We start from the raw sequence: 135,573 nt of genomic DNA on the forward strand, positions 1-135,573 counted from the left end.
AAAGATGATACGACTAGCCACGCCTTCGCCACTCCATTCGCGCGCCGTGCGGCGGAGGTTGGTCTCACCGAGGTCGGGGAAGCGGAGGAGCCAGAGATAGGCCTTCGGACAGGCCGCGAGGATGCGCAGCCAAGATCGGAACGTAGTCGGGTCGATCTAGATAGGGGTGTCAGCGATGAACACGTCGAAAGTAATGATGGTTGCTTCTCTTGCGTGATCATACCTTGTATAGCTGGTTAAAGTTCCCAAGAATGATGGCGTCATCTGGAAGATTCCCAAACATGCTCTTCCGCATCTCCCACCGTCTTTGTTGATCTTGCTCCCATGTCATCTCCCGCTCGTCGTGGCCATCCGCGGACTGCGCGTGATCACAACAAAAGAAGGTATCACGGCAAAAAACAATGTTCTCCGAGTAGATCCAATCTTCGGCGTCGGCATCTGCCTCGTCGCGGAAGACGTCGCCGAGCGTCAGGTTGTTCCGGTGAGGCCGCAGTGTCGAGGGCGGGATGGCGGTCGCATCAGCAAGGAGGTAGTCGCACCATTCAGCTCCGAGCGTGCCAGCAAAGCCCATAAATGACATCTGAATGGGGGCGGGGCGTGCCGCAAAGATCTCATTGCGAGCCCCGCGGGTGTAGCCGTTGAGGTTGACCAGGATGTGGATCTTGTCCTCAACGATTTGCCGGACCAACCGGTCGGGAGACCATGAGCTGGCGTCGTGGAAGACTGGCGCGTCCTTCTCGATTTTCTGCCGGTGGATGGACTTGTCGCTCGCTGTCGTGGCGTAACAAATGGCCTTGACACGCCCCGGGTTGTGCATGCCGAAGACGGATTGCATCCTGGAGAGCAGTCAGACGCTGGACAAACAGACAAAAGAAGGACGACGGGGTGTATCAGATAAAACTTACAAATGAGCCAGAGGGTGATTGTTAAAATCGGAAGACACATAACCGACGTTCAGCTGCGGGCTTGGCGGATCGGGGGGTGGGTAAACAATCGGTGGGATCCAAGGAGACCGGAGGGTCGAAAACGAAATTCTAAGCGCGTTCCTCTGCGATATCAAGCGGACTTCCTTGGCCGGGAGCGGGCAAGTGAATGTATGAAAGGGCAGAACCGTCGGTGCAGACGGGACTGATAGGCTCGTGGGAAGCTTGGGTCGGCGATACCCTGTTGGGGACGGCGTGCCGTGGAAATGCTTGTCCTGATACCAGGTACGCATGGCAGCAACCGTGGCACGTTCAATGAGACGGAGAATCCGGTAACCCTCGCCGGGCCGTCCAGCCCATTTCCGCAGCTCAGCTCCCACATCCAGGAATGGGTCAGTGGCGGCCGTTCCGGCATCTCTCAGCTCGTTAGCAAGCTGGAGGATCGACTGCTCATGCAAGGCACCGCACCCCCAGGTGGACGACTCCTTGAGCTGGCGCCCGACGATTTCGACAACACGCTTCATTAAGCCGCTCCCTTGGCCTTGTCCCTTAGCATCCTGGAGCATGCCCTTTTCATCCACGTGCCATCGGTCGTACTTGCCGCCAGCAAGCAACACACCACCTCGGCCCCTCCAGTCGCATACAGAATTGAGCGCCGTCGAGAGCCCGCACACGGCTTCGGCAAAATCGGGGTTGGCGATAACGGCCCGTTGATAGTACTTGATCGCGTCGCTAACACGGCCCCTGTCTTTGACCGCGTTGGCTAGGTTGGTCAAGGCGATGTCGAAAGACCCGTCACACGCCACAGCTTGCTCGTACATCGAGATGGCCATGTCTAGCTGCCCTATGTCCTTAAGAAGGCTGCCAAGATTAGTGTGAAGGTGTACATGTTTCGGATCCAGTGTGAGGCCGTATTGGTAGTATGCGAACGCGAGAGACAGCCCGCTGCCGGGGGGAATACCCGGCACACTAGCCATGAGGGTCATGTCGGATACCGAGCGGAACTGGGCCGGTGCGGTTTGCTGCACGCCAGCCAAGAGAATGCCCACGTTATTTGCCGTCGAAGGGCTTTCCTGGAGGGACAGGGACAGATAGTACAGCGACAGAATGTCACCGACACCTGCCGAAGGCCGAGCAAGACCGGAGCTCTGGCCGCCGTTCGACATGGCGTCTTGGTAGATCTTAGCCAGAGACAACAGTGAATTGCTCGTTGTCGCCACCGCATTCCTCTTGTAGTAGTTGTCGACCACGTGCTGGAGACCGGGGAGCTGGCCGCCGGTGGGAGCAAAGACATATTGCGCTGTAAGCTTCGCCTTCTCTGGTAGGAGTAGCAGCGGGGCGGAAAGGCTTTCTTGAAGCGAAACTAGTCGTTGCCCCGAGACAGGGTCTCGCGGTGCTAGGACAGTTTGTATCCTCTTAATCAGAGATTTTACGCCCTGTATTTGCTTCCCGGCGCTCATCATGACAACCTCTTCAAACGCTTCCGAGGCGCGGTCGATATCCTTAAGATTGTACAGCATGTTCCCCTTGGCGTGGATAAGTTGTACCATCCGGCCATTTTCGCTGCCCGGAATACGGTAACCGCTTGAGCCAAAGCCTGGCGCCTTGCGGTCTTCTGTGGCCATGGCGAATCGTTGCTCCGGGCTGTCGATGTTGTCGATGTCGAGAACATAGGTATCCGCAGTCGATTCGGCGAGCGTCATCGGTGACGCGATGTCGGCTTCGCTCGCAGTTTCACTAGCCTGCTCGCGGGGCGCATCGAGACCGGACGGCACTTTCAAACATCGCTGGACGTATTCGACCGCTTTAACCGCTTCGGGACTCCTGTTCAATGAGCATAGCAGGCTCACCAAGTGCTCAACAGCCTCAAGATAGGTGGGTCGGAGCTTGATGGCTCTCCGCCATTGTTGCTCGGCCTCGTCGGGTCTGTTCAAACAGTACAGGGCTGCAGCAATGTTTGAGATCGATTCCACGTGGCTAGGTCAGAATGAAGTTAGCATAGCACTCCGATGGCGCGATGAAGGAAGAGAAAAAGAAACGGGATATGAGAGAAGAAGAAAGCGAACGAAAATCAAGGGCCAAAAGAGATAAAAGAGAATGCCACGTAAAACGCACCTCGGGTCCAGGTTCTCAATCCTCCTAAACCATTCCAACGCCTTCTCATAACACTCCAAGCCGTAGTGAAGACATCCTCCCAACAACATGCCCTCGACCCATTTCCAACCACTCTGCTCACATAGGGTGGATAGCACAGAGAGGGAAGCCCTCGCATTCAGAATGGGCGTGCCAGCCTCGTGATATCCTCGCTGATAAAAACTCTGGCCAAACATCCGCGCAGCTGCCTCGTTCTGGGCCATTTGTTGCATGTAGTTCGCTGTGGGATCTCCAAGTGGTGGCACAGGTGGTTGGACAGTGCTTCCGCTGGTTGCTGGTGTGGGGTACATCATGATCTTGGACGACGGCCGTGATGTGGAGCCGCTGCGTCCATGTTGTGGTTTCTTTATGTGTGTGAGGTAGCTGAGCAGCTCGCTGTAGGCTTTGTGGGCACTTTGCAACGCCCGTTCCTTGAACCGAGCTGGGGAGGGTACTTCACCAGCAGCCAGATTTGTGGTCCCAATTCCGACCCCGGTTGGGGTCATCGAAACCGAATTTCGCCCATGATGAGAAGGGTTGCGCCCCATTTGATTGTTATAGCCATAGCGGGCAAATCCATCATCGAGAGGGTGACTTGGCACGGGGAGACCGTAATGGTGTGGTTGTCCTAAGCCTGGGGCGTTGAGCAGCCCATGATGGAGCATGGACTGCGGTCCCATGAAAGCACTGCCAATCGAGTTTTGCGGCGTGTAGTTGTTCGCGAGCGGGACCATAGCCTGGTAGCTAAAGGCCCCGCCGTAGCCGCTGGGACTATAGACCGTCTGAGGCAATGGCTGTTGATACCCTGGCCCATAGGAAGGTTGCATGCCGGAGAGGGTATAATAATTGTGCTGGGGCATTGGTGACTGATAGGTGACCCGATCGCCGACATTAGATTCCAAGGCCGGATGTGGCGCCTGTACCATCCATCTCCCCGACACGCCTTGGGGGCCATTCATCGATTCTATCCCATGGCCGATTTGGGCCGTCGGTACGGCAGCGGGATATGCCCAAGGGCCGACAGAGGGTTGCTGCTGCGGCTGCTGCGGCTGCAGCAATCCGACGACTGGTTGGTTAGGGTGTCCTTGGGCCACAGCAGCGGGATGGATTTGAGAAGAGGCGGCCGGCACGATCATATGCTTTAGAGGCGGGGGGCCTGAGACCAAGTGAGTTAGTGAGCCATCGTACCCGTTGTCGATAGTTCCTCTAGGAGTTTTGCGCCGCAAGGAGTGCTCAGCTTGGTCGTGGGCATGTAGTCGGTTGAAGCTGGTGGTGATTCGATGAAGTGCTGGGGTATGTTGGCCGCTGCGGATGTGAGAGAAATGGGATCCGGATCCATGGTGATGTGATGGGGGATACTCGGATTTGTGTTGTTCATGATCGAGAAAGCCGAACGGGGGTGGCACCACCTGGTGCATCTGGACGAGAGGTAACATGGTGGGACGGATGGTGTCATCAAGTCGAGATTCGGTCGACAGGGAAGAGATTGAACGATAAAAGGCCGTCAAATGATGGGATGAGAATCGAAGTTCGAAAATCAAATTCTAAGGAGTGACAGTGAGGATGGTGGTGATGCCCTCGTGTAAAATCAGGAGCGAGTCGTCATTGCCCTGTGCCAGTCAGAGCGTGTCGTGGTTGGGTATCGTCGTTTCTCGCTTCGCTGTTGCGCGCTGTGTCCCTGAAGTCGTCGAGTGGCTAAGATAGCTGATGATATCGAACACGCCGAGCAGGACAATTGTCCCGAACTTTCGTTTGGGGAATCGCCGAGCACTTCAACCCTCGAGGTTCCCACGCTCCATTTGGGCAATGGCGAGAGACTGAGCAGGGCGTAAACTCAGCCAATGCCGCCCGGGACCCCCAACCATACAACACACAGGTCGGTCCGTTAAAGTGTGATTCGCGGCCGGTCGATAATCGGTCGAGGTTGAAAAGGTTTGAGAAAATAATGATGGCCTCCGCTTGGTCGCCAGTGATATTATCACAGTAGAAACGACAAAACAACTCCTTCAACTCCGCCTCTTGTTGACTGTAGCTGCTTCTCAATGTTTTTTATTGATGAGAAAGGATCCTGGCGGGGTCAGAGGTGGAGATGGGATTTGCTTGATGAGACTGGATGAAGTGCAGAGCACGTTCCGGAAGGAGGGGTGCAGCAGCAGTGGGCGGGGGAACGTGCAAAGTCACCGTGCCGATCCCGTTGTGTCTGGGGTGAAAGCGGGAAGGTGCGATGACAATTGCGGCCAATAATGACGCCTCAAGCCTCGTTTTTCCCTGCTGATGGATCGCTCTTTCCATTCATTCTTTTTCTTCCCCTTTCTTGGCCTTGCTTCCGGGTGCTGTGGTTTCTTCGATGTTGAACACGCACCGTTCCAACGTTCCAAGCCGGAAGCAATCAGATGGGACCGGCGTGTGAAAAGGTGCCAGTTCAGATGTGGAACACCGCCGGGTGCAAAAGCCAGATGGTGCACGACAGGCTGCGGGCTTGCCCGGCGGTGCAAGGGCACGCATAGGGCATGCGAGTGTGTTTTATACTATAGGGATCATGGATGGGGCTGTTTGGGGGGTTCCATCTTGGTGCCTTCTCCCACACCCTCCCGGAGCCTACCCTCCAACCGTACCCAGGGTCGTGGGGGCGCTAAGGCCCATGCTGCAGCATGATGCAGCACGACCTGGCTACCGGCCGAACAATCACAGCTGGGTTCGTGCCAAACACCAACGCTTGGGGGGCCACCCGGGGGGCCACTGGGCGTTGCTGGTGGTGTCGAGCGTCTCCAGTTCGAGTGCGTTGGGCAACGCCATGTCACCCTCCTGAACATGGGTGGTGGGCTGCGACCTAGGGTGTGCTTCCTTTCATTAATATCGGTACGACAAAGCCCTGCTATAAAACCTGCTTCAACCCTGCCATCCGTTAAGAGAGGCCGTCCTGATAGGCGGCGCAGATAAAAATAAGGCAACGCAACAAAAGGCAAAGATTTAATAAATAAATAAAAAATAGCAGTACCAGCCTCATCAGGCGTGCTTCTCTGCCCTTCTGCCACGCCAGTTGTGCGACCCGACAAGGTAGATCATTACAGGCGTGGTGTGTTTTGCTGTGTATGTACGTGTATGTGCCTTCTGCTGTGCTGCTTGCCGGCGGCGAGGATCCCAAATCCAATGGAACCACAAGGGTCAGACAGGCAGTCAGACAATGCGGCAATCCCACCACCGATCCCGCCCATATTTGGAGAGTTATGAGAAACATAGGTGGTGGGAGACAACTTGGCAAGCGAGGGACAAGACAACTCGTGTGTCGTATTATGTATATCTGATGTGCCTCTGTCATGAGAATAACTATTCTTGGATGTGATATTACTATGTACGCGAACCCAAAGTGTTTCCGGTTATTTCCTTCCCGCTTGCCCTATCTGCTTCTTTCTTGCGTTCTCAAAAGCCACCACAGGCAACCCTTGGAAGCTTCTCTCGGTCGAGCTTCAAAACCTCCACAGTAAGCGTCAATGCGCCCGTTTTTGCAGCAAGAGATCACCAACGACAGGGCTCACTCTTCAGCAACACACGCCACAGCACCCTCTTTTGAGCACTTGCTGCAGGCCGATCAGAAACATGCATGCACTTCAACCAAGCTGCCCGACCAGTCTCCCCGCGAATCGCCCGATCAGCACGCCCACTGGCTGAAAAAAAGGCTGAAAAAGCCACCTTTGCCGTGATGCCGTGCGTGCCTACCAGCCCTCAGATGCGCCCGCTGCACCTCTGAGCCTCTCAAGATCCGAGTCACATTTCGTTTTTCCTGAAGCGTGGAGGCGTGACAACCTGTCCATGCAGCCAGTCAGACACATGCCACACACATCCATGAAATGAAGCGAAACAAGCGATCGCGTCGGTCGCTTCCACAATCCCGTCCACATCCATTCATCCTTCAGTAACTGTTGCAGTGGGGAGTCGGGTGCGTGGGTGGGACCGACCGGTAGGGCCGGCACGACCGCCAAATCCTCACTTGGCCGCACGCAGGCCGCCCGACCTTGAACGGCTGGCCGGCATGAGATGGCGTGGACGGGTGAGATGGGGGGCCCACTCCATCCGGCCGCTTGCGTCGCCTTCCATCATCATCCTTCCCTTCCCGGCCATGGATTTCCCCAGCTTCCAGCGCATCCCCTGCATCCTCATCGAGAGCCGCATTCACAAGTCCCGCCCTTTGAGATCGAAAGTGTGATGATGAGACGTTCGTTTATAAGTGTGCCATCCATTTATTATTCATTTGCCATTTTGAAGTTAGACATAACCGACCCCCCATTTGCCCCCGCCACTTGGAATCAAGCCCTGCTCTCTCCCGTCCCAGCATCAAAAATGCACTCTGCAGCATCCCCAAGAATAAACCCCTGCCGCGGGAAGGGTGAGTGTGGGGACGCAAACGGCCACAACGCCGCAGCCCAGCGGCAGCCAAGACACCAAGACTCCGAGATTGATGAAGGGTCCTGACAGGGGGCGCGAACTCATGTATGGAAGCGAACGATAAAACAGAAAAAATAGTGTACAGGATGAAATGCGCTGGCTTTTGAGAAGTTCGAAGACGCCTTCTTACTTTTTCTAGAATTGCCCTCAATCTTGGAAGCAGTTAACGCTTGACAGATATCCTATTTTTCAGTTCCTTATGGTTCTTGTTATCCTGAGGTACCCCTGTCGTCGGCTGACAACCGTCACGGAACCTACACAGCCCACATCGCCCACAGCCCATAACATCCGCGCAATCTGTCCAAGTCAAGAATTGTCTAATTTTCCCAGCAACCAGAATACCTCTCCTCGCCAGTAACACCAGGAACACGAATTCAATCCTGCGGACGTCAGCAAAGGATCTGCGCCTTCGCTCATGAGCGGCACATGGCGTGCCAGAAGTTAGCCAAAACTGGCGACGATCTTAGCCGGACCTGACCCCTCCAACGGCCAAACAACGGATAGCTCAAACCCTTCATCCACCGAAAGCCGCTCCACATTGCAATGAACGTGGGAGATCTCTCACAACTGAAAACCAGTGGAGATAACTAACTTGAGCACATGCGCTTGGGGATAATCTTGGACCTTAGAGAGAATGGGAATATAGGATTGCTCTGTCTTCTCGTCTTCTCCTAGATTCGAAAGGAGCACCCAGCTCCGAAGAGGCCGGTTTCCGTTAGGCCATTCTTCCGAGCGAATGATCTCATACCATGAATCTGCCTAACTAGTCTCACTTGTCCCTTTGGCCTAACGTTATGGCCAAGCAAACAAAAAACGGTCGCCACGCTCAGAATCCCTGATATCGACTTCCCCAGGCACCCTTCACTCCACCTCTTCGCCATGCCTCTACATGTTGTCAACAACCGACTCCTTGATTCTATCTATCTCAACTACACGTCAAAAAAAACGACACCAACGACACCAACGACAATAAACTTATTCCGTTCGACAGCACCGCGGCACCTACCAACGGGATGCTCGGCACACAACATATCCATCACACACACCGAGCCAAACAAGCAAGCAAGGATGCGGCAAAGGCGAGGCAAACGGCCGGCCGATCAACCACCAACCCTTTTCCTGAGTGGTCAACCCGCATCAATTTTTTCCCTCTTCATGCGTTGGGTGGTGAGTGGTTTTTTTTTTCTCTTCTCGCCCTTGCCTGCCAACTTGTCAGTTAGCCTGTTTTCCACAACCGCTTTCGAGACCTATCTTCTCTAGCCGCGCTAGGCGGGTCAACCCGGGCCGCTCCTCGTCGGTCATCGGTCAGATGAGGCGAGGGAGAAAGGGAGCCACAGAGGTCCTTGCGAGAAGTCAAGAAGAGGGAGGGTAAGGCACCACAACACGTCAGAGAGGTTGAGGTGGCCACAACAAAGGTGGGAGGTGACACAAGGTAAGCCCGTGTGAATCCCGTGCAGCCCTCCACATACGTGGGTGAGCAGGCAGCCTCTAAATGTAGACCGAGGCCGGGCAAGAAAGATTTGTAGATAGGTAACCGCAAGACCTGTATTTCTGCGAATTTCTTAACACGATTTCGTCTATGCAGGGCGCAGCATCACATGTACGTCTTCGGAGCTACACGGCGCCTATCAACCCATGTCCCCGCAAACTCAACCGTCCAGCCCCGGAAACCTGCGAACGGAAAGGAAGGGGAGGGTTAATACCGGCGGAAGGGAACAGGGTCAACGGTACCAAAAGAACCACACAGAATGCAAGCAGAATGCAAGCCAAATGCAATAGGCCAAGACTAAAATATCTGGCCTTAATATCCTAGCCCCAGGATAAGCCATGACGCCCGAGACCGAGGTAGCCCCGGTGTAAGCTGAACTCGGGTGGATAACTTGGCAAGTAGGAGGATAGAATGGGCGAGGCGGCTTGTCGGGACCTCGCAGACTGGAAGTAGTACCCACGAGTTAATTAGCCCTGGGCTCACTGCTCACTCCTCCTCCGGCTTGATATCTCCTAGTTCATCCTCGCCGAGGGGCCAGCCAGCCCTGTTTCGTCTTCTACCCTCAAAACGCCGCTCGTCCATCACTTTCATTTTCACCCAACCTCACAATTTAATCTTTCCAAAGGTATAAGTCGGGCACCTATCTAGCAGGCTGCAAGGCAAATATCTCTCCTGCGTTACCATGCCCGATTCCGTACTTGTACGCGTGCATACATACATGCACAATGCAACTACCCTTCCGGTAGGCCCCTGTTCGCCGCCAGAGATGTTGGGAACTTGTAAGGCCCGAGACATCATACATCATACTGCATTGCCTCAGGTCACCTCGCGTCACATTTATCTTGTAGTAATAACGCAAAGTGTATTCCCGTATACTTTTCCCTTGCCCATGCCGTCGTAGAGTAGCCAATGGTAAATGGCGGGTATGCTGTACAACAGGGATCTCCTAACGTCACGTATTACACACGCGCGCTTGTGACCTGGATACGGAGAACAAGGCATTATTATCCATGGGGTGTTTATTTTTGTTTGGATAGTTCTTGAAAAGCCGAGAGTTGGTGATCTTGGTAAAGTTGGTTGTACATGTGGGAGAAGGAACGATTCAAATATGTTGCGGCTGGGAAGGTGGGATTTAGATGTGCCGACGACAAAACAAACTCGAGACAATGTATGGTCAAACAACACACCATTAAACAGAGCAGGAAATAAACGTGGAATTCGCCGTCTGTTTCGGGAGGAGGCATCTGTCTTATTTATCCCCCCTCGACTTTCTCGCTATCTGTCTGTCTGTCTCATTCTAAAGCGCGTGTTCCCGAACTGGTGACACGAGACCGGAACAGAAGGAAACAAGGAAGCGGACAGAAGGAAAGGAAAAGGCTAAGACATATGTAGCATCCTAGCTGTTGTTCCCCGCCAAAGTGCTTGTAGTCTTTTCTGTCTCGGGTATCATGTTGAAGCTGAGAAAACAGAGAAGCAAACGTTAAAAATTTCAGATCATTTGTTGTGCCTTGGAGTCTCTTATTTCGCGGTGAGCAAGTAACTTGATGAAACAAGAAGTACATGTAAGGCGAGAGGCAAGATTCAAGTCGGCACAACAGACCGAATAGCACGGCTTTGACCCCATACTAGTTCCTACGGAGATTGCGTTGCATGGAGGCTTCGAGGTATTGAAGACCTAGGGAAGGTAGACAGTATCGGTGGAGGTATCAAAGCATAGAGGGACAATAAAACAGATATCGACCGGAAATATGGACCTCGACTTCCATAGCACCGAAGTGCCAACGAAAGCCATGGTGAGTAATCGGACGTCACAACATTTCTTCTTCCTGAGCACAAAGAGCCGAAAGGACCATGGGGAAGCAGGTCGTTTCCGGAGTGAACAGCCAGGAGCGGAGAGGGGGTAGATACGCCAAGTCGGAGACGGAGAGTCTCGGCGATGAATCCTTGACCCCACGCGGGATGGGAGATGGGTTGGTGGGATGGCGCGGACGCGGTGAGAGAGGAGGAACAGGGGAGGGGAGGATATCCGGGGATGGCAACAAAACCTTGGTTTCAGATAGTCTGAGCCGATTTCTGACGGAGGCACCCATACTCGGCCATGAAATCGTTCTTTTGATTTGATTTGCCGTTGTCTGGCAAGCCTGGTGTAAAGCAAGCCCTGAACTCCTAATGACATGCCCAGAATTTCCCAAACCGACCTTCACTCGTGACGAGGCTACTCCTCAGGAACTGTAATCACGTTAGCAAATGCGTTCCGGACGGGCCCATAAACAGGCCCATAGGAGAATAACGGCCTTAAAAAATAAACGTACTGTCGATCTCGCCTTCCTCGATCGCATCGCTGACGGCCTTCGGGCTCTTGCCATCCACCTGGCAACCGACGCTGAAGGCAGTGCCCAGGATCTCCTTCACGCACCCCTTCAGGTCCTTGGAGAAGGACTTGTACTTCATTGTCCTCGCAATGTCGATGATCTCATCCAGGCTGACGGACTTGTTGTGCTTGATGTTCTTCTCCTTCTTGCGGTCACGAGGGGGCTCCTTGAGCGCCCGGATGATGAGCGACGAGGCTGTGGGGACGACCGAGACGGCGGCTTGACGGTTTTGGATCGTGAGCTTGACGGTCACGCGGAGACCCTTCTGTATAGCGGTGCGCAGATCGGCAATGGTCAGAAAACTGTTTCCTCTCTTGATTCCTCCCATCTCCAATCGTTCATGTTTTTCTCGGTCTTCTTCTTGCGAAAAGGGGTGATCATACCCAGTCACCAGTGGCCTTGGCGATATCTTCACCGACCTTCTTCGGCGAGAGACCGAGAGGACCGATCTTGGGGGCAAGAGCCGAAGAGGCACCGACCTCACCACCGGTCGCCCGGAGGTGGCTGCAAAACGGCGATCATCGTCAGCGTTTGTGATCACAATAATCTCGTCTTTCCCAATCGTTTCGCCAACTCCCTCCCAAATTCTCATCGCTCGGCTGGGTACGCATTCGCATTCGCATAAAAGAGGCGCGCGCGACCGCGGGCAGGGAATCGGGAGGGGCGGAGGAAGAAGAGGTGGTGATTGATGGTGGGAGAAGGCCATTGGAGCTTACATGACCTTGATCTCGTTGGGGTCGACCTTAGGAGCTGTACAATTCCGCAAATTAGCAATCAAAACAATTCGACCGCTAGCAACGGAAAATATTCAACTTACGCATGGTGACGGCTTCTGTGAATGACGGACTCGGTTGGTGTTGGTGGTAGGGGATGCAGCCGTGCCGAGGATCAAAGTCAACGATATCGCAAAAAAATCGCAGTTGTGGGTTTTCCCTGCCTGCCCTAAGATTTTGGGGTGTGTGGCTGACAATTTTTCGGCGGGGCGGATGGAGGGGCCGCCACAATTAGATTGGAAGTGACATTCTCAGCCACATTGAAAAGTGGGGACATTTTCGCCAACCACCAAGTCGCAGCCACGGCAGGCAAGGTGTTCACAATACCGACAGCAAAAGGGAGACGTCAGGGGAACAGCTTATTTTCATCGGCAATATCGGTTCACATATAACACTGACGCTAGACGGTCACAGACCCCTCCTCTAAACATGCCTACAATCCATCGTCTTCGTCTTTCCCCTCAACCCCCCTCACTCGGCCCATCCCTGGAACAATGACTTAGTTTGTACCACTCACAGCCAGTTTCATGAGATGCTCCATGAATGTTTGCAGGGACACATCATCGGTGAAGATTGTCTGTGCACTTTGAGCGCCCACGCCGCCGTACGCCCCAGCGCCCGACGTATGTGTGGTCGACGGGTTGAGCTTGGAGAGGAGGAAACGCGCCTGGGAACCGCCGTGGTCGCAGACGATGAAACGAGGGAGGGGGAAGCGGTCGGTGATAAGATCCTAGGAATGTGGGTCAGCAATGGCTTCCGTGGAGTCGGGGAATTGCACAAGAAGACTTACCCTTGCGTCCTCCTTTGGCTGCTCCAGGAGAGCAGCAAAATTCTCGTAGCCCTCCTGGTCCTGGTACCCGGCCTTTCTCCACTCGGCGACAGTTTCGCCGTGGAAGATGAGGATGTGAAAGAACGTATCGAGAAGGAGAATGTGGGTCGGTTGGATGGAAGTGGAGTCTAGGAGGACCGGCTGTCCGCCTTCTTGGTCGAAAGTGTATGAGTCGAGGGTGGGCTGGATCATGACGAGGGAGTTGCTGACGTCCTCGTGGTCGAGTACGTGCCTGTAGAAAGCCGTCTCATCTGGCGAGTTGTTGAACACCTGCAGGAACTGGCTCCTCCTCAAGTGGAACATAAACTGCGGATAGAGAGTGAAGTTCTTCTCCAGGCGGAACGACGACGGGTCGTCCTTGCGGTAGTCCGCAAATCTTGAGCACAGCCTGATAAGCATCCTATCGACCCAACGGAGAACATCAGGTCCGTCATCAACCTCGGCCTTAAAGACGGCGATTCGGGACATGAGGACAGCCGCGGCTTCTTGGTCGAATGATTGCGCAATCGCGGGGTCGCCCGCGGGCCCGCTGAGGTTCCTCGCAATTGTGGTGACGCGGAGGTGGAACTGGCCGGAGGAATGTTGGTAGTAGGTTAGGAACTGGATCATACCCTTTTGGGGGCTTTGCTGATGTTGTGATTGGCCACCCTGGGCGATCTCAAAGTAGACACCATAGCTAGCCTTGGGGTCGATGCCGCACATCTTCCAAGAGCAGGTGTTACCAATACCGCACTCCGTTTCACCCACCGAAGTGGACTTCTTGTTCAGGGATACCGCGTGCCCGATCAAGCCAGTGACCTTGAGCTCCTTGGTTGTGAGAACCTCAAGCACAGCGTTAAAGCCCATCAGGAGGTTATCGTCCCCATCCTTTTCGAAGATGCGGATGAAGGATTGCTTGAACATGGAAGAAGTAAAGCTATCCGTCAAAATCATGTGGCCACCTGTGGAGTTGCAGAGGCCCTTCATCTCCAGAAGACCGACCTGGTCAAGACAACCAGCAAAGATGTCGATAGTGTGGCCGTTGTGGGCGGTCCTCTTAGCAAGGTTATCGTAAAACTACTATGGCGTCAGCGACCCGACATGACATTCCCCTAGAGAGGGCCCGTCCGACGCAGCTGTCGTACGAGGTGGCGCACAACTTACCTTGAGCGCTTTCTTGTAGTACTTGACGTTATCGCGGTCGATATCGTGATGCGAACGAATGGGCTCCCTCAGCTCGGGGCCAACGACCATACCGGGGCCCTCGGTGGCGGGGCCACCAGCAAAGAGCATGATACGTCCACCGGCATTCTGGAACGACGTCTCAAGCAGCCCAACAGCGACAGACAGCGCCACGCCGGTGCAGCGCAGGTTCCTACGGTCGCTAGAGATTGGCCAGGGGTCCTTCTGCAATTGCTCGAGGGCCTTGGTGAGCTGGAACTCAGCTTGAGCCACGGGCAGAAGGAACCGGGAGGCAGGGCCCATCGGCATGGACCTGCCTGGCTGGTGCGCGGGCATACCCGGGCGCATGGCCGGTTGTACAAGGCCGAGCATTTCCTGGACTTGCTTGGCGGCATATTCCTTGCTACCTCGGAAAACGTACGATTTGGCACACTCGGTGTAACCAATCTCATGAACTTGCGCCATGGTCCCATAGGTGATCAGGCCAACCAGCGCATGCTCGGGGAGCAGGCTGAGGCTCATGATAAGCGACTCCTTTAGGGCGGCCAAGCTGTCTTCTTCCTGGCACGTGTCCACGACATAGAGGAAAATGGGCGGACTTGGGGCAGGGCGCGACAACCTGTACTCGATGGTCGTGTTCGACGGATGCAGCTCGGGTGGGATAGCGTTGGCGGTGATGTCCTTGTAGTGGGGCGGTAGGGGATTCCGCGAGAGACAAAAGGGGCAGATCCAGAGGCGGGCGCGCACGTCGACCTGGCTGTCGGAACTGGTAAGCGTCACGCTCTCGGGGCGGGGTGGCCAAGGGCAAGAGCCTACCAGAAGGGGTTCAGAACTGAGCGGCATGGCTGCTTGCAGGTGACGGGTTCAAACTGCAAGAGGGGCGTATCGGGCTTCTCCTTGAGGGGCGTGTAGAGAGCGCCAATGGGGACGACCAACCGCGACGCTTCCTAGAACCGTATCAGCTTCCGCAAGAAAAGGAGAGTTACTACCACATTATCATGTTGCGGGTGGCGAACACACCATACGGGTGCTGGGGAAGACGTTCCAGCTCAGACGGACGCCATCGCGGTCCTCAACCTCGCCCCATTGCTCCTTTAAAGCGTCGTGGTCCATCGCGGAGGATAATGATGTGGTCGGTTCAGGTAATCGGTTTTCAAGATGCGGTTATGGGTGAAGTTGGGGCAGAGACTCGGAGAAAGGATTCGAGATAACGGCGTGCCTAGAAGGGGTCTATATGCAAGCTGTCATCAGTCCCGATCTGGCGTTGAGCTTGAAGTGGCGGCCGCCGCACCTTGCCAGGAATCGTGTACGAATATTTGTGTGGACTAGGTTAGCGAGTCGAGCTTGCGCACCCTGGAGTCGGTCGCTGTCGGTCGATAACTTTCGAGTTTGGAGATCAATCGAGTGCGGCGGCGGCTTCACCGTGGAGTTCCGGGAGAATCGTGGGCCGGATCGCAGATGTAGTGCTGGGGTTGGTGCGCCGCTTTCCACGTTCGCTTCCACAAGCTCGGGCGCCGGATTGTTGTCCCCTCATTGAAAAGGACAAGTTCCAGGTCGGTCCCGCCAGCTTGTCGGGCTGTGTGGCGGAAGTGTGGCTGGTAGCCAACAGGGAAGTCTTGGCGGAACCCGCCCCACACCCTGATATGTGGGACGCCATTGGACCTCTCTCCTTCAACAGAGCTCGAAGGGCATTGCAAGATCTTAGGGCTCGGAGGTCATGATTTATACTCGTCTACAGATATCATCGGATTGAACGCACCCTACTCTCATCTCAATCTACATTTTTTTCTCGGAATTCACCACGTTCCCATTCATTTACTGTCCAGTAGCTCATAGCAACCCAAGTGAAACCAGGCAGGAGAGAAGCGAGCAAGTAAGTTTCCGGTATTATAAGCCGAGCTGATCACCGATGGGAGCATAACGATTCGATATATTTAACTTTCATCCGCCCGGCCCTTGGACCTCTGTTTCTAGGGAGCGGGACCGTATTCGCTCACAGGGTACTGTCTATGCGTGCAGCCTTGGGCACAAACGCCTCCCGCACCGACATTGTGGCCGGTATGACTTGATAGACATGAATATGTACGGCAACTATTCGAGAAGTAAACTTACGTTTTCAACCCGCAATTTGCCCAAAAGCGTACTATGGATTCGCTATGTCCTTCACACGTTTTCCCCATCTCTATCATCCCTCATTCAAGGGGGGTGTCTGACCGGGGAAATCTCGAAGCCACCTCGATACAACTTTCCGAATATGTGATTCACGGACAGTAGCGGTGCATTATGACACAGGCCACCAGACTGTGGGGTTTAGAAGGGCACAAACGGTGAGTCCGCACGAGCCTTTGCATTTTATAAAGAGAGAGAAAGAGAGAGAGTACTGTCTCGTTTACTTCACCTTATCTCATGCCATGTTATCTTCCCACAACCTTTCCGATGGTCAACGGGACATCAATACCATCATGATTCAGGGTTTGATTTTGGTATTGTTCACGGCGATTGCGTTGGTCAACGCACTGCCATTGCCTCTCCCTAGCCATGCCAGGCTACCTCGACGACAGAATGCCAGTGCTTTAGATCCTTCGGCGTTTTTGAGGAGGGCATACCATGCCTGTGGGTGAACCCCTCCGCCCCCACACTCAAACTGAATTATTGTTAACATAAGAAGCCGCTGTACTCAACCATAGGTTGTATATCGATGGGGGGGAACTATCCTACCAAAACGGGAGCGAGATCATCTACCAATACTGTACGGAAGTTTCTCTAGAATTATAGCTATTATTACGAGCGGCTAACACAGCCAGCCAACACGCTCCTTTCTTTGGACCTCACGCATGATTTCACCAATGACTCCGTCACTATCCAATCAGTCCCCAAACCCGCGGGTGTGCCCAATCTCAGCCATGGCGGCATCTGGATCAACCAAAAGGAGGGGACGTTATATACCGGATTTGCCGGTACCGCGTCACGGTTTGGGGACCAAGCGTTCTCCCCGCAGGGACTTTGGGTGTTTAGACCAGACGATTCGGCCGGGGGTTCATGGGGATGTCTTAATGGGAGTACCGATTCATGGTTCACGACACAACCGCGTCCTTCGCAGGTACAAGTGGCTAGCGGACGTGGGTACGGGTTTCTTTTCGGTGCTGGAAACGGGACTGTGCCTGGGAATTTGACCGGGCCGGGTACTGGACCGGGAACTGGAACGGGGACTGGAACGGGAACCGGGGTTGGGTCCGGAGTTGGAACTGCGGCCGGGTCTGATTCAGGGTCTGGCCCAGGTAGCCCAGGGTCTAATCTCGAGTCTAACCCAGACTCTAGCCCAGACTCTGGTCCAGAGTCTAGCAACGGGAACCCACAGCTGTCTGCTAGTTCCATCATCTACGACATGTCCAACCAAAAAGTCTATAACTACACTGGTTCCGGACCCAACACCGTCGGCCGCAGCGCCCCGAACCTCAACGGTACGACCTACATCCCTAACTGGGGGAACCGCGGCATCATCGTTGGTGTTGGTGATACACTATCGGCCCCACGAAACGGGAATACCAGCCAGCCAAGTCCGCCTTCTTTCGAGACAATACACATCTACGACGTCGATAAGGAGCGCTGGTATGACCAAAAGACCACAGGAGCTGTTCCTGAGCCACGCAAAGATTTCTGCATTACCGGGTCGCCATCCAGGAACCAGACACATGAAATCCTAGTCTATGCGGGCTGGAACGGGCAGTCGGGACCCAGCGCGACGGCGTATGACACAGCCCATGTTCTGTCGTTGCCGGGGTTTTACTGGGTGAAGGTTGACTATGAAGCTGCCCACCCCCGACACGGGCTCAGCTGCGAGGATGTGGGTGGTAGTCAGATTCTGGTCATTGGTGGTGTGGACTCGACACAGAACGGGAGTGATTCATACGCAGCGGGGTTTATGACGAAGGATCCGTTTCCGAATGGACTGGCTGTCTTTGATCTAGCCGAGTTGGCGTTTGGGCCTGTGTTCCACTCACAGCGGTACCCTCAGCCTCCCTCTCCGAGAATCTCGGCGTACTATGATGACTAGTATGTACCTCCGCAAACTTCAGAGTTTTTGGATAGACCACACTGACCTTCTTAACCTCACAGTGGCCGAGCCCCAGAGGACGGTTTTGCCAACTCAGATCTCGGTCTGCCCACCCCTGCCTCCCTTCCCAACTTTCAACCTTCCAGCTTCGTAACTAACCCCCCCTTTTTTCTTCTAGAAACGCTCTTCAAAACATACCACCCCACCCCACCGACCCCAGCCACCCTCCAACCTCCACCGCCCCAATCCACCGCATCCATTTTATCGGCGAACAGGGCCGCCGCCATCGGTGGTACCATCGGCAGTGCCACTCTCGCGGCTCTCATCACCTGGATTGCCGTGGCTATCTACCGATACCGTCACCGACACCTGCCAAATTTTGGCCACTCATGGTGGCGAAGCGGTCGAGACAGGGGTCTCGCCATAGAAGAACAGAATGGACTTTTGACCACCGTTAACAACGGAAGCGACAACTATGTCTACGACGGTGAAGCGGCACAATTTAAATGGTACCGCGGCGTGCTGAGAACCATTCCCCGGACCACCGCCGGCCGCGATCCGGGCAATCGCCCTGGCGCCTGGGAGAACGCCTACCGACGAACTCGCGGCAACTTCCCAGTCCGAGCCACGGGCCCCATCGAGCTCACCTCGGACCCGATCTATGAGCTCGAAGGCGACGGGCCGAATGAACAGTCCTCCGACTCCGAATACTCCGAATCGGACTCTAGCGCTGAGTACGTGCTACATCCGGGACCGGCCGATGCGGAAGTGGAATCGGTGCGGGCGAGAGAGCGGGAGGAGACCGGGGAGAATACGGAGGGGCAGTCGGGTGGTGCCGGGCCGTCGACGTGGGCATCGTCGCGGCCGAGGCGTATGCCTGTTGAGCCGTTGGACGAGCTGTTGAAGGACATGGGGTTTGCCAAATGATACAATAGGTCGGTAGTGTGTTAGGTTTAGTTGAGTGAGCGGGCGAAGCCATTACGATAGCGCAGAAATAGGTAGTAGTCCGGTGAAACAGGTTCCGATGCCAGCTTTCCCTTCGGTTTCAGAGCAAGAGAGTTGGAATACACGGTTTAACTTTTTGAATTACTTTTCATGTTGACATTACAACTCCGTACTCGCCATTTTATACAACAAATCCAAAACCTCCCTGGCCCGGCATTTACCAGTTGAGCGCGTAGCCTAGAGCGGCATACACCGAGGTACCCACTAGGGTAAAGTTGATCAGCGAGCCGGCGGCCGAGCCACTGAGTAATGCATGTTAGTATTCCTTGGAACTGGATTGAATGGGACATATGTAGGTGAAGAAGAAACATACACAATACGGCCCGAAGGACCCTTGGAGGTGTATCCAATGGCAAAGAGCACGCGGGAAACAGACCACGCACCACCCAAGCTGGCAGCCAAGGTGGGGTACTTAAGCCCGGCGATGAGGAGAGCGCCGAGGAAAGGGGTCAGGTTCTCGGTAAAGTTGTTGTGGGCACGCTGGGCTGTCCTGGGGTGTCAGTTTGTTTTCTTCTTCCGTTTGGTGCCTTTAAAAAAGGTCGGAATCCAGTAACATACCGCAGTTGAAGGTGAAAGCGCGCGGGTCCTTCTCGGCCTGCTCGGCGCTGGCGTAGCTGTTGGGGTACTTGATGCCGGCGGCCTTGCGGCTGCTGGAAGTGAGGAAGCCGTGTACAATGTTGACGACAAAGGTCGAGGTGGCGGCCAGAAGGACGTAGCTGGGGTCTTGTTAGTGAGGAGTCTTTGGGATGGAAATTGGAGTATGTAGGTACACACCCGTAGTCGTTGGGGAGGACGATGGACATTTTGACGGTGTAAAAAGTGTGGTTTATGAAAGTGGCGAGGAGTGACAGAAATCCAAGGTTGAGTGTTAAAGGTGAGTGTTGTGGTGAGAGATGAAGAGCAAACTGATGGGGCAAACTTTTCTTGAGTCAAAAGACCCAGCGCGGATGTTCAAATAAATACCTCCAACAAAGAATCCTCCCAAGTTGCCACGGTCTTCTGTTAGTTTCGGCAGTCTCCCCGCGTCCGGTTTGTTTCCAATACGCGCGCCCCTCGTACGGGGCGGATAGGTACTGTTGACTGTGGTCTTTTCGAGGTCAATTGGCCAATGGGCGTCCCGTATCCTAGCCCGGCGGGCCCAAAACTACCCGACGCCGACTTAAAAGTTTCCGTCGGCAAGAGCGCAGGAGCAAAGGTGGGTCACGGAGTCTCTCCGACGGCCATTTTCCCGACAAAGCAAACTAACGTTATGTTTCCCTCCTCGCTGTTCGCACTCCGACGGCCCGTGTCTGACATCGACCGTCGGCGGATGATTGGGACCATGGTGTTGACGGCTCCGAGGACCCTGGGAATGGATGCAACCATTATTGAATGCCGTGCGTCAGCTTGCGGCTCCTCCCGATTCTAATTCTAGAAGGGGGGAAGCTTCTGAAGCTGGGGGCCGGGGCATGTTCGAGTCACTGGGGGCCAACCATTTTCGATCAGCCAAGCGGCGCCGCAGATGACACCACCGGCAAGAACCGAAAATGAACGACCGCAAACATTCAATTAACTATCAAGGGTATCATTGTAACTTTGCTAACTGCTAGCTTCGACCAAATCTTGGAAAATGACTGCTGGACTTCCACGCAAAACCAACACTAGAGCTGCCTTCTAGCTTGAGCATCACCGCCTGAGTTACGCAAGCACAGGCACCTATCCCGTACACCTCTCCTCAGGCGGTCGCCACTCGAGCCCGAGCCCTTCAAACACACGCTTCTCGGCCGTGAGCATATCTGGTGCGGGCGTTCCATCGACGGCACTTTCGAGGTCAACCCAGCGACCATCGCGCCGGCTGCGGATGCCGCTGCTGTCAAACTTGAGTAGCCGCTCGTACTTGCAGTACCGCCGCAGGTCCCGCTGGAACGTCGTCCCGCTCGACCACCCTAGCACCGCGCACCCGGCCGTCTTCCACGGGCTGATGATAATGTCCACGCGCCGATGTGGTTTGGGGTTTTTCCGTTTGGCTTCACCGTCATTCTCGCCGCTCTCGACAGGATCCTGCCATACCACCATCGCCTTGTCTAGGGTGTCGAACCCGGCCCCGGCCTTTGCTGTTTTGGGGCCGTTACCCTTCCAGCTGACCGGCGCTTGTCCGCGCTCCGAGTTGGCTGTACTCAGCGACAGAGTATGCGTGATGCATCCGGTCCGCTCCAGCGCGACCACCAGCGCGCCAACAAAGTCCCGTGTGGCATTTTCATCCGGATGGCTCAACACGATGTCCACGTCGCCGCTCTCCAACTTCCCCCGCCGATACCCGCCGACAATGACCATTTGAAACCCGGGCACGATCGCATTCGCATGTGCTCGTACCGTCTCCCCGATAGCCTCAACCTCCGCACGCGGGATCTTCAGTTTGAACTCATCGTAAAACTTGACGCCGATTTGCTGCACCCGTGTGAGCGAATCCCACCCAAACTCGACAATGTCGTCGAGGTCGCGCCAGCCGCGGTTGTAGAAATCGCGCGCCGTGGTTTCGGCCACGCCCCAGATGTCATAGAACAGCTTCAGCACGGCTAGCTTGGGGTCCGTCTCGTCTTCGCGCGCCTCGCGAATCTGTCCGTTACCACTGTCTTTGAACTCTTGAAAGAGCATCGCGATCTTAGTGCCGCAACCAGGGAGACGAGCAATTTCTGGAAGCGGAAATTAGCCGACTCGTTGCAAGCTCGACGATGAAATGCGCCCCGGCTTACCCTGCGCCGTCTGTATGGTATATGGATATGCCGCAATGGTTGCAATCGCACTCGAGTACGCCCTCACCCCAACCTTATCCCCCATTAGAACCCTCGCCGTCTTGATCTTGGCGAGTTCTTCGATAAACCCCTCATTGGGCGGATGCACCAGCGTGGGGCGTTGGCACGAATAGGTACTGTGCAGCCATTTTGGCACTGGCGGCATCTGCCTCTCCAGTTCGCGCTCCGATGTGGTCTGCTTCAGCAGTCGCGGCGGCCGCAGGGGATGGCTGACGTATGTCTCACCTCGCCTTTTTTGTGACGACCGCGGCGACCGTGATGGGTGCTTGAGCGCAGTATCTGCGTCTGCGAGGGCACGTTTGATCACATCTGCGGCTGTCCGTTCGCCCAACTTGACCCCCTTGGATGTCTTGTGCATCGGTTCAGGTGTCTTTTTATAGCCCCGGTAGATTAAGTACTTTTCGGTGATGGGAAGCACCTCCCCAGCCGCGACGGAATCCGTAAACCAGCAGAGCTTGACCACCTTGACCATGGCTGCGGCCGGTATCGAGCCAACCGGGTGCCTTTGCACGTCGCCCTCGGACGCCGTGTCCGAGTCAATGTCTGAACTGCCCAACACTGTCGGCGTCGACATTTTTGTCCGTTTACGGGCCCCAGCCGTCGGTGTCACCGATGCAGAGCCCACTACTACTTCTCGCCGCTCAACCGCCTCCCCCTCCAACACCTCCTCCGTCGCTAGGTGGTGTTTCCGCAGCTCGAACAGAGCCCGTTCCTTGCGGAACACCTTACCCAACACAACTTCGGCCTCGTTGATGTCATATGTCAGCGTGGGGATCTGCCCCTCGAGGTCCTGCAGCTCATCGGAGCTGAGGTGGGCGGACAGGAGAAAGATGGTAGGGAAGGCGAGAGCGAGGTGGCTGGCGGATCGCTTGCGGGCGCCGGCGTCCGAGGTCATGGTGATTGCGGTTGAGGCGTCATGGGCGTCATGGGCGTCATGGGCGCTTCATATGGGGTGAGAAAGCATATGGGGTTAGAAAGGGGTGCATTAGAGGGTGAATTGTGATTCATGAGAGTTGGAGCTAATGCTAGAGACAAAAATCCGGGCAAAGTCAAAGAGAGCGCCTGGAGCTTTACTGTCTCGTGATGGCAAGAATAATCACAATCATCACGACCCTAGAAAGTAGCAAGAAGCCTGCCACAAGGCATTATCTACCTCAATGACGTGCATATTGAAATCTCGGGTAGATGCGACAGTATCGAGTAAAAGTGCGGGGCAGTTGGAGAACAGCGGGAAGACGAACCGGAGTTTCGAAGAACCTTAGGTTAGCCAAAAGAGGCACAGTGTCATATTCGCCCCAAGTCGGTAAATTACACGGTGAACACAGACATTATTGCCGTCCTGTTTTCTTGGTCTGTAATTACTGCAATTATCCATACTGTGTAACTTTGATGGTTCTTTCACGAACCAGACAATTTTGCTTGCTGAACAAGCGAACTAAATTAAGGCCAAATGCCTCTGGGAGTATTATTCTTGTGATTTTATGGCTGTGTCGCCCGAGGAGTGCGGCTTTGGGAACTTGCAAACATGCAGGATGTAATGTCACACGCATTAAGTGTACAGTCAGGTAAGGTGCTGTATTTCAGCTCGCGACATTTCTTACCGCTCAGCCTCAGCAAACCTCAGCCCTGCACTTCCTCTTTCATCCTCATTTCAGGCGCAGCTACCACAAGCAAGAGCACTCATTGTGCTCTCGCTCAACCACCTTCCTGCGGCCACATATTCTGCGCGATTCTGGTTGAGGGCATCCAATTTCGTAGCATTTTCTCATTTTCTCTGAATGCGCCCCCATAATCGAGTCATCTGACCGAGTCGGTCGAGAGAGCTGGAGGGGTGGGAAAAAGGGAATCTGGAACCTTAGGGACGTTAAGGTTCAGTCGAAGGGCACGCGCGAGCAGAATAAAAGGGCAACTGATCCCAACCCACGCCCATCAGTCTCACAGGATAGTCACAGACCCGAACCTCTTTAATCGGTACCACACCTCGTCGTCACCGATTTTTGTTCAAGCGCGTGACCTTCTTTTGCATTCACCTCAGCTTTCGCGCGTCGCTCACTACCTTTGAACCGAAGGGAACGCGGAACAAACACCGCAGCTTCGTGGCCACGATGGAGGTCGCGCAGGCGCTAGTTCGCGCCGTCATGCGCGCCTTTTACACAACCCAGGAGGTCCTGGTGATCGAGGCACTGGCGACACACTCAGCCCTGCGTGATGACGAGCTGGCCTATCTCATGAGGATGAACATCAAGGACATGCACCGCCTGTGCGCCGGCCTGCGCGACGCCCGTTTCCTGGTCGTGCACACCCGCCCGGAGATGCAGGAGGGCAAGACACGGCCGATCAACCGGACGTACTACTACATTGACTACCGGCAAACCATCGACGCCATCAAGTGGCGCGTGTACAAATCCGACAAGGATATGCAGGGCAGCGTGCAACCCGCCGATGAGAGCAAAGAGTACTCGTGCCCCCGCTGCCACGCCCAATGGACCCAGCTCGAGGTGCTTGACTCGGCCGGGCCGGCCGGCTTCACCTGCCAGCGGTGCGGCACCGTGCTGGAACGCAACAAAGAAAAAGAAGCGCCGGGCCACCAGCAGCTCTCCCGCATGAACAACCAGTTCAAGTTCATGACCGACATGCTCCAGGAAGTCGACCGCGCCGTGATCCCAGAGTGCAACTTCGACAAGGCCATGGCCACCCACCGCCCCATCGTGCGCGCCGCCACCCACGAGGTCCTCGCCAGCGTGCCCGTCGACCCGGCCTCCCTCGGCAAACCCTCGGCTGTCAAGGGCCTGGCGAATGTCGGGCCCAAGACGATGCACGTCACCATCTCCGATAACAACGAACAGGAACGCATCGAAGAGCGCAAGCGCAAGGAGAGACTGCTCAAGGAGAATGCGCTACCGTCCTGGATCACCGACAGCTCTGTGCCGACCATCACGACAACCATGCCTTCTACCACGCAGCCTCAGAACCAGTCCTTTGAGATGAAGGATGTGGCTGATGGAGATACCGCGCTCCCCGCGGCCAAGAAAGTCAAGTTGGAGACGGGCGCGGCCGCGGCGGTGGATAGTTCGACGGCGATGAGCTTCAAGATGGAGGACGAAGACGATGAGGAGTTCGAGTTTGAGGATGTTGTTTGAACAGGAAGGGCCAAATTGACAAGACGGGGGGAGAGAGCAGTAGCGGGTGTCTATTGTGTGAAGCGGGTCGAGGTGAACTAGGGGAGACAGAGGCGAAACAAACCCTAGATCATTCGACAATACTACTGGGCGCAACAGGGTGATGCCTTTGGCCCCGCGGTAGTCGGTAACTGAACAGGTCCTTCGAACGGGCATCTCGCGATTCTGGAGTTTGGGACCAAGGATGGGGACATACGCATCACATCGCCAATGCCCGAACCCCAACAACATGGCAATGGTTTTACCAGTAGTCAACCAACAAATGGATGGGGGGTAAAATCTCTAGTACTGGCTGCGGGTTTAGGAGACTAGAGGGGTTGGAAAGGCTAGGCCAGGCCATGGCGGTGGCCTAGTGCTAGGTAGCCTGTCCTCTCAAGACGGTACAGGGGGGCTCCTACGAAGTTACACGCTTCAGTCGAGGAACGGCGGGCCCTGACGGGTAGACGGGAGGTAGAAGGACCGAGAGCGGCATGATACGGGCCGCAAATACCAAGGGCCATCACTAGCAAAACATGACGGAATCGGGGGCATCTAGACATACGCGTACAAAAGCCGTCCTTTCCTTTCTCTTTCTTTTCCCTTGTACAACGACATAAATCTTCATCGTGGCGTTTGGGTGGGCGGTTGCTTCTTCTGGCCATGTATTTGGGACAATGGTGAAGATGGAAAGGAGACACAAAAACGAATATTTGCTCTTGGTAGTACCTCAGGGATAGAAAGAAACTTAATACAAAGCGTAACCAGCAGCCCCTTCCATTCGCCGTGTCAAGAAACTACCTAAGCAGGTGATAAGGAAGTAAAGCCTGGCCGTGCAAGAAGAGAAGAAAAAGGATTGCTACCTGCCTTGAACCGTTGCAAATAAATAATAACCCCGTTCCCCCCTTTCCCTTTCGGCCCCCTTTCTCCAACCCTTTCTTCTTTCCACTCCAACTCCACCAACCTCGTCCCTAAGCCATGTAGCTAGATAAATAACCTTGGATATCATTCCACCATTCATCATACATACTGCCGCAACTGTTGCAATCAAAATAGTTAGTAAACCATACTTTCAACGCCAACGAAGCATTGGCTACAACAGATCTACAAGAACTTCGCGGGGTATACTCACATCCAAAGTCAACGTCCGCGAACTATTCACCTCCTGGTCACGATACACACCAACCAAGCTCTCACTGTCCTGGAACAGCGTCGGCTTCAAGCTAATCACGATAAACTGCATCCCCGGCCCGGCATGCTCGCGGATGTACTTCTTGATCTTCTCCACGTTCGCATTGTCCAGCGCGGCATCGACCTCGTCCAGCACAAAGAAGGGACTCGGCTGGTAGCTGTGGATGGCGAACAGCAGCGCCAGCGCCGCCATGGTCTTCTCGCCGCCCGACAGGTGCTCCATGTCGCGGAAGCGCTTGAGCGGCGGCATGGCGTGGTACTTGATGCCCGAGAGGTAGGGTGTGTCGGTGTCTTCCTCCATGTCGAGGTAGGCCTGCCCGCCGAGGGGGTAGGCGTCGGAACGGGTGAGGTCTTTGTAGACGTGCGTGATCTGTTCCTGGATGTGGGCGAACGCGCGGTTGAATAGCTCGAAGCGCTTTTCTTTGACTGTTGTGAAGGCTTCGCGGGCCGCGCGCAGGGCTGCGCGGGAGTCTTCAAAGTCCTGTTCGGTTGATTCGAGTCGGGATTTGACGGACTCGAGGCGCTCCATGGCGCGCATGTTGGGGTTGAGCTTCTCAAGTTCGGCCGTGAGCGACGTGATCTTGTCTTGGAGCACATCTTCAAGGTCGTCGTCGGGCTGGGGGTTGTTTTGTTAGCTAGGCCGGCTAGAGAAGAAATAGGGGCAGTGGGGAAAAAAAGAGGCCATACGTTTTTGAGATCTTCATCTAACCCGTCAAAGTCAATCTCGATGCCGTAGTCGTCCATCGCGGTCTCAAGCACCTCGTCCTCGTCTTCCTCACCATCCACCTCCATCGCATCCTGGTCTTTGCGCAGCAGCTGGTCTTCGTTCGGGATATTGTCCAGCGAGCCCTCGCTCATCGGCAGCTGGATCTGCTCGAGCTTGCACCGCCTGAGCAACGCAAACTTTTGCGCGCTGTTCTTCTGCACCGCTCCCTCCAGGTTGGTGATCTCCTTCAGCCTCGACTCGATGTCCTTGCTCTTCTTCTGCAGGTCCTGTTTCGCGTCCGCCACCTTCTTGGACTTCTCGGCGTGGCTGGCCTTGACCTCCTCCAGCGATTCCTGAAGCGCCCCTAGCTCGTCCTCGTCCTGCGCCCTTGCCTCCTCAATGTCCTCCTTCTCGCGCTCGTACGCCTCGACGTCTTTTTGGTGTCGCTTCAGGGTCGTTTCCATGGTCCGTACGCGGTCGTTGGCACCGTCGTGCTGCGAAGTCTCCCAGGAGAGGTTGTTTTGGATGCGCTGCTTCTGGAGGTCAAAGTCCTGGCGCTTCTGCGCGGCCTCCTGCTCGAGGCTGCCCTGCTGCGCTTCGTAGGCCCGGATGTTCTCGTACCCGAGCCGCTTACAAAAGCCGGCAAAGATCTTGTCCTCGACCTCCGAGATGGCCTTGTCGAACTTCTCGACCGTTGCGCGCGTCCGCTCCAGCTCGCCCTCCTTCTCGGCGTACTTAGGCTGGTAGTCGCGGAGCTCCCGCTGCGCATGGTCCAACTCTTTTTGCTTGCTCTTGAGGTTCTTTTCGAATGCAGCCAGCTCGCCCTGTTGAAGCCGAAGACGCTGCTCTAGTGCACCTATCTCGTTTTGCAACGACTCTTCCGCAGCCCCTCGCCTTCCCGGCCGTGGGAGTTTTGCGATCTCGTCCCGATACCTCTCAGCAAGACGCTGCAGATTTTGTACATCATGCTCCTCAAACCGCTGCTTCTTGTTTCTATCCTCTGGCAACCGGCCACCTGACATGGTACCGGCTTTATGGATGACATAGCCTTGGACGGTAACCGCCTTGACTTGGATTTTCCGGCCGTAAACAATGTCCTTGGCCACATCCAGGCTATCACACACCACGGAGCCGCCGCAGGCGTATGCCATGGCTCGCTCCAACGAAGGGTCAAAGTCGATAGTGTCGATCGTCAGCCGAGCACCGGTGATCCCCTTGACGGCCGGGTTGGAAGTGTTGACCTTGATATTGTCAAGCGGAATAAAGGTCACAGGGGGGAACCGTTGGTCCTTGAGGTACTGGACACAATCAACAGCTGTCTTCTCCGTGTCCACCACAACGCCATCAAAGTCGCGGCCGAGCGCTGTGGCGACTGCCTCGTCGTACTTCTTTTGCTTTGGCTTGCACAACTCACCCACCCGGCCACGGACTCCCGGATAGATGCGCTTGAGATCGCTAATCATGTTCCTCATCTTTTTCTCCTTCTCGTTCTGGCGCCGCCCCATATCTGCGTCGTCGATTTTCCTCAACGTCTCACGAAGCTTCTCCTCTAGCTCCGTGTGGGTGTTGTTGATCCTGATCCGTTCCGACTGCACGCTGTTGAACTCCTTCTTCTTGGCGTCGATGTCGCTGGTTATTTGACGGACCGAATCCTGGCTGGCGTTGCGGCGGTCCTTAATCGCCTGGACTTCGCTCTGCAGCTTCTCGGCGGCAGCCTCAAAGTTGTCGATCTTACCTTTCAGACTGTTGACCGTCACCTCGTCGCCTTTCAATTGGCGCTCCAGATTCGATAGTTTGGCCCGGTTGTCTGACGTTTTCCTCATGGCGTCCGCCTGCAGGCTGGTGTACTCCTTGAAGTCCGCGTCACTCAGTGCCTTGCCTTGCCGCTTGAGGGTTTCGGTCCACTGCTTCTCGAATTGCTGGTGTGCCTTCTCGACGGTGGTTAGATCCTTTTGGAGCTTTTGAATGTGCGCTGCCTTGTCGTCGCGGTCCTTCTTTACATCAGAAATCCGTTTCCGGAGTACCGACATATCCTGTGAGCTCTGACTGATCTTTTCGTCAATAGGCACGAGGCTGTTGTCCCGGTCCTCGATGCTCTTCTCCTTGCCTTTGATGTTTCTTTCGATCTTGCTGACCTCGCGGCCGACCGTTGCCTGCTCCTTGCGGGCCTGTTCGAGTTTCTTTTCGAAAGCCTCCACATTGCGGCGGAACTCTTTGAGGTTCTCGTGATGCACTTGGATTTGAGCGCTCGACTCGTCCATCACACGCTGAAAGTGGTATAGCTTCCACAGGATATGAGTAATGACCGCCTCGTCCCGTTCCTCTGTCTTCTTCTGGAAGTTTTCTGCCTCCTTCTTCTGTTCCTGGTATTGCTTGATTTCCGAGTTGATGCCTCGCCTCCTGTGGAGCTGGAAGTTTTGGTTCTCTGCGGCCTGCTCCGCATCTGCCTGGAGCTTCTCATACTCCGCCTTGTACTCCAGGCTCCCCGAAATCTGCTCGATCAGGCGCGTCAGGTCCTGTGGTGATTGCGACGCAATGGCCTCGACATCTCCCTGGAACACCAGAAAATTCCGCGCCTTGATCAGGATGTTCTCCTCCTCCAAGGCCTCGTTGTACTGCTGGGCGGTAACCACTCGCTCGTTAATGCGGTATTCGCTGCTGCCGCTACTCGTGATGCTCCGCTTCCACCGCTGTTCGTCCCCTGCATCGTCTTCGTAGACGGCCATCACCCACGCCGTCTTCGGGTCGTTTCGAGATGCTCGTTGGGAGTTGTCTTCGTCGTCACCATTTACGTGCCCGTTAGCGTCTCCGTTAGTTGCCGGCGCGGCGGTCCCATCGTCCTGGATTTTAGACGTTTTCATGACCCGACCCCGGTAAACGAGGTCGCGAAGATGTGACGATCGTAGGTGTGATGACTTGATACCTAGAACAAAGGAGATGGCGTCCATTCTAGACAAGAGAAGCCACACTGTCAATTCTGCAACAACAGCTACGCTATGCGACACAATACAAGCGTAACTCACGAATTCGATTTGCCCGAGCCATTGGGGCCGATGATAGAGGTGAAATACGAGTCGCCAAACAGAAGGGTATGGTGGCCCTTGTAGGACTTGAAGTCTAACATTCACGGTGAGCTTCCACCACGGTGCTACACGGGTTATCGATTTCACGCACTAAAAAGCTCGAGACGGATGAGCTTCCCCATGTTTGCGGGCTGCTCCGGGTCGCAGAGCCCGTTCTCTCGACTTCGTCGCGTTGGAAATTCGGCGGCAGAGACGGAAAAGCGCGATAGACGAAAGTTCGGGGAATCTCACGCAACAATGGGCCCGAAAACGCGCGTGGATCTCAGAGACGGGTCGGTGTTAACGGCTGTAGCCTCATCGGTCGCGCTAGGTCCCGCCTTCGCAGTTGTCGCGACAAACCCGAATTTACAATCGCGCCGCAACACAAGGATAGTCTAGTGGGGGAGTGTGCACGGACCCAGACCCTTCCACGTCTCGCACTTATCGCCGGGGTGTGAGGCGCTTCGGGGTTAGGGTTGACTACGACAAGCACTCTGAAGCAGGCAGAAACTCGTGGGCTGTTTCTGAAACTCCCAGGAATCAGTTAGTTGACGCTGCGATGATACGGCTTTGGATTTTCGATCCCTTCTTCCCCCGAGGCTTCTGAAGTCTCCTTCCTCGAAGCGCCTATCCACGGATCAAGACCAAGAATAGTACCCTTGGAAGATAGGTACCTTAGGTACTATGTAGTCCCAACGGATAGGCTGCAGGCTCTTGTTAATGCCGACGAGGCCAGATCCTCTCTACTGTGGAGGAAAGCTTAAAAATTTTATCAAACCAATACAAGAATCATTCCACAACCTCTCGGATCGTTTCGGCGCCCCTCCAGAATTTGAAAGGCGTGGGCTATCAGCAGGTCTCGGACGAGACATGGTGACCTGCCTGCAGGTGCTAACAGACTCAGCCTTCAGGGTTACTGTCGCCGGCCCCAGGCAGTTTTGTGCAATTTTTGTCCAGTAAAAAGCGCGGATCTCGACACGCCAGGCCGCGAGCCAGTCGCAGGGGTTCTCTGACTCGCTGAGCTGCAGCTTTCACATCAACACCTTTTGCCTGGCTCGTGGGTCAGCTGGGCACTCCCTGCCTGCCATCTGCCATCACAAGCTCCTGTCGTGGTCTCTCGACTCATCGCCCAAAAGGGACGAAGTCCCAACGTGACAAGCTCCCCAGGTCCCCCGCCAACAAAACCTTGGGGCTTCCTATAGCCCATTCATTGACCCTTTTTTTGCACGTCAATGTCAAATTTGTGACATTAGAATCACCAACATCATCAATACCACTTCGTTCTCATCTATCTGCGAAGCATAAACCCAAGCTTTGGCCAGGTCATTCGCGGTGCAGGCCGAAAAGCACCGACACAACTTCTGCCATTCCTAACGCAGCACGCTCCGATCCCTCGAGACCAAACAAATCGACAACAAGGGAGAGGATATTTCGTCCAGATATCTGCATATCAGCTTTTCGCGCGCTGCCGTTGTTACATCCGATCGCCTCGACCGTCGATCCTGTGTAAGTCGCCGCGGTCCACCGCTTCTTGAGGTTCGAGGGCCGTCTATTTGGTGCCACATTCATGACTATTCCCTGGTCTGCGGTGACCAACTAACATCCATCCCTTTCCAGTCCAGCCCCGATTTCGTCTCCACAAAAGCGACGTTTCCCACCACACCGATCGCTGACATCTAGCACGGACACCAGCTCCAGCACGAGCTCGAGCGCGCGCACGCCGCGATTAGACGAGATGGCGGAACCAGAAAAGGGGAGTAACCCCATACCGATTCCCGGTAGCAAGTGGGAGGGCGCCTCGACCGACAGCGAAGCCGTCTTAACACCAGATATGGGTACAACGCCTCCCGACGACAATTTCGAACACGCCGTCACCACGCCCACCATGGGCCCAACGGTGCCCACGAGTCCGCGCCTGTCGCGAAACCCGTCTTTCTCCGGGAGCAGCTCCTATCAAGAGGACTGGGATCCGTTCCCGCCGCTGGACCGCCTCACAGTGCTCGACATTCTCGATAACTTCGCGCTTTCGCAGCAGATTGAGAAGCTCCAGAAGGGGATATCGGCCCAGACGGAGAAGGTGCGCAAGTCACGGGCGGCTTTTGGCAACCGGAGCCGCATCGCCCGCGAGCGCATGGTGGACGAATGGCGCCGTCGCGTGCCGTCGGCCGATGAGCAGTTAGACCGGTACCGCAAGCGGATGCGCAAGAGCGTCGAGAAGCTCGGCGCGCGCTGGAATGACACCAAGGCCATCACGCTGCGCGAGAAGATCTCGTTCATCTGCGGCGTCATGAACATTTTCGTCAGCGGCTACCTGGTCGGCGCATTTCCGGAATACTTCCACCTCTGGTACACCGTCCAGCTGCTCTACTTCATGCCCATCCGCTTCTACACCTACCACAGGCGTGGCTACCACTACTTCCTCGCCGACTTGTGCTACTTTGTGAACATGCTGCTTATGCTCAGCATCTGGGTCTTTCCCGATTCGAAACGCCTCTTCACCGCCGTCTACTGTCTCGCCTTTGGAAACAACGCCGTCGCCATCATCATGTGGCGTAACTCGCTCGTTTTCCACTCGTTCGACAAGGTCACCTCCCTGTTCATCCACATCATGCCGTGCGCCACCCTTCACTGCATCGTCCACCTCATCGACCCGGCCTTCCAGCAGGAACGCTTCCCGGCCCTCTGGACCATCAAGAACTCGCCCGCCGGCTCGTCCACCGCCTACGCCAACGTCTTCTCCATGCTCGCCTGGTCCTCCATCCCGTACGCCTTCTGGCAACTGTCCTACTACTTCTTCATCACCGTCCGCCGGCGCGAGAAGATTGCCGCCGGCCGCCCGACCTCCTTCACCTGGCTGCGCAAATCCTACAGCAAAGTCTGGATCGGCAAAATCGTCCTCGGCCTCCCCGACGCCCTGCAGGAGCCCGCATTCATGCTGATCCAGTACATCTACGCTGTGCTCACCATGCTTCCCTGCCCGCTGTGGTTCTTCAGCCGCTGGGCCTCGGGCGCCTTCCTCACGCTAGTCTTTGCCTGGAGCGTCTACAACGGCAGCACCTACTACATCGACGTTTTTGGCAAGCGCTTCCAGAAGGAACTCGAGGCCATGAAGGCCGAGGTCGCGAAGTGGCAGCAGAGCCCAGACGTGTGGCCACACGAGGACGGGGGCCTGGTGTCCCCCGGTGGCGGGGCTGTGCCTACTACCGCCGTGGGCGGTTTAAATAATGGTGCTGGGAACGACGGTGAAGGGACGAAGCCAGGGAGCCTCGCGGATGGGATCTCGGGTAAGGCGCTTGATGATGAGAACATCGGGAATGGTGGCGGGGTGGATAACATCCCGCTGCTGAACGACGAGCGGCCTGCGGCGGTGGTTGCGAGCGGGGCGGATACTGATGGGGGCGCGAGGGATGTGGCGAGGGAGAGGAAGACGGGGGGTGGTGGGACATCGTCGCCGTTGTTTTGATGGTCATTGTTCTGTTTTGTTTTTGCTTGCTTGTTTGAACACCCTTTGCACGGTAATGAGGTCCCGGTGTGGTTATTTCCCAAAGGGTGGGGTTGATGAAACGTCCGAGAGAGATGGGGCTAGCAAACCTCAGATAGGCTTCGCTTGGCAGGTTTCGAGGGACGGTTTGGCTTTTTCGTTTCTTTTTCCTTTTTTTTCCCGTTTTCGAATAATGAATGAATGAATGAACACAACAACAACACACGCACACGAAGGCCCTGGCGGCAGATAGGTAATAAGACACTGCTTTGGGATATTTGGGAGATGGATTTCATCAATCCATTCTTTTACTCTTTTTTGCTCACTCTTTTGGATCACTGGGTTCCCTGGAACGGGTGGAAGCTGGGGCGAGTGATAGATATGAGGTCAGCGTTGAGGTTCGGGATGGGGTCGATCAGAGATAGGGGCAGTGAGAAGGAAAGCGGTGGAAATAGGGACCAGAGACGAAAGCAGGGGGTGGCTGGGAAGAGGGCGGGACCAGAGAATGCACCCTTTTTATGATGATACCCTTCTTTCATTATTACTTGGCTTTTCTTTGGGCTATATGTTGTTTGGCGCGTGTCTATATCGCTGTGGTTGTCGTCGCTCGGCCGGCTTTTTCACGTGATGATCGTTCTTTAGTTGATAACACCGACACAGGCAACAAACAACTTTGCTTCCCATAACGCTATTTCCATCGGACCGCCGTCGTCATGTTGGTGAAGGTTGTATGGAATGAGGTGGCAGGCGGTTGGGTAGTTCAGGGAATGGACGTGTTTCGGGCCCATCGATGATGCTGCGCAAAATAAATTATCTCCAAGATGTTCACGCGCGGAAACAGGCCATCCAACGAGCATCATCACCTCGCCCACTTGAAAAACAGATTCCCGGCGTTTGTACAGCCAAAAAGAAAGTCCACGGGATAACACCACCCAGGCGGCTATCACAACACGAAAACCGATGACAGGGACATCATACGTCAAGAGGCCTTTGCGGCTGGCATTCATCAAAGCTAAGTAAAGCAAGCGAAGCTACCTCGGCTTATGTCTCCATACTAGACGCAAGTCCAGCCCAGTCCAGCCCAGCCATCCTGACGTCCTTCGCTTCATGGAATCATCATGGCCGTCATTTCAAATAGTGCAATGTTGCCTCCCAGCCCAACCCAATGCCACTAACTCCGGGCCTTGTCCCCATTTCCCCAGTTCCCATTTCCCGGTTTCCTAGTTTCTCCCCTAAACACCAGCCCCAACTCCCAACCTCCGTCCTGGTCCTGGTCCCGTTCCAACCCAGTTCGCCCGAGGAAATGCGCAAGGCCATCTGAGAAAACAATTGCTCGTTTCCATCGCCTAGCCCGCCACATGTGTACGTACCATGGGAAACGTGGCGGGGGAAGGAAACAAATGGTAAAAAGCAGCAAAGAAAGAAAAAAAAACCCGGGGCATCATTCCTTCTCCCTCATAGTGGGGGAGAACGTGTAAAAGAAAATCAACGCCGATAGACCCCCATGGATCCTAAGAACGAGTAGGGAGTTGGGGAAAAGCCCTCGAAAACAAAAAACAGAAAACAAAAAAGCAGTCCCCCCTGCCATGCAGCCGTTCCTCCTTTCCTTTCTTTCCTTCCTTCCCGTGGGAAATCCGGAACCGGGGGAAAAAAAACCACGAAATCATCCGCCGCCCAAGCCCATTATACCCCCAGATCCCGAATCCCAAATCCCAACCTCTTAACGCTCCGCAGCTTCGTTCCTTCCTTGGGGTATCTTTGGCAGGTAACCAGGAGATTTGTCAACAGACAAGACCAAAAGGTAGGTCTCGTTCCGCATATCCACTCCTGATCCCTTGTATTCCTAACCCGCTCCAATTCCCATATGTGCGTGCGCTGGTATAACCGATATCGTTGATCCCCCAGTTTTTGCCGCGCCTAGGCCGGGGAACTCGCTGCTATGCCTGCGTGAAGGAAGAAGAAAAAAAACGATGCATAAAAACAATGAAATGCATAAAGAAGAATAAGAAGCAACGCTGATGATTTCCCTCCGCTCGCTGTATTTCGCCGCTGAAGTTTGTTTTTCAGCTGCGAGGCGTTGCGGCAACAACCGCGGCGGTCTCTATCCATTTCGTTCCAGGGACTACCGGATAACCGGTAGGTCAATACTGCCGCCTAGTAGCCTGATCGGCTGCTTGGGCTTGAATACCTCCCAGAACCGTAGCGTCTCGTCACCAGCGCCCGTGACGACCTGGGTCCCGTCGGGACTCATGGCGAGATACAGCACACGGTAGGTATGCCCCGTGAGGCTGGCGACGCGGGTCATGGAGGGGTATTTCCAGATGACTAGGTTGTTCTGGATGTAGCCGTGGGTAGAGACGAGCTCGTTGGAGTTCTTGGACCACATCAGGTTGCAGACTTGGCTCCCCGTGTCGATGTCGTTGCGGACAGCGCCGCGGACGGTGTCGTGGAAGATGATGCGGCGGTCTGCGGTGCCGCCGCCCGAGGCGAGCAGGCCGCGCTGGTGTGGGGACCAGGCAAGGGCCTTGACGGCTGCGATGTGCTCGTTGAAGGTCCACAGAGGTTTCTGGTCCATGACTTTGTCCCATACCAGAACGGTGTTGTCGTTGGAGCCGCTGGCTAACTGGCCATCCTGGCAGTTCCACTTCAGGCCGCACACTTCCTGCTTGTGCCCCGTCAGTTGCTTGACCCACTGGTCTGGTGCCCGGACGTCGCGGTGGAGGATGGACCGGTCGCGGGAGCCGGTGGAGAGGATGTGGGCGTTCCATGCAAGGGAACCGACGCGCGCGGTGTGGCCCGTCATGGTCCGAAGTCTCTTAAACTTTTGGGCGTCCCAGATCTGGACCAGGCCCTTCTTGGTGCCGACCGCGATATGCGTCCCCTTCTGGATCCAGGATACACTGGTAACCTTGTCGTCCTCAAGTGTGCAGAGCTTTGCCACCTTGCCGTTCTGTGCGTTGTACATAAAGACGCCAGTGCCGAGGCCAACAGCCAAAACGTCGGAGCTGCCCCAGTCCATCAGATTAAGATAGAAGTCCTCGGCGAGATTCGGAGCATCCAGGACCTTGATCGGGACCTTGGCCACCGTCCTGTGCTGGCGCCTCGGAGCAAGAAGCATCTGCTGACTTGTGTAAGATATAGGAGTGGTGCTGTAGGTATCCAGGCGAGGATCCGGGATGAGATTGTGCGCTCTCTGGGGCGTCTTCCGAGGCGTCGAAAGACCGATTAGATGCTGATGGCGAGGCGACACATAGGAAAATAGGTTCTTCTGAGGGGTCGCGGGGAGGGATGGCGTATTCCTAGGTGGCGTCCGCATCCGGTCATCGGGCGTCCATCGCGGTGAAACTTGCGGGACACTAGCGTCATCAAAGATCTCGGCGCGCAAAAGCTCCCTGAATGTCTCATCGGCTTCTTCACCTATAAGCTTAGTTAGACCGGCTGCGAACAAACGACACCGAAAAGACCACCGAAATCGCTTACTCTTCTGAGAGCGATATCCCCTAGGCGGACTCCTCGGCCTACCCCTCTCCGGGGTCGGGCGAGGTGGTGGGGGAATCAAGTGAAACCCAGATTGCAAGTCGCGACCCGATCGCGCGGGAATGAAACTGAGATTCAATTAGCGACGGGTCCAGGCGCCCCTCTCGGAAAGAGTTTCCCCAACATACCGATCGGCGTCGATCCGTTGGCGCTTCCTCCGCGGACTCCCATATCGCTGCGAGTCCGTAGATCGTACGCTGGCAGGATCGGTGTGGTCGTGCGCCGCAGATGAGGGGCGAAGCTGGCCGAGCGATGTGCCGGTCCGAGAAGAGGGGGAGTTGTAGGTCAGCAGCCCCGAGGCCGGTCTCGCCACGGAAGGATGGACGAATTTTCCGCTAGCAGGCTGTCCTTGTCCCGCCGGATTGGCCGATGTTGAAGATTCGCCCTCTCGGGCGTTTGAATGTGTCATTTTTGCCGATCGGTGATGATTAGAAGGTGACGAGAGGGATCGGTAAATCGTGCATGCGAGAGAAGAATGGGGGATTGGGTAGGCGCTTCTTTGCTAAGGCAATATTTCTTTGCGAAAGAACGCGCTCGTGTGGTGAATTCTTTAGGTTCGCGGGCGATCGAAAGAATGTGCACTATATTTCTAGGGATAGAGATTTGAAGGAGCGCCGCTTTGGAGAGCAATTTGATAACCGCAAGCGCCGAGAGAGTTGCCGAGCACTTTGTCCTGCTTAAATAAATGCGATGCGAGCTCGTAACCCTGTTTATCGCGAAAATCCAAAGCAAATCGGTCGCCAAAGTCGCGTTGAAAAATGGTTCGAACGCAGGGGATTATCGATACAGCGACGCGATAGGATAAAGAAAGCCGCACCCAGCCTGTTGGGCTCGCTCGCGATCGGTTCGTCGAATGGCGGGGCAATGGGACAACGGGCCACGGCGCAGAGCCCTAGGGCGCAGCGCGTTGGTTCAAAAGGGATATCCAGGGATCAGAATATCGTCTCAATCGTGAGGATTCGTAGGAAGTTCAGATCGGAACCGGGGCGGGTGGTGGTGAGGACGCAAGGTATCGACGGTGAGGGTGATGATGCTGTGTGGCAGGGCGGAGAAGTTGTGATTTGAGAAGAGGGAATGGAGGTTGGCAGGAGTGGACATGGGGAGGGTACCTCAGGTACTTGCCGCCCCCTGCTTGAGCAGAGTGAGCATGTCCAGTGTGTGGGTCTGGTGCATCCGACGGGCCTTATTGTAATTACAAAACCATTGTCGGACTGTAATAAACAGCCTGTCATCTTATTGTATCATGCAAATGCACCAAATTACCGACATTTTGCATACCATTCTCCCATTTTACGATTTCCGTCCTGAGGTTTCGCCGTACACAAGCAATCGCGGGATGGGCAGCCGTCGCGCTCTGCACCCCATTCGCCCTTTCAAAGGCCAGCCATCCCGGCCTGCATGAGCCCATCAAAACATCGAGAACAACGTGTGGTTCACGGTTTGTGCGACTTGGCGGCAATCAGCGCCAGCCGCATTCAAGATCAACGGCTCCTCACAATGTCTTCATCCACATCAGGGTTTGTTTTCAATGTTTTAGTTCGGCTGCTGGCAACATCTCCATTTCTTACACGTATTTTTTGGAAGCAAATTTCCTCAAAATCACCTAATAATATGCTCCTCAGCCTCCAAGTGTGGGCCAAGTCGAAAGCCGGGAAGTGGAGAGGAATTCTTGAACAACAAAGAAGGCCCCAAACAGGCAATTTCTGTCTCATTATTTATTACCCTCTTCCTGTTCTCCTGCCCTCATGATTCGTGCTGTTATTCGTCCCCAATATTTCTCCCTGATGCATTCTCCGGTCAAACCCAGTGAGGGGAGGGGGTGCAGCAGGCCGCAGGAAAAGACCTCACTCAACCACATCGCTCTCCTGGTTCGTCAAGCTCAGGGGGTTTGTTGTTGTTTTGATTTCTGCCCAGCCGCAGACTGCATTGGCGGCGCGGACCGTTATGAGTGGCTGAAAAGGCCCGGCTTTGCAGGCTCGTGCCTGTCCCACAGGACCGACCTGCGGGCGGGTGCTGAGCCGCTGACCAATCCGAGGCGCGTTTGCACGCGGTTGGCCCCGCGTTGGGTTCGCGTTTCCAATTAGACACCTGCTCGCTGAACGACTCCCCCTTGCTTTCATTTGATATGCTTCCCACCAACCCTTCATGGAAAACGCGTTGAGTCCTTGACCAAGTTCGACGGAGCCCCAAAACATCATGGGCTGATTGAGCAAGCACTCGGATGCAAGGCACGTTGTGGAACGCGTGCTTTCCCCTGCGTAAACGCCCGTGGCAATTTCCCCCCAGGCGATTTGACAGATCTTGAACGGAACACTTCCCAAGGGAATGAACTGGGTACTCCGTACCGACATTGAGGAACCCCCGTGTAAGGAACCGTCCCCAGCGCTCGTAAAGTACGAATAGACAACGTGGAACGACGAAAATGCTCCAATCCGCAACATCCCGCCGGCCGACAGCCAAACTTGGTTCAGCAATCTGCAACACCGTTGATCGACCGGGCGCCAACCTTAATCCCGCTCGGCTGGGGCTGGGCGTAGTTACCTCCGAGAGGTCCGACCTTGCACGTCATTCTTCCCAAGGAGGCAACATGATTGTGACAAGTTGGTGGTTGATATTCGCAACATTTGCAGTCTAGTCGCTTGGATGAACTTCCCGATCTCCTTCGATCCTCTTGATTTCCCTCCCAAGTACGATCAAGATAGCGGCTAATCAAATTCGATAATTATGTGTGCTATCAACCTGCCAACACCTCACGGTCCTTCCAAGTTTCACCACGATTCTTCTTCAGCTCACTGAATGCGGTACCCGGAGTGACCACTTGCTGCTCGGCTCGGCAATTATCGATTGGCTGCCCCATCCGTCAGGCATAATGTTACTTCGTAGAGACGTACCTAAATGGCACCTAACACTAATCGCATCGTGTTCGCCAGATCTTGGGAAATCCCGATCGCCTCGGAAACCCCGATCGCCGTTGAGAGCAGCGGGCCGTCAAAGTTTAAAATTCACAGCAACTGGTCAATAGGAGAGCAGATGTTCTTAAAATACTTCGGTCCCCATTCATCGTAGACGTTTTCGGGGATCGATATCCTCAGTCATTGACATTTCTCAAACTACTTACATGGAGCAAACTCATCGAGTTTTAGAAGCGGTGGTCCACCACAAACACCCACCTCCTCTAATTACACATAGATAACACCATCAAGCTCTCGGAGGTGCCGACGACGTCTATCCCCGGAGAACCGCTTGACTAGCTTGTATATTGATGGCTAGGGGGGCGTTGCTTGTATTTTGTAGGCGGGTCGTGAAAGCCTGCATGTCTTGATATAATTATGTTGACCAGCTAGATGAAAATCAAAACACAAGAATCATCTCTCGGTCTTGGAAACAATCTCCACACTGTCTTTTTTTTCCCCACAAACCCGGAATTAAAAGGTCAAGGTATCAATACTTTTTCTCCCAAAAGGGTACATGATCCCGGGGGTGGTTAACCTCGAAGAGAAGGTATTAATTATCCATCACGTTGGTGTTTGGAGTTATCTACCAAGATGCGAGTCATAATTACATAGAAGTTCGGTTTCAAACGGACTATCAAATTATAATTATATCATCTGCTCAAAACTAATTTACCCCCCCCCCCCCCCCCCCCCTTGCCCTATCCAATATCCAGCGGCCGAGGCAGCAAATTTTGGTGAGCGTAGCAGACATGATTATCATGTTGCTGTGCGGATCGATCATGATCACTAAGCTGGATATCCGGAGTACTTGAATAATTATGGAGCATTATGAAACCTAGGGGTTTTATTCACCTTATTCACGGAATATGGCTATCACTAAATGTCAAACAATCCAATGCAATAGTGACCAAGTATATTGGTTCTCCTTTCACTTCCCCTCCTTCCCAGGTACTCAGTCATACTGAAACAACCGACTCACACTCTCACCGTGATGCACCCTCCGAATAGCCTCCGCAAACGTCGCACTCACATCCAACACCTCTAGCTTAGGACACGCCGCGCGCCGAACCGCCGACTGCGCGACCGTGTTGGTCACAACCACGCGGTCGAGTGCCGAGGCGTTGATGCGCGCGATCGCGTCGCCGCTTAGCACGCCGTGCGTCAGCAGCGCCACTACGCCTGTTGCCCGCCCTTCCCGCTTCAGTAGCTTGGCCGCTCGCGTGATGGTGTTGGCCGTGTCGACTAGGTCGTCGACGAGGATGCACGTGCGGCCGGCGACGTCGCCGACGAGCATCATCGTGGCTTTGGGTGGGCAGTTGACGTTGGTGTGACGACGTTCTGTTTTGGACGGGTCAATATTTTGCTCAGAGTTTGCGGGGAAGCGGGATTATCATGAGAGCGAAGCACGAGACGTACCCTTGTGAATGAGGGCAAAGTTGAGTCCGAGGCTATCAGCGATGGCGATGGCGCGTTTAGCGCCGCCCGCATCAGGGCTGACGATGACCGCATCACGGTAGCTGGGGATCCTACGCTCGATGTATTCCTTGAGCAACGGGCGAGCGTAGAGATTGTCGACTGGACAAGTGAAGTTAGCAAAAAGACCCACCAGCACCCAACCCCCCCTTAGAACCTTCGAGGACCCGTGGTAAAGGGGACATACCCGGAATATCGAAAAACCCTTGATAAGCACTCTCATGGAGATCGCACGTCAACACCCTGTCCGCTCCAGCACACGTCAGCAAGTCCGCCACCAACGACCCGGCCTGCGCCATGAACTGCTTATGCCCTGACCCGGCCTGCAACGCCATCGCCAACGACGGGTTCTCATAGTCATGCGTCGTGTACTGTTGCGGCGCCGGCGGAAGCCCCAGGGCCGGTGTTGCCCAGCCGCTACTACCCCCCCCAACCCGCGCAGCCGACGGCACCCGCAAGGTGCTAAACATATCTATCATCTCAAACCCCGGGGCGCCCAGTCCTGAGGTCCGCGGGACATGCGGCCCCGGCGTGACGGGGACACTCTCGAACGTGTACTTGGCCGTGCCCGTTTTCCCCTGTGCGTCGCCTCCTCCCCTTTCTGCTCCTCCGTTTTCTCCCCCTCCAGGCGGCGGACCCATGCCGACAAGCGGAGCGCCGACCTTGGAGAAAGGCAGATCCGGTTGACGGGAGTAAGGGAATAGGGGTAGGACGGCAGTGACTCGCCTTGCGCTCCCTGTCTTGCACGCCGAGATCATGATGCACAGTTCGATGAAGTAGTCGTTGACCGTGTGCTGTTTCTCTCTGGGAGCGGCATGGGGGCCATGCTTCTTCTCGGCTTCGTCTTCGGCTTCGTCCTCGTCCTCTCCATTCCTATGCCCAAGTCCGACGCCACTATCGCCGTCCCCGCCACCTTCTCCTTCTTCCCCCTCCAACTCTCCCTCGTCATCATCATCACCTCCACGACCACCGCCATGACCACCGTCGCCATGACCACCCACCCCGAAGAACGACGCCCGCCCAAACCCAAGCCCGGACTGATCACCGCACCCAAAACTCTGCACGATGTACACATCCTTCCCCCTTACCGAGTCGCGGATCTCGCACCGGGTTTCGCCGCTTGCAAACTTGGCCAGTAGCCTGTTCGAGGGCGCGATGCCGAGCGACGTGGCAACGGCATCGACAAAGGATGGGTGGGAGGACCCGGAGAGGAGGACGAGGTTGCGGACCATTTTTTACGATTTTACCCCCCTTTCCTAGGTTGTGGTGGTTTTGTTCTGGATCCTTAGGCGGTCTCTCGATGATGTGAGATCCAGTCGAGTCGAGGGTTGGTGTGTTGTTTGGAGTGCGGACTTGGCTGGCTGTTTTTGGCTTCGTATGTGTCCTTTTGATTTGTTGTTGTTGTTGCTCAGCTTGCTCATTACTTGGTGAAACCAACAAGCGTGGTCTAATTCCTCAGGACGGTTAGTAAGTTTTTGTGGGATGTGTTGGACAGCATAAAGCTGCAAGACGTCAACTCAAGGTACCTTATTTCAGGCACTAGCCTATATCAGCAAACACACTATATCTTCGCAGTCTTAACAAACGGAGAAAAATTGTGTAAGGTGGTAGGTTGAGAAAAGGACGGGAAACGAGAGGACAAGCACAGAACAGAGTGCTCGGATTGGGCACCGAGACAGGTCTCACCCAAAGTGCTTGAAGGAACACAAACAGGGTTGAACGAATGGAAGAGAGCATACCACTCAAATCGGAAGACGCAGAGTGACACTGCATCCCAGGTTTCAGCTCAAACCCAAAAGTCTGGCTTTTGGTTGTGCGAATTAAGCTTAAGCACGCCCTGCCTAATATGGAAAGTGAAGTACTTACCTACGTAGGACAAAATGGGGAGCAAGAACGGCAAGAGCAGGTCAACTGAGGAAGAGGAAAGGGGGCTTGGAGAAAGCCTAAGTACCAGCTAGGAAAAGCAAACGAAAAAACAACCAAAACCAAACAGAAAAAGAGCAAAACACAAAAAGAACCAATCAAGAGCAAACTCCCATCCTTTCTCTCCCTCTGCCATCTTCAGGCCAGCAACTTAACCCATGACCCCCACTCCCCAACCTCAAATAAGGAAACTCAAACTAAAACCTTCCCACTGCAACCGGCTGGCCGACGATGCTGTTCAGACCCCCCCAGCCCTGCTTGTGCGTCTCGGTGCCAAAAGCGGAAGGGAGGACCCCAAGCAGACTAGGTGAACGAACAACATCTGCCGATTTTACAGGGGCCGCACTGGACGTGGGGAGGATGGATACTCCATTCGAAGTGTGAACAAAACAGAAAGAAAAAACAGAACAAAAAAGAAGACCAGCAAGCCACTGACGGGACCCTTTCCTCTTTGCAGGCCCGAGAACCGGGTTGGAATGTCTCGGCTTGTCACAACAGGCCTACTGCATATCCGCTGCCGATCACTCGGCCTCAGCTCGTGGATGGATGTTGGGGGCCAAGTTTGGACCACTACATTACTAACATAACAATCGAACACAGAAATGCTGGGTCGTTGAAACGCGAGTTGGGGGACAATGTGTCTTTATATTTCTAGTAGCCATTTTCTATCCAAGGACGGCACCTCGCTGCAACGCCGATTTTCTATAACTCATCGAAACGAAGTGAAATTCAAGCCCTGAGCTCAAGAATAGGGCCAACTGTCCATTCCTTCTCTCACCCCCACCCAAAATCTGCCACTCCCGCACAACTCATCAAGATGGGTTATCTACTGCAGCTCCAGCAGCGCCTTGGCGCCGGGCTCGCTGCACACGTAGATGACGTCGTGATTGTTGGTAAACCCGTTGAACGTCGTAGCCGAGCACTTGGTGTAGGCGCCCATGTCCTCAAAATAGAGCCAGTCGCCAACGTCTAGCAGCTGCGGGAACCGGATGCTCTCGGTGATGCGGTCGATGCCGTCGCAGGTCGGGCCCCAGATGCTGTACTCAATGCCGTCCTCGGTGGCATCAGCCGCGGGGGTGTCGTACACGGTATGACCTCCGGAGCGCAGAATCTTGGCCACAGGGTGCTGGTGGTCAAACATGATGCTGCTGAAGTTGCCGTAGAGGCCATCGTTGACGTACAGCATGTAGCTGGTGGCTGCGATATCCTCGATGCTGCGCCGGGCGATGACGTTGCAGGCAATGGTGAAGGCAGTCGACGCGTAGTACCGGCCGGGCTCCGCAATGAGGTTGATGCCGGAGTGAGCGGGGAAGTACTCATCGAGAGCGGTACGTAGCACACCGGCCATCTGCTCAAAAGTGTTGTCGCTGCAGAAGCCTCCGCCGACATCCAGCGTCTTAAGCGAGAAGCCGTGTGAAGCAGCCTGCTGGAACACTGTGTGGGCATCCTGGACGGCCTTGAGAAACGCAGCCGGGTCGGAAGCACCTGAGCCGACGTGGAAGCTGACACCCACGACATTCAGGCCCAGTTCGTTGGCGAGAGCCAGGAGCTCATCGGTGGAGTCCAGCGAGGCTCCAAACTTCAGGCTGAGACGGCACAGCGAGGACGAATCGTCGGTGAGGATCCGCAGGAAGAGCTCAGCGTCAGGGTACAAACGCGCGATCTTCCGGAGCTCGTCAGTGTTATCAAAGGTCATCTGACGGACGCCGTTGTTCTTGACGTAGCGGAGGTACGAGTTGGTCTTGCAGGGCTGGGCATAGATGATACGGGACGGATCGACGTTCAGCTTCAGAACCTGCTCAATCTCGGCCTTGGAGGCGCAATCAAAACCCGTTCCGAGGGCGGACAGCAGCTCAAGGAGCTTCTGGTCGGGGTTGCACTTCACAGCTAAAAAAATCAGTTAGTACGAGACTGGCTCTTTCCGTCACAAAACCCACGAAGGGAAACTTACCATAGAACGGCTTGACGCGCGGCAGGTTCAGCTTCCAGCGCAGGTGTTGGCGGTAGACCTCACCGAGATCAGCCACAAAGAAGGTGTCCTCATCGCCGGGTTCGCAGTATTCATGGTCAATGCTCTCGACGCGCTCGCGAAGCGCATTGCCAATCAGCTGCCTAGCATGGGCATGGTTATTGGCACCGTCGTGCTGGTGGTCGTGAAGGCCGCCATGTTGATTGTTGTTGTAGTCGAAGACGCCATTGGTGTAGCTCTTCAAAAAGACATGATTATTCGACAAGTCGTTATAATCAAGAGTGGTGAATCGATCGGTGACAAGCGTCGGCATAACCATATCCTAAGATTTAGCGTGGAGAAGGTGTATGTCGGGGTTGTTGTTAGAGAGATATTGGCGTGTTGATTGAGGATCGAGATTCGAGTTTCTAGTCTTGCGGTTGCTGCGAAAGGTAGAGGCGCGAGTGCAAATTTGCAGAGGAACTAGAGTGGTATTTATAGAGTAGATGCTTGGGGTAGGGGGTTCGTTCTAGGGAGGTCGAAAGCGAAAGCAGACGGTTCCCTGTTTGGTCTGACGAGACTCCGTCGACTCTTCCTCGGTGAGAGGAAGAACCGCGCAACTCGTCCTATGCGGCAGCTGGTTGGGGGAGTCGAACTCGGGGTTCAAGTGGATAAAGAAGTCGAACAAGGAAAAATCGAGTTCCTTAGGCGACCTCAGCAGGTGGCGGGAGTACGTTGATGATATGGAATGTTTTTCGGACGCTGAAATCTTCGTCTGAGATGAGGGTCACGGCCGGGAAAGCCGTAGTCGAGTAGGTGCCTTTGAGGAGACCAAAGGCAGTCGGACGGTGCGACGGGGAGACCCTAGAGAGGAGGCATGACGTTAGCACAAGGTGCAAGTTAAAGCTGTAAATCTTTGTTGAACTGCCGTCCCGTTCTCTCTTTGAAGCTGCGGCTTTGAAACACGCAGGATCTCGGAGAGTGCACACCACGCCATCGTGATGCCACCTGCCCTGGGACCTGCATGCGGCTGTTTTGTGGACCACGAATGGCATGGCGTGGCTTCAACGGCCGGGCGAAACACCATCAAGCAAGTGATTTCATACTTACAAATTTCCAACGCGGATTGCGTGGCAAGTGCAATTTCAAGTGTGGTAATTTGGTGGAGCTTTGAAAGCGCGACAAAGACGAATTGCTGAAGGTAGGAGGACGGGATTTGTTGTTAGAGGGGGGAGGCCGTTTGTGAGGTGAAAGGTGAGAAGTTTAGAACTGGGACGGAGCTTCTTATGAATTGAGGGGCGTTGCAGCAGGTCCAGTGCGCATTCAATGTGGGGCGCAGGAGGGTTCCTGTTCAATTTTTTTTCCTTGATTCTCTGTGGCCAGTGCACGCACACGACCTCCACACCGCAAACCTGCTCCAAACTTCCATTTGCGGACGGGGATAAGGCGGGGGCCAAGAGAAGCGGCCCGAAAAAAAGACGCCCCCTGTTTAGTTAGGTAGTGTACAAATCCTCAACTTCCATACATAGTAGAGTTACTCCGTACTTAGCAAACTCGCAACAGGTCAATGGCCAATATCTCAAAAGCTACCTACCCACACTACAAATTTCGTCTTGTTCATGGCGGTTAACGGGATACTTTTTCTAGAAACTATGTCTTGAACTATAACGCACAGGGCCGCTGTGTGGACTTGGATATGAGTGGGTGGCTTTGCCGATATGTCAGGGCCAGTCACAGCAGCCCGGGACCAATGGGGGTGGCGTCGAAATGGAATCGCGGGGCAGGCATCACTAACACTCCAGGGTCGACTTTGATTCACAACTCTGAGCCTCGGTTTTGCTGGTTCAACGTTCGGTTACCCATTCGAGGCCACCCATCGACCGTATCGCATCAGTGACTTTTCCATCCACCTCGGATTGCGGCCGCGGCAAGCGATGGATATCGGCATATTCTGATGGTGGTCAGTATGGGTGGCCGGGCGGTTTCAAAGCCCACAAGTTGCGGTCAACAGCCCTCGGCAGTAAGAGCAGCAACAAGCACAAAAACGGGAAAAGCGGAAATGCAGGAGAACCCCACCCCCCCTTCGTTGCGTCAAACACCAACCAAACCATCTTGATCCTTAACCCTAAAGAGGAGGAAGAGGGACAGCAAGCGGGTCGCTGAGCCGCTAGTCCCTGGAGACCTGACGCGTAGGGACCGCCGTAGCAACATCACAACCTTACTCCAGTAGATAGTTTAACGAGGGAGGACGGCACGCGGGCGATCGCGAAAATCGCGCAGCGACCATTCACATACTACTCACCACTACCTGCCCTCATCATTAGCCTGTTTATTTTGAGTATTTGCTCGTGCGCTCGAGCTGAGGTGTGATGGAAGCAAGCGGTGGTGCGCAGGCGAATCGCGCCATCGAGAGGGGGGAAATGGGAGGCAGTCCGGCCTTGGTAGTTAACGGTGTAGGCGAGTGGACTTGCATACATTCATTCATCAAAGACACCGCTTGCCGCGCTGCTCAAGGAATGCGAGAGGGAAAAAGGTCCTGCATGGTGCCCGCTCTCGCTACACTGCTGTCGTGGAGCATCGGGGAATCAGCTGCCGCTGTCGATGTGGAATCTGACGGCAAATCTCTCACACCTCACCCAACCACGCCGGCTCGGCGGGAGACGGGCTCGAGACTAGCCACCTCTACACTATGACCTAGTGTAGCAGCCCAGCTCGCTGTGGCTAAAAAAAGCGGCAGACCAAGTCCATGGATAACTTACTTTGCTACAAAAGTGAAAAAGACCAAAAATAATAAACCAAAGAAAGTGAAAGAAGACAAAAATGAAGAAATCCAGAAAGTGAAAAAAGACAAAAAAGGATAAATCGATCAAAATTTATCAAGAGTTTATCGAATGTTAATGGATTGGACTTGAGCTATCTATCTGTTTTAGTGTGCCGCTTTTTGTGGCTAGAGCGAGCCCAGGTCCGAGGACGACGCTGATCGCCTAGCCGTGACTGAATGAATCACCTCAAGGATCGCCACTGCTGCAGCAGCCTCACTTGAGCCTCGATGTGCTTTGTGTGGAAAGGGAAAAGAAGCTCGGCATTGCTGCAGTTTCCCACAACGCCCCTGCGTATCTTCTCAAACTCATGGCAGCTGATTGGCCGCCACCTTATCCTGGGGTGAACGTCTCAGCGAGCCACTCGGATCTCGATCTTACCTCAGGGTGCGTCCCGACATGATATAAGCAGCGGTGACAGCACCGCCCGCCATCTCTCATTAGTACACGTGAAGATTGAACCTCCCTGGCTCGAACCATAACGACTGGTGGTTTCATGGGTTGCTCGATTTGTTTGTGGATGTAGTGTATGTACTCTGTTCTTTAGTCTGCCAGTCCAAAGCTGTGGAGAGGCGGCTCTGAGAGAACGAGCGTTTTTGGGCGCCCGGCGTGTAACGGCTGGGTGCTCATGTTGTGTTTCTTGATCTTGCGTCATGTTGTGGTCTCGAAGCTATTGCGTAAAGCAGCAAGACGTATCGTATCTGGACGCTGGGATGATGGGATTGATTTGCAGGGGGGGCATCAGTCATATCACGTCTGGAAGGCACATGACGGGTTGTTGCTGTGGCAGTGTTAAGAGCTCTCGACTGAGCGTGGAGTTTGAAGGATGTGAGAAGGGTATCATCAGTATGTGTTGTACAGATTGTTATGAATACATGTTTGGTAGATTTCGTTTGGGAGATGCGACTAAGCAGACCCGTTGATATCCATGTCGTTGATCGTCCAGGAGTTGTCGACAAAGTCGCGTTTCTCGCCGAGGAACACGAGGCGCCCCGAATCCTTCGCCAGGGCATCAACAATGTACCGCTGCGCAACCTCCCGAACCTGGTCTTTGGTCACGTCAAGCAACTGCACGCGGCGCGTTTGCTTCATCTCCTCGGTGATGCCATAAACAAAGTTGCTCATGCCCTCCTCGTTGACGGCGCGGGGCGCATCAACGCCTTGGAACACTGAGATCTTGGCATCTTCAAGATCGCGGTCCGACCACTTCTTGTCCACAGCCCACTGGCCGGCATTGCGCATGATCTTGATCGTGTTGGTTGGGTTGGGGTCGCGGTACGAGTAAAAGCCGAAGATGCCGTCTACAGCGCGTGAGTAGGCGCCGCCACCGTATGCGCCGCCCTTCTCGCGGATTTCATGGTGGAGGTGTTTATGTGTCAAGAGAGAGGAGAGAATTTGCAGAGGAGCGTTGTCGGGTGAAGTGTACGATACAGTCGGCAAGGCGAGTGCGCCGTAGTAGACCTGGTAGGGTAAGGGGTAAAAGGACTTGATGTTTTTTGTGAAATCCCGCTTCTGAGTTGGGAAGTTGGCGGTGTGCGACGGGAGCGTGCCGAGGAATGTGGATAGAGCGGCAGTGTTATTGGCGACGCTCTCGCTGTCGCACGTGATGGCGGCTCGTAGGGAACCGGCAGTGGCAAAGCGCTGGATTGACTTCAGCTTTTCAATGACATCCGCGAGGTTGTCAGACTCTGGCCGGCTCGCGAGGCTCGTCACCAGCTTCACCTGGGACAAGCCGCTGACCTGTTCCCGCACAAAGGCATCCCAGCTCAGGCCGGCTTCGGCGGCCCTCCGGGCGTATGCGTGACCTGATGAGGCAATGTCATTGACGACGCCATCGGCGGATGCCTGCAAGAGCTGCCGGATGTGTTGAGCGGCTGCAGGGCTGTCAAAGTCGGTGTCAACGATCAACTTGCGCAGGATATCAAACATGACGGGCACGTTGCGATCCAGAGACATCCCGGTGAAGACCAGGCCCTCTTTTGCTTGAGTGAAATCGGTGGGATTTGACGCGGAGTGGTAACCGACCGAGACGCCGCCCGTCTTCAGTTTGATCAGGTCCTCGAGTTGCTCCATGTTCATGTCCTTGGTGCCGAGGCGCATGATACAATCGGTAAAGAGCGGGATGAGCGAGCGGAATTCGCTGGGCAGGTTTTCCAGCGTGGTGATGGCGCGGAAGTAGGTGAGGCCGTTGGTGGGCGCCTCGCGTAACTGCAGCTTGATATTGCCGACGGTTTCATTCCGCAAAACGACAGGCTCTTTTTGGCGTGGAATGTCTTGAACATGGACGCTGGGCAAGCAGCTTAGGTCCTCAGTGTTGGACTTGCCCTGCTCGGCGAGGAGCTCCAGTTCACGAGCCTCCAGCGCGGCCTGTGCCTGCTCTTCGCCACCGGCTGTTTCAATGGCCTTAGCAATTCTAGTTTGGAGGCGGGATTCCTCTTCCTTCGCAAGCTCCTGAACAAACTCGGCGGATGGGGACATGGTGAAGGTCAACGTGTTGTCGTTCATCAGGTACTTCTCCATCAGCCCTTCGAGGTAACCACCCTTCGCATACTCGGCTTCGAACGCAGCTAGTGTGTCATTCCAAGCGAGCGAGTCAAACGGGTCGACCCCTGTGAACCATTTGGGCTTCAGTCGATGCAGTAGAGACATGCCAAAGTTGGCCGTCTTGTGCTTGAGCCCGAGCTCCAGCTGGTGGAGATACCCATCAATCTTGGACCGATCGAAGCCCTTGTCCCGCGCGCTCCGGAGGATGTTTTGAATAGCAGGCTTCAACTTGGAGACATCCGCCTCGGCAACACCGGTCAAACCAATCGACATGATCCCAACTTTGCTCGAGCTGTCGTAGCCTGAGTTGGGGCTCCAGTCGGTTCCTAGGCCGCTCTCGATGAGACCTTTGTACAACGGCGAGCCGTACCCATCCGTCAAGAGCGCAGAGACCAGCGCTATGGAAAACGTCTCCACAACGTTGGAGGTGTCACCAAGAACCCAGGATACAGAAGTTTTGACTTGCTTGTTCAGGTCAACCAGTGGATCCACGGGGCCTTGCAGCCGTACTTCTTGGGGACCACTGCTAAGGTCGATGGGGCTGTGGATGGCCATGTCGCCCTTGATCCTCTCGAAGGCGCCAAGCTGGGCGTCAATCTCCTTGAGGTGGTCCGCCAGAGGCATATCACCGTAAGTGAAAACCTTGGCGTTGCTGGGATGGTAGTGCTCAGCGTGAAACTTCTTGAGCTGCTCGTATGTGAGGTCGGTGATCTTTTGAGGGTCGCCGCCCGAGTTGTTGATGTCTGGAAAGATGTGATCTTGGAATCTAATGTAATATAAATAGCCCGCGTCCGACATTTGGCCCTTCATCTCGTTGTAGACAACACCCTTGAAGACCAGCTTTCGATCTTCGGGCGTCACCTCACCGCCAGCGGCAAGGGCCTGGGGATTTTCGGGGCCAACACGCCATCCCTCTTGGGTAAAATCGGACTCTTTTAATAATGGGTTGAGGGTCGCATCAAGATAGACGGACATGAGGTTCTTGAAATCTTGGGCGTTGGTGGTCGCAAACGGGTAGAAGGTGTGATCTGACGCGGTGAAAGCGTTCATGAAATTGGAGAGGGTTCGCGGTAGCATCTTGAAGAAGGGGTCTCGGATGGGGTATCTAACAAAAGTATGTTAGAGTCAATCATTACAAGTGGTACACCCAGGCGGGGGCGGGGATACGGACTTTTGGCTGCCGCATAGCGTGGTGTGCTCGAGAATATGCGGCACCCCCGTATCGTCTGGGGGATTGGTCTTGAAGCCGATAGAGAAGACATTATTGCTATCGTCGCGAGCAATGTGGAGGTGTTCAGCACCTGTCTTGTCATGCCGTAGGTGCAGTGCCGTAAGCTCGAGCTCCGGTACGTGCTTTGTCCGTAAGAGTGTGAAGCCATGGAGCTTCTCGCCGGTTTTGGGGTATTGGGCAAGGTCGGTCGCAGCTTTTGCAGCCCGTTTCGCCGTGCCGCGGAGCATTTTGCGGAGGGGGGATGGAGGGGCGTTGGGAGAGGAGCTTGTCGCAAGGCCGACCTAGTATACCACGGTGTTATATTGGCATGCTATGTAGAAGACTCGGTGCGTGGTGAAGGCTCTTTCTGGTCTACAATAGGCCGTGATGGTAGAGGTGGAACCCTGGTGGTCGTCCCAGGCCGAAATCTCGGCCGGTTTTTGGAAGTGGAGCTGGATAGGAAACGGCAAATGATTTTTTCCAGCGTAACTTTGCCGCATCCGGATGGGCCGGCTTTCCATTCTTTTCTACTCTAACCCATTAGGGGAATTTCATATCCCCTGCTCCCATCCCATCGGTGCAGCGGAATCTGGAGCTCGAGACTTCGCTTTTGTCCAACATTTGATTCTTTTGATCGGGTTTCCCAAGATTATACTAAAGCTCTACTGTCTTGTGGTCTTGTTGGAGAAGAACAGTCTGGAATATTACCACATCTTTCTCTAAGCTAGTTAATGCGGGGTTTATGAAAAGAAGGGACAAGACAGCTTCACAAGGCCCAAATAGTTCTAGACGAAAGATGTACACGACGGCGCATATCTGAGAGCCAGCCTTTCGGATTATGGAACACTTGGGAGAATCTGGCACACTGAGATGGAGGCACATGCTGGGGACATATCGCTGCTGCCGACGGCGGATGAGGACTCCGGCCGGTAAAACCGCTAGTTACAGGTTCGTTGTGAACGAGCTTCCATCGCTGCTGACTTCCATGGAGGACTTCGGCACCTACCCCTGTCATGCCCATCTCTGTCGGAGGGGTTGTCGTCACACATTACCGCATTGACTCGTTGTTGAAGTGACGGGTCAAGAAACAAGTACATATGCGAGAAAAAAAACCTCCAAATAGATTGTCATAATATAACGAAGTTTTGCACCGTAGGTTAATCCCAACACACTTCCCGAATTGAGTATTTAGGTTGGGAACCCGAATTGAAAGCAGTCAAATATTTCAGGGTCTGCGGGCAGCGCCCCGCAATGCGCCAAGTCACACGCAGCGGGCATTTCGACACACACAAGGGCAGCACCACCACCTGCCTGTCCCGCCAAAAAGGACCCGAGTCGCGGCCGACAAAGCACTGAGGATTGGCAACCAAGTGCTCCACCCCGAGTTTTAGCAGTGCCGTTCCAGGATTCCCGGAGCTAGACGAGGCGAATGCGATCGCAATGTCATTCTGGAGACACGGGAGCAATTTCTGCAGTTGTTCCGCCTAACCACCCTCGTCTACCCACACACCACACACCACCAAACATCTGTGGTTCCCCGGGCACACCACACCACCTCGCTCTGACCCCGACGCCTACGATTTGGACCCCTACATAACTAGTAGTTTTAAGCCTCACAAACAGCACAGTAGTGTGCATGCAGGCCCTCCACGCCTGGCCCTGACGGTTAACGCCCGCACGCTGAGAAAGGGCATTGCATCGGTTGCGTCCAATTCGGCCTTTGCATTTTGCGAATGTGTGTGCGTGGACCACGACACTGGATGTCGACTGTACTGCGTACCAGCTGCCCGTCCTGCTGTTGAGCCTGCTTGATTGTATCATAGTCCCGGCCAAGGAGTGCTGTTGCCCCTCGAGTCGCCTCTCTCCTATTCGACCCAGGGCCGGCGATCCGAGAATTCCCCACGCGACGCCACGAGGACCGGACCCGACGTTCAGGTTCCGTGAATTCACGCCGCCCAGCGCAGGCCACCTTGCCCGCACCTTGCCCGCCACGACACCACGAACCAGGCCAAAAACCGTACGGGGGTCTGCTCGATTCCCACCTGCCTTCCGACTTGAGCGACTTTCGTTTTGGTTCCGACCGTTTCCGAAGATTGTTTTTCTAACCCAACAACTCAACCGCTCAGGTTGCTTGCCTCGACCTTTTCTTCACCAAACCGCAAACCCCAGCGTGCGTAGCGATTGGACGGCTCGACGACTTGACACATGTCCTCGGACAGTCCGACGACAACGATGGCCTCAGCGACGGCGGCACCCCGCCCTGCGACGCCCGTGGCGAATGGCGGGGTTTCGAACCTGCCTGCGCCCGACGCTGTCCACGCGAACGGACACCATCACCACCACCATCATCACGACAACCGACCCGCACCCGCGCCCCCGGCGCCTGCTGCTGCCGCGGTCCCTGGCAAGAAGGGGAAGCAGAAGAAGGCACCCGAGCCGACCGAGGCGTCAAAATTAATTGCGCAGAGGATTTCTCAACTCGAGCTCGATGCGGCCGGCGAGAAGGATCAGGAGGCTGAAATCGGTGGGTTATTGCGCGTGCCTTCCCCCGTCTTTTTGCAGGAATCAAGTGAGGAGGATTGAGTTGCCACCGGTATCTTTGCGGAGGAGGGGGAACATATCGTGGATTGGGGTGTGCTTGTGGTCGTGTTGTCAGGCAACGCTGGCGGGGAAGAGGGGGAGGGAGGGATCGTAGACTGACTGGTTGCAGAGCGAGAGGTTAGGAAGGCGAATCGGGAGCTGCACAGCCAGACATCAAAAATGAGCGACTTGCAGAAGATAGAGCACCTCACGAAACGATGCTCCGACCTCCTTTCGGATATGAAGCGACACGAGCGCGAGAGCATTAAGAATAAGAAGCGCGGAGACCAGTTGCAAAAGGATAAGGACAACAGCAGGAACGAGCTCAACAAGACGGTGTCTCTCAAGGAGAAACTGGAGAAGCTTTGCCGAGAGCTACAGAAGGAGAACAACAAACTCAAGGTGGGCTTTCCTGCCGAGGGGCCGATCCGAGGGCACAGTCGTGGGAAATCTGTCATGCTGATCGAATTGGATTTTGGGGGCTTGCGTAGAACGAGAACAAGACACTTTCCGATACACAGGTCCGAAGCCAAAATTCCTGGGACGAGCGATATTCAGGACTCCTCCGGCGAATGGACGATTATCAAGAGGAAAAGGACAGTCCGCGAAAACAGGTGATCGAGATGGAGGTGGAGGAACTGTGCGTCGATTTGTTATTTTGCTTTCTTGGATGGTTTGATGGTATGCATCAGCAACTCACCACTATGATATTCTTCTTAGGTTTTGTCAGCGATTTAAATCGTTTATCGATCAGTACGAGCTCCGCGAACTGCACTTCCACTCGCAGATGCGGACCAAGGAACTTGAGGTGCAGTATAATCTCGCGCGGTTCGAGCGCGAGAAGAAGAACTACGAGGCAGAACTGGGACGGTCTCGGCAGCTAAACGCGCAGGTGCAAACCTTCTCAAAGACGGAGACGGAGCTCCGGCAACAGCTCAACGTCTATGTGGACAAGTTCAAACAGGTCTGTCCCGGGCGCCCCGGCAGGCCGAGCGCGCAGACTGACGGCCGGGCACAGGTCGAGGATACGCTGAACAACAGCAACGACCTCTTCATGACGTTTCGGAAGGAGATGGAGGACATGTCCAAGAAGACGAAACGGCTGGAGCGCGACAACGAGACGCTCAAACGCAAGCACGAGCAGGTCAACGGCAACATCATCAAAATGGCCGAGGAACGTAACAAGAACCTAGGCGAGATCGACGACCTGCGCAAGAAGCTAGACAAGCTCAACGGCATCATCAAGCAGATGCAGCAGCAGGGTCGGGGCATCCCGCCTGGGCTGACGGGAACGGTCGAGAACGGGTACGCCGAGGGCGACTTGGAAGGGGACGAGAGCGAGTACGAAGATGAGGAGGAGGAAGAGGAGGGGGAGGACGAGTATGACGACGAGGGTGAAGAAGAGGAGGGGAGCGACGAATACGACGACGAGACCGAAGACGAGCTGCATCACCATCACCATCACCATCACCACAACAACCAACAGCAGCAACAACAACAACTACTACTACAACAGCAACAGTCCCAACCCCAACCGTACGGCCCTGAACGACCGCCCCCGGCGCCGGTCGCTGCGACCACTAACGGGCACCGTTAGAAGCGGCGACTGGAGGGAACGGGTTCTTGGGACGAAGCGTTGTACCGGTTGGACGCCATGTATCGCGACATGGAGGCGCAGGGGGTCATGGATCGGCGACGGACCGAGTCCTTCATGTTGTAGACCCGTCGTTATGGGGGAAGGGAACGCACAGCTGTTCGATAGCCAAGCAGGAACTGTTGTCAGCGGCAAGGTGACAAGTGGTGAATGTCCAGCAAAGGAGTACAACTCTCTCCCCTCTCCCGAAACGGTGGGCACAATGTGGAAGCAATCATCAAAAAGCATGGCAGAGAGAAGGGAGGATGGGGCCGTTTTTCGCCCGCCCCTTTTCTTTCCGATAGCTGGCCGGCTTGTGTATAGGGCTTTTGTAGCTTGCTTGAAGTGTATACGTCACTTGTTCTTTTCGTCCTTTGTTCTCTCGCTTCTCTTCCCCTGGCGATTGCCGCACTGTGCTTGTGTATGTGGATGTCTGATGTTTCAAGTGGTTTGATGCTGAGGAGTGTAGGTACATGTTAACGCACCGGATTCCCATGCCCAACTGTCCTTGACCAGGGATCGAGTGGTGTCTATGTGACGTGGACGATAGTAAAGTCAGCGGTGATTAGTAATTTGTGCCAAAATCAGGCTAACTATGCGCCATCTATGGCAGAGAAAAACAAAAAGAAAATGCTCAGATTAACACTCATGTAAGGAGCTATCTCACCGTTGTTTACCCAGGTGTTTCCAAAAAAAAACTAAAAAAAACTTTGAACCTGAGACCTGTTGGCTTCAAGGTACTGTGCGTCACTATCCATGGCCGACTATTCTGGTTTTACGAAGGGTCGGACCTAGTCTATTCGGGAATCTGACATCCCTCCTTGGCAGTACCTCAGCAGAAAGATACGTCGATAGTAGGAGGCAAGTACCACCTACCTAACATCAAGCATTTTATCTACCACTCCATCGCCGGACGGTGGACCGAGCTTGTATGGATACATTTTCCATTTACTGCACTACAACAACAACCCATGACTGCTCACACTACTCCCACAACCGTCCCTGCCGGTGGTAAGTCTCAATATATCATCATACCCCATCAATGATTACCACGCCTTAGCCGCCCGTCCTTCCATAGTGGCTGTGATCGCTGGCCACGGTCATCGACAAGTCGGCGGCCTGTCCGCTAATTATCGTCTTGCCTGCCCTTAAATGTGTAGAGAACCTAGCCGGCCCGAAAAAGCCGCCGACACCGCCGTTGGTAGTGCCTATGACGCAAGTGAGGTGGGGGGGGAGACTGTCGGTGTTTTTGAGTTTGGCAGACTTGTAGTTTTTCGGGTTGATGAGCTTCCTTGGGCGAAAAAGATGACAGAGAGTAAATGGCGGCTTCGAGAGGGACGGTGATTTTGCTTACATTCGCTGGGCAAACCCGGCGAAGTCTTCCCTGACGAGCAGGTAACAGGTACGGTACCTAATGAATTACGCCGTGTTCAGGCTCGGCGACAATGTCAAGCCGGAACTCAAGAGTCAAACCTCGGCTATCCGACAGCGGCCACACCCCCTGCGGCCTCTTCAACGCGATAACTACCTTACTTAGTCGTGAACAAATAGGTTGATTCGTCGCTCCGTGGCCGTCCGTGTGGCGGAACCGGATCGGCGGGCCGCCCTGCCGGCCCTGCCGGCCCTGCGCGATGGTATCGTCGTCAGACTCGTCACTATCTTGCTGCGGGCGGCGCCGAGCTGGGCCTGGAAATCGTCCTGTTCCCTGGGCTGAAGATCCGCGTGGCTACGACTTTCTGGTTAGATCACGATGCGCAATCAGCACCTCCTGGTTGCAGGTCAGCAATCCGCTTGCCAGCCATATTGGGCGGGCAGCCTTCTAAGGTCGAGTCAACGAGGCAATCGCCGCCCCTGACAAGGCCGGTCCAAAGAAACGGAACCCTGTCAAGGCGAGCCCCAGTTCTCGGAGGGAACTGTTCACCCGAGATGGGAAAGTCATCGTAGTCGAGCTTTCGGTGCATGTACAGCACAAGTTTCTTGACCTTGGTAGGTTCTTTCAACTCGTCTGCCCAGCCCGACGACTCGGGGATCTTGAGCCCTCTCCAGTACGCGATTACGCCGACAACGTGGGCGGTCGCTAAGTCCATTTGTCAGTTTCAGTTTTGCCAGTGACCAGATCTCGAGAGAGTGGGCGGTGAAACTTAACGTCGTGCCGGTCAACCGTCACGGCTGTTTCTCCAACTTACCGAGAGATGCACCGCCACTGATACCGATCTTGGGCTCGGACCCAGTTGCTACGTTGACTCGGTGTCCTGGTGCCATAGCCCGCCAACTGGCGTATGGATTGTGCCAGGAAACCCGGGAGTTCTTGTCAATCCCGCTCACCACGATGAGGTTCCTGACCGCCTGGTCTTCTGGGATGTCCGGGTCGGCAAACCGGCTGGGCCACCCGTCCAACCCGTTCCTGACGTCGGCACACGATAGGTATTGATTGTGGGATGCCGCGACGAGGACAGCGCCGAGATCGTCTAGTTCCTTTAAAATCCTCCCTGAATAGCAGCAGCGTAAGCATAGAACGAGGCGATGAGTGGGGCTGAGAAGGCTTGAAGCTGAAGGAAAGCCAACTAAACCGCGTTGACTGCGGTGGTCACCGCAAGGAAAGTCGCACTCACGAAAAGTCTCCCAGTGTTCGCTGTGCATGTACGAAATCTCGTGATCCACCCACCCGAAAGACATGTTGACGATGACCTTGCCCATGTTTTCAGGGTAGTGTTCCAACACGTCGTCCAGGACTGCGACTAGACTGGCCAGGTATCGCTCGTGTATATAGTTGAATTTGTCCTCGGGGTCGCAGTTTAAGTTGTTGACGACCACTAGCTCTGCATTTTTGGCTAACCCCAGCAGAACGCCGTACGCCTTACTGGCGACTTGGGTGCCGTATTCACTCCGCACGACGCCCCTGTTTTCCTCCGGGAACTCGGCAGTTGGCAAGAAACGAATTTCCTTTCTGTCGGTTTTCGCCCCCCCTGGTGGCGTGTACGTCGAAGAAAATTCCTAGATCCTATGCTATTAGCAATTCTGGCCCCTGGGGATGGAAAAGAAGACGACAGGAAATGAAGAAAAGCGGTAAAGGCGAAACGGGCCAGGGAGAGGGGAGTCAGGGGGCCATTATATATAATTACCGGATGGTTTTTCTCGATGTCATCTTCGATCATATATATGATCTGACCGTGGCCGTAACTGCTGCCTGCTTCAAATGTGAAGTTTGTCGGCCTGCCCTCTCGTCGCAGATGATACTCAGCCCACTTCTCTCCGGGTGGAACGGACATCAGAGAGAGCTCCCAGGGGGATTCCTGGGGGTCAAGTTCACCGTCTTCCTGTCCCCTGCTTAGATAGTATGCTTTGTTCCACTCCAGGATCCCATAAGCGTTGATGACCTGCAGATAAATATCAATTAGACACATATTCTGTCCGTGGAAAGTATCTTATCGACCTATTGATTTGTGTGATAGGGAAACGGAGGGGAGAGAAGCGGAGAAGGGGGAAGGGGGCGGAGTTATTAACTTGCCTTCAAGTACCCTCGTCTCCTCAATATATCGTCGAGGACTGTCGAGGTGAGGTTATGAACAGATAAATAGGCTGTGAGTGAGCCACCTTGCACCTGCAAGGTCCGGTCCCACTAGCTGTTGCTGTTTTTGTCGTTGGGGTTTACCTTCACGGTCTTGAGGTAGTCAACGATAGCCTGTACATCATAGGGATCACCGGGGTAAATGATGGAGCTATCAACCGTGTCTAACGGGCAGTGTGCCCTGGTGTCACCTTGGGGGTGATAACCTGCCGTAGCTGTTGTGGTTGAGGATGCGGCGCCCCGGGGCATGGCTGTGTTGCTGGTGCAACTGTTAGTCTCGGTGATTGTTTTGGTGCAGAGCCGATAGTGGTCGTGCAGGTGGACTAAGTTTGCGTAATAATGGTCGTTCGCGTCCCAAGGTGATGAAATATAGCTCGGTTGTCGTCGTCGTCGTGACGGTCTCGGCCGTCTATGTGGTGCATTGTTCGAGCTAATCAGGGAGATTCAAGACTTTGTTGTCGTCCCGGGCGGAATAGAACTGCTTGGGTAGTTTTCCGATGAACCAACCAGCAAGCAGCGCTACTGATCGGGTTTGATGGATGCCGGGGACTTGAGAAGGAAGAAGGCTACACCCACGGGCCCATCACGAGTCACACGTACAAAGAAGAACAGTCGGAGGCTTGGTGTAAGGTATTATCGGAAGCGGATACACCCAGCTAGTAGTCGCCTAGCTACAGCTGCCCAAGAGGGCCAGTCTGCCAGTCACCACCAAGGATGGTAGTGCCGGCTACCCGAACACACCAGCTGTCGGACCGGCCATAGCCGGGTCACAGTCGGGTCACAGTCGTGGTAATAGAGAGCGGATTGTCGTCTAGTTCGTCCGAGGACGGGCCAGGCTATGACGGCCACTAGCCCGGGGGCCATCTGTGATCCAATATTATCACAGGGAGATAGTATCCCCGTGATAATTCCAACGAAACATTGCCGATTGACAAGTTAATGAGCGAGATAGATCCTGTACCTTGGCCTTTGAGACCCCTTTTTCGAAGGGAATTCCGGTAAGATGGAAGACAAAGCTTGTGAATCTGACAGAAGAGCTAGTTCTAGTTGATATATATGCTTATCGTTTCCAGTTCCACTGATAGAAGAACAATGAGATCGAACAGATTTACGGTTTCCGGCTACCAGTTAATACCACTGTAGCCCAGCGTAGTCTCTTTCGGGATGTATGAGCCAATGTCTACCAGTGCAGTACCGATGAAAGTGTGGAACCCATGATGGCGGGACGGTTCTGTGCCTCGATGAACTAGGTGTAATTAGTGAACTTGGATGCTGGGTGTGCATATGTTATACCTCTCTGCCCTCAGCATGACCGAGGCTAGGCACTGCGATCCGATGTTCAAGCGTGAACTTTATTGGAAGTGGATAATGACACCCTGGGAAACTTTATTCTTACACTCCCCTTCACAAGGCTCATTGTCCCGAATCGCTACCTTGGTGGGCTTAGACACGCTAGCGTCGCCTTGGCCAGACGCTCTAATTTCAAGCCAATAGGTGGGTTGGTCGAGTGAGAATAGTGAAATCATATGGGAAAGCATGGATCTACCCAAATTTGGTAGAAAACTTTGGAGTTGATCTAACAACGCTAGTGTCTTTGATCACAGCCCGAGATCAGGTGGGGATGACCCGACACGTTAGGTTGCGTTGGCTAGGGCCACGAGATGGATGGAAAGGGGGCGCATGGCTTACACCAAGGCGTGGTATGATATATCCTGTGGCATTTAGCTCCCTGAGTCTCGGTTGGGAAGTCAGTGCTAGAATATTCATCAGATCTTCCCAGGTCTATTACATATATCTATTCTAGGGACTCACTGAAGCAGTATAGGATCACAGTTTCTACACCAGGGGCTAACAGAGGCTAGCTACTCGCTAGGTGACATTGAGGGCCGGCGGCATGGAACTTGTGTATTCACCGACGGACATATATTAACTCTCGGGCAGCCACTAGCCTGAAGAAGCCAAAGGGGAGCCCATCTTCGTCTCGCTGCTCTGGCGGCTGGGATTTGACGGATTAGGCCTTGGATGACAACATGACTTTACTGCTTGATTTTTGGAATTTAGAACTATTAATCTTCCCTAGAGTGTTATCAGTCCACACAACATGGCCACGCCTAGGGGATGGAGTCTACGTAATAGGCCGTAGACAGTCCGACACCAGTTAAACGGTTAAAGGTCTCTAAAACGGGCCAGCGGGCCATGGGAGATATGCTGACTCCTGAGGACCGTATACCTGCTGAGGACAGCCTCACATGCAAGAGTCCTCTCGCGAGACCTTCTCTGTCTCGGCCCGCACTCTTAGGCATGTAACGCACCATGATCTTTTCGACCAGCCACCTTCTCGGAGTCCTGTCCACTGGCAGCCGGACGACGGGCCACGGCCGTTTGCTTCGCTTCCTGGCGCCGTTTAGCGGGATCTGCTGTCACGACCCTGGCATAGTTCCGTATACGTTTCTCTCCGAGAAATCGCCTGCGTCGCCGGGTACCTGCGTTTTTACGGCCCACAGCTCGGCAACCCGCACTACCGCACTTTTACACCACGAACCTTCCCGATGCGGGTAGTTGCGCCGAGCGACAGGTGACGGCGCCACCTCGAGTCCTCAATCACCTTCGACAACATCGCCAACCTCATCAATAGAAGTGCAGGACTAACGTGGACGCTAAGGCCGCCGGGCTGCATGACTGCAAGCCTGCAACCCCGCGGGCGGTCAGACGGGCCACGACCCATGGGTGTCGCTGTCAATGCCAATGCGCGCTATCAGCGGGACCGACTTACCAACGACACCTTCACCAACCAAGGTAACCTCACCAGCTGACTTTCACAGATTTTGGAAAGAGACGTGTTTCAAGCTTGGGGTGGAGAAAATTCATAGTCGGACATACATAACCTCGAGCGCTGTAGACTACCCTGAATACAAAGCTCCAGGAAGCAAACTTTCTGCGAGATGTATATTGTCCCATTTGTGTATCGTTTCGGTTGCGAAAGGCCGGTTACGATTGTGTGAGGTGTGTTGGTGGTGGAATGTACTAATTATACGGAGGTTTGATACCCAGGTAAGTAGCGAGGGACGGCTGTAACCCCCAAATCCCCCCACCAAAGGCCGCCCATACTTCCTGGGGTTTCCCAACACCTAATTTAGTTTCATACACTCCTATGGTACAAATTGTAAATCTCTTTTGCCCGATCGGATCACATTATATATATTATAACGTAAGAAAAAGAGGAACGGTAAGGTGGGGCTGCCGAAAAGCTGGCTTCCGTAGCCTAGCCTGTGGAATTTCAAAAATCAACCTGTCATTGTACTTGACTTGCTGGATGCGATGCAATTATCTCGTGTGGGGAATGAAACCACACACAAAAGCAGCTGAGGTATGGGGGGAAGACCCAGGCAGTACGGGGCAGGCGGCCTTAGGTGGGGGAATTTGGGGGTTATGCCCTTCCCAGACTCCCTCCGTAATTGATAAAAAATCAAATGCTATTCACGAACGCAACCAATCGAATTATCTCTTGAAGCAGGGAGGTACCCGAATTGGATCAGGATTTCACAAGATCCTCGGCGGCCGCGACGAACATGCCGTCGGTGAGTGGAAGATTCAGGTACGTTGGGATACTTGTTTTCTAGAGTTCATGTGTTCCAAAACAGTTCCATGGATAATTACCTGGAGAACACATATATTGTGTCTACAAAATGTTTGGATCTGAGTGAAATCATACAACGTTTCTTGCACTAACTATTTAAAGACGCCCTACCCACGTCTGACCTTTCGAATGCCATATCAGTTTTCACCCACGACGACTTGACCGTGTTGACGCTGGTGCCGTGCACAACCACGTTACCCCCTCAACCAATCAATCCTTCAACCCACCCCGGGCCATCGACCAAGGCTCGGTCAGTCGGCCAGCCTTTCTGGCAAACATGGCCTCTCTAGAGCCTGCCAATGGCGCAGCAGCAGAGGAGGCAACATCTTCCCGGGATAGCCCTCTCGAAGCACTGAACATGGACTGCTTGATAGCCATCCTCCATAAGAGTAACTCGTTAGCAGACCCACTCGGCAAGAAACGTCTAGAACATAGCACAGAACAGACACCACCGAGTTCTGAACAACCTATCTGGTGCAGATCTCAACAACATTCGCGCAACGACGCAGCCCAATACGGCAGTATCATACACACCGCACCTTTCAATACGCCCTCTGTTCCCAAGAAGAAGAAGAAAAACACCACGCCGACCGTCCCATACGCCATCCATCGTAATCATGGTTCCCGTAGTATTGATGACATTCGCATAGTCGTTAAATGTTGAACTGTCCCTGCCTGTGTGTTTCCCTCTCGCTCTCACTCTCCCTGTATATGTGTGTAAAGAGGCTAACGCCGCTGGATCACCCAAAATGCGGCAACCGCGCTGGTACAAAGGTGCTGCTCGCCTCGCGCGACTTTCCATTCATATGCGCCACTGCGGATGACCGCGCGGGTTCTGTTGTTGGTGGTGGGGGTTTCGATTCCTCGGTATTTGCTTCATCTAGGCCATAACCGCCTTTGCTCTCGTCGTTGTCCTGATTCTCGTTGTTATGGTTATCGTGGTGCCCGTAGTTATCAGCGTGATTGTTACCCTCAACTCGTACAACAGTGCCGTGTGTCCCAGCCTCCTCTGTCACTTCATTCGATACGGCCTCTCTCCTCAACCCCCGCTGTACAGCCAACTGTTCCGCCGCCCTCCGTCTCCGTTCAATCGCCTCATGCTCCTCCCGCTCCGCCTGCTCTTCCTCGCGCTGGAGATCTTCCAGTGACTGTGCTGCCGATACCAGAATACCACTGTCTTCCACCTCCCGCACGGGCGATACCGGGTTGCTCTCCCATTTATGCTCGCCCCCGGACTGATCTGTTGATGAGAGCGTCGTGCGCGAGACCGTCCTCGACAGCCCCTTGTCAGGATCGCGCTCGCGATCGCCCGCCCGCCGCTTGCCCTTGCTACTCCTTGTCTTGGTACTCCCCCGGTCGTCGACCCGTTCGAGCGCGACGGTGAACTCATCGTCGAGTGGCACCGCATCTTCGTCTCCTTCTCCATCGCTAGGGAACAAGTCCCCCCGTGATCGGTACGAGCTGGATGTGTCGCCCGAGTTGGTCGTGTTGCTTCGTGGCCGTTTTCGTTGCTCGGCTAGGCTAGTTGTCGTCGCGTCTTCGCCACCATGGCTGCTCGCGCCGAGTAATGGCTCCTGTTCGCCACGGCTTCCCATATCCCTCTCGCCTTGGTATCCCCCCCGCTGCGCGGCCGCCGTCGTCCCCGATCCAGCACCGGGATGCTCGCGCAGGTTCGCCGCTGAGGGCTTATACCGCAGACTCCCCACAATCTTGAATGGCAGCCTCCCGAGAAACCCCAGCGGCGCCGTCCGTGGTATTACATTCGGGTCTTCTTCCCCAGACACCTTCCTCCTCCCTGCTACGCCTCTCGTCCCGTAACTCATCCCCCTCTTCCGTCTCGGCTGGTCCACCACATCCCCCGCTCCACTGCCACCATGCCGCGATCGACCCCCCGATCCCGACCCAACCAACAACCGATCCCAGTCCCCTCTCAAGATCCCTCCTCCTCCTCCACCAGCCCGCCTCCCACCATCCCCCTCATCCCCGCCAAAATACCCCCTCCCACTCTCCTCCTCGTCATCCAAAAACCCCTCCGCCGCAAAATAGTCCTCCTCCCAATCATCGTAAAAATCAAAACTATACTCCACCCCACTCCTCCTCCACGGCCCACTACTTCCGTGCCCAGTACCACTACCAGTACCACCACCTCCTCCTCCTCCAGCCCACCTAATCCCGCGCGCCCCCCAGTCCCGCTCGCGAGCACGGCGCGCCCGTTCCTCGCGGTCTCCGAGACAGACAGACGTGCACGAGTCGACGGCGCCGGCGAGCGAGGCCAGACAGGGGTTGACGTAGCGGTGGCCAAAGGTCCAGATGCCTGCTGCGGCGTCGGAGGTGACGGTTTCGGTGGTGTGGGAGAGCTGGTTCCAGGTTTGGCGGAGGCGGGGGTCTTGGATGAAAGCCATTTCTTCTCTTTTGTCGGGGTATGATTAATGGGTTGGGTTTGATCCTGGCCTGCTTGGCTTGGTTTCTCTCCCCTTTTCCCCGAATTCTATTTTCGGCTCGGTTTCCTCAACGGTAGTGTGTGACCGTTGTATTCTCGAAGGCTCAGAAGGCGATTGCCCGAACGGCGATGGAATCTGGCCGCGGTGCTCCCCACGCAGACTAGCGGTAATTTAGCAGCCGATTGATTAACCTTCGACATTCGACAGAGTCAGAGATCGAGCGGGCGAATAAGTATCGTCCGTGGTTTGGTTGATCGTTTCCCGCGAGCGTTCCGTCGGACTGCGCAGCGTCGAGACGGCGATGCGGCAATGGGGGCGGATTCGTCTTTCGTTATTCAGACATGGACATCAAATAGGTAAGGCTAGCGACGATGACGGACGACGGAGGCGGGGGAGCTGTTCTTCCTTTCCCCATCTGTTCAATTCGTTTTGGGCGAGGCCTATGCGGTGATGCGGCACCCTGCCTAGGTCAGGTCGAATGATCGCCCCAGCGTTGGACCGGGCACGTCCGTGTTTTGTTCGATGTCGAGCGCGCCGTCTTGGGTGAGGTCGGCATCGAGCTCCAAAAAAACGTCAGTCGTAGACAGACGTTGGAGATTGCAGATGTTGAAAATGGTTGATTCGGTCCTTGTCCGCGCAACACCTAGCGAGTCCAGAGCGCCCGGGTCCACCGGCCGGCGCAGCAAACGGTCGGGCGGCAGGGTCCGCTCGCATTTAGGTACCCACTTTACCCACAATAGGCCTTGTTTCAGGGCCGCGTTCCTGGATCACAGCACCGCAACGTTGTTGCGTCAGCGACGGTAAGTGGTGGGGCCAATCTGTAGGGCCAGCAGGACGGTTGAAAGCAGCACCGACGGGAGTTGCGGACCGCTCGAAGAACAATATGCGGAACAAAACCACGCCGCAGTTTGCAGAATATGACCGCGGAATCGCTTTTCCTCTCTAGGAGAATCGAGAAGAGAAGAGTTGTGTCTGCAGAACGCCAAAGCTGGACCAGCTTGACAATCCCGACCAGCCAAAGACCGAGTGATGATGCAACCCTAACCCTAACGTTAATGTCTTATCACGTGCATCTCCGAATCTCAATAACCCTAACCCCGCAAAAGCAAGCATAAGTCTTCTGTGTGACTGTGTAACGATAAAGTCTTTAATTGCACCCATATTCGTAGTAGCATGGGCTATCCACAATCTACCTCCCTACTTTGCTACTGCAGTCCGCTGCGCTCGGACCAGAGCGATGTCCCCCGACAACTAATATTTAACGACAATAAAGGTGTTGTCATGGGCCATGGCGCACGGGGTAAGCCTTGGGAGATTTTTGAGTCGTCGGAAGGATTAAAAACATCGTGCCATTGCTTAAGAGTCAAGGCTGGATGTATCATGTGTCCGTTCGACTCCATTGTAGCCCCTCTAGGTTTTGCCGGTCCATCACAGATCAGAGATAATTATCTATCTTCGGGTCGTCCGCCGGAGATATTCAATCGATGCTAGTTAACCCGTTCTTTGAGGCAAAATAGGGGTATTACCTGTCGACGGTGAATCGGTGATAAGCTTATAGTTCCGCTCCGTCCACTACCTACTTACCTATCTTACCTGGGCATGTCTTGCTCGCCCCAGTCACCCGACTCACAACTAGCATACCATACACTTTCTCACAAATAAGTATCACAACATTGGGCACAGAGCAGGTTGATTTAGCAAGGAGGCACACGTGGGTAATTAGTCTTTTGTTAATCTAGTTAACCTACCTAGGCTTTGGGAAGCTTTGCTTTTCATGCTTCACCATCTTCCGATGCCGAGGCAGTCATAACACTCATAACCGCCGCTAAACTGCGCTCCCACTAGCATCCCCGCTAGCTAAGTACGACGCAAACCAACCCCGTCCGCATCCCTCAAAGGCCTCAGATTCCATGAGCGCTTCGGCGCGGTCTTTATCCCAGAACACGCAACCGAACCACCTCCAATGCCACATCAAGTCGGTTACACGGCCGTGCTCATTCCAATCGGCGTTAGGGCCGGGGGGACGTACCGGTACCAGGTCACTGCCCCATCGTCTCACTCGCTGTCCGTTCCAAGCATGAATCCATGCCCATGGTACATTGAGGATCGAGTCGCCATCAAAAGCAAGCGGCGGTGCTGCGGCTTCTTCCGCGGATGGTTCTACCATCGCTAGCATGGCCGCCGACGGGCGGTAATTATCCCACCACAAGCACCTGTGGCTTCCCGACAACCACTTGTTGAGAGTTGAACCGATTCGCACTTTACTATCGCATATTGTGGGGTCTCGCCACAGCCCGGGCAGAAAGGTGTCGTCGGTCAAACCGGCCTTGACCACTTGTGCGTACACAACCGGCAGGCCACACCACCACGGCTCCCCGTACTGGTAGATGGGCGGAGGGAGTCCGTGTTTGCCGTGCCTGTGCACGGCCCAGATGACGTTGAGAACAAAGTTTGCCATGGCGGAGATCTGCTCCAATTCCCAGCTTTCGAATAGGCCTATTGCAGTGACGAAGAATTCGTCGTCGAACCCACCGGTAGTGAAGGAAGGGTGATGTATACTGACGAAGATCTGAGACCGCATTAAAGCTTGAGCAATACGGCGACGTTCCGTTGGGCTGACTGGCCATTCACCACGGGGCGGGTCGAGGGCCTCGCGGAAATGCTGGAGCCGGAGGCCGGTATAAAAGTCGACAAATTCGACTACGATCCGGGTGAGTCGTGCCATGTCGGCGGCTGTGTCCTCGTCCAAAGCGGGTACCCAGGGGTACGCATCTGCACTGAAAGCGTCCCTCCAGGCATGGATCACAATATCTAATGTCTCTTCCATGGTCCCTGCTGCGAAAAGGTCCATCCCGTCGGTAAGGGACATGATGAGAGCGTCTCGGATGCCTGGTCCGAGTTCATTGATCATCACATCGCGGAGGATCAGAGCTTTGGCCGACACGAAGCAGCGTAAAACGATGGGTGAGGCACGGATGACGGCGCCGAGGTCTCAGCCGTGGTTTGCCAGTACGGACTCGATATCTACTGTGTACGCATTGAACAGTGAACAGTGGCAGTTTTGCCGCTGAGTCTCACATGCCGTCTTTCGCAATAATACCGAGTGTATTCGTACCGATGGTGTACAAAGTACCTGTAACGGAACCATCCCGATGCCAAGCCGCCCGTTGACAAAGAACTTCGATCGAAACCCCGCGAGATGCCTCGGCTGCTCCTTCCTCCCCACTCCCCACATCTCGGCTATCCGGGGTAGCAGGGGTACGCTGTGGGGCGTTAACGGAATGGTTCTTGGGGTGCAACTTGTGGGTGCTGGAATGGTGAGTTGATGGCTCAAATAAGTTATCCCTTTTTTGTTTCTCTCATTGTTTAAATTGTTTCTCTTTTTGGGTTTGTTTATTTCCCTTTTACGTGAAGAAGCCCCTCACATTTCATCCTGGGTTGATCACAGAGCAAACGCACCGTCGATTTCTCACATCGTTCACTCTTCGCTGAAGTGTGAAGTCGATCTCATCGCAACATACTTATCAACCCTCTCAACATCATCTCATCTCAATCTCAACCCCCGACCAGCCAACCGCCACCATGTCCCCCTCCCCCATCACCACCCCCCTAACCACCCTCCTCTCCATCCGCCACCCCATCCTCCTCGCCGGCATGGCCCGCACCTCCCACGGCCGCCTCGCCGCCGCCGTCTCCAACGCCGGCGGCCTTGGCGTCATCGGCGGCTTCATGTACACCCCGGACCAACTCCGCGACATCATCGCCGAGCTCAAAGCCCACCTGTCCTCGCCCAACCTCCCCTTCGGCATCGACCTCGCCCTCCCACAAATCGGCGGTTCCGCCCGCAAAACCAACCACGACTACACCGGCGGCAAACTCGACGAACTCATCGACATCACCATCGAGTCGGGCGCGAAACTGTTCGTCAGCGCTGTCGGCGTGCCGCCGAAGCGGGTGCTCGACCGGTTGCATGATGCCGGGATTTTGGTCATGAACATGGTCGGGCACCCGAAACACGCCGTCAAGGCGCTCGAGCTAGGCGTCGACATGGTATGCGCGCAGGGCGGCGAAGGCGGGGGCCACACGGGTGCGATCGCCAACAGCGTGCTGATCCCCGCGGTCGTGGATGTAGCGCGGCGGTTTAAGCCGCCGATGCTCGGCGGGGAGCAGACGGCGCTGGTGTTGGCGGCGGGGGGGATCTCAAATGGGCGGGGGTTGGCGAGTTCGTTGATGCAGGGGGCCGCTGGGGTGTGGGTTGGCACGCGGTTTGTGGCGAGTGAGGAGGCTGGGTGTAGTGAGGAGCATAAGGAGGCGGTGGTGAGTTGTGGGTTTGAGGGGACGGAGCGGACGTTGGTGTTGAGTGGGAGGCCGTTGCGGATGAAGACGAATGAGTATATTCGGCAGTGGCATGCGCAGCCGCAGCGGATTCAGGAGTTGTGTGCGAAGGGGGTGGTGCCGATTGAGTGGGATTTGGAGGAAGGGAATGAGATTGATCTGCCGCATTTGATGGGGCAGGTTGCGGGAGCGATTGATAAGATTCAACCGGCGGGGGAGATTGTGGAGGAGATGGTGGCCGAGGCTGTGGAGATGTTGAAGCTGGCGAGTGTGTATCTGGGTGGTGGGAGTAAGCTGTAGGTTAGCCACTACACGGGCTAGCTATTACACAGGAGTGTTTTCCAGGGCGCACATGATACCTTCTGAGGGAACCAATACTAAGTAACGACGGGGAATCTATGTAATACAATCCCTATTTGATAGTCACCACGCAGCTAAGTCCAAGGTCCCAGATATAATCTTCAACTTTGTTAAACAGCAGCGGGCTTGATTGCTGATAAACGTTGAGAGGAGGGTCTCAGCCTTCAGTACAACATGTAATTACTTACTACGAATAAAGGCAGTTATCAGGTGGTTGAAACAGTCGTGCTCAATGAGAAGGGCTTGAAACTGGATTAGGTCCGTGTCCAGGTCTTCCACTAACCAAAAGGGGGTACGCCTGGCTGAACTATACGGGTAACCACTAACACTATACAAATAACATCCGTCAAACCCTCCAAGCGAACAACAACGCCTGGCTCACGCCGGCAGCCCAGCATCCCCCCGTAACACAGTCCTCACCAACAACCCCATCCACGCCTTCCACGTCAAGTCCGGCTGATCAAAATACGGCATAGCGATCCACCACGTCTTCCACTCCCTGTCCACATCTTCGCGAGGCCGTACCACCCAATCCACCAGCCCCCTCCTCGACATCCGGTCAATCCACTGCTCCCAGTCCCTCCCTGCCAGCTCCAACATGCCCCCCTGCGCCAACATATTCGACTGCACCACACACACCTCCTCCGCCGACTGCAACACCATCGAGCGTATCCCTTCGAGCGTCATGATCTCCCGTTCAGCCGGACCCGGAGCGCTGGGCACGAATATTCCGTCCGCAGTATATCCGCCCGGGGGGATATTAAACCTAGGAGCACCCACAAGGTCGATAGTCGGCCGGCCGGCGTCGGAATCGCACACCACGTCCCACCACAATCTCAGCCAATCCCATTCCGCCCTCTGCCGCGGCCTCCGTCTCCTTATCCACCCGCCGGCCATGCCCACAGCCACGCCGTTCGCAGTCCCGTCCCCCTCTTCCTCCTCCTCATCCTCCTCTTCATCCTCCTCCTCTTCTTCTTCCTCATCCTCTTGAGAGTCCCCCCAGCCATCCTCCTCCCACTCATCCTCGTCTTCATACTCCTCATCCTCGTCCTCATACTCCCCATCCGCGTCAGAGTCCCCCCACTCCCAGTACGGATGCCCTACCGCTATTACAACATGCTTCGCCTTCCTCACATCCTCCGTCACCCGCAGCAGGATCCGCGCCGACAGGCTGCGCATCAGCCTGTCGCTGTAGCAGATGATGTCGCGGTCCAGGTCGACATAAATGCGCCCTTGGGGCGAACCAGGACTGTCCCCGGTGTGGTTTATCGTGCGGTAGCCGTTCGGCGCGAAACCGAGGCGGTAATACTGGAGCGCGACCTCGCGTGATTCGACGCAGGTGTGTAAAAGAGCCGGGGGTCGGGTGGAGGAGTAGAAGATATGTGGGCGCTCTTGGGGCTGGGGTTTAGAGGGGAGTTTTGGGCGCAGTTTTGAGAACCAAGAACGGGGAATCACGTCCGGGGCAAGGATCTGGGTGAGTGCTTCGGTCCAGGTAACAGCCCACCACCGGATAGTCGTCAGCATCGATGTCGAAAGTGGCCTTGTCGCACTCGGCGGGAAGGGGCCTTCAGGCACGCGCAGCATGATGAGGCGCCCTGGGGGTATGGCGAATTTCCATATCATCTGGCGTAGCTCCGGGGGCAGGTCGCGGAACAGGTGGAAGGTGGTCGGCGTGCCGGGTAATGGTGGGCGGTACGGCGACGACATTGGGAGAAGACGACATCCTGCCTCGGGCCGTCGGGCCAGTTGCCGTGTCTCGATACGCTCTAGATGGAGCTCGCGAACCGCCGAGCACCAGTACAGGGCGATGACGAGACAGACAGGAGAGAAGAGGGACATTCCAGACAACTCGCTTGTAGACCATCGGTGTTCAAGGTTGATGCGGACTATCGATGTTGTGATGGTCTCGGGGCTCGCCATAAACTGAGATCGAAGAAGGTGCGGTAGTTGCTAGGAATTTAAGACGATAGACGTTCCGAGTGAGTGAGTGGGCGAGAAATTGGGTGTGGACTAGTCTGGGACGTTGGGAATCGAACTTTCTCAGTGAGGCAACGCTTAAATAGGAAGGGATTAAGGAAGGCTGGTCATAGCGACAAGCCAGCCGTCATTCTTGAGTCCCACAGCAGGGACGCGCTGATGGTAGAGGAGGCATCACTAGTTCCCTCCAACTGATCGTAAATATAATGTCAAAGACAAGCAGCTTGGTCCCCGAGCGGGGTTCTAGCATCAGCATGATGCAAGCTGGCTCGCGATGGTTGTCTAGCTCCGGAGAGCGTCGTAACCCCATCCGAAGGGAACCACTGGCAAGGGGTAGTGGGTGGTAGTGTTGCAAGACAGCGACAAAGGCACTGTATTTGGCGGTCTGGAGAGTGTAGAACCTCGAAACGTGCATCGAGTCGGGTTGTTCATTAATGGTTCTGTTGCGTAGCTCCGACGGGCACATGAGCGAGCGTTCATCGAATGTTGGGTGAATTGACCGCTCGGAATATCAGTACACGTAACCAGGTGCCCACGCTGCACATGTAATGGGATTTGACATATCATAGATATTCAATCAAGTTGGAATCCGCAGCTCCGTTAAGGCGCATACATGGTTCGCCAGGAGATGGTCCAGCGCTCTCGATGCCGGGGAAGTTGAAGCCCTTTGGAGTGAAATAAGCACCCCCGGCGTAAGGTGCCGAGCAACGGGTACGTGGGGTTCCCGAGAAAGCCGAGGGAATTGAATTCGCCTATGGCACAGAGTCGGTCACTGCGCTGCCCTTATTCCGGGACACCGCGGCCGTCTAGTGCTCACGGCCGTGGTAGCCGGGCAGGTAGGTGTGGATGGTGAAGCAGCTCTCACACACTTAGCCACTTCACCACACATCACTCGGATCCACCTCATGCTTCTCGCCATCGTCCCGGACATGCTCCTTCTTCACATCCCGCTTCATCGGCTTGCGCATGTCATAGGCATCTTCACTCGACAAGCTTGGATCGGTGGCGTGTTCCCCGTAATAGTCCTTAACGACACGGAACACGCTGTAGCCCATGCTCTTGTAGAAGTTGATCGCCTTGTGGTTGCTGACGCGCACAAACAGGTCGACAAACCAGGCGTCGCCCGCGTCAGCGGCGACCTCGAGTTGCTCAGTCAGCAGCTTGCCGATGCCGAGACGGCGGGCTTCAGGGGCCACCGTGACCGCCGTGATGTGCGCGTGCCAGGGCAGGTAGTGTTCTGAGAACTGGTAGACGTCGGGGGAGGATTCGAGTTTGCCCATGACTAGGTTGAGCTGTTAGCGGGGTGGAAAAATAAAATAAAATCAGGAGGAAACCTCCGAACGGAAAAGAAAAAGGCAAAAAGAAAGGGGTGCCGCACTGTATCCGATGATATTCCCATGCTGGTCCTCCGCCACTTGGAACAGTGATGGCCACTTCGCGTAGTACTGCAGGTAGAAACCGAGGTCATACGTCTCTGTGAACGGATCAAGGTTGCATTTCGACAACTTGTTCAGGTCGTCGGGGCGAAACCGCCGGAAGTTCGCCATCGACGCGGGCAGGAAGGGGCAATTACGCCGGCCGTGGAGGTGGGCAAGAGCACTGTCGTCGGTCGAGGAAAAGGTTATGTTTTGTGTCCAAAAATTGACGATCTTGGCCTGCGAGGTCGAGGAACCTTAAGCTCAGTGAGGGGCGAGCCGAGGGGCATTGACCTGTTGTGGGGGGCTTGCTTGGTTGAAGCTGACAGCCTTGTGATTGGCCAGGTGGCCTCTTTTTCCCCTGCTCCTGCCCCTCCATCCCAGGACCCGGACTTTTCGGACGAGTGCCCGGGCCTGGCTTGACCTCAGGTCTGTGTGGAACAGGAACAAATAAGGAATTATTGGTTGTGGCTTTTTCGTGTTACGGACTACAAACAAGAGCTGAAATGTTTCCTAGTATTTTTTGTGATTTTCTAGCATCATCAAGATCATCTAGAGTGATTCGGCCCCCAGAAAAAACCCCTGTTTCCTTTGTCGGTCCTGTAATCCCACCACCCCGGTTTCTCCCCCACCCTCAACCGTCAGGCCGCTGTGCCAGCCCAGAAATTGGGACACGGAAGACCTGCATGCGGCGATTGCTGTGCCGTTTCGGGCGTGCACAGCAAGGCAAGAAGAAAAAAAAAGAAGAAAAACGATGATTGGGAAAGTTGCGGCCCGAGCGACTTGTGAAAGAACAGACTTCCCCGTCACGCAAAGCAAACGATACGGAACATAGCTATGGCTCTACTTTGCCATTGATGATGTTTCTTTCCCCGCCGAGCTAACCTTCGTCTGAGTGAAACGGACCAAAGCAGCCAGGGTAGGCCTGTCCGGGAAGCCTGTCCAGATTACTGCAGATTACAGATTCCTGCATCGGATTTCTTCCTTTCTGACTGGAACATCCAAGCATGAAATTTCTTTGAACTTCACGCAGCGAACAAGCCTCCTCATTGGGCCCTCGCGATATAGACCGCTCCGTCGAATATACCTGCATTTCTGGTGCGACCATTTCCCAGCGACCGACCTGCAACTCGCCATCCCTGTGCATAACCCGGGCAACCAGGTCAACGTGTGAAACGGAACGAACGGGCTTGACAAAGTCGGCGGTCACGGCTCGACTCGACGACTCGACAACTAAACAACTCGATTTCGCGCGATCCCGCATCGCGCACGATTGCTCGACTCTCGCGAGACAAACGACGCAGACCGTGACGATCCAGAGCCAACCGCTAAAATGTCATCACCGCAAACGCCACATCACTCCCCGCACCCTTCCCACGACTACTCCGCCGCCGCCTCTTACGCCTCCTATTCCCCACAAGAGCGCCGCCGATCCAAGGGGTCCTCATTCAACGACTCTTCCACAGATCTAGGCATACCGATCGTAAGCAGCGGTGGGGAGAGTGGGGGCCTCGGCAACTTGGCCGACGAACTCGCGGGTGCATTCGACGATGACTACGACGATGAAGATGACGGTTACGGGGACGGGGACTATGACGAGGAGGAGGGTGACGAGGATGCGAGAACCGACGGACAAGGCAGCGAAGCCCCAGGGATACACCTGGAGGATACCACCGGGGACGAATACACAGACGGGAAGCCAGAAGACGGGGTACGGGACAGCGGCATCGATATCGTAAGCCCAACACTGCCCGGCGGTAGGGCAGGGAACGGACACAACCCCAAAGGCAGTCTCGGGCTGCCGACAGCAAACGGGCGCGGCGGCCACCGCAGGAAGGGCAGTGAGTACGACGGGAGCGAGTACGGTAGCGAGTCGGACCTGGAGTCGCCCGGGTGGCCGCCCAAGCTGGTTGAGAAGATGGATGAGGTCGAATCCCTAGCTCGGCGGGGGACGGAGAAGACAGGGTCCACGGCGGATGGTGCGTTCAAGCGCGTCACAGATGGGCTGCGCGATTTGGGCTCGCAAGGGAATATCGAGAGCGGTGCAAACCGGTGAGTTTCAGACCCCGCTTAGCCATACCTACTACCTATCTGTAGTATCACCACTAACTAACTTCCTTTTCTCCAGATTAATAACCGCCCACACAGCCCTCACCACCCACCTCACCCACCAAACCCGCCAACTCCACAACCTCACCTACCCCCTCCTCTCCCCCCTAACCCCCCCACCAACAGAAGAAGCCGTCGCCGCCCTCCTCCCCATGCTCCTCGCCCTCCCGGACACCATGCCCCGGCCCTCCACACCAGCCCTTCAATCCCTCTCCGCCCTACACGCGCTCACCTCCGACCTCGCCCAGACCCTCAACTACCTCTCCGACACGCTGCACATGTCACGACAGACGACGACAGCCGCCGCACGGAAGCTGCGCGCGGCACGGGAGCTGGTGGCGGAACTGCGGCGGGAGGAAGAGTTGCGTGAGGAGGGGGAGCGGTGGTTGACGCGCGGCGGGTGGGGGGAGAAGTTGCAGCGTCGGGAGTGTGCGCATGTGTGCGGGGATGTGGTCGGTGGGTTTGAGGCGGTGTGTGATTCGTGGCGGGAACGGCTGTGTGCGCTGGCCGAGGAGACGGGGGCACAGGCTTGACCTGGCTTGCCTGGGAATGATATGGGTGGATGGATAGATTAGATGGCGGGGAGTATATGGTGCATGGTTTTCGGGTTGATATAGTTGGGATCGGCTGGTATCATCGTTGGTTGTTTCGTTTGATCTTTTTCCCAGAAATCAGAGGTCCAATGGGACTTGGTACCTCTCTAGATATGGTTGGTGGTGACTTGAGAACAGATGCAACAAACACAGCAGACAGTCTGGGAGTTGGGAGCACATGAAAGACAGACAGCTAAAGGTTAGATGGCTGGGAGTTAATCATACAAGCGGATTTTTTCTTTCTTTGAATCCCTTGTCCCGATTTCCATTTATTCCTCGAGTGCTAAAGCTCTTTACAGTAATTACCTATGGAAGCCTAACAAAGTGACCGTAAAGGGCTGAACACGTTGGCAATGCCCTTTTCTTAACTAGTTTATCTTTTCTTTTCTTCGACTAGGTATTTACAGAAATAGCTGGATAATTAGAGGTACGCCGAAACCGGGAAGGCCAAAGCCTGAATCAACTACATTTAAGCAGCCATTCGGCAGTAAGTCTCTGATTCTGATACTGGACCGGGCCAAGATATGACATTAGCCCTCCCTGAAGAAGGGTGAAAGGGAGCGGTGTGGTTCTAAGAAGCTGTAGTTAACCGAACTGGAAAGTTTCTTGGAATATGTTATGGCAATATGCGATAAAACGGCTATCTATTGAATGAGTTTCCCCGTGATATTATTAAGGCCCCAACGGGAAGTCCAATGCAACCCCACTCGCTACGACTACCGCAGCGGGTACTACCCAACGTTAATAGAACCTCGCAGCTGCGGTATGTATGTATGTACATACAAGCAGTACAACTGTCACCAATCAACTACAACCAACCTACCTAGCATAACAAAATCAAACAGTTCCCCCCAGCAAGAATCAATAATCAACAGCTCAACCTGAGCCTCTGAGCAACTCTAACTCAGAATCATTCATGCACTCTTCTTTGTCTTAACTCACTAAACTCTCACTCAATTCTTGAGTTTTTCTATCTCTCACTCATCCTCCTCAGATCCTGAGAACTCCGATCCATCTTCCATCTCATCATCCTCATCCTCTTCCTCTTCTTCCTCCTCGTCATCATCTCCCTTAAGTCCGTAGTCATCATAGAAATGCGCCAGCGGCTGCACCTGTGTCTTGTAACCCGCCGTGTTGAGTGCCTTGACCATGTTCTGGAATAGCAATGTCTTAGTTTCGATTTCCCAAAAATCCAACACGGAACGTAAGAAAATGCAAATGCAACACGATGAACTTACCTCCTCCATAATCGGCGCACACGTCACCACCACATTACTCTTCCCCGGCTCAAACACCGGCAACACAACCTCACGCATCACAGCACGGATCTCGTCCTCAGTAACCTCACGCACGCGAGCCAAAATTTTGCGATTCCAACCCGGCTCCAAGCCCCTCACGACCCCCAGGATATAATTCTGCTGCGCAGCCGCCGCCATCGTCGCTTGCTCGTCCGCCGCAGCAAACACAACCCCACTCACGGCACCCTCAACCAGATGCCGATCCAGCGGGACCTCACCTGACGCCACCCGCGCGACGGTGGCCCGGCTCGCCTCGATGGCTTTGCTCGCGTCGGGGGATCGGTACACCTTGAACTGGATGTAACCCGCATCCACCTCGCGCGAGAAGGACACACCGTAAGCAAGCCCATTGCCGCGCACCGCGTTCCACAACGGGCCCTCGACCGCCTCGAGATAACCTAGCGCAACGAGATAGGCGGGTAAGCGCGGGTCGGCGTAGGAGGTGAGGCCCGTTGCAGTGCTGACGCTGTAGGAGCTGTCGAGGGTGGTCATGGGGATGATGACGCTGCCAAATGTTCCCGGGGCGCGGCCCTCGGGGCTGAGCATGGAGGAGAGCTTGGTGAGGGGGAAGACGTCTGGGGTTGAGTCGAAGCTGGGGGCCGTGGAGAAGATGTCCCAGGCAGCGACTGGGTTGGGGAGCTGGGCGACGTCGGCGGTCACCAGCACGCGCATGTTGGCGAAGGTGAAGAGGCTTTTGCGGAGCTCCTCGAACCAACCGATAACCGTGTCGGGCTCCTTTTCGATGAGTTTTTTGAGGCGGCGCAGGTACAGAGCCTTGACGAGGGCGCGCTTCGCGACGAGATAGGATTCCGGTTTGAAGTGAACGGCCAAGTCGACTTCCTGAGCCATCACGCGTCCGTCTCGCTTCGCTTCGGGGATGTCGGCGAGCGCCTTGACCACGGCTGCTTTGACCCGGACGGGGTCGAAGATGATGTCGAACATCAGGGTGCGCAACCAGCTGATGATGGTGGTGTACTTCTCGCGGTCGACCTGGAAGTGGATGGCCACGCCCTCATAGTCGCCTAGGCGGGACGAAGAACCGATGTGATAGCTGATGGTGTCCTTCTCCAGCTGCTTGACCACCTCCTCGAACTCTAGCCGCTTGCCGTCCTTGGTCACGGGCGAGTTGAAAAAGATGTCGGCAAACAGCGGCAGCAGCGGCTTGTACTTGATTGGAGTCTGCGTCATGCCCAGGTGGACGGTGAGATGCACGAACCCGGTCGGGACGTCCTCAAACTGCACAAACAACGGCAAGCCCTGAGTCGCGGCGTCAATGGCCTTCTGGGCGGCGTTGTCCTGGACACCCAGGCTCCGTGCCTTGCCAGACCTGGCCGTGGCCGACTCAATGAAGTGGATGGAGGACGTCCCGGGGACGGGCCACTGGTCCAGCACCTCAGGTGGAATTGGTTTCTCGTTGTTCGCCTTGGCAGTCTCAAGCTTTCCCTTCAGCTTATCAAGCCCTTCCTTCCCAAGTTCCTCCTTCCTCTTCGCGATCCTCGCCTCCTCATTGGCCTTGAGCGTGTTGGCAAGCGCCTCAGAGGGTTTACCCAGGATTGAGATGTGGTGGGCGTCCGAGATCCATTTCTTCAGGAACGATTTCCATTGCTCCTCCGTCCAGCTATCAAGAACATCATACTCGCTCAGGTTCGAGAGCTCTTCCAAGGTAGACCCGTCGCGCTTACCAAAGAGATAGTCAGTAATAATGTTGGTGGCGTAGAATCCCTCAGACCCTTCGGCTTGTAGCTTCACCTGGCGCTGCTCCCGCTGCAGGCACTCCTTGATGTAGTCCATGTCTAGCGGCTTGGAGGCCACTTCCTTCAAAAGAGAAATGAGGCGCTGCTCCACAAACTCGAGCTTCTCGGTCGCCACACCCGTGGGCTGGAACCAAATGACCGAGTTTGGCCTGCTGTCCCACCAATACGAAACTGAGCTTGCGAGGTGCTCCTTTTCGACCATCACGTTCTCAATAACCGAGACAGAAGACCCGCAAAGGTATGTCATGATAATGTTGACGGCCGTCGCCTGGACCTGGTCGTTGCAACTCGGTCCGAAAAACGCCACGCATATCTCCCCGGTCGACTCGTCCTCCTCGGGAAACTCCACCGTCTCAACAATCGTCTTCTCCAGCGCCGGTGGCTGCGCGGAATCCACAAACGGACGCTTAAACTGTGGGTTGGGCGGCGGGATATCATCCTTGATGCTTTCCTCAAACTCATCCAGGATCCGCAAGAGGTCGTCATGATCGGTCTCACCAATGATCACAATGGCTAAGTTCTGCGGCTGGTACATGGCCTTGTGGAACTCGCGGATCCGCTGGGGAGTCAACACCCGGAGCGCCTCCATCATGCCGCCCGTCTCGTAGCGGAAACCAATGTTCTCGGGGTACAGCAGCCGGCGAGCCCGTAGGTCCATCAGCTCGGTGCTGCTGTACTGCAGGGCCTGCATCTCTGAGTAGACCACACCCGCATCGTTTCCTTCACCATCGATGTGGTGAACCTCAGTCACGCACGCGTCGTCCGTAATGTGGGGGACAATGACGTGTTCAAGGTAGACGGGTAAGATTTGGGCGAAGCCATCCCAACCGGCCGTTTCGAGCGTGTAGGCGGTGTGGTCGACCGCGGTCCAGGCATTGGTGTTACTGTACGCCCGGCCGGCTAGCTTGTCCAGCAGGCCCTTGTACCGGTAGCTCTTGGAGCCCATAAAGACGAGGTGCTCCAGTGTGTGCGGCGCGCCTGAGTCGTCGAAGATCTCGGTGGCCAGGGTGAAGTAACCGTTGACCTTGGGCCCTTTGCGGTCGGTCACGATGACCTGCATGCCGCTTCGCTCCGACACATACTGGGTGATTGTGGCTGGGGCATAGTCGGTGCGGAAACTCTGGACCTTGCGGAACCGAGGCTTCTGTGGTGCCGTCATATTCTGGCCGGTTATCCGTTGCATAAGCCCTTGGAGGTAACTATAAATTTGTTAGCACAGACGCGTAGAGGCCGTGGAATTGATCCGGCCGACAAGCCATCGAGTGCTGGGGCCTTGTGTCGTATAGCCCCTTCATCTTCAGAAACTTGTGATCACATAAGATGCCCTTTGAAGCATACCCATAGTCCCATGTTCCCTCCACAGCCTGCTGTGCTGCGACAGAGGTGTTGAGTACGCAGATGAGCACCAGAAGCATCAACACCCATGGGATCGGGCTCGGAAAAGGCATCTTGCCTGAAGATGGCACAGAACAGGCGAGCCCGGGGTTACCATGAAAAGCAGCAGATAGTGAAATAGAGACCGCGTCTGGATATGAGATGGGTCGGGCAACCTCGCCGCGGGGTAGGGGCTTTGAGGAAATGGTCCGCTTAAACCTGCCCACTAATGCGGCATGCGAGGTGTACAACAACACGGCTGAGCGACCCGGAGTGGGGGTCTTTTTTATGGGAGAACCCTTCTGAGTGGGTAGAGAAAAGCTTGATGCTGACAGACGTACCGGGTTTGAAGATGCAGGCTGCGAGCGAACAGTAGTTGTCGCTTTGCTGCCTGGAAGCAGAGCCGGAAACCAATGGCGGTGTGTTACTCGACAGCCAGCAAGAGCTATCAGAGGCGGACACAAAAACAAGTGGTTGCGGGGAGAGAGCCTTGCGCTTAGATAAACTTCTGAAGTGGATTTGCGCTGCGGAGGTGCGGGTAGGTTGTAAACAACTCCTCTGCTCAGATTTTAGGGACCGATGAGGGGCACAAAATAGAGGGGAAGAAGAGCAGGGGGGCTGTTGGAAGATTATTTGTGATATGTCTTACCGCCCGATGTGGAAATGCTGAAAGCCAGCTGTTGGGAAACTGGATTTAAGAACTAAAACCCTCGCGTGTACTTGATAAACAAAGGCAGCTAGCTGTTGTGGAACTTGTATGGAATGAAGGTCAAATGCCTTGAGGGATGGCGGGGCAGAGGTTGCACCAGGGATGTCTACCCCGCCAACAACCCGACGGTCCATTGAAATCTTGTCGTCGACAACCATAACCCCGATAACACCTTGATACCCATTCGAGAACAAGCATTTCGATTGGCCGGTGGTTGGGACGAGCACCCGAATTTGGTTATTTATATGGTTGACACTGATGAGACGAGACAGACCCCGGCTACGGTGAGATGCCGAAAATACCCGGTTGGGTTTCAGGTTCGGTAAACCAATGCTCACTTGTACATGTACGATCACAGGAACAACACAATCAGGACGGAACAGGCAACGTATCATCAAGCAAGACAACCAGGAGGTCGATTCTGGTCTAGTTGGCGGAGCTCTCCCTCGGAGCATGCCAGAGGCGCTAGACGGGAGAGACAAGCTCTTCAATGAGACAAGCTCTTCAATACCGGTTTGTTCCTCCCAGAATCCGTCGTCACATCCCTCGGCGTCCACCTTTTGTTGTTTATGCCCTTGAAGATGACGGCGCGGCACTTAGTGGCCGGCACGGCGGGACTCAGCGATGACACGGTTCATGTCCTCAACCTTCGCCTTGGCACGGCCGAAGGTGCCGAGCTAAAAGAAAACGACGTGTCAGATACGATCGAAGCTGGAATCAAGCCGGGTAAAATCTTACCTTCTTCTTCGCGAGCTTACGGGCACGCTTATCCCTGCTGTTGCGGAGGAGTTCGATGATGCGGCGCTCGTAGGGAGCGAGGCTGTTGTTCAACGTGTCAGCGGATGTCCCAGCAAGCGACCTTAAGCACGTGTCCGCGAGGATGTCGCAACAGAGGAAAAAAAAACAACATACCCAGAAACCTCCTTGACGAGGTCACGGACGAAAGCGGTGCGCTTGCTGAGGTGGCCCTTGGTGCGGCTCACGCGCGGCTTGCTAACGCGGGCGGTGGTCTTCTATATTCGGGGAAAAGAGGGCGGACGAAGGTCAGCCAAGGTCCATCATCCGCGTACATGCTTCGAGGTATCCCCGAGGGGATGAAGCAAATGCGAAGATCCTCCACGAGGTGAGACAGGAAGGCTATCTTACGTGGCCCTTGTTGAGACCCTGTGAAGAAACATGTCAGTAAACTTTCGCGATTCTCCTATTTTGCCAATTCGAGCCGGCAGGTATGGCTGCGAGCGCAATTGCGCAACAACCACGCGAATTCATCGCCAGCAAAAAAACTGTTCGTGGGTAGACTTACGGTGGCCAGCCCGGTGCGGGGAGTCTCGTTCTTGGTAGCGGCCATTGTGACTGGTGGTGCCGTCGTGATGATTGTCGTCGTGACGTTGAGCAGAGAAGGAAGGAATTTTTCTTGGGTGTTTCGTTTTGTGGGTTGAGGGCAAAAGTTCTGAGGTGGGTCTCCGGCACCAGCTGGTCGACGGCTGTCCATTATTGATCCCTGTTATCAATTTCATGGTGGGGCCAAATGCCCCGGGGTTAGGGTTACAGCGGCCCAGGTTGAGCCGAAGCTCTGACATCGACTTCCAATTGGGGACAGCTTGAACATTGACAACCCACGTCAAGCCACTCGCCATTTCGCTGCTGACCGTGAAGAGCCGATTTCCGGCGCTCTATGACAATCTACGGACTTTGTTGTCGATTGCCCGCGGTTTTTGGCGTTCTGCAATATTGAGGCGGTGGTAAAAGAGGAGGAAAGGGAATCTCCAGTGGACTCAAGCTTCGACACCCAACGGCGGTACCCCCGGGAGCGCTGTACTCGCCATGGCGGCCGCCGAACCTCCACCAGCGCGGATGGCGCAAGCGCTTGTTGACTTCTCACTCTACGGCTCGTTCCCCGAAGACACAGTATCATCATTACCGATCGACGCCGAATCCCTCCCCGCGGCCATCAAGGCACTCGCAGACGCCAAAGCGAAGCTCCAGGTACGAGCGCATAAGAATAGGGGGTTCCTGCACGCACACTAAGCAATATTGCATGCAGGCCGAAATCCATGCGATCAACGAGGAGACGGCCGAAGACGTTAAGACCTGGCAGGCAAATGCGCAGCTCGTTCAAGACGACATCCTACGGTCAAAGGCGCTGGCAGCCGAGATCGTAAAAGCAGCGGAGGCTCCCGTTGTTTCAGGACAGGCCGTGGACGAGATCGAAGCCAGGGCCGACTTCCTAATTCGCGAACTCAACTACAATGCGCAAGTACAAGAAACGCTCAGGGGAATCAGGACCGTAAACCGGACGCTGGACGAGGTCGAACAGGCTCGGGACGAGAGGCGTATTTTAGATGCCCTGCATCTGCTAGAAAGTGAGCGATGCGCGCGTAAGTTGGACTGGGCGCCGCTAATGATTACTAGAATCGTGGAAGCAACTGGATATCGTAGGAGTGAAGTCTTGTCGTGCCATCAAGCTCCTCGACGTCAGGGCGTTTGAGCTCAAGTCGGACGTGCATGAAGTGTTTGACCATGTCTGGAATGCGCTCATACATGTTGACGTTGACGGCCATACGGTATCAATACAGAGCAGCCGAGAAGGTAAGACAGAATCAGCCGAAGCAGACCTACTCCTCATGTGAATGGCTCTGACCCGCGCAGACGAGCCGATGAATCTCGAAGATGCGGTAATTGGTCTGAGAGCATACAAGGAGGTTGACCAACGGATGGACCATCTCTGGAAAAACTTAAGCCAGGCAATCTTGCTTCCTAGGATGGATCTTGCGAAAGCTGCACTGCCCGGTATTCGTGTTGAAGATGTGAGTAGACCTCATTGCGTTGACGGAGCAATTTCTGACCTCAACAGGGCGTTCTGGCACTGCGTGGATCAGCGGACAACAGCATACATTCCCTATTTGAGGATCTAGACCAAGTCTTTTCGTACCTTGTGCAACGACTTCCTCCCGATCTTATCGACACCATTTCTTCGAGTTTACTGCCGGACACGATACACAGAATCACCAGCGTCTGGCTTGATTCAGCAGTGCCGTCCTCCCTTCATGACATGGACGGGTTCCAAGTGGTCATCGAAGCTGCCAAAACCTTTTGCGCCAGGTTACGGGCTCTCGGATTTTCCAATTTTGGCGGGTTGCAGGAATGGACCGACAACGCGCCAAAGGTCTGGCTCTCCAAATGTAGAGAAGCTGCATTGGATTCTGTGCGGACCAAACTCTCTCAGGGGCTAGGTGCTCCCAGGCAAGTGGAGAAGGTAGAGAAGCAGATGGTTTCAAAAACAGAAGGCCAGCAGCTGGTTGCTAATGCCGCCGTGGCTACTGCCGATGACCATGGGTGGGATGCGTGGGATGATGGCGAGCAAGCAGGTCAGGAAGAAACACCAAACGGAGGAGCAGATGAGCCCCCAGGGGATGAGGATGATGGAACCGATGCATGGGGGTGGGGCGAGGAAGGGGGGGGTGAGGAAGAGGCCGCTGCAGAAGAACCGAAGAAAGAGACTAAGGCGACGGCATCGCAACCGAGCAAACCGGACGATGATGACGACCCATCAGAAGCTTGGGGATGGGGCGACGAAGCCAACACTGACAACACTGACGAAGCCAACACCAAAGAACCCGAACCCCAAAAGGCGCCTCCTGTTGCTCCACGGGCAGAGCCAGAAACAAGAGAGCTGATCTTAAAAGAGACATACAGCATCTCTTCACTCCCGCAGCCGTTGTTGGACTTGATATTCTCCATAGTTCAAGACGGCGCAGCCTTGACAAAGGAGAGCTACGCGGGAAGCCCCGTCGCAACCCAAGCAGCAGGACTATTCAGTCTACCAACTCTCGCCTTGGCTGTGTTCCGGGCAGTTTCCCCGCACTACTATGCCCCGGGCATCGGTGGCAACATGTAAGAGACCCCGATCGGACTCAAGGAGCAGGCATTCTCTAACAAGCCCAGGTATCTGTACAACGACTCGGGCTACCTGGCCGAGCAACTGGGGGAGTTCGCCGCGGCTTGGAAGACACGTGAGGACATCAGCGCTAGAGCCCAGAATATGCTCCGTCTCGACAATGATGTCAAGACTCTCCAGTCTTTTGCCAACCGGGCCTACACCAACGAGCTCGCCATCCAGAAAACCGTACTACGGGACTTGTTAGGAGGTATGTAGCATCCGAGATACAGCGAAACCCTATTTCTCCCTTCCCACTTCTTTCCTTTCCGAGTATTGACACAGAGTCCTTGCTTAGGAGAACAAAACCTCCTCCACCAACCCGACACAGCCGCCTCGATCTCGTCCGCCACAGCGCGCGTGCTCTCCCTCGGCACGGCCTGGGAAGACATCCTGGCCCGCTCGGTATGGCAGCAAGCAGTCGGCAGTCTTGTTGACGCCGTCGCAGCCAAGATGATCGCCGACGTCATGGACCTACCCTCGATCGGCCAGGATGAGGCGTACAATATCGCCAAGCTAATCGCTTCGGTTGAGGAGCTGGATCAGTTGTTTTTGCCTAGTCGTGGTCAGCCGCAGGATGGTGATGGCGGCGGCGGTGGTGGTAAGAAAGCAGAAGGAGACGAAGTGCCGATGACGGCGCAGTTCGCGGGGAACTGGCTGCGGCTGAAGTACTTGAGTGAGGTGCTGCAGAGCAACTTAAGGGATGTGCGGTTTTTGTGGGTGGAGGGCGAGCTGAGTCTGTATTTCACGGCTGAGGAGGTGGTGGATTTGATACAGGCCAGTTTTGAAGACAATGCGCGCACGCGGGAGGTCATTCGCGATGTGCGGGCAAATGTGCGGCCGTTGGGTGGGGACGGTGATGAGGGAGGGGGTTGGTGAGGAGGTGCGTGGTGCTCGTGATGGTGATTATGGACGGGGAGCGTGGTGTTATCGGCACAGTGGATTGGATCTAGGTTACCGACTGGAAATATACATCACTACTTGGGATACGATCACTACATCTGAGTTGAACGTGAGTTTTTGGTGTTTTGTTCTCTTGCTTGGCGTCGTTGTTGCGTAGCTCTGCATTGTTTACTTGCCCCTGAATTCTGCGTCTCGCTTAACTTGCTCGAGTGGGAAGTTTCCAAACACCAAAACCAAACTCACTCAACAAACTCAGTCTGTCGCGGCTTCACATTTCTAATCCTTCATGTTGCATCGCTAATTCCCCGTTATTTCCCTTCTTCCATTTCCATCTTCAAGCCGCGATTCCCGCGGCATAACTTTTTATTCAACTCTCCCCGCAGCAATCTACCTCCTTCCAGCGGCCTGCAGACTATACAGTTTGCTTACGCCTGCGAAAGCAACCTTCCGGCATGGAATTACACAATCTCAATCTTCCCCATATGTGTGTTTTTTTGGACAGCTCCCCCCCTGCAAATAGGGAAATGCAACCGCCTCCAAAGAATCCATGCACGAATTGTCCATTTAGGAAGCATAATGTTGCTGCTGTTGCCGTAGGCAGAAAACCCCATTGGAACTGCAGCGAAACCCTGTTCCCGAGTTCTGATGTTCTCCACGTACTATGTACGTCGCCTTCAACAACTATCGCGGCTTCACCGGCTTCAATTGATCGGCGGTCTTGATGACATGTCTCTCTCTTCCTCGCTTTGGCCTTCTCAGATAGGAACCCGCGCGTGCCAAGTAGGAACTTTTGCTCCGCCACCACATATGTATCTCGTGCCTGTGGGTGTGTTCACGCATGTCTTATCCTTTGGGAAAATCCTTCCCAGTTGAATGGAACGCGGGATGATGATAAGTTGATCAACCGTTGGTGGGGGAGGAAGGGGGTGTGGGAAGAGGAAACGAAAAAAAAGGACATATTTTTGTGGCTAGGGCTGACGAACAACAGCGACTCGTGTCGTATGGTGTTGTATGGCTGGGGGGTGTCGTGGTGCAGATTCAGGAATTTTCGACCGTTAATTATAGGATGTTGACGTTAGCGCTACTGCAGACAGAGTCGATTTAGGAATAGAGTCAACGTAGCCTAGAGGGAGAAGAAGAAGCGAGGCTGCCGAGTCCGAGACATCAACAGCCACTACTACTACCACCACCACCAATACCCCAACAACAACACCGCACCGTTGGCCTGTGATGCTACTGCAGTACGCCATGCCATGCCATGCATCATGTCTCTGTCTCTGTCTGTCTGTCATGCCAAGCCTTATTCTGCACCCCCCCTTCCACCATACTACACTAGTACATATGTACACTAGACACACACGCGCGCTTTCGCGCCTTTGACGATCGGATCGAAAGTAACGCTAGAAAGCGGGGGGTGCCAGTGGAAGGAATGCAGAACGCAGATGCCCTGTCTCATTGTGGCGGGGTCGGATTGGACGGGAGGATTTGAGAAATGGTATCATGCACGGCATTGAGAGCGGGCGTAGCATGGCATGGGGTGGTATTGGTGAAGCGGGCGGGGAGTGCAGACCGGTGAAGAAGATCGCCTGGTCGCTGGTTGAAACAGAAAACAGGGGCGGAAGAAGTTGAAGGGGTTGGTTTTCCTCGTGTAGTGTAGGCAGACGAAAGCACGTTTGTTTGTTTGCTTTGCTTTGCTTGATGATCTAGAACAACATTCCAATCTGCCCGGCCGGTCCGCGCTCGCTTCCTTGACAGTACCCGCCGGCTTCCCGAGGCTCCGGGTCGGCCGGCGCTTGGCAAAGAGGCATTGCGGGCAATTGGGGCGTGGGCAGCCTCGTTGTTGAGCAGGGGTTGCGGGTTTCTTCGTTTTTCTGCAGTGTAGTGGACTTCCAAGTCCGAGGATGTCTCAGTTTGCCTTGGAGGAAAAGCCACACAGCCCAGGAATGGGATTTCAAGATTCAACGGGCCTGTTCCGGGTTTCCGATCTCCCCGTTTTACCCGCAAACACATTGATCATCAGCCTTGGATTCGCCGGTCGACAGGGGGGCGCGGGTTTTGTCAAAACGGGCAACCAGGTCGTTCATGTGTCGACAGGGCTTGGCTCTACCCGAGACAACAACAAAGACGCCCACGGTCGGAAGAGGTACCCATTTGGAATCCATTCACTCAAAGCCGAGGTTCGCTAAAAAGATAGTGTGGGGGGGAAACGACGTAAGGGAGAAACAAATCTGACTTGGAACGGATCCGAAGTACTATGGTATATTCGGTAGAGAGCACAAAGTAACTTTGCCTGTCTCAAGGGGAAGTATTTTAAGGTACCTGGAACTCAGCGTTCTCTCTTTGCTGGAACAAAAATAGTCCTCAACCCATGCCTCGTTTCCACCCTGTCCAGCCCCCTCTCCCATGCACCCATGATGCCAGCCCGGTCTTGGGGAGCTTGAGTGAGGTCCCGAGGATGACCGAATACGCAGCTCGGCCCCAAGCTTGATGCCGAGTTAATCAAAGACAACATCTCGCAAAGGGCCAACGCTCCGTAGTGTACTGACATAGCTCCATTTCATTTTAGCGCACTGGGTGGGCTGAGAGCTCAGGGGAAGGAAAATATGCATTGAAGATTGCGATGCTGGTTTCCGAGGCCCCTGACCTTGTTCACCTTGCACATATCTCAGCTCTTCACAGCGGTCAAAACGGCCACCGGAAATGGTTAGTTAGTACACGATCCCATCAGATGTCCCGCACATTAGCCAAGCCTCGACTGCTCTCGCTCTCGCGAATGGGCCAGTTGAGCCTCTTGTTTACGCAAACATATTCGAAGAAGGACACAGCATGTGCAGATAGCAGAGAGACAGTTTCTCGGTGAGCCAGTGCGTCCTCACCGGTATCCTAAACCACTATGTCTTGCTTCCAAGCATGGTACCAATTGCATTCAATGCTTTAAGCATAGTATCTCCGTCCCAATTTCATGACAAACTCGATGCAAAGTACTCTCCGCGTTGCCTTGAATATGGCTTCTTGTGAAACTTGTTGCCCTCTCAGAATTAAAGCGCATTTTTTTCTGCTGTGGAATCGTGACCGCAGTGCAACAAGCCCCTCAACATCACCGATCCCCAAAGCAAGACTGGGCACAGCTAGGTACCACCCGGACATCAAGGGCAGGGAGCCCAAGGCATTTTCCGATTCATTCTCTTAGAACCTACGATGTTTCGAGACTATGCGGCTGTCGTTAGCCCTACTAGTAACCTTGTCCTCAAGCCAGTCCCAACCATACACAGTACGTCGCGTGATTCCCCCTGTTTAGCCCATGCAGCTAGCTATGCCCGTTAACTAGCATGCCCAGGGGGGGGTAAGGGGTAGGATCGAGGCGATCGTCCCGACTCACAGCAGCAGGGCTACACAAACCCAGATGCGGCACCCAACGGGCCTTGCGTGGCGTCAAATCCGGGGGCGGTGGTGTTGGGAACACAACACACAACACACAAGACGAGGCAACCAAAGTGTGGCAGCACAACAGATCGCGGGAAACGATTAAGGAGAGAGAGGCTAGTTTATGTGTGGGTAACACAGCAAACTCAAACTGCGCACTTGAAACAAGCGGTGATGGGGAGTTGGTTAGTTGAGGCGGTGGCTCAAAACTTGCGCGTTGTGGGTAGGTTGGGAAAGACTCCGAATCAAAGGATTGGTTGGTTGGCGATGTTTCTTGAGTCAATGGGCGTGGTGTTTTGTCACGTCACATTGTTGTGATACTGTACCAAGACTAGATAGTGTACAATATATCCAACGGAGAAAAATAACATCTTCTGTTGTTAAAATCGGAATAAAAACATAAACTACCTAATGGCCATGGTATCGTATTAACGACAGAAAATGTCCCCTCAAGTCAGTCTTTCGGCAACCACACACCGAGCCGATCTCAATTCTCACTCGCCCTGTTCCCTCATTTTTCTTCCCACAGCAATCCCATTGAAATCTCGCTCGTGGCTCGAGTCAAAGCCCTGTCAAGAAGCCAAGACGGATATCCGCAGCCAGGTACGCCCAGCCAAATGGTGATCAGAAAGCGTTGGCAATGCCGTGTTACTTGACGCCTTGCCAAAGCCAACCTGTCATGAAAACCAACAAAAAGGCGTCGAAAAAAAGGAGAACAAAAAAAAGGCGACCAATATTAACATCTGTACGTTTGTCCCTTACGTATGACAAGCCAAAACAACAAAGTCGGTGAGTCCTGGGCAAGGCACATGGGGGAAAATAGGGCCAGCCAGACCAGACGACCCCCTGGCCACCCAAAGACAGCCCAATCCGCCCAACGCCCCCTGAGACATCATTCCAAGGCGCACAGTCAGGAACTGTTTGGTCAGTAAAAGGTAGATTTACTCTCTGTAGGTCTTGGATCGCAAGCGGCTGGATGCATACGTAAAAAAACAAAATGGAGGAGGAAGGTCCGAATAGAGTTTTGTTTGCGTGTTTTGGTTGGCGCCAACGCTTGCTGAGCTTAGCCCAACCACACAGACCCTCTCTCTTTCTTTCTTTCAGTCTCTTCCCACGCGACCAAGACGCACGCCATCGGGAAGTGAGCGGTCGGCTAACTAGTGGTTTTCGTCGTTCGTGTGCATGTACACTAGTGACCTGGGCTGATGTACAGTAGGGTTCCCTTTCCCCCCCCCATGCGAATGCAATGCATGCTGCTCGATACGGGGAGACATAGCTACATACATATACATACGCATGCATTAGACAGAACCGATGTTGTGGGATCTGAGTTTGTTGGGCTTAGTGAGAGAGAAAGAGGGGCGAGGGGCTTGATGAGAGGGGGAGATTCCTACCTACCTGGGGTAGGAAGTCACTGCGGTACCAGTGACATGCCAACTGGGGTGACCACTGACGAGGGGAGAGAAAAGGGTCGGACAGGTCCCATCACCTGCAAGAGAACTCTGCATGTCCCATTTCACCATCACACGCCCTGCCGATGGACATCGAGATATGCTCGGCCGCCCTATCGATCGCTGATTTTCTCCCGCCCCATCTAGCCCCCGTCTGGCTCCCCCCCCCCCCTCCCTTCATGTGTTGGCTCAACCCCCTGGGCGTCTATTTGGCTCGGTCGAAAAAGGTGTGCTTTGTTCACCACAACTTTCCGCTCACACATACACCACACCCACCACAGCCATGTTATTCCCCGAATCATGGTGAGCGGCAGATGAGACTCGTCAGATGACGCGTCCAGTGACCAGTAGCATGACCTTTTAGTTTGCTTTCCCCTCCTCTCAGAGAGGGCATGTCAGATTTTGGTTTCTGCAGAGAAAGGGTGTTTTGCTGACCGCCGACCTGCCTGCGCTGACCTGACCCCGTGACGAGGCACATGTCACTTTTACCTTGGCTTACTTCAGTACCTTACACAATACCATCACGTTCCATCCCATCCCCTCCGTATCGTACCGTGTAGGTATATTTCCGTTGTTATAACACAGTGACTACCTACCTAATCCGGAGGCTGAGTCACTTGGCTCTGAAGGTATGCAGGAGGGGCGGAAGAGCGAGGCAGACGAGACGAGGGGGATCGATCGAATCGATGATGCCATTCCATTGTTGGATCGACGATTGGTCTTCTTCCTTCCGATCTTTGTGCCACCGCAGCCACTGTCAGCGCCGGCGCTAACAGGCGCAGACAAGCAGGCAGACAAGACACAAGATCAGATGATGAGAGAGGGTATTGAAAGGGGAAAACGGTAAACAAAATTACGGTAATAAGCATCGGGCTAGAGTCTCCTCGATCATCAATGCCTTGTGGCAGAGTGACGAGCCCAAAAAGCCTCAATTCTGCGGATAGCCGTCGGTTGTACCCGAGCGTCATCCTGTGCAACTCGGTGCAACAACAAAACACAAGGCACAGCCGATAAAAAAGGGGGAAGAAAGGTTTCGGAACCAGCCGAGGGGGTGTGCGCGTGTTCCCGACAACATGGCAAGGCAGGCCCTTGACTGGGAGAGAGAAGCGCGTTTCATTGCCCCAGAGATGAAGGCAACCAAGACCGACCGAGACAGCTGAGAGGTCCTCCAACAGTACCTAGCTTCGTCGTCTTCCAGTGACATGGCTACATACTATGTAGCAGAGAAACCAGAGAGCCCCGTCAGCCAGTGGCTAAAACAACGAGGCGCGAGGGAAAAGACGAAGAGAAGACAATTTGTCAGTGAGTTGCACAAGATCTGCCATCACCCGTCGGGCAGCGACCGACCGAGCTAGCATCGCTGTTCTGTGGGAGAGGTACCCGGAAAAGGAAGTTCTTCTTTTGTCCGGGACAAGGCCAGGTCGCCAAACCACCACCGGGTCATCCATCGCACTTGAAGACAGCCTCATGGGGCAACGACAACGCATGGCTTGCATGTACCTATCCGCCTAGCAGCGACAGCACATATTGCACCATTGTTACGCGTGTCTCACCGTTTTCGGTCCGCCAATGGTAGTGGTGATCATAATGGTGATGCTAAGGCAGAATAAAGAGCCGCAGCGACAAACACGAGAGACGCCCCGGCTTGCCTGAGAAAATTTTTCTGCTCGGCGACAAGATAAGACAAAGCGTGACAAGGCTGGCAAGGGAAAGAAAGGGAAATAAAGGGAAGGCTAAAATTCGTCGGACAGGGGTAAGAAACACCAGAGAGGTACGGTACCCGTACCCAACCAGTGTTCATGAACCCAACCACGCCAGCCCTAGCCCGGCCCAGTTCAGCCCCAGCCCAAAATCTTTTCTCCATCGACGCCTGTTTTCCTGCATGCAGGTTCCATTTTCCTTCACCTCCGCATTTCAGCCAGCCCCCTCCAGGCTCTGGTAGGTACCTGAATTCGCCACCAGGCACAGTTTTCCTGTGCAGGAGTCTGGGCTTGGCCGAGGCCCTTTCCCCGCAGAGCCGGGGAGGGGAAAGTTCTCGACGGAATTCTGGGCGTTCCCAGTCAAGCTAGTTAGCATGATGAGTAAAGAAAAGGGAGAAAAAAAGGTGAAAAGAGACGTGGCAACGACGCTGTGGCCAGGGCGTGGCGTGGTAGAACGCAACGGTCTGATAAGGATCTCGCTTGGGCAGTCCCTACTGTGCAGAATAACCTTCAGAACTGGGGTTATGCCAGGGGCAGCGGTGTGTCTGTTTGGTTACTCAGGAAAAGAGAAGAAGACAGCGCGAGTGGTCGCCTTGTATCCTTGCTTTCATGATAGGGCGCGGGGTTTTCGGTTTTTGAAGTTTCTTCTTTTGTTTGCTGTTCCTTGAGGTCTGAATTGGGACCATCCGAGAGGTCTCTTCGTGCGCACCTTGAGGCGGGAGGAAAAATGCAGTTCAATTTCTTCGGTCTCGGTTTGTCGATTGCTCGGTGGGCAGACCGGTCTGCAAACAGCAGGGGGAGAGAGGGAGACGAAATGATCATCTCTCTTCCATCTTGTGTCCAGTCTAGGTTAACGAGACAATCGCCTTTCTCTCAGCAATCATCGCTTAGTCCCACGGTTCCGGAAGCAGGAAGAACGAAGGGCAGGTCGCCTTGATCTCATCTGTCCCTCACGTTTCCCATTCCTGCCCCTCGAATCTTCCCTCTCTTCTTCGCCGGTCTCAACCGGAGCCAGACTCTCCGTCGGTTGCTCACCACACCGCAGGGGGTTTCTCCATCCCGAGGTCCTCAATCCCCCCCCGCCCCGCGAGCAGATGTTTAAAAAAGGTGATCTGCTGATGTCTCTGCTGGGGTCCGGTTAGGCGCTGGGACATGCGCCGGCCGGGACAACAGCCAGTCAGGCTGTCCGAGTCCGAGGTGAACTTTTTCAGGCCCTGGCAAAGAATTAAACGAGAGAGAAAAGACTCCCCTGTCGAGCGGCTTGCCCGTTGGCTGTCTGTGCGTTTGCTGAATGTTTCTGCAGGCTCGGGTTACACAAAAGCGCGAGACCTTGTGAGGTGACTGCTTGCCGGTTATTGGATGGTTTCCCTGAGTCCTGAAACTTTGAACGAACGGGGGAAAGGGGGGAAACCTTCGAGAGCTGAGCTGGTTCGAAGTTGCGGTGAGTGTTGCTCTTCCAAGGGGGCTAATTTGAGCCGCCGGCGAACTTGTTTACTTTCTGATGCGTGGCGGCCGAGTCGAAAAAGGAATGTTGAGGGAGAGGTTGGACCTCCCTTGGAAGGGCGTTCGATCGGAGGAAGCGCCTTGTCGCATCGAGTGACGTTCGCTACCCACGTGAACCGAAATCTCTCAGGGAGCCTGCCAGGACCTTTTCACAAGGCTGATGGGAAAACTGAGACAACTCCAACGCCGGCATGGCTGGTCCAACCGCAACACCAACACCAAAAAAGGACTCTTGCTTGGCAAAGGATCTCCGCAGAAGGCATGTAGTCCCGTGTCTTCGCACTTACAAACCCCAACCCCCAAGGCTCCCGAGGCACCAACAGCGTGGTCTTCCCCACCTCACCTCAGAGACCTTGCATGCCGTGGCGTAGCGAGGCTTGCGCAAGCGAGGTACATCTCACTCAGAACCCTCCCTCCTCCAAAAGACCCTTGTCCCAAGATAAAGAAACCCTCAGCAAGTTTGTGTCGGCCGAGCACCGGGATTAAGGGATAGGGCGAGGACGTTGGATAATTGGAGAAAGTTTTGTCCGTTTATTGGCGAAGATTCGTACGTAAGAGTTACGAAGACTCAAATGCAGCCGTGAATCAATTGACAGCACAATTGCCTGCTTGCCCCGCGAGCCTGCTGGTCACTGTTGTGGCTCCGGCATGCCGTCGTCGCTCACCTTGGGACCGCAGCTCTCATGCAGACAGACGTGACTGGACTGCTTCGGCTGACTGCATAGAACTCCATATCCAAAGTCGGACATAACTATGTAGTGAGGGAGTTTATCGCATGTCCAGGCCAACGGCAGGCAAGGATAGTCGTGAAGGCACCTGTGTATGTACACTCCCTACATCCTATGTACCCAGCGGTGACGCTACCCGGGCTACATGCCCCAGATGTGGCCGAGTACATATGTGTGAACCTACATACGGACAATACATACATACACGCGCGTCGGCCCGGGACGCTCGTTGTTGGCTTCGCGAGGTACGTGCCCCAGCTGGTCGCTTACATGCCGCGGAAGTGAGGCTGGCGGCGACGGTCCGATCTGAGAGGTGGGAATTTCGCGTTCGTGGCTGGCTGTGTTTTATCCTGCCGGCGAAGAAACGGGTCGAGGTGTAATCGGTCGTTTGCATTCGACAAGTCCCGGGCGAATGGGTGCATAGCGAGCGGCAGCCGTTCGTGCTGATGCTGACTTTGATGCGCCCCAAAACGGCAATAGGCGACGTGCAGTCAACAACCCGCGGCCTTTCCTGGCCTGTCTACGGACTGACTCGGTCGGCTTCCGATGCCTAAAATGGTGTGGAAATGGATGTTTTTTTTTCGATATCGCGAGGCCGGCGCAGTAAGTGCCATATTAAACTCATGCATATCTGATTCTTTTGTGTTTCCCCGTTACACCGAAGCAACGGCAGAGGTGAGGAAGGATGCGGCCAAGGTGTGGGGTAGGTGAATTTTTTGGAGACTTTGGCGGGGCTGAGTCCGGAGGTGCAGCACAAAGAAACATGGCTGCAGAGGCGAACGCAATAGTTGCAAACCCTTTTTGTTGACTTCCGTGTAGCCGTTGAGGTTCTCAGGAATCACCACATGACCGACGTGCAGAGGGTTAAAAAGGGCCTGGCCGCATGGGCTTCGGCCGGCACGGATGAACTCGGTACGCTGATGTCGTCTTATTACCCGGAGGGGTTCGAGTAGAGAATGGAAGCGAGCAAGCCGACGAGATGCGGATACCCGAAATCGAGCGGGGACGGAGAGAAAGTCCAGATGTCCAGACAGAGTTTTCAATCGAGCTCGTCGGGAAACCTCAGAATATTCCAGTGCTAGTAGCGGCCCAGGGCTTGGTCGTATTTGCCCTCGCCCTCGCCCGGCACCACCAACTCAACCGTGGGCCGGGAAAGAGCGAGCCACGAGAGATAATCCGACGTTGATAACGGTCGGTGCCTGAGACGGCCGTATCAGAGAAGGAAGGGGCAAGCGTGGCGCGCCACAGCAAATCAGAGGAAACAACGGCGTGGAATGCGGCAAGCTCGGGCCATCTTGGCCATCCAGGGCTGACTTCCACGTGTCGGCCGACGTCATGTTTCCCGGGACCGCAACCCCCCATGAAGACCTAACACACGCGTTTCTTGGCTTGGTTTCCGACACAGCCGAACGGTTTGGTGCAATTGCAGGGATTCCGTTTACGGAGGCGGAGTACGTACTATGTAGTGTACTCTCAGGGATCTTGGAAGGATTCTAGAAAACAAAAAAAAAGAAAAAAAAGACAACTATGACAACCAAACCAGCCTCGGAGCAAACGCGATCGCAAACACCTGGGGGTTTTTAGTTTGACCTTCTGTTTTTGCGTCGTTTCCCATATTTTTTTTGCGTTCCTTGGCCCCGGGATGATGTCTTGTTCCACGCTCACGATTGGGCTCATCCCCATTAACCTGGACGAATATCGAGTGGTGTGGCACCTTCAGCCTCTGATTCGGTGGACCGACGGCCCCAATCGACGGATACACACACACGCGCACAAGACACCCAACACCATGACGGAGCTTTGAAACATGGTGCCTGATCGTGGGGTTCTCGTCCCGTGCTTGGTCAGCTTCAGGCTGCCCCTCCTTGTCAGGGAGTTGAAAGATTGGCGAGCCGTGTCAGTTTCCCAGCGTGCATCTCGTCAATCGGCCTGGGATCCGGATATTTGGATTGTCCTTTCCGTTGTCCTGAGGGAGATGATGAATTTGAGCGTTCCGAGGTGGTGAAACGAGCATATCCCCCCCTTTGGTTGATGATCCGCGCCAATCCTTGCTCTCTGCAGCGGGAATGATGTGCAGCAAACCAACGAAGTGTCGCGGGGGGATGTGATGGGGGTGTTCGATGTGTGTCGTGGGCATGGTCGCCGAGGGACGGGATTTTCATTGGGCGTCTGCATCTTGGTTGCCCACGCGAGGGCAAAGAGAGGGAGGGGGGGGGGGGGGGAAGGCAAACGATGGATGGCGTTCGATCGCAAAAACAAAGGGCTGTGGTTGTTAGCGGCCCATGCCAGAAGCTTTGCCCTAACAGGCAGTTCAAGGTTGAGGTAGCGTTAGATACTTGCCCGCCGATACGAGCTTCTTGTGGTAGCAGTTGACGGCATGTCGAAGACATGTCCAAAGGACGATGCATAATTGGAGAGATCATCTCGTCAATGGGGGCATCGGCCACGTCGACGACCCTAAGACGACGGCACGATGGAGACCGCTCGTGACCAACGTCCTTTGCCGGATTGAGCCCTCTGCAGCAACCGCGGACGGGTCCAATTGAATGACCCCGATGCGACCCCTCGCGATGCTTCCTCAACGTATTAGGGCATGACAGAAACCCTCTTGAAATTGGCGCAGTGACACTGAAGAGGTCGCCATTGGGCGTTTTTCAAAGACAATCATGGCATCCCCGCGATGCCATGATCGGGAATCCTTCGTGGGATGTCTCTTTAAGCGAGCGCGGGAAGGGAAAGAATGGGGGCCGGTCGTGGGGTGAAAAAAAAAAAAAAAAAAAAAAGACCACAACAACAAAACGGCTCTCAACCCCACCGCGGGTGCCAACCTAGCCCGGGATTCTCTGATGATATCCTGTATCGTCAGTATCTTTGGAGGTTTATCGTCGCTTTGTCGAGCTCGCCCTGCACGCGCCGGCATATGCAGAACAACAGCGCCGGCACTCTTCCGCGGTTGGGAGCCATGTCAACTGCCGTGGGGGGCAGATCCAAAGAAATCATCGTTACTCCGCGGCGGTGTTGCTTTGCATATCCCGTGCGCGGAGAGCGCGACGAAATGGGGGGAGGGGGGCAGCTGAGGTCCTGGGGACGGTTCCCCATCGACGTCGAAGATCGCCTCTTTTACCCAGCTTTGGGTTCCCATGTCCGATAGGTCGTGGGAACCGATGGATGCAGTTCATACATACACTACGCACACCTGGTAAGTACAGTGCAGAGTTGGGGAAGTGCTGTGTGAAAGAAGGACGCTCCTGCACCCTGCAGAGATGTTGCGATGGCGCACGCAACGGCCCCTCCCGTTCTGGCTGCCGTCTGTGTGGCGACGATTTGAGAGTCCGGAAGGGCGCTCACTCTGGTGTCCGGGTTCTGCGGCCGGGCCCGGCACCGTCCCGCTCGCCCCGGTCGGTGGGTGGCGCTGTAACGGGCCTCCTTGTTACATGGTGGTGTAGTTTGTGCAACCAGAGGCAGGAGACCAACTGCTCTTTGTCGAAAACATGGAAAGATCATTCCTAGCGGCTGAGTTAGGTTAGTGTAGTGTAGCTAAAACTACCTAGCTTGTTATTCCGTGCCAGGTCGCAGAGGGGCTGATGAACTCGGCGATGTCACCACGTCTCGCCATCTCGTCGGTCCCGTCTGACGAGAGACGGTTGGTTCCTTGTCCGCATCGAGAAGCCACCAATGCTCGCAATGTGGGAAGCCCGCCGTCGGGCGTGGAGAATCTTTGGCTCACAAATATCCGTACTTTCATACACTCTTACCTTTTCCCCCTCTCTTGTTTGGTCACCATTTTTTATTTTCCTTATTTAGACGAGAAAAAAAAAAAACTTTATTGCACTTTCCCCTTTTCATACGCAACTGTTTGCGGGGCGGGCGTGGACGCAAGCCTATGCCTACTTTGGAAAATCGTGTTTGCGTAGGCGGAACCCTCCCTCTGGGGAAAAGAATGGTTTGTGGCACAAAGCCCTGTCCGGGTCATCAATGGACGTCATTGTCGAGCTTCGGGGACCCTCGGGCCACGCAGATGAAACAACCAAGGGCCGGGCAACGGCGCCTAACAGCGCAACCATCGCCGATCCGTGGTGGGTCTCCGGGCTTGACGGCCACTCAGGCCCCCCCGAGTGACCAGACGACAGACGGTGCTCGGCATTCTGTTCTTGATGGTGAAAGCGGATCAGGATCTTTGAGGATGGACATCTGTCATTCCTCGCTTCCGTTCTGAACCAAGATCTGCGCGACAGCCGTTTCAGACAGGAGTATCACCATTGCGGCGGTATTTGATGCCCGGTTAGGAGGAAACGGGAGCTAGCACGTGGGGACAAGTTTGCCTGGCAAGCCTGGCAAGCTGGTTCCGCAAGCTAAGCGGTCTCCGGTTAGTATACTGTCATGCTGTTGTTGTTATTGTTTTTCCTATCCGCAGAGGTCTCAGAGCGTCGTGGTCGCCGAAAAGGAGGTCAATGCTGCCCGGCTTGTCTTTTCGCTCCACGACATTCTTTCTCTATGGAGCGCGCCTCGAAGAATGAGGGGTCATCGCGGGGGAAAACGGCCGGAGGGGGGGTCGTGGAGGTCGTGTTGGCCGAGCTGCGGGTCAAGACTCTGTGGTATGTCGAATCGACGTCGCTGAAAGAGACGGCTCGGCGGCACGATGAGGTCGGTTTGCTGTGAACAGTGCTGCCGAGAAGCCGTGTCGTTTGCGAGCAGTTGCGGCCATTGGCGGGGTCATCGTCGGGTTCAACCCCTCCCCCCCCCCTGGCGAAGCAACAACAGGGGCTCTGTTATCGCTCGCCCGGGTCCGCCACTGGCACAGCACGTTTGATTTTCTGTCCGCGTGATGCAGCGTTGGGCGGCCCTGTCGCGGCGCTGAGCACCAAGCTGCCCGGAACTCGAGGGCCCCAATCAAGACGCGGTCCGGTGGGAGATGGTGCCCACATTCCGCCAGGCGGTCAGGCCGTGGGCGACCTGGAAAACAGACAGGCAGTTTGCTTGGAGGCGGGCCATGGGGGAGCTAAATCGAGCGATCTTCATCTTGGATGATTTTCTCAAAACAAGCGGGCAGTCCTGGCATCTCAAACGGATCACCGTGGGGCATCCGATGCTGGGGTTGGGGTTGATGAGCCTCCTAGTGTAGTGTAAAATGAAGGGTTGACGCAACTGGATGCTGTGCATCGCCCCGATTGTGTGCTTTGCGCTGCGCTGGCAAGGGCAGAACTCGAGAGAGGGCTTCTTGGCACGCCGGCGAAGCGCTGAACTTGGAAGCTTTCTGAACGATCCCACCCCCCGCCTCTGCCAGCGAGTGCTTTCGAATAGATCGATAGGAAGGCCCTAGCTTGCAATTTTTTCCCCTTTCTATTCGGCGAACGGAAATGGAGAGGCAGATGAAGGACCATTGTTATTTGTTTTGTAACAAACGAGTTACCTGCGGGTGGGGCGTGAACCCGGGCTTCCTTGATTTTTGACCAACCTCGGAGCAGCGGTTGAAGTAAGGGCAAGAAAAAAATAAATTCGTTGTGCTTCTCAGCGGGCTGTGAACATGGATCGAAGATGCAACGTCAGCGTTAACGTTACCCTTACGGAAATGGTACGAAGTCTCCAATACTGTGTACGGATTACACGGGACACATCCCGCCCTCCACTCGGTGCGGTGCTTCGTTCTTGATGTCCAGGTTTACAAGCGAGCCGTGCTACCGGGTTCTCACCCCCAGTCTAAAAATTTGCCCGAGGGGAAATCGAGCGATTGCCGCACTCGATCCCTCAAATGAAACTTAAACCTGTTAGGTTACTGTATTGTGTGTAAGATACGCGGTAATTTCTAGATTGGCGTGTTCCCGAAGGATTTGCCGGTGTTATTCATAGACTGGCGGAAGTGGCTGACCATTATGCACTGACATTGAACGCTTTCCGAGGCCGGCTCTCCGGCACAAGCGGCTGATGATTCCTTGATGTCGTGGGATGGGGTTTGGGAAGGGGGGGTAGAGCCATGTGGGCGCCATCGAAATTCTGTCGTTGGAAACAAACGACATCCCACCCAACTGCTTGGATCCGCTCGCTCCCCTTGTTCCTGTGGCCCGCCAGAGCGCAGCTGAGGTACAGCAGTACCAGGAACGCCTGCCGAGCTGCCGCAACGGGGGGACAGAAACATGGGATACAAAATTCGGCCAAACCAAAGAAAATTGCTGGGTTGGCATTCTTTTTTGGCAGATGCTAGGGCCATCCCCTCCACCTTTACCTCGGGGTTTTGTTTTACGTTGCAAGAGGCAAGTTTGTACGTACCCATGCCCGAGAATGTTTCTATGTAAAGTTAACCTCCCGCAGGAACGGAACAGCCGAGCATCCGCAGCTCCTTGATGTGGGTTGGGTACCACCTCGTTAACCGTTTGCTTGGCTCCCAAACTTATTCCACAGTACATACACGACGGAAAGAATTCGACCCGATTCCATGCTGAGCCTTCCAGGTTATTCTTCCCATTTCACCTCCCTCGACCAATGTCCATTCCTGCAATTTTTCATCTTTTCAAGGAGCTCAACTTACTGGAACGCTCAACGTGTCGAACCGGACCCCCACTGAGTTGGTCGCTCCTGCAAGACAAGCAGCCCAAGACATTCCGAGATGTCCGAATTAGGCAGGCTCGATGCGGAATTCCCGTGACAGACAGACGATGACTCCGGGCTCGACCCCACCTGCCATGATCTCATCCCGTCCCCCAGTCCCTATTTGCGCCTGCCCCATCCCCAGCCGTCTTTCCCGTTGGCGAGGTGGAAACTGAGCAAGAACGGACTGATACAGACTCAGCTCCAACTGGGACATCTCAGCGAGTGGAACCTAGACGCAGCGTCGTATTGGTATTGGTACGGGGTAATTACATATGGTTACACAAACCATCCATTTTTTTTCGCCCTGGCTTGGCCCTGACTTGCCCGATCCGGTCGGTCTGACCTCACCCGCTGCCCATGAACGAAGCTGGGCCATCTCGGGGAGGCGCCGGGGAGCCATTGGAACTGCTGCCGACGTGGTGCTGGCACCACAGTTCCGCCGATTGGTGCCCACTACTTTCGGGTTAGGATTTTGCAACAGTACTGCGTCCCGGACGCCCTCAGCGGGCCCAATGTGTACCTGCGAACGGGAGCTGCTGGACAAAAGGTACCTCATCAGGCCGAATCACCCGATCAGCACGGAGCGGGCCTCATATGCCCATCGGATAGGGGGGAGAGGCCTTACAACAGGTCCTGCGGGTATCCTGTACACTACGAAGTCCACGGTGGTCCCGTCTGTCTGGCTCATGTTCATGTGGCCAGCTGGGAAGCAAGGCGATGTCCGGAATGGACTGGACTTGCTGATGTGAAACAAACCGTTACGGCACGTTACGGCTGGGTCGTCATAACATGTATTCCAGAGAATATGAGAGTGAGGTTGGAAGGTGCGGTGAAGGACCGGCACCCCACTTGTTTCTGTCCACTTGCCTGAAAGGCTCCGCCTTGGTTGAAAGCTCAGCAGTCGCACTTCCCCGAAAGGAAAGGATTTTTGGGATCTGAGGGAGGACGGAAACGGGGTGATGGAAAAGAAGGCAGAGCTCGGGAGATGGAAGGGGGGCGCAGGGGGTCAAACCAGTCAGCCCACGAGTCCAGCAAGCCCAACAGCCAAAGGTCCAACGAACCAAACGACGGATTCCCGTCCGTCCAGTCTTCGGGCTTGGGCGGAACCTTGGAAACACTGTACGTAGGCTATTCTGTATGGATACAGGTACTGCACTTAAATGCCCAAGCGTTTGCCTCACCGGGATGCCAAGACCCCCCAGCACCTCTTTGGCCTGTTGGTCGTGGTGACGGCAATACTCTGCCGTTAGGTACGTACAACCCCTATAATAATAGGTACTGATGACACAATTTTCACCTTCGTCCCTGGCCGTTGTCCTCCTGTCGACGATCACCCTCGCACCAAGCGCCCCAACCGCCCTTGTCCTAGCCATGATTCCCGCAGCGCCCACACCGTCGTCCAGGCTGCCAATTATTTCCGGGTCTTGCATTCTGGGAGCGCGGTGAGACAAAAAGACCCGCTGCCCTCCACCATAACAGCCCTGAAATAAAGTTTGCCAGCCGACGCACGCATCACCCTGGAAATCGAGCTCCCCCCCTTTTCGACCACCAAGCGACTGTGCATCCGCAACACACCAACAAAGCACATTATTCCTGCATCTGGACATAGGCACACGCCCATAACAACGTCGGCCAGGAACATACCGCAGCATTGGCCATCCATCATTGTTTTTCTGCCGTCCTGTCGTGATCGTGGCCGGACCTGCTGCGGCCCTCGTCCACATCCGGCAGCTTCACCCAGCTTCACCCACGGCCCCCGTAGCCGCCGAGTCATCGAGGCATCGCATCATCCCCCGGCCGGCGGCCATCACCACTGTTATCGGCAACCGTCGACAACCGCCGACACTCCGAAGCACGACGGGGGACTCCGCGTAACTTGGGATCGAAATTTGCGCCAGCCGCAAATTTAAACGCAACCAACTTCCTTTCACAATTTTTCTCTTTTAGTCCCATCCATCCATCTGTTCGATTCCCCCCACCCAGCATTTTCTGTCTTTGCCCACTCTCGCGAGCCATAGACGGGCTGGCGCGCACCATCAGCAGGGCTGCAGCAACATACCCCGAAATCGACAGCACGGAATTCGAATTATTCAATCATTGTTCGGTTGTCTCGCCAAGCGAAACGCAGCTACCCGGCAGGCCGCTGCACCTCGAAGGCGCCCCGCGAAACCCCAGAGACGGCCGGCAACGCGGCGCATCGCATCGCAGCGCAGCGCAACGCCGGCGCCGGGCACATACTCGGCAACTAGGACTCGTCGCCCTCCCGTTCCACCTCCTTTACTCCCTTTCTCCCCCCATTTCTCTCGATTCTCCTCGATCCCGCGGGCGGCGCCTGTTGGGCCTTGACTTTCTCTTCGCCGCCTTCTAGCTCGATCTTCGGACGGACGAGGTTGTGGTCACTCTGTGTCCATTTTTTTGTGGACCTCCCGAGGTACCAGAACCGGCACCCTGGGAATGCGAGTGCCCTAAACAGCCACTTGCATACGGCCTGCCACCTCATCTTCCTGCCGTGAGCGACCCGGGCGGTCACCACACGGGCCACTCCGGACGCCCATTCTGCCCCCCCAGGAATTCGACGCATCAAGTCGTACATGCCGGTACCTGGGTCGTCCTTCGTACCTGTACCCGCAGATACTCCCTGCTGCACGACGACAGGCCGACTGGTTCGGTTACGCCCCTGTTGCGCCGCCGCACTGCTGCACTTTCGTGCTGCTGCTGCTTGCTGATCTCGCGTTGACTAGGCCTGCTGGTCATCATCCATCGCCCTGCGTCTTGTCCGCCCAGTGCCCAGCGCTCAGCACCCTGGACTTAGGACCCAGCCAACAAGCACCCAGCCCCGGCCGGCTGCCCACTTGTTGTCCATTTCCTTCAAAGACGGACACCTGTCTACCCATACATACCCCCCCAAGGACCCGCCTCTGCCGGACTCATAGGCTCGTCTATATCTTCCCCGCACCTCAGATCACCAGAAAGGAAGTCCCAGACAACCCAACAGCTACTCGAAAGATGCGGCCGATAGCGCTTCGTCCCATATAATCTTCAACAGCTGTCTTCTCTCCTCTGAGCCGCATAGGGCGCTCCACTACGGAACCGGACCTCCCCTAGCCCCATCCGAACGGGTCGAACGTGACACGACTTTCACCTTTTTTTTTCAAGAGGACCTTTATCTTTCTTTCTCTTCACTATTTTTGTGTCTGCGGACGCCATGACGACCACAGTTGACTTGATTCCTCGTTCATTATTGCCATCAGCGCTTTCAGCCATGGTGCCCGAGTCCATCCAGGCGCGGCGGGCGCGTCCCGGCCAAGTCAAGACAGACTTGGTACCACAGACACAACTCGTGGTCATACCACCCTCGGCCGTCAGCAACTCGTCCCTCTCGACTGCTTCGCTGCGTGGCTCGCCGGCCCAGTCGGTAGAGACCGTTGGGACGGCTGCTACTACCGGGAGCTCCCTCCAAGCTTCGCCCGAGTTTCTCGACACTTGCTATGAGAAGGAGCTCGAAGACCTCGATCCGTTAGGCCCCCCTTTTCGTCTTCCCGAGGCGGTCAACGCCAAGCAGCCAACTGAGCCCGCCGTTACCCTCCTGTCGAGGAGGACCAGCAGCACCTCGCTCGGCCAACCGGGTCAACCAGGTCAACCAGGTCAACCAGGTCAACTGAGCCAACCTAGTCAACAGAGCCAACCAGGTCAGCCAAGCCAGCCAGGTCAACCAGTTCAGCCTGGTCAGTCAGGCCATAAGACTCCCGGGACAAGTGCCATGGGCGAGGCCATGAAGATGAGCATCGTCCGGCGCGCTTCCAACACGATCCGGCGGGCCACTGGTTTGGTAGCGAGGCGACCCTCCTCGACACATCCCACCAGCCGGGATGGGAGCGTGGGGCCCGGTGTGATCCGCCGGCGCGGCAGCATGAGCAACCCAAACACACCCTATGAGGCCGTCAGCACATTTGACAGCGACGACGATGAATTCACCTTCTCTGCAGATGATCGTACCGACAGGACACTACCGGACACCGGTTCTGCCTCGTTGAACTCGTCTAGCAGTCTGGGCCTCATACCGCTGGCCATCCGCCAAGGCACAACTCTGGCCAAGGTTGCCAAAAACAAGAACACCAAACAAATCACCCTGTCTTTCGATCTCGACACGGCCTCCGTCCGGTGGGGTCGGAACAAGTACTTCAACATCGACGATGTTGTGGAGGTCCGTAAGGCCCCCGACATCCGGCAATACAGACTCGACGCCGGGCTTCTCGAATCCGTCGAGCCCCGGTTTTTCACCATCATTTACATGCCCCCGGGCAAGACCAGCACGAAGGTGCTCCACCTCATCGCCCAGAACGACGAGTCCTTCCAGCTCTGGATCGAAGCACTCGACACAATCCCCAAGCAGCGTCAGCTGTTTGCGGCCAAGCTGATGTCGTTGGACAACAAGGCCATGCGGACCTGGTGGCGAATGGAGATGGAGAGGCAGCTGGGACGCATGCGCTCTGCTGAGGATGAGCATATCGATCTCGCCGACGCCGAGCGCCTGTGCCGCAGCCTCTTCATCCATGCGTCCAGCGAGGAAGTACAAGCCAAGTTCAACCTGGTTCGGGGCACCCGCTCGAGTTTGGACGACGTGCCCGGCAGCCCGCAGCCCGACTCTCGTCTCAACTTCGACGAATTTGTCGAATTCATGCGGTTGATCGTGGCCCGGAGCGACTCCCGGACCGTCTTCCGTGCCCACACGAGAACTGGCGCGAACAAGATGACCAAGGCTGAGTTTTTCCGCTTCTTGCGCGAAGCGCAGCAGGAAAACATTGATGATGACCTCGCGATCTGGGACGACATCTTCACCGGGTTTGCCCGCAAGGGGCGGCCGAGGGGTACCGACAAGCAGGAGCCCGCAGGCGAGGAGGAACTGACCATGTCTGAAGCCTCCTTTACCGCCTACCTCACCTCGGCACACAACGGCGCGATTCCCAGGCAGTTCCGGGAGTACGTGTTGGACCGACCGTTGAACGAATACTATATCTCCAGCTCCCACAACACCTACCTAATTGGGCGCCAGGTTGGGGGCGTCTCGAGCACCGAAGGGTACATTGCCGCGCTGAAGGGGGGCTGCCGGTGTGTGGAGGTCGACTGCTGGGACGGCGAAAACAACCAGCCAGTCGTCACCCACGGCCACGCGCTGACGACAAGAATCTCGTTCCAAGAGGTCATCAACACGATCAACAATTATGCGTTCTCCACGTCTCACTTCCCGCTTTGGATCTCGCTGGAAGTGCGCTGCAGCCAAAACACGCAGATCAACATGGCCAAGATCATGATCGATACGTTTGGTGACAAGCTTGTGCGAGCACCTCTGGACCCGACCTCGGACCGCCTGCCCTCGCCGTCTGAGTTGATGGACCGCATTCTCATCAAGGTGAAGAAGGCGAACGAGGGTAGCAAGGGTCTCGAACGGCCCATGGGACGGCGCCGTGGCAACAGCATGCCGACTCCGTACCAACGTTCCATGACCCTGGACTCGATGCCGGTCCCAGTGCCCTCGAGCCCGCTCTTGAGCCCGGCTTTGACGTCGAGATCGAACCGGCAGATCAACACCATCACTGAGGGCCTGGTCCATGAACCCGCCAGCAGCGGCCCGAGCGAGTGCGATAGCGAGAGCGACATCGGTGCCGTGAAACGGCCCCAGAGCAAGATCCACCCCGTCCTGGGCGAGTTGGGCGTCTACTGCATGGGCATCCACTTCGACGGCTTCGATAGTCCCGACGCCAAGAGGTTCAACCACATTTTCTCGTTCAAGGAGAAGACGTTTGCCGAGAAGAACCAGCCGTCCGAGGAGAAGCGGGCGCTGTACCGGCACAACATGCGCTATCTGATGCGTGTCTACCCCGACGGCCAGCGCATTCAGTCCTCCAACTTCAACCCGCTCATCTACTGGAAGCGCGGCGTGCAAATGGCGGCGCTGAACTGGCAGACCTTCGACACGGGCATGCAGCTGAACCGGGCCATGTTTGAGGGCGGCACCGCCGAGTCGGGTTACGTCCTGAAGCCGCTCGAGGGCCGCCAGATCCAAGTGATGCCGAACCTGAGTCCGGATGAGTGCATGGGCAAGCGGCCGCGGAAACAGGTCTCGTTCGAGATCGAGATCATCTCGGCCCAGCAGCTGATGCGCCCCACCAATCTCAGCGGGAAGCGCACCATGGACCCGTACATCCAGGTCGAGGTGATGATGGCGGACGACAAGCGGAACAAGGGCGGCGTCGCAGTGTCCGCCACCGGCCAGCAGATGCAGCTGAAGCAGCGGACCAAGATCGTGCGCGACAACGGGTTCAACCCGCAGTTCAACGACACCTTCACATTTGACGTGACCACCAAGTACCCCGACTTGATCTTTGTGCAGTTCGCTGTCCGGTTCGCCGACAAGGGCGGATACAACGACAAGGCGCCTCACAGCGCGACCTTCACCGGGAAGCTCTGCAACTTCAAGCAAGGCTACCGCACCATCCGGCTGCTCGACGACCACGGCGACTTCTTCGAGTTTGCCGCCCTGTTCTGCAGGATCAAGAAAGGCCCCGTCACCGACATCATGGTGTCGTACCCGGAGGATGTGCCCAAGAACGCCAACAACAAGCTCAAGAACATCAGCAACCTGGGTCGAAATGTGTTTACCAATTCGAGCCCGAAATCCAGCTTAGAAAGCGGCCGCACCGCTTGACCGGCGGTCTTTTCCGTCTCTGCCTCTTCAGATATCATCTGTACGAATACTCTTGGTTGCAAGTGGGAGGAAGTGCTTTTTTTATGGGCACGCATGTACCAACACCATATCTTGCAGTTTCTCGCCATTTTCCTGTTTTTCTTGTTCACAGTTTCAGCACCCATTTACACGCACCATTTCGAGCCACGCCGGCGAGCATTACCGTCTCCTCTCATTCCAAATGATGGGTGGGTGAGCGTGGGGAGCGTGCCACGGGTTGAACTTGAGCGTCTTTCAGATACCTATTTCCCTTTGTCATTCATCACCGAAGGCGTTGTTATTCTCATTTTCCCCAGTTGTCGTTATCGTCTTGGGGTCTGGTTTCCTTGTTCGGTGTGGGACGGGCGTGAGCATTTACCGAGGGGATCTCGAGTGAAACATTTGCATCGTCGTCATCATCGTCATCATCGTCGTCATCATCCATGCGCCGTCGTCGACTTGTCCTGGCGACCCGACCGGGGCAGAATCTGCTTGATACCAGTTGTCCACATTTTGATACCCGCATTGCGAGGCATTACTTTACACATTTACGAATCGGCGCAAAAACGGGGTTGGGGTTCATTGTTTATAGACAGGGACAGAAGCAAGAAAAAAAACCATTTGCCTGGTTGCGTTTTATCTTTTTGTTCTGTTTTTTTCCTCCCTCTTCTTCAATTCTCTCCACTCACTCAACTCATCAACTCTCATCATTCGAGTTGTTTTTGTCATTTTTCTTTCTTTTTTTGCCCCTACCATGTTGATTCTGCGAGACAATAAAAGAAAGGGACATGGTGGGGACTCGAGCCACGATAGGCCTGGACCGGACGACACACGACACATTACACCGTCGCCCAGCAAAAGAGGGTTTCTACAGTCACACGGACGAAAAAAAATTCGAGATAGGCCAGGACGAGGGCCCGAAGCACAAGGGAGCATACACGATCAAATCGATCAGCATTTGGGTCGAGGGGTAGGAAAAACAGGGACAATTCACACTTTTCTTTGCCCAGTTGGCATGGGTTCAGGATTTGAGATGGCATGGGATGGAAAGTTGCATTGGGCGGAGATGGGAAAGAAATGGGATTTGTTTTCTATTTCCTTTTTCCTTATCTCTCGGGTTTGGGTTTCGAGATGCATGGATGCATGGATGCATGGGTGGGTGGTTGGGTGTGCATTGAACAACAAGCTAGGCGAGATGGCGAAGGAATGGGCAAGGAAAGATGGTGGCCCAATTGTCGGCATATTTGTTGTTGTTCTTTTTTCTACGTTCAACGTTGGCTGGTTCGATTTGTTTGTTTTTTACCTCATCCATCCAGTCTTGTGTTTCATTTCTTCATCTACTTCTTCACTTCACTTCGCTTCTTATTCTGTCCTTTCTTGAGCTGCGAGTCAGCAGGAGATTGCGATTGCTTTTGATCGATACCTAAGCTTTTTACCCCTAGTATTATTTTATCCACTACCAGCCAGCCAGCTCATGTTTTGGGTTTCTTCTTTTTTTTCTTCTTCTTTTCTCTGATGTGGGTTACCACGGCTCTATGAGTAGGGCGAAATTCGAACCGGCCTGTTGAACTTGACCTTTTTCGTGATGTGCCTGCTGTTGTCATCGGTGAATCAATGTCGTATTGTTGTGGATGATTACCCGCCTATCCACCTGCCTTTTCGTGCCTGTCCATGAATCAATAGGCAACGGCGGGCATCTGTGCTGTTACTCCGACGCGTAGTGCTTTTTATTCCATATCCTGCCCAGCCGTGTTTACACCCCCCATCCTTGCGCGCGATCTGCCCATCCGGTTACTTCTGTAGACACGGGCCAAGGGGGTTATTGTAAGCGTGTTGTTTGGCAGGCTCATTAATACGAGTAGCAGCATGTAGACTAAGCTTGTGTTGAGTTGTATTACAGATATTTCTCCATCTCATCACTTGTGTATGTGAGCGTGTAAGTTGTGACTGGTGTGATATGATACGGTGGGATCTCCTCGCTCGTTCGTGGAGTTCTCCCCATTCTATGCGTGCCGCCTCAACACCATACCTACTTGCCCATCAGAGAACAGGTTACCCAGCCTTATCGAGTCAAACAATTCGATGAACAGGTCCGTTCACACACCTGGTACGCACCCAGCCCTCTGTACATACATACCTAACGTGGGCGAAAAAACTCTTGTGCTATATAGTGTTGTCTGTGTCTGAACATGGATGAGGATACCGAAAGCCCTGTTGGTGGGTGGGTTGTTGCTATGCCATTCCGAATATTTATACCGTTATGTCCCGTACCGGCAAAGGATGAAATGCCCTTATCACGCACGCGGCTTGAGCAGCCGTAGAAGATGCCGTGATGGATAAGGTCCATCTACCTAGTTTCCAGGGCAAGAATCTCGTATAATTGATCTTTACCGACTGACAAAACTATATTCACTCCCAGAATCTCAGATCACTGTTCTATATCCTTTCCATTTATCTTTATTTTTCTACACGCTATCTTATCCCTAAGCAAACCTGAGGAACACCGAAGAATAAAACCTAACACTAGCAAATAAACAAACAACCAAACAATCACATCGCTTGCTTGCTTAAGAGCAATACTCATATGATATCATGTCATCTCTAAAGTCTCACCTCCCAGAATATACCCGCTGCGTCCTAGTCTAGACGTAGCAGCCTAATCTCCTAGTCGTAGGTAACAGCCCGAATAGCCCAAGAAACTAGACCAACCGCCCCCTATCATGGGCTAAACATGCACCTGCTTTATCAACAACGCTAGTATGTACTAGAGGTGACAACACCGGAATGTACAACCACCCCCCCCCTCTATCAATTACCATCAATCAATCAATCAGCCAACCAATCGATCAATCAATCAATCAATCAATCAACCCCATCCTCATCCTCCTCATCTTCATCATCATCCTCCCCCTCCTCCTCGCTCTCATCCCCATCCTCCTCACCCTCCTCCTCCTCCTCATCCCCCCCATTACTATCCACCCCCTTCCCATCCCTAGCAGGACTCTTCCCCCTCACCACATTCCCAGCCCCCACAGCACCCACAACAGGCGACCGCACCCCACCAGGCGACGACAAAGCAGGCGACACAGGCCCGCGTAACAAGGCGCTTGCGGCCGATCCGGGACTAGGAGAGCGGCCCCAGCGGGGGTTGGAAGTGACGGATAGATTTAGGTTGGTTGTGCGGTGGAGGGGGGGTTGACGTTGTTGTTGTTGTTGTTGTTGTTGTTGTTGTTGTTGTTGTTGTTGTGAGGGTTGTGTTGTTTTCGCTTTAGGTGGAGTTGGTTGTTGTTGGGATTGGGATTGAGTTTGGGGCGGCTTTTGTTGTTGGGATTGTTGTTGTTGTCGCTGTTGAGGCTGTAATGGCGGCTGTGATTGTGCTTTCGATACCGACGCCAACCGCGCCCGTTCCTCCTCCTCCTCTTCCTCCTCCCGATCAATCTCCTCCAACTCCTCCTCAATCGTCTTCCCTGTCGCCGGATTCAACCTCCTCAGCGATACCGATTCCCCAGCACCACTCCCCCCACCAGGTCGACTATCCGAATACGTATTCGGATCCCGCCCCAGAATCCGGTCTGCCTTGCTCGGTGCCCTCCGTCCAGCACCAGTCCCACCACTCCCCGCTAGACCAGACGAACCCAGCGGGGACGAGGTACGGTTCAGTGGGACCGAACGAGGCGGTTGTGACTGTAGATAGTGTCGACCGGCCCCCCCACGAACGCCGCTACCACCGCCCAACAAAGCCTGGCTATCGGGCACATCATCGTCCTCGTCCTCATCATCCCCACCTCCACCCCATCCCGCCGCCCTCTCCCTCTCAGCCTGCGCTGCACGGTCCCGCGCCAGCCGCTCGCGCGCTTCCACCCAGCGCGGGTTCGGTTCCCAGCTCCAGCCGTCGCCTGTGGTGGTGCAGATCGGGACGGGCCAGAGCCACGCGTTGTGCCCAAACAGATGCAACAGGTTACGGCGCGCGCCAAGGTCAAAGGCGTTGGGCAAACGCGTCGAGTCCTGCTCGTCGAGATACTCCTCGTAGCGCTGGCGGGCGCGGTTGCGTTCCATTTCGGACGGAGTGAAGCGGCGCGAGCCGGCTTGGAGCGCGGGGCCGACGGTGCTGCCCCCTGGTGCGTTGTCGATCTCGAAATCGTGGGTTCGCGGGGTATGTGAGGGTTCCGGGCGGAGTTCCTCGCCTTCTTCGGGGCGAGTGACCCCTGGGATGGCGTTTTGGTGGAGGTCGAGGAGCTGCTGGCCGTATGATGGCAGGTTGACGCCCTGTCCTGGGGTGTGTTGGTTGATGTAGGTCTGGTGCATGGAGCGGCGTAGCGGGGAGAGGTAGCGGGTCTTTTCGAGGCACTCGATGGTGGTCTGGCCCTTGGAGGCGAGGTAGATGTGCCAGCCGCAAAAGACGCTGATAACGATCCCGATGATGCCGGAGACGATGCTCAGCATGATGTAGTTAACAGGCATGAGGCTCTCTGTGGGGCCTGTGTTGGTCTCGAAGATCTCGACCCACACCCAGGCTCCGGACGCGGCGAAGCAGTAGATGCAGTAGAGGGAGGTATAGATGAGGAAGAGCAAGAAGGCCTTGTGGTTGCGCAGGCCGACGCAGGTGGCCAGCCACGGGCAGTGGTGGTCCATCTTGAGCACGCAGCGGCGGCAGGTCGAGCAGTGGTGTGCGCGGTCGGGCTTGCGGGCCTGGCACTTTTTGCAGAAGCGCAGCTCGCCGTTGGACTTGGCGGTGAACGATGTGGCTGACGGCATGGCGTGCATCGGGAGCGTGCTGTAGCCATGGTCGTTGGTGGTGCTGCCGGGGGGTGTGAAGACGGCGGTCGTGTAGCACCAGTTGAGGAGCAAGTAGAGGGCAACGCCAAAGGTGCCTGCGGGGGTCCCTGGACGGAGAGAAGGTCAGCACATGAACATAAGTTTTGCTTTTATTAAAGGAGAGAAAAAAAGGACCAAAACGAGCGTACCCAGCCAGGACACCTTCGACGGTCTCGAGCAGAGCACCACCAGCACATAAGCAGCCCACGAGGTCAGGCCGTAGACGAAGACAAGCGGAAAGTACTTGGCACACGTGCAACAGGAGCGCTCTATGCGGCGTGCCCAACGGCGTATACACCCCATGGTCGTGGAAGCGGAGGTCGGGGACGAAGAAGAAGAAGAATCGAAAGGGTGAGCTAAAGAAGATGACGGGTGGTTCGGGTCCGACGAGAGGAACGGGGAGGATTCGGGATGACCGGGACGCGACGGCGAGGTTCCATCCATCAGTCGGCCGGAGGTAGCACCGTCTCAGGTAGTCGGTCGGGTGGTCAGTGCACAGGGTCGGCGAGTTACCGGTCCATTGTCGTCGATGATGCCTTCCCGGGGATTGTGGAATGTGCAAGGTTAGTTACCTAGAAAAAAAAGAGGATGAAGTTCGAACGTGCTTGCAGAAATCCCAGCACCGCGGAACCCAAACTTCCCCAAACCGCGCTTCAGGGGTTCAATACGCGGCCAATGGGGCTGCGCCCCGGACAGGGAGATGCCTGCGTCCCCAGGGAGCTCGGACCATATTTGGAAATAAGCCCCTGTAAAGCCTCCAACGGCTGAGGAATCGCCCCTGAAGACGACCAAAGACAGGGGGAAGATCTTCCATGTTGGATCGCACGGGACCAATAATTCTAGACGTGAACTTGCTTTTTTGAGAGGAGATTTTACAAATTTCAAGATGCGTTGTTGATATTACTCCTACCGAGTAGTAGTATTCAACATTGAATGGGGGACTGCCCAAAATATGCCTACACAGGAAACTCTACGCCCATCATCTGGTGCGTTCCTACATGGTCTCCATATCGCCCCCATCTCACAAGTTCAGTCCCGAAGCATGGCCATCCTATACCGGGCAGTCTAAGCCCCGGCGTCACGGCTAGCGCCACTCATTATCCCACACCTCCTCTTCCCAGTTATCCCAGTTGTCCCCGCTATTCTGCGAGCCCTTCTCCGAACCAAAGAACTTGCGAGACGACTCGGTAACAGCGTACTTGTTGGTGCCGTCTGCGTGCACGCCGGCCAGGTCGACGATGCCGGCCGTGGCCTGGTCGAGGAACTCGGCGTAGCCCTTGGTCTTATGGATGTCGCAGCGGATGCCCTGGGACTCGACGTGCGCCGTCAGCGCCGTCATGGTGTCGAACCAGCGGCAGCAGCGGGGGCATTGGACTCTGATTAGGCCGGTGTGGACTGCCGAGCTGAGGTGGGTGCGGAAGCCGGCTGCGTTCTTGAATGACTTGCTGTACACGGCTTAGTCGTTTTGTTGATCATGGCATTTTCTGTAATAAAACTTACGGGCAGCGGTCGTGCGGGCATTTGTACTTGTTCAGGCACTTGACAAAGTATTTCTCTGCCTTCCATCCCGGATTGCGTGGATCATGCTCCGACCACGCGGGCTTGTTGTCCTCCAAGCGCTGGCGATCCTCTATCTCGGTCAGGCGGACCGGAGCAGGGGCGTCGGGAAAGAGATTCTTCTTCTGGTCCCAAGCCGTAGCGGTCTGGTTAACTGGCTTGACGCTGGCATCGCCACCGGCTACAGACGCGCCATTCTTTTGGCCCGGAGGCTCAGGGAAATCGGCCGAGTTGATCGCAGCGGAAGTAACACCGGTTCCCGACTTCGAGTCTTCTTCCTTTTGCTCTTGTCCGAGGGGCTCGACCTTGGAATTGCTGGCGCTAACGGCCTTAACTCGGGAAAGGTACGGCGTGTAATCATAGTGCTTCTTATTGTCGAGGCGGAGATTAGACGTGTTGATACCCTTCAGCGAAAGACTAGCGAGCATCTCGGTAGGAACGGTGTTGCGGAGCTCCAGCTCCCTGGAAAAGGCCAGCTTGTGCTCGCGACGGGCGACATAGTCGTGGTTCTTGATGACCTTGCACAAGTCCTTCTCAATGTGCTCAATGAGGGAGCTGACAGAGGTGAATCGGTCGTCGCAACCGGGGCAACGGAGGTGCTGCGCGGCCGCGTGGAACTGATGGAGGTCAGCCTAGATGAGCGGATTGCATGATGCGGGTTGGCTTTCTTGATTAAGGGATCTTACCTCGTGGCGATGGCTCTCCTCGCCCTCCGGGGTGTGGAAGAGCCTGAGGCAAGGCTGGCAATGGTAATGTTTGTTGCCTAGCTCCCGCTGCTCTTTATAGTGGATTCGGAGAGCCGCTCCGCTTTCCACCTCCTCTTTGCACTCCTCGCAAAGGCGAGCCATGCTGTCGGTTGGTATATTTGGGTATATTTGGCGAGAGGTGAGGGACAGGATATTGAGGCGACGGTCGGGTTGTTAGGCGCTCCCAACGGTGGAGGTAAAGAAACAAGCAGGTAGAAGATTTCTGCGACAACAAGATTTAAAATTTAAATTCTAATTGTGATTCCAGGCGGAGATGCCCTAGGGTTTGACGACTAAGCGGCATCGTGCATCTCTCATGGAAGGCACGACCGAGATGGTCTATGAAACAATAGCACCGGCCGTGACATTCGCCGGAGCCGGCCACGGGCATCCGGCCCAGAAATCACCTATACGATGCTGTGACGAGCGGTCAACATTCACAACAAGACATAAAGAAAAGGAGTATTGTGCTGCCATTGTCAAGGGGCTTGTTTGAGGTGAGCCGTTGTTCGATTTCACCATGCATTTGGACGGACATACTTGACATTCGACCTGGCTACGACCGGGAGTGGGTTCCTATCATCAACCTACATCCTGGCCTGCATCTACATGAGTTTTATGCTTCATGCTTCCCAGAACGTCACGCCCGGCCGAAGCACCTTGATAGCTCCGCATGTGGGTCTCAATCCGGCGCCAAGCACGGCCCCTCTCGGCCCCTCTCGGCCCCACATCTCCGGGAGACCCTGCAGCAACAGTTGAGAGGGCCGGTCTTGGAATGCAATCTAGAACAAAGCCCAAGAAGTCACTCAGGTGACTGTCCCTGACAGCCAATGTACTCCGGATGAAAATGTGCCTCGAAATAAAGAAATCTCACAATTTCCACCCATTTTTCCCTGCTGATTACGTCACTGCTGTGCCCCCAGGGATTACCCGCCCCCCACAGATTCCAGGTGCCAGGGTCCTACCCTTGTTGCAACTTGGCCCTTTCGCCATCTGCCGCGACCGGCCCAAGCGGCCCTCCAACGCGCATTTCACCAGGGAAACTTTGACAGCTTGACAAGTTGACAACTCCAACCGGGACATTTCCATTTGCGCCTACGCTGCCCTCTCCTCCGCGGCGTTTTTTAGCCATCACTAACCTCTCGATACCAGCGACTTTTTATTTTATTTCATCCGTGCTCTTGCTTGATTTCATCTACAGACCGTCCGCTGCAGCGACCATGGCGACGCCCACGCCCAAATTCAACTCCAAATCCCCCACCATCCGCCGCATCCGTACGTTCCCCCTCCGGCTCCCATCTTATCCATCACCAACCCCCCTACTAACCTTTTTTTCTTCTCTTTCCACCAGTCCGCGAAGCCCACGAACTCACAACCTCCCCCTCCCCCGACTACCACGCCTCCCCGCTCGACACCAACCTCTTCGAATGGCACTTCACCCTGCGCGGCCCCCCCTCCTCCCCCTTCTCCACGGGCATCTACCACGGCCGCATCATCCTGCCCCCCAGCTACCCTCTCCGCCCGCCCTCCTTCCGCTTCTCCACTCCCTCGGGCCGCTTCGAAACCAACCGGGAGATCTGTCTCTCTATTTCGGGACACCATGAAGAGACGTGGCAGCCGGCGTGGGGGATTCGGACGGCGTTGGTGGCGCTGCGGACGTTTATGGAGACGGATGTGAAGGGGCAGTTGGGTGGGTTGGAGATGGGGGAGGCGGGGAGGAGGAGGTTGGCCGGGGAGAGTAGGGGGTGGAGGTGTGGGGTTTGTGGGGGGGGAAGGAGTAATGAGGAGATTTTGGGGGAGTGGGGGGGGAGTGCGGAGCAGAAGGGAGGAGAGGAGGTGGTGGTGCCGGCGGAGTTGAAGATGGGGTGGAGGGATGAGATGGAGGGGAAGGGAAAGGGAAAGGAGATTGAGAAGGGGAAGGGGAAAGAGGAGGAACAGAGTGGAGATGAGGAGAGTGCTGCGTTGGCGGAGGGGTTTGTACAGACTGCTCCTGTGGGAGTGGCACCGGTATTGTCTGCCGCTGGCCAAGCACCAGCAAGAACAGACACAGGGAGCACAACAGGGACCACAATAGGTACAGCAGCGACGACAGCAGGAACAACAGGAACAACACCAGGGAGCAGCACAGCCCCCCCAAGAACAGCACCATCACCAACTCACACTCCAGGACTACAACAACTCCACCGAGAAGCCCCGATAGACGAGTCAACGGTATGGCTAGACCGGCTGATCGCTGCTGTTGCCATCCTGCTGCTGGCCGTGATAGCCAAGGTCATGCTGTCGTAGTGGGTGAGATGAGATAGATACCCAGGGTAATTGAAGAACACCCAGTCGGAGTGGAATCGAGGTGAATGAAGAGAAGAGAAGCTTCTCGAAGGGCTCGAGTACATCTCTTTTTGTCTTCTTGTTCACCTAGAATCCTAGCTTGCTATGAATCAATATGAACGAAATATGAACAGTGTAAGGGTAATCAATCAATCAATTTCCCATGTGATTGGTACTGCACAAAGGCAAGGCTCCAACGCCGCATGATGCAATATACATGTACTATACAGTGGTATCCCGTCCGTCCTGATCCCTATACCTCCCACTCTGATTATGCAGAGCCTGATGCAAAACGGCAAACAACTCAAAACTCCAAGTCAAACCAAGCCTAAACTCCAATGACTGACCGGTTACCTTATGCCCAACACAACCAAACGCCTCATCCAACCGGACCAACCAAGCCCAGCTAACAGTTTCCGTTCCTTTTCCGTCTCCGTTTCCTTTTCCTGTCCAGTCCCTTTCTCACACTCCCAAGTATCACGCCCGTCTTCCTCTCCCTCTTCCCCCTCTTCCCCCTCTTCCTCCTCTGCCCCCTCTAGCCGGCCGACCAGACGGCAGTGCCTTTCTCTGTCTCGTCTCCATCCCATTCCCATCCCCATTCCTCCCATTACTCTCATCCCCACAACCCCCAATCCCAACCCCCCGAGAAGAAGAAACCCCCTCCTTCCCACCCCCCATCGCCCCCTCCAACCCCTCCCGTTGCACCTCAACAACAACCCACCACCACTCCCCCACCCCCCCGGCCATCCCCCGTCCCTGAGCCACCACCAACCCCAAACCCCCCAGCCACTCCAGAATCAACTCCGCCTCAAACTCCATAATCACCGGTTTCAGCGTCGCGACTAACTCGGCCGCACGCATCGACCCGCGCGAGGCTAGTGTTATGAGCACGGCGCTGAGGTATTTGAGCCAGCGGGCCGGGTGGACTGTGTTGAAGACGTCGCACCATACTGGGACGGCGCCTGAGGGGCCGACGGTGGGGGGGGGGTGAGTGCGGAGGTGGGATCGGAGGGTTGTGAGGGATGATTTGTCTATGCTGTCTTTGGCGGTGTGAGGTTTGGAGGAGGAGGAGGATGACTCCGGGTTGGATTGGTCTTCTTCTGCTTGGTCTTCGGCCGGGTCGTACTCGTCAAAGAGATACCGCTCGGTAGGTACCACATCCAACCGAAAATGCATATACTTCTTCGTATACTTCCTCGTCTCATAATTCCCCGGCTCATGGCCCATCGGCACATGCGGCTGACCCGTAGTCTCAACCCGCACGCGGCCGTTTGCCTGCAAGTTCAGCAACGCCATGATCATGCCGTCGTTCGTGATATACGTGACCCTCTTCTTCCGCAGCGCCGGATCCGCAACCCGAAAAGCCTCGTCCAGCTCACGCTTGAACTGCGCCGCCTGGGCAAACTTGTGCTGCTGCGCCGACTTCTCGATGGAGTCGAGCACGCGCGTGTTGAAGCGCCAGCGGCGGCCGTTGGACCATTTGGAGGATGATTTGGAGATGACGCCTTGCCGCTGTAGTTGGTCGACGCCCTTCATCATAAGTTCCGTGATCTCGGTTTTGGCACGCGTTGGGAATAGGCTGTTGCGCTGGTGGAGTACGGCGTCGGCTGTGTAGGCTTCGACGGGAGTCACGCAGAGGGAGCGCGTCCAGGACATGGCGACGATTAGTTCGGGGTTTTGCGGGGTTAGGTCGGCTGGACCATTGGGAGGGTTGTTGTTGCTCTTCTCAACAGTGTCAGTAGTATCGCCATCTACCCGGAAGGACAGCGGCTCGGAGGTCACGTCCTGGAACTTGTTGAAGATGGACCGTTGCGGGTGGTAGAAGGCCTCGCGCCAGGGCCGGTTGCCGTGGGTGAACTTGGTGACGGTGACTTTCTTGTCGAGGGCGGCGCGCGAGGCCGGGAGCACGCGGCGCTCGGCCAGGTCCAGCTTGGTGGTCCACTTGATCAGGAACTTCCAGTCGTAGGCCAGCACGTTGTTGAAGTCGAGGGGGGGAATCTCGTCGCGCTCGTAGGCACGTAGGAACGCGCGGCGGAACTTTTCCGTCAGGCTCACGATGGTCGAGAGCCGGTCTTTTTTGAGGGCGCACCAGTAGTGTCGGAGCTGGCTGATACTGTGTGGTGTTAGCATAACAGTATTCACACACACCCGGTCATTCCCACATCGCAACACGAGAAAAAACAAAACAAAAAAAAACTCACGTCTGATCCGGCACAAGCCGCAACATCAACCCCCAATCCACAACCCGATCCACACCTCCCAACAAAGTCGTCACCACAATAAACGCCGCCAGCCTTACATTCTCCCTCGACCAATCCAACCCATCCTCATCTTCTCCTTCTCCCCCAGCCTCTCCAGCATTATTATCCACCTTCCTCAAAAAGTCCTGCGCCGACCTCGGATACGCCGTAAGCTCCCGCATCGTCTTGATGGGCGCCAACTTCAACTTGGGCGGTCGGCCTTGTTTTCGCCGCTCTCCGGGTGGCAGTGGTGCTTTCGGCACGCGCCGCTTCTTGGGGGGCGATGGGCCTTCCATGTCCCCGTTTCTGGTGTGGTGACTGACACCAGTCCGTTCGGCGTCGTCATCGTCATCGAGGAACACAACATCGGTGTAGTCGTCGTCTTCGAGGTCTTCGTACGGTAGGGTTTCCAGGTTGTACTGTGTGTCGTCTGACCAGGCGAGCGTCATGGGTCGTGAGGGGGCGATGGAGAATTTTGGTGCAGAGACGTTGATGAAGTTGTAGTGGCGGTAGTCGTAGCCGTAATAATCATGATTGCTATTGGCCACGGAAGCCTGGCCGAGCATGATGGCCGTGCCGGCTGGGGACTGTTCCCAAGCGGCGCACTGGTTGAGTACGCCGCAGACCTTGGCGTAGTCTTCGTCGGCCCAGTCATGCGGTTTGGTTGTGTTGTCCCGCTGGTTGGACACTAGACTTCCCACCATGTCTCGCACACTAGTCGGGATGTTCTGAGCCTGCAGCCACGCGAGACTGGGCATCCAGCCGTGGAGGGTGAAACTGCTGCCGTCGTTGATTTCGAAGAAGCCCTGCGTGCAGTTCGGCCACAGACCGCCGGGCTCTTGTTGAAGTACCACTGGCCAGGTGAATTCGGCCGTCTTGGGTCCCTTCGCTGCCTCGGGAGACACGGGCGCTTCCTCCGCTTTCACATCCTCCCCAGTATCCTCCGAACTCTCCCGGTCCTCACGATCGTCCTCGTCCACATCCATTCCTTCTTCCCCGTCGTCCTCCAAACAAGTATTCGGCCCCAGAAAACACACCTCCGGAGCACCAAACGGAACCGACGGCCTCCAGTAGAACTCCTCGGGCAAACTCCCCAGCCCCGGGTTCCTGACCCTCCCAAGCTCAGCGGGGAGTTTGGCCAGCGGCTTGTCAGAATGCGAGAGCCTCCTTCGCCCAGCGCGCGGGCCCAGTTTCGCCGGCAGCAGACTATACGCCTTGATCGCTTCGAGAACCGAAGGCCCTTCCTCTTCTTGCTGCCACTGTTGATCTTCTTCCTGCTGCTGCTGTGCGGCTTGCTCTTGATCCTGTGCATACCCCGCCGGGTCCATCTCGCCCATGATGTTAGGATCGACCGGTATGTCGTCGTCGTTATAATAGTACTCATCCTCCTGGTACCCCGTCCTCGCCCGCTTGGTAGCAGAACCACCGCCAATCTCCTCCCTAGCCCTCCGCTTCCTCCGACCGCGCCCAACGACCTGACGAGCATGGCTACCATCATCATACTCATCGCCCTCGCCCTCACCCTCATCCTCATCCTCCTCCACCAACCTCTCCGTCTCCCTGATCCAAAGCGGATCCCGCCTTGGCCCAACCACCGGCGCCGTGTTCTTGTAATACGTCGCATTAAACACCTCAATCTCCTCAATCTTCCGCCGACTACGGAACTTGCGGCCATTAGCATTCGGTTTCCCAATCAAGTCCCGCTCGTTCGTCCTCGTGTCATATTCCTGCAGCCGCAGCAGTTCTTCCTGCGTTGGTGAGAATGCCGGTGGCACGTACGTGCCCGGGTAGGTCTCCCGCATCAATTGCTTCATCGCGGCTGCTGCGGGTCCGTTCGGGTCGACACCGTGCCCCACGATCAGAGTGCATGTTTGGAGCCGGCCTCGTTCGGTCTTGAGCATGTGCGTGTGCACGGCGGCGAGTTTGCGCGATTCGAGTGCCTTGACTGCGCTGGTGCAGTTTTTCCAGGTGGGCGGCATCTGACGTCGGAATTCGATGAGGAATACTTTGGTTAGCGCGTAGAAGAGGGCTTTGTCGCCTGGGAACACGCCGTTGGTGTTGGCTAGCAGGTAGAGGATGATGTCGAAGGCCTGCGCGGTTCGTCGCTTGGCGTCGCTGGTCATGCGGTCGTAGTTGGAGGTGCGGGTGAAGGGCGTGTAGTGGTCTTGTGAAGACAGTGCTCCCTCCTCGTTCTCCTGCTGTTTTTGTTGTTCAAACACCTGCTGCTGCTCTCCCTGGTGGTCGGTAACAGGATCGGGGTATTCGCTCAAGGGGAACTCGGGCTGGGCAACTCCGTAGCCCCGGGTAGGTGAGACGTCACCATATCCATTCGGATACGCTGCTCCGGTCGGATCCCGCATGGAATAACCCTCCGTAGTAGCGGCACCAGCAGCAGCAGCCCTAGCTCGCTTACCGCTGCGTGCACCGCTCACCAACGACACCGCAGCCTCGTCGGAAGCCCGTGACCGAGACCGAGAGGGCGTGGTAGGAGCCGTCGGCAAAGAAGGGAACGCTGGTTCTCGCCCCTGGCTACCGCTGGCAGCACGAGCGGTACCACGAGTAGCCCGAGCCGCCTTAGCAGCGCCAGCGACCGCCATCTTCTGAGTTGTTGAACTCGGCGGCCGTCCTCCCGTGCGTGACCCAACCCCAAACGGACTTATCGTGCTCTCCGTAAGAGTGTTCTTCGCAGCCGCCGCCGCCGCCGCCGCCGCCGCCGCATCAGGCCCGCGACTAAACATCTTCAGCGCATCTGCTCCCTTTGGTCGCTCCGACTCCCACATCGCTGGGTTATCAACCTCATTCGCCTCACTAGCCGCAACAGTCTCAGCAGCAGCCGCCTCCAACCCGCGAAACTGATGAGCCGGATCCTGAAGCGTGCGCATCGCCTTCCGGATCTTAACACGGAGCCGACGAGTGGTCTTCTTCTTCGTCTTGCCGCTGTCCTTCTTTCCGCTGCCCTTCTTCTTCTTCCCGTCCTTGGCCGCCGCCTTCCGCTTACTACCGCCACGACGTCCCGTCCTCCTCCCCCTCTTCTCGTCGCCCGCCATCGAGACCGTATCAGACGGCGGTGGCACCGGAGAGAGTCGGCGGCGCTTGCGGGAGCGCTCGAGGAGGATGGTAGGGTCGAAGTTGGGGTTGCAGGGTACTTGGGCCTTCTGGAGGTGGTATTTGAGACCGATGTCGTTCTTCCAAGCACCGCCGCAGAGATCGCAGACGTAGGGCTTTGCGCCGGCTGCGAGGGCTTGGCCTTTCTTGCCTTTGCCTTTGCCTCTGCCTTTGCCTTTGGCGGCGGGTTCTGCGGGGGTGATTCCGGTTGTGGTCGTTTGGGAAGCCGCTGTGATTTCTTCTGGGGTGGGTGGCTGGTAGTCGGCTGATCTCATCTTGGTGATTTCTTGCTGGATCCAGCCCGCCTTTTCTGGGTTTCCTTCATCTTCAACCGCAAAAGCATACGTCTGAGGTGGTTGTGCTCCTGTTTCCAGGGCCAATATCTTCTTCCCATCGCCCTCTGGATCATCCTGGATAACTGGCTCGCTGAGATTCTCATCAACCGAAACCGTAACAGGCTTCTTGAGACCCCTCCCAGATCTCAAAAACGTGACTTTGCGATCCGCACGATGGACCTGAAGCTTCCCCAGCACGTTGTTGTATCGGACAGTCATGATCAGTTCTTGGTCCGTCGGGATCTTGGGCACTTGCGGCCCCTGGTTCTCCGGCGTAACGATGGTCCGAGGTGATTGCGTCTCTTGCGTCTCTTGCGTCTCTTGCGTCTCGGTCGGCTCAGCCGCAGCACCCTCTGCCTTCTCAGCACCGGTCGCCATTTCATCGAAAGACCGTTTTCGTTGTTGAGATGCAGACTCATCTTCCACAGTTTCAGCAGGTTGACCCTCTTGAGCTGGAGTTTGAGTCTTGGAGCCCGGTGTGGCAGCTGCGTCAGAAGCAACTCTGGCTGCAGCTACATGTTCCGGTCTGATGCGAGGAAGCAACTTTCGCTTCGATGAAACCTTTGTTTTGCGAGCTTGACGCGCCATCTCGGTGAGAGAAATGTTGTTGTCCGACTCCAACGCCTTGGTGCGTATCGCGCCAAACCCATAAGGGTTTGCTGGTGCAGGATTGGACGATGCTTGTTGCTGTTGCGGTTTTGCTGTCTCTTCTTGTTTCGGAGCATCTTCTGCAATGCGCGCGCTCCCGTTTTCACTTATTGCGCTAAGTGCAGAGAACATGTAGGCCGACGTCTTGCCCGTGCGTACAAGCTCGCTGACGACTTGAAACTTCTTGAGATGCGCCGGCTGCTGCGTGTCGGCCACCTTGGTGAGATAGCTCGAGAGATACCGACGGTGCTGATACCCGACAGTCGCGACGCTGACCTGGGGGTTTGAAGCCCCTTCAGCACCAGAGCTCCGAATGACCTCAAAGACGGTCTGCGCCAGTGGTTTCTCGGGGATCCAGCCGCTGAAGATACGCCGGACCTTGGCGCGGGCGTCGCCTCCAGCGCCATCCTCTCCTGATTTCTTATACAGGGCGAGCGCGTTGGGCTTGGGCTCCCGGTGCCGTGTCGGATCTGAATACTGCGACGTCTTCTTGCCCGTAGCAAGAAACTTCTCCCACTCCTCTGCGCTAGGTTCTCGTACAAACTTCAGACAGTCCTTGAACACTTTGCGCGTACCCGGGAACGAGGCCGCCGTGTACTTGAGCACGCCCACATCTACCAGCCGCTGACAGTTCTTAGCCAGTGTCTTCATCTGCCATCGCTTCCCCGAGACACCCATCTTGAGTCTCAGGTCCGCGTATCGAATCACATTGAATGCCTTGACCACGCCCACGGCGGTCCTTCCCAGCGCGTCCATGTCGATGTTATTCCCCGTCCAGCGCTCGTGCCAGGACACTGGCTCCAAGTCCTTGCTCAACGTCTCGGGTGTCAAATCCAGTCCGCATTTCTCCGTTTCCACCAGCGGCGGCGCAAAGTCAATCAGCCAGAGCCTGCTGGTCTTCATCTTTTGCACCACCACCGTGCGCTTGGCAATGTATCCCTTCCGAGCCAGCGAGTCCGTCCGCTTGGGTAGCGACCGTTTGTCCTGATCGACCAGCCGACGCAGATCGCTCTGGAGGATGCCCTCGCCCCGTGTCGACGCGATGCCCTGCAGACACGCCCATTCCAGCGCAGGCACGCGCTTATAATCGACCCCATGGCGTGTCAACGTCTGCCAGACCAAATCCTCCGCTGGGTGAATCCTCGGCCGCGTGGTGAGCGTTTTCTTCGTCCTCTTCTTTCCCTTCGCTTGGTCCGCGGTTGGTTCCTTAGTATTGGCTTTCGCCTCGGCCTCTGCTGGCGCCGACGCGGAAGAGTTGGTCAGGGCCGGGTCGATCGTGTCGGCTTCTGGCAAGGCGAGGGCGTCCTTGAGCTCCATTCGGTTCCATCGCTTGTTGCCGTTGATGAGGATTTGAGGACGAGAACGTAGCCAGTCCCAAGCCCAGCGAGCCGATGCGAATTCAGCATCTGTCAGGGATTTCTCGAGATCCCTGTCGTCGGGAGCTCCCTGCAAACTTTGCGCTGCGTCATGGCTTGGCCCTTGTTGTCCTTCAAGGCTGAGGTGATATTGGCGGACAATTTTAAGTAATTCGATGATGGAAACTCCTAATCGTGGGGTTAGCATCGCGATGAATCATAGTTGATACTGAAAGGCCATCCATAACCACCGCGCCAAATTTATCCCTTTCTTTAACAAAACAGTAGCCCATCCATAGTACCACTCAAACCAAACATCCCCCAACAAATTGAGTCATCGCGCCCACACCATGGTGTTGAAATCCATGGTGAGAAAAGACCAGCCAGAAAAACTCACCTTTCTCGCCCGAATACGCAATCTCCGGAATAAGGTCCTCCAGGAAAACCTCTAGACCGACTCCGCTCATGATGGTGATGCGCCGAGGCTCATTCTCGGGCGTTGAAAATTTTTATGAATGTTGCGTCGATGCGGGAATTGAACGCTGGCGCTCTCGTTTCTTGATGGCGATTTTCGGGGAAAAGTCGCGATGGGGCGGGAGAGTGAGTGCAGCGGAGGATTTTTGGAGGGGCAGTGGGTTGCGCTGCGGGTCAAAAGGTGGGGTACTGTTGCACGGAGAAAAGGTACGTACCTTGCCGCTCAATTGGGATGATTTCATTCATGTGGTGCACAATGGCACAACAGGCTGGGATGATATAAACTTTGTTATTGTCTTTCATCTTAGAATTGGATGGAATAATGTGCACCATGGGACGGGGGCAGCAATTGCTGCCTAGCATGACAACATCACCATATCAAGCATAGGTAGCAAAGAGAAAATTTCAAAAGTTTTCCGACTGGATATTATCCATTATCATTTAAACCTGCACCGTAAAACAGTGTTCTACTCATGCCCCGATAGCAGGCCTCCTCTCGCTCATCATCTTCCGATATGACGCGACAACCTCCGACCGGATATTCTGCAGCTCCTCCCTCTGCCTCAAACTCCCCGCCGCCTTGGGAATATCCTCCACCGCGACCGCGGCTCCACGCACCAGCAAATTCTTCTTGGGCAGTTTCAACTCCGGCGGTGCCTGCGCAACCTCATTCAACCCAACCCTCTCCTCCCCTCTCTTCTTCTTAATCTCCGCCCACGGATCCTTCTCCGGCCCACTCTCCTCACCAATATACCGCCCCCTCTTATTCCCCTTCTTCCCACCTTTCTTTTTCTTACTATTGCCGGCAGAACCCAACGCCGCCGCATCCGCATCCAACTTCCACGTCACCCCCATCGTCTCGTCCTCCTCCATCTCCTTCTCCTCAGCCAGCTCGCGCTCCTCCTCACGACGCTCCTGCACGCGCCGGTCGATCTCGCGCCACTCGGCGTACATGTTCTGCATGCGGCGCTCCTTGAGGGTGCGCCGGACTTTGAGGCCGAGCGGGTCTTTGCCGTTCTTCACTGTCTTGTTGACTAGGCCGCTGATGGGCAGGGCGGCGTCGACACGCTGGTTGAATTCGGAGATGCGCTCGCCGGGGCGGATCTTGAGGTCGGTGGCTGTCTCAGGGGTGGTTGTTGTAGTGGAGTCCGGTGTTGTCGATGTCGTTGCCGCGGTTGTTTCTGTGGGTTTCGCGGCTATTGCGGGCTTTGCGGGCTTGGTCTTCTTCTTGCCTTTGCCCTTGCCCTTCTCGGGAGCGTCGCCGTTGTCGAGACCTGACCTTTGTGGCCTGCCGCTAGTGAAGGCCATCAGGCGCTTGAAGGCGCGCGGGGCATCATCGGCGTCCTTCCCATTGCGTTTCCGCTTCTTCTGTCCATTGCTCTTTCCGCGAGGGTCGTCAGATTTTTTCTCGACTTTCTTTTCGGCCTCCTTCTTTTTGGAGATGGTCGTTGGCGGTAGAGATTTTGCAAGTTGCGATGGAGGAAGGTCGAAGCTAATTGCGGTTAGATACGGGCATCATAACGGTCTATCAGTTCCAATCCTTACGTCGACTCGTCCTTGTCGCGCCGAGTGTGTTTATGAGGCATGGCGAAAGCAAGCGTTGTCCCAATGCTGTCGGTAAATACTCACCAGAATTCACGCGCTGACCCAACGATAAGAGCACCTGAAGGTCCTCAATTCTGGTCGTGGAAAAATTTCCCCACAGGCCGATAAGATAAGAATTTAGGTGGACCTCCCATCCGCACCCCTGCTGCCGCGTTTAACCCCACTGTCGAAACCTTGAGCCGCTTCCTCCCCTGCCCGTGCTTCCCAACTGCTTGAAACTCCGTCTGACCCAGCAATGTCTCTCGGCCACTCCGACTTGGAATACGCGATTCTTACCATCATATCAACTGGCACGGGGCAATAGGAAATCACTAAATCCAGAAAAAAACAGATGAAAAACGGCGTCCGAGGCGGGAGCGGCAGTTGAAGATGGATTTAAGGTCGACGCCACATGCAGCTGCAGCCACTCGGCTCCCCAGCATCCAGCCGACGGAGCGCGACCCGCCTGTCAGCAACAACGGGGCCAACGAAGTCTAAAAACGGCAGGCATCCCCATCGTCTAGACTCTCAGCCGTTAGATTGCCGAACTTCAAAAGGCACATCGTCCCTGCAATGGAGCCCTTCTCTCTTTCCATTCCTTTTTAGCTATTAATTTCAGATGCTTCTTCCCAAAGCGTGCTTGTTTCTTGGAAATTGTGGACCGCTGTATTTTGAGATCGCCATGAATTGTCCGCTTCGGAACCCCTTTCCTCAGAACTTGTGACTCGGAACTCGCCCACAACGAATAGCGACACCAGCCCACGATCGTCTTAACCGACCCCCCTCCCCCCCCTCCCCCCCCAAGCGGCCGACTTGAACGCCTAGAGATCATTCAGCCCGTTAAACAGTAATTAAGCTTTCAAGATTCGAGATCAAGACACGGATCATGGGGCCGGAGTCGGTGGGTCTGGTGGAGGTCAGGAGCCGGGACTCGACGGAAGTGACACAAGTGGGGGTAGCACTCCCCGGGAGCAACCAGTCCCATTTAAGAACGAACCCACGCGGCCCCGAGGAAGATGTACATGAAAAACGCGACAGAGCCACCGGCATTCTTTCATCGTTGTTGGCAACCATGGCTTTCTGGAAATTCGAAAAACAAAAAGCGACTATGGCGGTGGACTACGCGCCGGTTCGGCAAGATGCTGAGGACGACGAGCACGGCGGGACTCGGGTCACGTACACAACCACGCGGCCCGAGATGAGGAAACCGCGTACTTGGCAGTTATACCTTTTGGGCTTGGCAGCCGTGTAAGTCAAACCCGGTCGATTCGCCGGCCGACTCGCACTCCGTGAAGACACACTTAACTCACACATCCTTCTCTAGGGCTCTCACCTTCATCATTGTCGACACCGGGGAAACCATCGCACACCGGTATTTCGGTGGCCGGCTCGTGGTGCGTGACCCGTTTGCGAACTGGGGCCAGTCGGGCAGCGGCACGGAGCAGCTTGCCTGGTACCCGACAGACTTCCTGCGGGACGTCATCCCGGTGCCGTGCCACTCGCACAACGACTACTGGCGCACCGTTCCCGTCTTCACGGCGCTGTACGCCGGCTGCACGGGCGTCGAGGCCGACGTATGGCTGCGCAACGGCGACCTCCTCGTCGGGCACGACACGGCCTCGCTACAGCCCAACCGGACGTTCCAAACGCTCTACGTCAACCCGCTGGTGGAGATCCTACAGCACCAGAACCCGAAGACGGAGTTTTACGACGGCAACGACAACGGCGTGTTTGACACCGATCCGGAGCAAACTCTCGTTCTGCTAGTGGATATTAAAACAGATGGCGCTGAGACCTGGCCGTGGGTGGTCAAGCAGCTGACGCCCTTGAGAGAGAAAGGCTGGCTGAGCTACTACGACGAGGCAGACGGGCAATTCCACCCGCGGCCCATCACCGTCGTTGGGACAGGGAACGCGCCCTTTGACCAGATCCTCAGCGGGAACAACAACACCCTACAACGTCGCGACGCCTTCTACGATGCGCCGCTTAACAAGCTCGAAGAAGAAGACGGCAGCGGTAACGCAACCTACCACACGTACAACGCCACCAACTCGTACTACGCCAGCGTCGACTTCTGGCATGCTATCGGCGCCGTGTGGTGGCGCGGCGGGCCCAATATAACGCAGCTGGGTAAGATCCGGTCGCAAATCCAGGCGGCCAAGGATCGCGGCCTGGTGTCGCGGTATTGGGGCCTGCCGCCGTGGCCGATTCATGTGCGCAATAAGGTGTGGGAGGTCCTGGTGGAGGAGGGGATTGGGATGTTGAATGTGGATGATGTGAACGCGGCGACGAAGGAGGATTGGACGAGGCCGGGGACGTTCTAGGGGAATCGACAGTGTAGTAAATGGTTTTGTATTAGGGTGCGTTTTCGGGGGTTTCCCTTTCACTCTAAAGATGGTTGAATACCCACCTGCCTTACATACAGCAGCACATCACGATTTTGAATTGCGATTAGGATACCACAGCATATTGCGAGAAAGAGAGTTGGTGGTTAATTAGAATATGGTACATACATGACTTAGGTAATGAAATAGAAACCGGTCTTCGATGCAATGTCACATTATGTTTTTTGGATAAATCAACAATGTCTACTAGCAAATAATACATAACACAATAAGAAGAGAAAACAAGAGTCTACTACTACAAGGAGGAAAATACAAAAAAGCTCACCGCCCCATCATCTCAACACCCCGGAGGGGTCAAGGAATGGGGGGTGGTTACGAAAACCCCGAAAGATTTTACTCGGTGCATCATCCGGGGATCGAACCCGGGGGCTGAGATTCCGCGGTGTACTAGTTGACGCCCACGGCCCTCCCATTGCGCCATTCGACCGTAGTCGGTTTGGGAGGGCGGTTGGAAGGAACAGCGGGCGGGCGGATTATAAAGGGCGGACAACTTTGGGGGAGGGAAGGAACGGATGGAGGTTTTGGATATCGGATTCCGCGACCCCGCTCCGGTGGCCTCCGAGACTCCGGGAAATCTCCGGAGTGGCTGTTTTGTGTGGACAATGAATGTGTCCCGTTCACCCGTTCGCCCGTTCTTACGCGGGGTTGTGTGGGCTTAAGCCAAGCAATGATAGTAGAGTAGCAGTACCGAGGATTGTGGCAGTTGAGAGGAGGGGTAGTTGAGGGGTGGTTTATCTTATACCACGGCTGTTTATTGAATGTCGGGTATGAGGTGTTGAGATGACATCAACGTCTGAAGTGCAACTTACAACTTGCTCAAAAGCCAAAATAACAAGCACTACAAACATTGAAGGGAATTGTTCATCCTAAAATCTTATCTAACCATCATTATCATTATCATCATGGCTAACCGTCGTGGTTCCATCGCTGCCATTGCTGAAGAGCGGCAGAATCTGGCATCGCTCGATGTAAGTCGTCCAACCACCACATAACAATCCTCACCAAATTACAACTTAATCTATGACTAAACAAACATCTAAACCCCCCACAGTCCTCCATCATTGACCGCCTCCCCTCCTTCTCCGCCGCCCTTTTCGAAGCCAAAACTCACAAGCGACTCACGTTCGAAGCCATCGCCAAGCATCTCGGCCGCAGCGAAGTCGCCGTGGCAGCGCTGTTCTACGGCCAGGCGCGGGCCTCGCCCGAGGATGTGGTGAAGCTGACCCAGCTGCTGGGCCTGTCGGCGGAATCGCTGTCCGGGGCGACGGTCGCGCAGCTGACGGGGTTTCCGGACCGCGGACGTGCGGGGCCGATGCCGCCTGTTGAGCCGCTGATTTATCGGCTGTATGAGATTGTGCAGAACTATGGGTATGCGTTTAAGGCGGTGATGAATGAGAAGTTTGGGGATGGGATTATGAGTGCGATTTGTTTTAGTAGTGAGGTTGAGAAGGAGGTGGTGAGTGCTGCTTGTTTCTGTTCTGGTATCCGGTTCTTCATGCCGATTTCCCGTCTTCTGGCTTTCCCGGCCTCTCTCGGTCTTCATCCTTGGATGGGTTGACCTGGTTCCGGTGGTTCCCTTCTGACTATCATTGTTCTCCCATCATCCGCCATGGTTCGGGATATTGTTATCCTCGGATCATACAGTATCCCCCGCGACGGACGATAGCAGGCTGTAGTCCGAGGGACCCCGGGCATTCTTCGCGGCGCAAGGGAGAGGCGTAAAGGGGCGAGAAGGGGACAGAAACAACCCGGCTGACGAACACGATTTGGAATAGGACGAGACGGGCGCGCCGTGGGTGGTCATCACGCTCAAGGGAAAGTGGTAAGTCCGGCATTGCTCGCCTTTCTCTCCGCTGTCCATGGCCCCCATCACCATCCTCAAGGCCGCAACTCTTCGGTTCGTGCAAGTAGACGATGATGATACTCGGTCGATGACCAGACGATCGTCGTTGACTTTGCGTATCCAACCCCCACTTGCCCACCTGCCTACCGTCTAGTCCAAGCCTACCCACAAACAGCACACACACATCTCTAGGAGCTCCACAGTCATACACTGGTTCGGCCCCCGTCCTCCACGCACAGTGACGGGTGGCCGACTACCGTCGCTCCCTATCATATCCCCTAGCCCATCGCATGGGTTATCCCTCTCTTCCTCTCTCTCGGTAGCCTCGGCGTGGCTGTAGCCCGGGGACTTGGAGCCCTCGGGGGGCTCGGTGACTGGCTAGGACTGCATATCCCGTTTTCGGTTCATCTCCGCCGAGCTCTCCCTTCCTTCCTTTCAGTTCCCGGCAGACAATGTATGCTGCGTGGTGTGCGGCATTTCCTGTAGCTCGCTTTATCCGGATGTGGGTGTGTCTTTGCTGATTCACTGTGTCCAAACCAGGCTCCCTTTTAGTCGTTTCTAAGACTATAGTCCGGCCACTCTTAGAGTCTATCTCGCCGGTCTCAGCGATGGACAAATAGGCGTGGTTTTAGCTGCTTTCTTTCTTTCTCCATGGGGGCCGAATGTATGCGGCCTGGAGCGTCCTGTACTTCTTTCTCTCCTAGACTAGCCAACCACGGGATCCCGGGATGTGCATCGACGGGGTCGAGGGAGTCGATGGGTAGCATTTCCAAGGCGAACTGGCCCCCGAATGCAAACACCCAATCGCGCCCATCCTCGGAATCCCGAGTGGACGTTATTTGGTGATTTTTGGGTAGGTTTCGGTGACGTTGAGTGGGTTTGATGTCGCTTTGCGGGTCGGGAGTCGGGGAGTCAAGGGGGGCCAAGGGGGGCCAAGGTCAACAAACATTGGCTCAGGGGTCAACAATACTAAGAGAACAATACTAAGAGAACAATACTAAGGCCCAACGCCACCACGAGTCAGCCATTGACAGCTTGCGAGATCGGCAACAAAGTTCCAGACTGCTCCCGACTGCGACTCTGCCTGTTTCGACTCAAACCTCACATCATCAATCAAACACACCAAACACACCCACAGCGCGGAATGTTGTGCATCCCCAAACCTCGCAGCCGAACTCCATAGTTTCCGCCCTAATGCATATGGCGCACGGTTCTGAGAGGCGCAATATGCTCCGGAGGCTTTCGCATCTCTCTCCCTGGATACCCTCTCCCTCTCCCTCGCTCCCTCGCTCACTCGCTCACTTGCTCATCCACTCCCTCGCATCACGGGGCCGTCCGCAGCGGCCTTGTCTCCTCGTAAGGACAATGCTTAGAGCCCTATCGAGCACAATGCTAGACAGGTTCGTCCACGCCCTGGCCCCTCTTTCTCCGGCTTTCTCTATTTCGATAGGGCTGTGTTTGTTCATGCTGAGAACACCAAAGGGAGGGTCGTGAAAGAATACCACAGGCCGAAAGATTGCGCTTGCTACTCTTATCTCCCCCATTCTGTACCTGCACGCCCAATGTAGTAGTAGGCAAGGCAGGGTAGCTGGAAGCAGGAAACGCATCCGATGAGGAACCGCGAACAGTAACGGTGGCTCTTTGAGGTTTCCTTCTCGTCCGTAAATGTGGATTCCCAATCTTCTGATGCTTCGACTTTGTCTATAAAACAACCCTCTATCCCACATCCAAAGCCATCTTCTTCTCTCTCACCATCACGCTCTACACAACTCAACTCAACAACACTACTACAAGAATTCCAGCTTTTTTAAAGCCAAACCCCCCAACCAACCATCAACATGCCTTCCACCACCCAGACCCAGGCCCCCAAGACCTCCACCTCTGCCTTCAACGCCTACTGCGTTGTCATGTAAATATGACATCCAGTGTCTTCTCGGTGCCTGGGCGGCCGTGATGAGAGACCCGAATTTTCCCCATCGACATCTCCTGCCATGATCACCTCTTCTGATTCTCTCTTCTGGTATCATGGTCCACGAGTGGGGGAACCTCATCACGGTCACACAACCCACACCAAACAACACCCGCTGCTTTGTCAACCACCGGCCTCAACCAAAAACGTCTCACCAACGCCCGCCCGCCAATCACTACCATCAGTCTTTTTTTTTTGCCTTCGCTTCGTTTCGTCTACAGTTTTTGAAGCACAAAATTCTCAAACCTTTTTGATATCATCATGGCGGATCCAAGGCCCATTCTTCTCTCAGCAAACTCGGCAAACACCTTTCTCTTATATCGACTCTTCACTCAACAATGACCTCTTCGACTCGTCTTTTCCGGTTATCACGACGTCACAGACCAACCCAAACCCCCCTTCTCAGATTTTTCTCTCTCTCCCTGTTCACTCCCAGCCGCGAGGGCTATTTCGCGATATCGTTCTCAACGCTGGCGAGTTGGATCGGGGGGGTAAAACGGCGACAGAAAAAGATTCGCGACCTTTTTTTGCCCTGTTCCTACAGGAGGAATGGCCTGGTTTGGTTTGCTAGATAGCTTCTTGGGAATGGTTTCGGATGCGGAGGAAGTGGAAGGGGAAGATGGGAGGATGGGGTTCCAACTAGTTTGTTCTGGGCGGAAGATGGGAGTTCCCCTTGGGTTTCGCTTTTTCTTCGTCCTTGGTATATCGGAGGAGGAGTGGTAAATAAGTCAAAAATTGAGGCCGGTTTGACAACAAATCTTGAGTTCTTTGCTTGTTTAAGTGACTTGAACATGACTTGATTCCAGAAATTCTACAACATCCACCGGGAGTAGACAACGGCAACAGCACTTAACTTACCGCGCTCTACTTAATCCTGTTCCTTTGTAAACCTTTAACGCCATTTCCCAATCATCACCAAACACCACCCCCAAAATCTCAACAGACGTCGTCCCCCCGGATCTCGTACCCGTCGGATCTTGTACCCACGCCAACATGTCTAACTATGACTGTCTTGCAGCACATCATCTGAGCAAAAAGACAAAAAAAAAAAGCAAGAAATACCCGTCTCCTCAACCAACTCCCCAACACCACCAACCCACCCCCGAACACCACATGGCGTTCCCGCCAACAGCCGCAACCAACAACAACCAACAAAACCCATGCTATTGGGGCCGTATCTATGAGCACTATGTTGTGTTTTGCTGTGTGGCACAATGGGTGGCATATGATGTGAGAGTTTGGTTTTTGAGGTTATCATTCGAAGCCCGCATGGCTCAGTGGTAGAGCGTGTCACTAGTAAATTCTCTATGACAAGGTCACTAGTTCGATTCTGGTTGTGGGCAGTCAAATTTCTCTTTTGGCTGGTTTGGTATTTTTATCTCCTTGGCTCGTGTGAACAATGTATTACCTCTTCTAGTACTCGTTTTTGAGACAGATGGGTGATGCATGGTGGGCAAA

The 135,573-nt window shown here is 55.1% G+C and overlaps 32 protein-coding genes and 1 non-coding gene across 33 annotated transcripts in view; 12 read left to right on the forward strand and 21 right to left on the reverse strand.

Annotated features, from left to right (window-relative positions):
• The window catches only part of C8A04DRAFT_9204 (glycosyltransferase), a gene marked incomplete at both ends in the record, with an annotated part of 4,999 nt that extends 525 nt beyond the window's left edge, over positions 1-4,474 (reverse strand). The window contains 4 exons of the mRNA XM_062785396.1: positions 1-156; positions 224-836; positions 906-2,900; positions 3,039-4,474. The exon at positions 1-156 is cut by the window's left edge and continues 525 nt beyond it. Coding sequence (XP_062640474.1) covers positions 1-156; positions 224-836; positions 906-2,900; positions 3,039-4,474 — 4,200 coding nt within the window. The remainder of the gene's footprint in view (positions 157-223; positions 837-905; positions 2,901-3,038) is intronic.
• A 6,809-nt stretch (positions 4,475-11,283) lies between these two features.
• On the reverse strand, positions 11,284-15,236 carry C8A04DRAFT_34319 (uncharacterized protein; the record flags this gene model as incomplete). Its single annotated transcript, XM_062782793.1, has 7 exons — positions 11,284-11,625; positions 11,744-11,864; positions 12,077-12,110; positions 12,644-12,863; positions 12,924-14,018; positions 14,106-14,968; positions 15,140-15,236. 7 exons carry the CDS (start codon positions 15,234-15,236, stop codon positions 11,284-11,286), a joined length of 2,772 nt encoding a protein of 923 aa, XP_062640475.1.
• Positions 15,237-17,034: 1,798 nt separating this feature from the next.
• C8A04DRAFT_9165 (uncharacterized protein) lies at positions 17,035-18,177 on the forward strand (the record flags this gene model as incomplete). The annotated part of the gene is made up of 2 exons (XM_062785379.1): positions 17,035-17,354; positions 17,493-18,177. Coding segments are annotated over 2 exons (1,005 nt in total), but the record flags the coding sequence as incomplete, so codon positions are not given.
• A 1,162-nt stretch (positions 18,178-19,339) lies between these two features.
• Positions 19,340-19,985, reverse strand: C8A04DRAFT_9259 (uncharacterized protein; the record flags this gene model as incomplete). Its single annotated transcript, XM_062785417.1, has 4 exons — positions 19,340-19,424; positions 19,496-19,667; positions 19,741-19,898; positions 19,957-19,985. The coding sequence occupies 4 exons, from the start codon at positions 19,983-19,985 to the stop codon at positions 19,340-19,342; spliced, it is 444 nt and encodes a 147-aa protein (XP_062640477.1).
• An 892-nt stretch (positions 19,986-20,877) lies between these two features.
• On the reverse strand, positions 20,878-22,869 carry C8A04DRAFT_24903 (uncharacterized protein; the record flags this gene model as incomplete). Its single annotated transcript, XM_062779347.1, has 2 exons — positions 20,878-21,854; positions 21,915-22,869. 2 exons carry the CDS (start codon positions 22,867-22,869, stop codon positions 20,878-20,880), a joined length of 1,932 nt encoding a protein of 643 aa, XP_062640478.1.
• Positions 22,870-24,079: 1,210 nt separating this feature from the next.
• C8A04DRAFT_9201 (uncharacterized protein) lies at positions 24,080-25,114 on the forward strand (the record flags this gene model as incomplete). Its single annotated transcript, XM_062785395.1, has 1 exon — positions 24,080-25,114. The coding sequence occupies one exon, from the start codon at positions 24,080-24,082 to the stop codon at positions 25,112-25,114; it is 1,035 nt and encodes a 344-aa protein (XP_062640479.1).
• A 1,035-nt stretch (positions 25,115-26,149) lies between these two features.
• C8A04DRAFT_24905 (uncharacterized protein) lies at positions 26,150-30,231 on the reverse strand (the record flags this gene model as incomplete). The annotated part of the gene is made up of 5 exons (XM_062779348.1): positions 26,150-26,167; positions 26,262-26,936; positions 27,008-29,975; positions 30,050-30,143; positions 30,201-30,231. 5 exons carry the CDS (start codon positions 30,229-30,231, stop codon positions 26,150-26,152), a joined length of 3,786 nt encoding a protein of 1,261 aa, XP_062640480.1.
• A 1,592-nt stretch (positions 30,232-31,823) lies between these two features.
• On the forward strand, positions 31,824-33,551 carry C8A04DRAFT_9168 (uncharacterized protein; the record flags this gene model as incomplete). The annotated part of the gene is made up of 2 exons (XM_062785381.1): positions 31,824-33,303; positions 33,337-33,551. The coding sequence occupies 2 exons, from the start codon at positions 31,824-31,826 to the stop codon at positions 33,549-33,551; spliced, it is 1,695 nt and encodes a 564-aa protein (XP_062640481.1).
• Positions 33,552-35,691: 2,140 nt separating this feature from the next.
• C8A04DRAFT_9269 (WD40-repeat-containing domain protein) lies at positions 35,692-37,515 on the reverse strand (the record flags this gene model as incomplete). The annotated part of the gene is made up of 3 exons (XM_062785422.1): positions 35,692-36,986; positions 37,050-37,174; positions 37,235-37,515. 3 exons carry the CDS (start codon positions 37,513-37,515, stop codon positions 35,692-35,694), a joined length of 1,701 nt encoding a protein of 566 aa, XP_062640482.1.
• Positions 37,516-41,012: 3,497 nt separating this feature from the next.
• C8A04DRAFT_9166 (phosphoribosyltransferase-like protein) lies at positions 41,013-42,765 on the reverse strand (the record flags this gene model as incomplete). The annotated part of the gene is made up of 4 exons (XM_062785380.1): positions 41,013-41,398; positions 41,477-41,635; positions 41,721-42,427; positions 42,572-42,765. 4 exons carry the CDS (start codon positions 42,763-42,765, stop codon positions 41,013-41,015), a joined length of 1,446 nt encoding a protein of 481 aa, XP_062640483.1.
• A 1,517-nt stretch (positions 42,766-44,282) lies between these two features.
• C8A04DRAFT_9256 (pyridoxal-dependent decarboxylase) lies at positions 44,283-45,738 on the reverse strand (the record flags this gene model as incomplete). Its single annotated transcript, XM_062785415.1, has 2 exons — positions 44,283-45,343; positions 45,408-45,738. 2 exons carry the CDS (start codon positions 45,736-45,738, stop codon positions 44,283-44,285), a joined length of 1,392 nt encoding a protein of 463 aa, XP_062640484.1.
• Positions 45,739-46,108: 370 nt separating this feature from the next.
• Positions 46,109-46,401, reverse strand: C8A04DRAFT_24910 (uncharacterized protein; the record flags this gene model as incomplete). The annotated part of the gene is made up of 2 exons (XM_062779349.1): positions 46,109-46,268; positions 46,394-46,401. 2 exons carry the CDS (start codon positions 46,399-46,401, stop codon positions 46,109-46,111), a joined length of 168 nt encoding a protein of 55 aa, XP_062640485.1.
• Positions 46,402-49,129: 2,728 nt separating this feature from the next.
• On the reverse strand, positions 49,130-52,225 carry C8A04DRAFT_9286 (Metalloenzyme, LuxS/M16 peptidase-like protein; the record flags this gene model as incomplete). Its single annotated transcript, XM_062785429.1, has 2 exons — positions 49,130-51,872; positions 51,939-52,225. 2 exons carry the CDS (start codon positions 52,223-52,225, stop codon positions 49,130-49,132), a joined length of 3,030 nt encoding a protein of 1,009 aa, XP_062640486.1.
• A 1,984-nt stretch (positions 52,226-54,209) lies between these two features.
• Positions 54,210-56,154, forward strand: C8A04DRAFT_34329 (alpha-taxilin; the record flags this gene model as incomplete). The annotated part of the gene is made up of 4 exons (XM_062782794.1): positions 54,210-54,501; positions 54,688-54,959; positions 55,049-55,197; positions 55,278-56,154. 4 exons carry the CDS (start codon positions 54,210-54,212, stop codon positions 56,152-56,154), a joined length of 1,590 nt encoding a protein of 529 aa, XP_062640487.1.
• A 1,569-nt stretch (positions 56,155-57,723) lies between these two features.
• On the reverse strand, positions 57,724-60,007 carry C8A04DRAFT_24913 (peptidase S8/S53 domain-containing protein; the record flags this gene model as incomplete). Its single annotated transcript, XM_062779350.1, has 5 exons — positions 57,724-57,916; positions 58,105-58,267; positions 58,377-58,679; positions 58,803-59,184; positions 59,843-60,007. The coding sequence occupies 5 exons, from the start codon at positions 60,005-60,007 to the stop codon at positions 57,724-57,726; spliced, it is 1,206 nt and encodes a 401-aa protein (XP_062640488.1).
• Positions 60,008-64,135: 4,128 nt separating this feature from the next.
• On the reverse strand, positions 64,136-65,797 carry C8A04DRAFT_24914 (uncharacterized protein; the record flags this gene model as incomplete). The annotated part of the gene is made up of 1 exon (XM_062779351.1): positions 64,136-65,797. One exon carries the CDS (start codon positions 65,795-65,797, stop codon positions 64,136-64,138), a length of 1,662 nt encoding a protein of 553 aa, XP_062640489.1.
• Positions 65,798-67,661: 1,864 nt separating this feature from the next.
• C8A04DRAFT_24915 (uncharacterized protein) lies at positions 67,662-68,705 on the reverse strand (the record flags this gene model as incomplete). The annotated part of the gene is made up of 1 exon (XM_062779352.1): positions 67,662-68,705. The coding sequence occupies one exon, from the start codon at positions 68,703-68,705 to the stop codon at positions 67,662-67,664; it is 1,044 nt and encodes a 347-aa protein (XP_062640490.1).
• Positions 68,706-69,418: 713 nt separating this feature from the next.
• C8A04DRAFT_9235 (putative nitronate monooxygenase) lies at positions 69,419-70,471 on the forward strand (the record flags this gene model as incomplete). Its single annotated transcript, XM_062785411.1, has 1 exon — positions 69,419-70,471. One exon carries the CDS (start codon positions 69,419-69,421, stop codon positions 70,469-70,471), a length of 1,053 nt encoding a protein of 350 aa, XP_062640491.1.
• Positions 70,472-70,909: 438 nt separating this feature from the next.
• Positions 70,910-72,238, reverse strand: C8A04DRAFT_24917 (uncharacterized protein; the record flags this gene model as incomplete). Its single annotated transcript, XM_062779353.1, has 1 exon — positions 70,910-72,238. One exon carries the CDS (start codon positions 72,236-72,238, stop codon positions 70,910-70,912), a length of 1,329 nt encoding a protein of 442 aa, XP_062640492.1.
• A 1,148-nt stretch (positions 72,239-73,386) lies between these two features.
• C8A04DRAFT_9231 (acyl-CoA N-acyltransferase) lies at positions 73,387-74,055 on the reverse strand (the record flags this gene model as incomplete). Its single annotated transcript, XM_062785409.1, has 2 exons — positions 73,387-73,790; positions 73,887-74,055. The coding sequence occupies 2 exons, from the start codon at positions 74,053-74,055 to the stop codon at positions 73,387-73,389; spliced, it is 573 nt and encodes a 190-aa protein (XP_062640493.1).
• Positions 74,056-75,256: 1,201 nt separating this feature from the next.
• On the forward strand, positions 75,257-76,565 carry C8A04DRAFT_24919 (uncharacterized protein; the record flags this gene model as incomplete). The annotated part of the gene is made up of 2 exons (XM_062779354.1): positions 75,257-75,975; positions 76,052-76,565. The coding sequence occupies 2 exons, from the start codon at positions 75,257-75,259 to the stop codon at positions 76,563-76,565; spliced, it is 1,233 nt and encodes a 410-aa protein (XP_062640494.1).
• A 1,037-nt stretch (positions 76,566-77,602) lies between these two features.
• C8A04DRAFT_24920 (Metalloenzyme, LuxS/M16 peptidase-like protein) lies at positions 77,603-81,125 on the reverse strand (the record flags this gene model as incomplete). Its single annotated transcript, XM_062779355.1, has 3 exons — positions 77,603-77,779; positions 77,864-80,876; positions 81,016-81,125. 3 exons carry the CDS (start codon positions 81,123-81,125, stop codon positions 77,603-77,605), a joined length of 3,300 nt encoding a protein of 1,099 aa, XP_062640495.1.
• A 1,231-nt stretch (positions 81,126-82,356) lies between these two features.
• Positions 82,357-83,108, reverse strand: C8A04DRAFT_24921 (ribosomal protein L36e; the record flags this gene model as incomplete). Its single annotated transcript, XM_062779356.1, has 5 exons — positions 82,357-82,437; positions 82,499-82,580; positions 82,673-82,773; positions 82,907-82,924; positions 83,064-83,108. The coding sequence occupies 5 exons, from the start codon at positions 83,106-83,108 to the stop codon at positions 82,357-82,359; spliced, it is 327 nt and encodes a 108-aa protein (XP_062640496.1).
• Positions 83,109-83,584: 476 nt separating this feature from the next.
• On the forward strand, positions 83,585-86,576 carry C8A04DRAFT_9157 (Centromere/kinetochore protein zw10; the record flags this gene model as incomplete). Its single annotated transcript, XM_062785376.1, has 7 exons — positions 83,585-83,746; positions 83,805-84,123; positions 84,173-84,349; positions 84,410-84,567; positions 84,615-85,654; positions 85,706-85,908; positions 85,996-86,576. 7 exons carry the CDS (start codon positions 83,585-83,587, stop codon positions 86,574-86,576), a joined length of 2,640 nt encoding a protein of 879 aa, XP_062640497.1.
• An 18,676-nt stretch (positions 86,577-105,252) lies between these two features.
• C8A04DRAFT_9174 (PLC-like phosphodiesterase) lies at positions 105,253-108,696 on the forward strand (the record flags this gene model as incomplete). The annotated part of the gene is made up of 2 exons (XM_062785384.1): positions 105,253-105,616; positions 105,725-108,696. 2 exons carry the CDS (start codon positions 105,253-105,255, stop codon positions 108,694-108,696), a joined length of 3,336 nt encoding a protein of 1,111 aa, XP_062640498.1.
• Positions 108,697-111,576: 2,880 nt separating this feature from the next.
• On the reverse strand, positions 111,577-113,832 carry C8A04DRAFT_24925 (DHHC palmitoyltransferase-domain-containing protein; the record flags this gene model as incomplete). The annotated part of the gene is made up of 2 exons (XM_062779357.1): positions 111,577-113,597; positions 113,679-113,832. The coding sequence occupies 2 exons, from the start codon at positions 113,830-113,832 to the stop codon at positions 111,577-111,579; spliced, it is 2,175 nt and encodes a 724-aa protein (XP_062640499.1).
• Positions 113,833-114,613: 781 nt separating this feature from the next.
• C8A04DRAFT_9216 (uncharacterized protein) lies at positions 114,614-115,934 on the reverse strand (the record flags this gene model as incomplete). The annotated part of the gene is made up of 4 exons (XM_062785401.1): positions 114,614-114,974; positions 115,030-115,283; positions 115,392-115,703; positions 115,773-115,934. 4 exons carry the CDS (start codon positions 115,932-115,934, stop codon positions 114,614-114,616), a joined length of 1,089 nt encoding a protein of 362 aa, XP_062640500.1.
• Positions 115,935-117,052: 1,118 nt separating this feature from the next.
• Positions 117,053-118,118, forward strand: C8A04DRAFT_9205 (ubiquitin-conjugating enzyme/RWD-like protein; the record flags this gene model as incomplete). The annotated part of the gene is made up of 2 exons (XM_062785397.1): positions 117,053-117,107; positions 117,184-118,118. The coding sequence occupies 2 exons, from the start codon at positions 117,053-117,055 to the stop codon at positions 118,116-118,118; spliced, it is 990 nt and encodes a 329-aa protein (XP_062640501.1).
• Positions 118,119-118,461: 343 nt separating this feature from the next.
• Positions 118,462-126,307, reverse strand: C8A04DRAFT_34339 (uncharacterized protein; the record flags this gene model as incomplete). The annotated part of the gene is made up of 5 exons (XM_062782795.1): positions 118,462-118,485; positions 118,923-119,193; positions 119,284-120,270; positions 120,359-126,029; positions 126,238-126,307. 5 exons carry the CDS (start codon positions 126,305-126,307, stop codon positions 118,462-118,464), a joined length of 7,023 nt encoding a protein of 2,340 aa, XP_062640502.1.
• Positions 126,308-126,785: 478 nt separating this feature from the next.
• Positions 126,786-127,900, reverse strand: C8A04DRAFT_24929 (uncharacterized protein; the record flags this gene model as incomplete). The annotated part of the gene is made up of 2 exons (XM_062779358.1): positions 126,786-127,806; positions 127,860-127,900. The coding sequence occupies 2 exons, from the start codon at positions 127,898-127,900 to the stop codon at positions 126,786-126,788; spliced, it is 1,062 nt and encodes a 353-aa protein (XP_062640503.1).
• A 1,070-nt stretch (positions 127,901-128,970) lies between these two features.
• Positions 128,971-130,222, forward strand: C8A04DRAFT_24930 (uncharacterized protein; the record flags this gene model as incomplete). The annotated part of the gene is made up of 2 exons (XM_062779359.1): positions 128,971-129,146; positions 129,223-130,222. 2 exons carry the CDS (start codon positions 128,971-128,973, stop codon positions 130,220-130,222), a joined length of 1,176 nt encoding a protein of 391 aa, XP_062640504.1.
• A 983-nt stretch (positions 130,223-131,205) lies between these two features.
• Positions 131,206-132,708, forward strand: C8A04DRAFT_34342 (cyanate lyase C-terminal domain-containing protein; the record flags this gene model as incomplete). Its single annotated transcript, XM_062782796.1, has 4 exons — positions 131,206-131,271; positions 131,355-131,759; positions 132,079-132,125; positions 132,687-132,708. 4 exons carry the CDS (start codon positions 131,206-131,208, stop codon positions 132,706-132,708), a joined length of 540 nt encoding a protein of 179 aa, XP_062640505.1.
• Positions 132,709-135,378: 2,670 nt separating this feature from the next.
• Positions 135,379-135,458, forward strand: C8A04DRAFT_t18. Its single transcript has one exon. It is a non-coding gene; the product is annotated as a tRNA-Thr (tRNA).
• The last annotated feature ends 115 nt before the right edge of the window (positions 135,459-135,573 follow it).

This window comes from Dichotomopilus funicola (genome assembly GCF_033296635.1).
Source record: "Dichotomopilus funicola strain CBS 141.50 unplaced genomic scaffold C8A04scaffold_4, whole genome shotgun sequence".
In the NCBI taxonomy this organism is placed as follows: domain Eukaryota; kingdom Fungi; phylum Ascomycota; class Sordariomycetes; order Sordariales; family Chaetomiaceae; genus Dichotomopilus; species Dichotomopilus funicola.